The following is a 137,051-nucleotide window of genomic DNA, read 5'->3' as shown; positions in this document are numbered from 1 at the left end:
GAGAGCTACTGTGGGCATCTTCAGGGACATGGATCTTTATTTCTGGTACAAGGGCTCAAAACACATATTGTTTTTTTAGACTTTAGTTGTCCCTTAAGTTTATTGGCAACTTCTTTAGCAAAACTAGGGGGCGCAGTGTAACAGCATCACGGCTGGGTTTACACCACCCCTTCTCTTTTTTTCTTCTTTCTATTAAACATAAAAATAGGTTGATTCTATCACTTGTATACCTTAGAGTGAAAACACCATATACCCCTCCCACATAGGGGACAAAAGTAACAAAAATAAAATAACCCCACAAGAGGGCAAACTGTGCCAGTAGGTGTATAGGCAGAACTACATGATATTTAGAGGGGAATCACAAATGCTCTTTTTAACCAATCATGCTTTGCTTCCTTTGCCCCAGCCATTAGGCAGGTGGGAGTTTTTTTTCTTGCCAGCTGGGGCCTTTCCAAGGCAGTTAATGGCATTGCACCCATACACTTCAGCACCCTTTTTTGTGTTTGATTTGTGCACCCTGGATAGGTGTCATAGTCCTCTGGGCTTGACTCTAGGCCAAGACTTGGTGGTCCGCACCCTATAGCTTGATAAAAGCGGAGGAGCTGTGTTCCCATTAGGAAAGAGATGCTGGCTTTTTTTTTTTATAGCTGGGGGCTTCACACATGCTCCATCTGCCCAATCATGCGTCACTTCCTTTGCCCCAGCCATTAGGTGGGCGGGAGGTATTTTTCCTTTTTTCCTTCCAGGTGCCAACTGGAGCCTTACCAAGGCATGGCATTGCACCCGTACACTTCAGCAATCTTTTTTGTGCACCCTGGATAGGTGTCATAGTCCTCTGGGCTTGACCCTAGACCAAGACTTGGTGGTCCTCACCCTATAGCTTGATGAAAGCTGAGGAGCTGTGTTCCCATTAGGAAAGAGATGCCGGCTTTTTTTTTTTTTTTTTTTAGCTGGGGGCTTTGCACTTGCTCCTTCTGCCCAATCATGCTTCACTTCCTTTGCCCCAACCATTAGGTGGGCGGGAGGTGCCTTACCAAGGCATGGCATTGCACCTGTACACTTCAGCACCCATACACTTCAGCACCCTTTTTTGTGTTTGATTTGTGCACCCTGGATAGGTGTCATAGTCCTCTGGGCTTGACCCTAGGCCAAGACTTGGGGGTCCTCACCCTATAGCTTGATAAAATCGGAGGAGCTGTGTTCCCATTAGGAAAGAGATGCCGGCTTTTTTTTTTATAGCTGGGGGCTTTGCACATGCTCCTTCTGCCCAATCATGCATCACTTCCTTTGCCCCAACCATTAGGTGGGCAGAAGGGTGCCTTACCAAGGCATGGCATTGCACCCGTACACTTCAGCACCCATACACTTCAGCACCCTTTTTTGTCATAGTCCTCTGGGCTTGACCCCAGGCCAAGATTTACGCAGACTCCCCCTAGCTGCCAGGCGAAGGGGAGTCCAACTACCTGGTGGGGCTCACCCTAACTTCAGGGGAAGGTGGACTTACCCACCCATGCTGTCTGTTGGCTGGTGCCTTGGGCACATGAGCCTCAGAGCCCATCCCTTCGGGTAGGACTCATTGTAGAATAACAGAATACAGAACATTTGTTTAGAACATGCAACAATTATCCTCTAGATTGAATAAAAAATGATATCTAAATGCCAAGCCAAAGCTTGGAATAGGAAGTATGTATATGATATGCTGTAACCCAATGGGTATAAGGGCAGCACTAGTATATATATACCCGTATCCATGATACACCTGTGTCTCTGTGCCAATGGGATCATTTGGCCAGAATCATTTATGGAAATCCCTTCAAGATTCATTTTTAGATCCCTCTAGTTCTCTATAAAGGTTGAAGATAATTATAGATGCAAGATAATTGACCAATAAGAATTCTGCTTAGATTCCCACCACTATGTCAACTATTCAGATATTATCTTACATATAGAGATAATGATGGCATTTTCCCCTCATTATATGGCACAGGAATCAGACATGGGGATAAGGGCAGACTTGTTCAGTGCTGGGAAACTGGGTTTAATGCTCCCAACTCCAATTGCAGGAACAGAGAACATGGAGCCGGATTTATACAGATCAGCTGGGATTCTCATTGGGGGATTTTTTTGCATATTTATGCAGCCAGTGGCTCTGGAGAGCAGGGCCGGAACTAGGGGTAGGCAGAAGAGGCAGCTGCCTAGGGCGCAACGATTGAGGGGCACCAGGCAGGTACCTCTCCTGCCTACCCCTAGTTCTACTTTGTCATTGCCTCCGCCGCTTATCATTAGCGGTGGAGGCAATGACAGATCGAATCACAGCACCCCCACCCCCAATGGTGCATGCGCGCCAAAGCACAGGAGGAGGCGCATGCGCCATTGGGGGGGGCGGGGAGGTGGGCGGAGTTGGCCGACCGGGTTGCCTAGGGCGCCCCGGTCGGCTTGGCCCGCCCCTGCTGGAGAGCTGGGAACTGTTTTATTAACAATGCAAAAAACTCTAAAACCCACATTACATTACATGGCAACACAGTAACCAGTGCAGTCTGCATGTCATGATTCTAATTATTAATCAGCTTCTATGGCAGATGTTATGTGACTTGTGTTGTATGTTTTGATAATTTACTATGATCCCTAAGCTCCGCCTCCTGGCAGCAGCCCAAAGCAAACTGAGCACGTGCAAGCCCTTAGTTTCAAAAAGATGGTCCAACAAAGCAACAAGATGGCAGCCCCCTGTGGAAACTTTTGAAAGCCTAAATCTTTACTTTAATTAGGCTGTGTAACCTCTGTGCTTGTGCAGTAAGTTCAGAACATTTATGTTCTGTATACAAAACACAGCATTTTTAATTATATTCTGACCTGATATCTATAGTACTAAAATAGATGGAACTGTATCAGTGCACCAAAACCATTACATGTTAGACCAGCCTAACTAAGTGTATAGCAACCACTGTTTCCAAGCTGTCATCATATCATACAGCCAATTACTGCCTATTGCTGTGTCCGGGCTTCTGTACTTCATATAAAGAGGCACTTTAAGAACATGTGACCCTTTCTGGCTTTCTTTAGAACAAAATGATATAGTGCGGTCTATAATTCTCCTGCTATGATTGGACACTCTACCTCTCTGCGTGGAATCAGCGCTACTACAGCGTAAGGAGCCAATCAGCAGCTCCAGAGAGGTGCAAGCAGGGGGCTTAGAGAAGGGGATCAGATGAAGGTTATACGCAAGAGGCTTTTCAATCAATTTGCCAGTATTTGTGCCGACGGAATTCACTGACAATGTGTACTATATAATAATAGATATTTTCAGTATATATCCACCCTATTGGCTACTGACCTAAGGAAGTGGCTCATCAGATATATGGATTAGAGCTGCCACTTGTCAGCGGAGAGGCAATAAGATCCGTGACAGCTCTTGCTCATATGGAAATATAATATCTATGGGATGGGCCAAACCTATAAATAAAGGGAAATAAGAGCCTCTTTCCAACAATGGGGTTGGTAGAATAGACTTGGCTTCTCCATTGCCTCCGGCGCAGCAGCAATGCGGGTTGGTTTGTTTGAGTTCCAGTTGACTGGCAGGCAGGAAGGGATACCCTGGCACACAGGCTGGCACGGAGCGGTAGTACTGAGCCCCAGGAACTAACAAGCCCAAGCGTGCGTTCCACTACTGATACCAGGCCTGTGTGTAGCATTTATCTGATACGTTTTCATATTAGCCGCTGTAATAGCAACACTTTGCCTCTTTAAATTATCTTGACCTTGTTCTTTCTGCTCATTTAAACTGGGGGTATTTAACTGCAGGTCCTACCATCTCTGACTGATCTTATTTCCCCTAATTGCTTATCTGCTCTGTGGTGAAGAGTCTGGAATCCTGCCATGAACTGCAACGCATATAAGCAAAACTTTATCTTTCTAGAGCTTTGTCACCTAAGCATTTCTTTGCTCAGTGGAAAAATGTAGGGCAACAAAATGCTGAAAACTGCCTTTATTCTTATTGAAGGAAGCAGGTATAGTAGGGAGAGATGGTGCCTATAGTAGCAGTGGGGGGATAATAGCCTCTGGGAAGGGACTGGGGCTGTGGGATAGCAGGTATAGTAGGGAGAGATGATGCCTATAGTAGCAGTGGGGGGATAATAACCTCTGGGAAGGGACTGGGGCTGTGGGATAGCAGGTATAGTAGGGAGAGATGGTGCCTATAGTAGCAGTGGGGGGATAATAACCTCTGGGAAGGGACTGGGGCTGTGGGATAGCAGGTATAGTAGGGAGAGATGGTGCCTATAGTAGCAGTGGGGGGGATAATAGCCTCTGGGAAGGGACTGGGGCTGTGGGATAGCAGGTATAGTAGGGAGAGATGGTGCCTGTAGTAGCAGTGGGGGGATAATAGCCTCTGGGAAGGGACTGGGGCTGTGGGATAGCAGGTATAGTAGGGAGAGATGGTGCCTATAGTAGCAGTGGGATAATAGCCTCTGGGAAGGGACTGGGGCTGTGGGATAGCAGGTATAGTAGGGAGAGATGGTGCCTATAGTAGCAGTGGGGGGATAATAGCCTCTGGGAAGGGACTGGGGCTGTGGGATAGCAGGTATAGTAGGGAGAGATGGTGCCTATAGTAGCAGTGGGGGGATAATAGCCTCTGGGAAGGGACTGGGGCTGTGGGATAGCAGGTATAGTAGGGAGAGATGGTGCCTATAGTAGCAGTGGGGGATAATAGCCTCTGAATAGCCTCTGGGAAGGACTGGGGCTGTGGGATAGCAGGTATAGTAGGGAGAGATGGTGCCTATAGTAGCAGTGGGGGGATAATAGCCTCTGGGAAGGGACTGGGGCTGTGGGATAGCAGGTATAGTAGGGAGAGATGGTGCCTATAGTAGCAGTGGGATAATAGCCTCTGGGAAGGGACTGGGGCTGTGGGATAGCAGGTATAGTAGGGAGAGATGGTGCCTATAGTAGCAGTGGGGGGATAATAGCCTCTGGGAAGGGACTGTGGCTGTGGGATAGCAGGTATAGTAGGGAGAGATGGTGCCTATAGTAGCAGTGGGATAATAGCCTCTGGGAAGGGATTGGGCTGTGGGATAGCAGGTATAGTAGGGAGAGATGGTGCCTATAGTAGCAGTGGGATAATAGCCTCTGGGAAGGGACTGGGGCTGTGGGATAGCAGGTATAGTAGGGAGAGATGGTGCCTATAGTAGCAGTGGGAAAATAGCCTTTTAGGAACAGACAGATGTATTTATCAACGTCTGTCGCCAAGGAAACAATCTCTGTTTATTCCTCAAACAATTAAAGAATTAACTTTCATTAAAGGCCTCTGATTTCACCGCACTGAGTGTTCTCCTTACAGAAAAAAGGAACTTATGTACCATCAGTCACATGACTTAGTCAGAAATGTCTCATACTCAGCATCATTTTGGATTTCGCAAGATTAAAATAGCATTTTTTAATTATTAAATGATTCATAGGAAAACAAAAAAGCAGACGGAAGTGCGGTAGGTACAACATGCTCAGTACATTCAGTTAGTTTTGTATTGTAGAGATTGCTTTTCTAGAATATCTTTGGGGGGCAGAATCAGTATAAAGAATAGAGTAGGTTATGAAGGAAAAGGCAAGAGGGTTGGCCAGTTGTACTCGTGTGATAAGGGAAGGAAAGGGAAGGGTCCCCAAGGTGCTGAATGAATAGGGTTAAGGAGCTTGCTATCAGTAGTAATGTACAATTAGGAGCAGCACCAGGTTTGGGTGGAAAGGCAATAAGTTCAATTTAAGGTGGTGTTGATTCATCCTATTGTTTGGCTTATTATTCCTGCTCACCATGAAAAGCCCCCAGGCTGTATTGAATTTCCATTTGTGATATACATTATTATATATCAGCATATATACCACTGACAAGGGCTTCCTCTGTACGTTCCCCCGATCCTGCAGAACATTGCACTGCCCGGCACCTCCCAATGTGTCACACGTGGGTCATTTTCCAGAAATCCCCTGAAGGGATGAGACAGGAGTGGAAATGAAGCCTACATGGCCTTCATAAAGCTCCCATAGAAGGTAGAAAAGGGGGCTCAAATACAAACCCTTCTCTACTACAGCTGCTGGCCAGTAGAACATGGTACCATTGGGACTCCCGTTCTCATTTGGACTTGGGCATGATGCTGAGGGAAGGTTTGAATCTGCTTATGCAGAAAGAACTAGGCACCAGTGGTTCTTCATGAACAAGATGGGTTAGCTTGGATAAGGTAGGTTAGCTTGGATAAGGTAGGTTAGCTTGGAGAAGGTAGGTTAGCTTGGATAAGGTAGGTTAGATTGGATATGGTAGGTTAGATTGGATATGGTAGGTTAGCTTGGATAAAGCTGGCCATACACGCACCGATACTATCGTACAAAACCTCGTTTCGTACGATATTCAGTGCGTGTATGGCATGTCGGCGAGTCGACCGATATCGCAGGAAGCTGATCGCCGATCGGCCAGGTTAGAAAATTTTGATCGGGCGCCATAGAAGGCGCCTGACCAAAATCTGCCATCAGGGCTGAATCGGCAGAAGGAGGTAAAAATCCTATTGTTTCTACCTCCTTATCTGCTGTTTCAGCCCTGACTGTGTGTGGCGGATCTGACGATGTTTCGTGCGACCGATGGTCGCATGAAACATCGTCAGATCGCCACGTGTATGGCCAGCTTAAGGTAGGTTAGATTGGATATGGTAGGTTAGATTGGATAAGGTAGGTTAGCTTGGATAAGGTAGGTTAGATTGGATAAGGTAGGTTAGATTGGATATGGTAGGTTAGATTGGATATGGTAGGTTAGATTGGATATGGTAGGTTAGATTGGATAAGGTAGGTTAGCTTGGATAAGGTAGGTTAGATTGGATAAGGTAGGTTAGATTGGATATGGTAGGTTAGATTGGATAAGGTAGGTTAGCTTGGATAAGGTAGGTTAGATTGGATAAGGTAGGTTAGATTGGATATGGTAGGTTAGATTGGATATGGTAGGTTAGATTGGATATGGTAGGTTAGATTGGATAAGGTAGGTTAGATTGGATATGGTAGGTTAGATTAGATAAGGTAGGTTAGCTTGGATAAGGTAGGTTAGATTAGATAAGGTAGGTTAGATTGGATATGGTAGGTTAGATTGGATATGGTAGGTTAGATTGGATATGGTAGGTTAGATTGGATATGGTAGGTTAGATTGGATAAGGTAGGTTAGATTGGATATGGTAGGTTAGATTGGATAAGGTAGGTTAGATTGGATATGGTAGGTTGGATTGGATATGGTAGGTTAGATTGGATAAGATAGGTTAGATTGGATAAGGTAGTTCCACAGAGGTGAGGCAATTGGAGATCATAGTGGTATCAGCAGAAGGTCCAGAGGTTCATGCACCATTATTGTAGGAGATAGTATGGAGGAATAGTCACAATGCAGTCAATGAATCTCCTAGAGTGGAAGCATTTCAGGGAAGGAAATAGCCTCTCGGGCCTGTGGTTCCTACACTTAGGGAAGTTCTACACACTGCTTCTCCTTGGTGGAAGGAAAAATCTCTTTCTAACCTGGCTTTTCTATCTCACAACAACTTAGAAGTGGACTATGACAGAGCTGACTACCACTACCTTGACCTTGTTCATGGGGTACTTGTTCCCCAACATCTTTAGGGTTAAAAGCTTGGTACTGGAGCCTTCTACCTGGTACTAAGTAGAGACCAAAGAGGATGAGCCAAGTGCTCCCTCCCCTTAAATAAACTAAGGACAGGAGCTGGTTAGAAGAACCCTGGGCCAGGAAACCTCCCTCTGGGGTTAGAGACCTGTAAGGATAGAGGCGGACCAACAGCTGACCCAGATCAGCCAGTCAGTGACCTGCACCCAGACCTTCTGCCCATCCATGTATTAGCCTCAAGCTCTCACTTATTATATTGCTGATTGCTATTTAAACTACATGGCTACAAACAGTCTTCGTTGGCTATAATAATGATATCTACCAGACTAATGACCTGATGGGTTTTATAAGAAATTTACTTTAGATGATCAGTGGGTGCCATTATGGGGCAAGGCTCCTACGAGCAGCCCAGTAGAAGTGGAATGGGGAGAGAAGAAAGGCTGAGGCTTTACAGTATAAACACAGGGGATGGGGGGATCAAGGAGGAGTTATGGTGGCTATGGGCAGAGTTGGGCCAGCCAGGTAAGCACATAGGGCCCAACAAATCCTTATGGCAACCCTGGCTTTCTGGGGTATTATATATATATATATACAGTATATACTTGTCCGTGGTAAAAAAAAGTAAAGGAATCAGTATAGAAAACATTTATAATTAGCCTCCCTAGACACAGAAATCCCCCTCCCCTATGATAGAAAGAGAACAATAGATGACTTTTATATAGTGAATAATGTACCCCCTGTTGTAAAATATAAGGATATAATATAAGTCACGAGGAGTTCCATGACCATATAAAGGCACGAGATAGCAGGCTGAGGTCATGGAACTCCTCGGTGACTTTTAATATCCTTATATTTTACAACAGGGGGTACATTATTTATTATAATACACAAGCTTCAGTGAGTCATGTGACAGAAATGACATCACTGAGCACCGATTATGACTGATGACATCACTGAGCACCGTTTATAAGGATATTCAGGGCTCTTGTGTATTATAAATACATTCCGTAGATAAGTCAGTTCTGTGGCACGCTCATATACCCGTGGCTGTACTTTCCCTCAATCCGTGCCCACGTAAGCCTCCGCACTGGGTGTAATTCCGAACGTTGCCAGTGAATTACAGCGTTGCCTGAAAGCGCCGCACTTCAAAGCCCCGGCCGATTGCACAAGTTCTGCACCACAACGTGCCTGCCGATTGCACAAGAACAATAGTGTGAATGGGTGGGAGCGGATTCCTCGCTTTGCCACGTGATTCAGTAGCCTTTACTGTTGTTCCAGCCTATTTATGGGATAATGATAAAAGGCAAAGTACTGTACTGGGAATACTGCGCCGGCTCTATGCTTTCCTATCGCTCCCTCCTATTAAACGGATAAACGATGGATATTCCTGTAACCATGCCTTATGCTAAATCAGATAATGCTGGGAAAGACTCAATGAAATATTCCTGTTGTGACTGGGCAATGCCTGCTGGTCTTGTCGCTATCTACTTCCATTCTGTCAACATTACAGCAGCCCTGTCATGCTTTATGGCTAGGCAGGGGCGGAGCTACACAGGAAGCAGACTCTGCGGTTACAGGGGGTGCCCCAGGAGTGTAGTGGCCCAACAAGGGCTCAAATTAAGGAGTAATTGCAATATATCCTGGTAAAATAGGCCAATTTATCAATGTTTGGGGCCCTATATTAAATTTGTTGTGGGGCCGCTGTGTCTAGGAATCTGTCTGTCTGTCTGTCTGTCTGTCTATCTATCTATCTATCTATCTATCTATCTATCTATCTATCTATTATCTATCTATCTATCTATCTATCATCTATCTATCTATCTATCTATCTATCTATCATCTATCTATCTATCTATCTATCTATCTATCTATCTATCTATCTATCTATCTATATCTATCTATCTATCTATCTATCATCTATCTATCTATCTATCTATCTATTATCTATCTATCTATCTATCTATCATCTATCTATCATCTATCCATCTATCTATCTGTCTATTATCTATCTATCTATCTATCTATCATCTATCATCTATCTATCTATCTGTCTATTATCTATCTATCTATCTATCTATCTATCTATCAATCATCTATCATCTATATATCTATCAATATATCATCTATCTATCATCTATCTATCTATCTATCTATCTATCTATCTATCATCTATCTATCTATCTATCTATCTATCTATCTATCTATCTATCAATCATCTATCTATCTATCTATCTATCATCTATCTATCTATCTATCTATCTATCTATTATCTATCTATCTATCTATCTATCTATCTATCTATCATCTATCATCTATCATCTATCTATCTATCTATGTATCTATCTATCATCTATCTATCTATCTATCTATCTATCTATCTATTATCTATCTATCTATCATCTATCATCTATCTATCTATCTATCTATCTATCTATCATCTATCTATCTATCTATCTATCTATCTATCATCTATCTATCTATCTATCTATCTATCATCTATCTATCTATCTATCTATCATCTATCATCTATCATCTATCATCTATCTATCTATCTATGTATCTATCTATCTATCTATCTATCTATCTATCTATCTATCTATCTATCTATCTATCTATTATCTATCTATCTATCTATCATCTATCATCTATCTATCTATCTATCTATCTATCATCTATCTATCTATCTATCTATCATCTATCTATCTATCTATCTATCTATCTATCTATCATCTATCTATCTATCTATCTATCTATCTATTATCTATCTATCTATCATCTATCATCTATCTATCTATCTATCTATCTATCATCTATCTATCTATCTATCTATCTATCTATCTATCTATCTATCTATCTATCTATCTATCTATCTATCTATCTATCTATCTATCTATCTATCTATCTATCTATCTATCTATCTATCTATCTATCTATCTATCTATCTATCTATCTATCTATCTATCTATCTATCTATCTATCTATCTATCTATCTATCTATCTATCTATCTATCTATCTATCTATCTATCTATCTATCTATCTATCTATCTATCTATCTATCTATCTATCTATCTATCTATCTATCTATCTATCTATCTATCTATCTATCTATCTATCTATCTATCTATCTATCTATCTATCTATCTATCTATCTATCTATCTATCTATCTATCTATCTATCTATCTATCTATCTATCTATCTATCTATCTATCTATCTATCTATCTATCTATCTATCTATCTATCTATCTATCTATCTATCTATCTATCTATCTATCATCTATCTATCTATCTATCTATCTATCTATCTATCTATCATCTATCTATCTATCTATCTATCTATCTATCTATTATCTATCTATCTATCTATCTATCTATCTATCTATCTATCATCTATCTATCTATCTATCTATCTATCTATCTATCATCTATCTATCTATCTATCTATCTATCTATCTATATCTATCTATCTATCTATCTATCTATCTATCTATCTATCTATCTATCATCTATCTATCTATCTATCTATCTATCTATCTATCTATATCTATATATCTATCTATCTATCTATCTATCTATCTATCTATCTATCTATATCTATCATCTATCCATTCATTAGGAAATGAATGCTGCAGACTGCACTGGGATCTACAGAATGCATTTCAATAGCATATACAGTTTAGATCTGGTTCTGAAGGGGGTTGTAACCTTCTGTCCCCTAGTCCTCTAATGTAAATGAGTAAAATCGGAATTATAGAAACGGGAGAATTCACGTGACAATGCTGCTCCCCAGAAAGGGAATTACACATGCAAGAGAACCAACCAATGAGGCTGCTGCTCCCCAAACAGCAAATTACACATGCAAGAGTATTCACAAGTATGAATGCAGCTCCCCAAAAAAGTTCATCAGGCATGCAAAGTAATTTGCCAATGAGAATGTTGCTCTACAAAAAAATTGAATTATATAAGCAAGAAAATTGACCAATGAGAATGCTGTTCTGCCTAACCATTCACAGCATTATGACATATTTCTGTTATCTTACATAGGGATATGATTGGGTTATTGTGGGTGCAAGATATGACACTAGAATTAAACCCCAGGAGGGAGGCCGTATGGCTGATTAGTTGTTCTGTGATAGAGAAATTGGGTTTCCAGCTTCCAGCTCCAGCGGCAGAAACACAGAACATGGAGTTACACAAACCAGCTGGGATTCTCATTGGAGGATTCCTTTGCATGTTTATTGAGCCACAGGGTGAGAAGAGCTTGGGAACAGTTTTAATGTGTAATATTGAACTACAGCTCCCAGAATGCTTGGCTGCTGCTAGAATGCTGGTGCATGCTGGGATTTGCAGCACAATTTGAATAGAGTTTGGCTGAGCAAACACCATCTGTACATTAACAGAGAGTAAATATTTCCTTATATTTCCATATTACCACTGTGTTGATGTGTTATGCCATAGGGATCCACCTCATTCCATAAAAACCAGACACATATTACGTCCACATCCTGCGTGGCTAATTAGCAATTAATTAAGGAGCATAAATACACAACCCTTCCCTATAACCCCAGCAACATTACTAATAATAATAATAATTACAGATGTCAGAGGTCTCACCCACTACTGAAGCCACTGTGTTTATATAAATGAGTTCAGGAAGGCATTTGTACACAGCAGGAGGAACCCTACACTGGCCCTACACTGGCCCTACATGAACCCTACACTGGCCCTACACTGGCCCTACATGAACCCTACACTGGCCCTACACTGGCCCTGCATTGGCCCTACATGAACCCTACACTGGTCCTACACTGGCCCTGCATTGGCCCTACATGAACCCTACACTGGCCCTACACTGGCCCTGCATTGGCCCTACATGAACCCTACACTGGCCCTACATGAACCCTACACTGGCCCTACACTGACCCTACATAAACCCTACACTGGCCCTACACTGACCCTACATGAACCCTACACTGGCCCTACACTGACCCTACATGAACCCTACACTGGCCCTACATGAACCCTACACTGGCCCTACACTGGCTCTACACTGGCCCTGCATTTGCCCTACATGAACCCTACACTGGCCCTACACTGGCCCTACATGAACCCTACACTGGCCCTACATGAACCCTACACTGGCCCTACACTGGCCCAACACTGGCCCTACATGAACCCTACACTGGCCCTACAGTGGCCCTACACTGGCCCAACACTGGCCCAACACTGGCCCTACACTGGCCCTACACTGGCCCTACATGAACCCTACACTGGCCCTACACTGGCCCTACATGAACCCTACACTGGCCCTACATGAACCCTACACTGGCCCTACACTGGCCCTACATGAACCCTACACTGGCCCTACACTGGCCCTACATGAACCCTACACTGGCCCTACACTGGCCCTACATTGGCCCTACATGAACCCTACACTGGCCCTACACTGGTCCAACACTGGCGCTACACTGGCCCTACGTGAACCCTACACTGGCCCTACACTGGCCCTACATGAACCCTACACTGGCCCTACACTGGCCCTATATTGGCCCTACATGAACCCTACACTGGCCCTACACTGGCCCTGAGTGGCCGTGGAACAGTTTTATTGGCTGATGTTGCTTAAGGATCTAACACTCATGTTGCTAGACTGCAACTCCCATCATGCATTACCCTTTGATAATGTGATGGGAGCTGGGAGTTGTAGTCCAGCAACATTTGGCTGGAAAAGCACTAATAGATAAGGTTACTGCTGCTGCAGGCTGCACTACTGTCTGTGCGGCCATGCAGGAAGAACCATTCATTGCTAATCAGCCACTGAAGGCCTAGATTTCATACAAGTCTGGTACTGAAAGGGTGAAGTGGAAACCTTAGCTATTTGTTGATTAATAAACAGTCCTGTTGCCGGGGCCTCCTTTACTATGAGCTCAGGCATCCCAGTAGAATAAATGAAGCTCTGCGGCCGGTCTGAATGTGAATGGAGCTGTCACTTTTCTGTCCCTTCCAGTTCCGACGGATACGGCACAGCTGGCCCGGTAGTACTGCTGCCTGGGTGTGTGGGAGCTGAGGATTATCCCCCCAGCTGTGGGATCCAGCCCATGACACACTGCAGGGAAAACCTTATGGGCACGGATCTCCTAGGGGCAATTACGGGCGAATCCCACCCGTGACTAACCCGCCAGTACTGGAAAGTGTGAGCCGAAGTGTAGTTACTAAATGCTGTGTCAGCCGGGCCCCACTCATTATACTGGGCCTGCCTTTGTCTCCTGTGGTCAGATGAGCAATGGGATCCTTTTAATAAAGCGTTACAGTCTCTGTACCAGCCGATATCCCAGGGCTTATAAGGGAATTTAATAGAAGGGGCAAACTTGGCTCCATCTTTAGTAACTTAACGGAGAGTGAACAGTATGTTGGTTGTTGGTGTATACAGTGACGTGCCAAAGTAATGGGACAGTGTAATAAAGAGGTTCCCACATGGGTGAGGGGATGGCCCACTGGGAGCATGGAGAGCTCAGCTTATAGGTCACTTAGGAGATAATGGCCATTTGCTCTCCTAGATACACCTAGAAACCCAACTTAAGGTGCCCATACACCTTCAGATCCGCTCGTTTGGCGATGTTGCCAAGCGAGCGGATCTTCTCCCAATATCCCCACCTACGGGTGGGCGATATCAGGAGAATCCAGGGTAATTCGATCGTTTGGCCCTGGGGACAGCGGGTATAGGCAAAGTCGATCCAGGGACCGCATCAACGAGCCGATGAGGTCCCCGATCCGACTAGATTTTTTAACCTGTACGATCGATATCTGGACGATTTCAGGCCAGATATCAGTCGGTCAGGCCCGTCAGTAGTGCCCATACACAGGCCGATTAGCTGCCGAATCGGTCTAAGGGACCAGTATCGGCACCTAGAATCGGCTCGTGTATGGGGACCTTTAATGTCTGTAAGGATACGAGTTGGGGGTGAAAATCATTTGCTCCCCTAGATATGGAACTGTGGCTGAACAACTGAATACAATGATGTTGTCATAGACCAGTGATCCCCAACCAGTGGCTCATGAGCAACATGTTGCTCCCCAACCCGTTGGATGTTGCTCCCAGGGGCCCCAAAGAAGGTGCTCATTGTTGAGTTTTGGTTGCATAAAAATCCAATATAATGCCAAACAGAGCCTTCTGTAGGCTGCTAGTCCATATAGGGGCTTTTAAATAGCCAATTATAGCTCTTATTGGCACCCCCAGGAACTTTTTTCATGCTTGTGTTGCTCCCCAAAACGTTTTCCATTTAAATGTGTCTCACGGGTATAAAAGGTTGGGGATCCCTGTCATAGACACTTCTGACTTCCCATCATGCTACAGACTGATCAGTAATCCATAGCAACCAATGAGTCTGAAAGATTTGCTAATCTTCAGTTTGAAAGCAAACATCCCGCTCCTCTTGTGAGTAGGAAGTTAGAGAACAGAAAAAGGAGAAAAGTGTAAAAATGGTCAAGTGAAGGAGATTGAAGGAGAAGCAGAAAGGAAAGTGGCAAGGTAGAGAGAGGTGAGGAGAGCAGAAAGGGAAGCAGGAAAGTCTAGAATGGAATGGAAGATAGATGGAGGGGGGGCGAAGAAGAGAAAATAGAAGGAATAGGGAAAAAGAAGAGAAGAAAAGAAGATAAAATGGACCATAGAAGAGAAACTGGGGAATTGAGAAGAGTACAAATGGAAGAAACAGGGGTAAGAGCATAATGAACAGGGGAGAAAAACAGATAAAGTGAGGAGAACAAATAGAAGGGGCATAATGGGGATAAGGTAGAAAGAAAGAGAAGATACATGAGAAGGAATGTGGTAAAGAAGAAGAATAGGAGGAAGAGACAAGAGATGTAGAGATTATGGAATGGTAAGAAAATCCATAGGTTGGGTGGAAGGTGTGTGCCATACTGTGTGTGCATGTTGTGTGGGCAGTATATGCCCCGGGTATGTTAGGTACCTATTACTATGGCTTCCCCGCGGTTTAGCCGCACCTCCATTCCGCTCACAATCACAGATTATTCTCCCTTTCTTCATCCACCTTGCGCTGTCCTCTCACAAAGAGTAAACACTGCAATTCCAGAAGCGTGACTGTGCCTTCTTAGGAAATCCTCTCCCCTTGCCAATGTGCTTTATTACCTGCCCCACCTGAATAACACTCAGATACCCAACCCTGTCACGGACGGACTCTATCCTGTTTGACATTCTTTCTCTCTTTCCTGGCTAGGAGCTGTCTTTCACTCTCCATAGCCAACTCCCTGCAGGTCATGCCTGACACTTCCTCTGATCTGATACATTCCCCATCATCAACAACATAGTTTGGACTCTTCTGTGTCCCATCTTCTCATGTCCAAATCCAAGCTCTTTATTATCAGTTGGTTTATATTCCCTTTATATTCGATAAAAGGATAAGTCAAGTTGGGATGAAACGTTGAACTTTGAAGAAGTTGATCCACTGTGCTTCAGCTCTTGCCTAGATTCCAAGATCTTGTTGTCTATGCGTCCTTCTCCATTGTTGTTTTTTTATCCATGGTCAAGTGTGGGGGAGGTGCTTGGATCTGGGTGAAAGGACCAACTGCATTAATCTCTTTGGATAAAGAAAACATTTTGAAGGAGCAAGTTCTCAGTCTATGTCTCAGAGCTTTTGTCTATTGATATCAATGGCGGAAGGAGCTAAGCCTCAAGGCCAGTTATGGTTTAGATCTGGTGAGAACGTTTATTTTTTTAAAAAAAGGCAAAATAAGGTGAGATATGAGCTGAAAACGTTCCTGATGTCTTAGATATTCTGTGATTCTTAGATCATTTAGCTAAAGGGGGCTCTGGCCAAAGGTCGGACTTACAAGGCGGACTTGAACTCGAGAAGTCCGACCACTACTGATCCAACGTTACTTACAGAGGTTTATGCACCATTACTTGTAAGCGACAGTCATGGTGTGGAAGAGTAGTCTCACCAGTAAAGAGACACCTCAATGAAATCGTTTTCCTCCAGTGGAAACCTTATAGGGAAAAAAATAGCCTTGGTGCTTTTCCAGATAGCAGCCCCTATGGAGTTCTAACGTCACACTTCTCCTCGCCAGAGCAGGAGCTACTCGTTTCATGCTTGATCATCTATCTCATAGGAGTTTACTCTGATGAGCCGCGCACTCCCTCCCCTTATAGAAACTTAAACAGTAATTAGTTATTGAACCCTTGGCCAATAGAAATCCTCCAGCAAAACATAGGTAGTAGCCCTATCTTTGGATGAGATGTTCTCCTAGATACAGGGAACTACTAAACATGTTGGATATCTCCGTGGGGTGCGTGTATCAAGCAGAGATGATGAGTCCCATGGAACCTGTACCCTAGTGGAAATAAATATATTGCGCTCCCGAGAGGAACAGTTTCGGGTATTTCATCTGATGAATCCCACAAAGAAGTAACATGGCTCCTACTGAGCCGAGCTGCAAAGATAATACATCATAGATTATTATTAATCATTAATCCCTCCTTCTTGCATATAATTCAGCAACACAGTCTTATATCAATAAATGTTCAATCATAAATAATGATAAAAGGCAATATATATATATTCACAATCATGCCAGCAGGACATTTTTTTTTTAAAGGGGATATAAACCCTGCTGCACAGCACTGCTCAACCAAACGTTACTCAGTTGTTGCTGGACTACAAATCCCAGAATAATGTAACATATAATGAAGGGTGAGGCATGCTGGGAGTTGTAGTCCAGCAACATCAGGGCTGGATTCTTAAAGCAATATTGCGCAATAAAACTTTCCCCAAATCCCCACAGCCAGCGACTGCTTTAAAATGCAAAAAATCCCCCAATGAGAATCCCAGCTGATCTGTATAAATCCGGCTCCATGTTCTCTGTTCCTGCAATTGTCTTTCCCAGAATTCTTTGTTTTGCATACAAAGGAGGTTAAAGCTTTGGTTAATGGTCATTGCAAATGTTCTGTTTGTGTAAGAAAAGCAGAAAAAATATGAGTAATGGGGCATCACATTCTCATGATGTATTACCATTTCCCCAGGGATCTCTTTGTTTATAAGGATAAATTTAGGCCTTGAGGTCACATGACCCTGTGGAATCTTTGGGCTCTACCCAGAAACCCAACTTGTCCTGCCCCGGCTACTCCTGTCCTCTGTGTGTTTGGCTGCTGTCTGTTTGATTTACAGCTCACTGGTGGGTGGGTATTTACAGGAATGAATGGATTGTAAGGAGACCCTAAATACAGCTTGTCAGAGGGGGATATTCAAAAATAGATTCAGCCTCATCCCAGAGAGTATACTACTACTACTACTACTACTACTACTATAGGCACCATCTCTCCCTACTATACCTGCTATCCCACAGCCCCAGTCCCTTCCCAGAGGCTATTATCCCCCCACTGCTACTATAGGCACCATCTCTCCCTACTATACCTGCTATCCCACAGCCCCAGTCCCTTCCCAGAGGCTATTATCCCCCCACTGCTACTATAGGCACCATCTCTCCCTACTATACCTGCTATCCCACAGCCCCAGTCCCTTCCCAGAGGCTATTATCCCCCCACTGCTACTATAGGCACCATCTCTCCCTACTATACCTGCTATCCCACAGCCCCAGTCCCTTCCCAGAGGCTATTATCCCACTGCTACTATAGGCACCATCTCTCCCTACTATACCTGCTATCCCACAGCCACAGTCCCTTCCCAGAGGCTATTATCCCCCCACTTCTACTATAGGCACCATCTCTCCCTACTATACCTGCTATCCCACAGCCCCAGTCCCTTCCCAGAGGCTATTATCCCCCCACTGCTACTATAGGCACCATCTCTCCCTATTATACCTGCCTCTCTATTCTTTATTACTTTGGGCACAATGAGTATAAATAAAGTACATGTTTATATATATAGGCACTTCTTGTATTTTATCTAAACTTCCCTTTAGAGTTACAGTAGAAAGGGTGTGGAAATGCCAAGTGATGTCAGAGAGACTGCGGGGAGTGAATGGGGAGATGTATATGTGTAATTGTCACATACAAATATCTGAGTTGCTAAGTCATTGACTCCCTCCTATAAAGAGAGAAGTGAGAGTTCCGTGCAGCTTTGCCCCTCGTGCACTTATGTCCCCTTTTGTTATCAGAACGGCTCAATGGCTCAATGCTAATTCCACAGAAATCTTAAATAAATATTCTCCGTCTGTGGCAGTGTGGGCAGCTATATTAGGGTTGGGTGAGGATATACCAGCATTAAAGGGTAAGTGCACTGATACCTGAGCCTATTAACCCTGGCACTTACTAGGAATCCCAACTATAAAACATTAATTCTTTATTCTCTTACTTTCCGGGCTGCTCTCTTTCCCATGGACAAGCAGGGAACTGGCTCCCAAATGAAAAATGGATACATTTTTTTGTTTCAGGTTGATGGAATAGATCCTTGACCCCTAGAGGGTGCGCTTACATTATCATATTTCTTTGCCCCCACTGCTCCATCAGTACAATGGGAAAACCCCATGAAGCCCCTATAGTAGGTCCATTTTGTTACCTATATCACATGGGGACACAATAAATAGTGACAAAGTCCAAAACCCCAGTGGACACAATAAGGCGTCAGTGCAAACAAGGAAGTTTCTTTCAATTCATGAAGCTGCGCCTCCTTAAATAAGATGTCCGCCTTAAAAAAATAAACTTTTAGATCTTTGAAAATGGAATTCTACGATGATTTGTTTTATCTTTCAAATGTTTTTGAGCTACTTTTTCCCTGTTTTTTGTTTGTTCTGCAGCTCTCTGGTGTAAAATGTAAACTATAATGTTGCTTTGTTGCTAGGCTCATAGGTGCTAGCAACCAGGACTTTTGCCTGAATAAAGGGCAAATAGAAGACAAGTTGTTCTTTATTATGGCTGGGATTTCTCTAGACTGTGTTCTGCAGGGTGTGATACTCATGATATTATGGGCAGGGATAATTGTCCCACAGCTAAGTGTAATTGCCCCAGGATTCCTAGGCAGTGCCTCATGTCTGAGCCGCCACTTATTTTAGATAATATATTGCCCGACCGAGCCTTAAATCATTATGTCCCATATTACGGCACAGGGGTGTTTGCTTGGCTCTACAGCCTCTCATTGTACATACACTGTTATACTGTATTAGTGATACCCCAATGCCCACTCCCATATACATACCACCAATTTGCCCAGTCTCCACCCGATATGTCTAAAGGTCCCCATACACGGGCCGATTGTAGCTGCCGATATTGGTCCCTTAGATTCGGCAGCTTATCGGCCCATGTATGGGCACTACCGACGGGCCTGAAATTGCCCAGATATCGATTGGGCAGGTTAAAAAATTTACTTGGATCAGAGACCGCATCAGTTCGTTGAAGCGGTCCCTAAACTGACTGCACCTATTAACCGGCGCTCTAATTCGATCATTTGGCCCCACGACCACTGCCCGAATTAACCTAAATTTGCCCGATATCGCCCACCCGTAGGTGGGGATATCGGGAGAAGATCTTAACGCGTATGGGCACCTTAACCATTGGGCGTTGAGTCTGGCAAAAAATACTTCCAGACCCTGATTGCATGGGGAGGCAGGATTGGCTTGTATCTTTAGCCATTTGTCCCCTACCCCCGGGCAACATAGAGACCCCTTGAGTATCCCAAGCCCCCTGCTGTATGTTAGTAACGCCTACATTATACTAAAGGGTAAATGCAAGGTGGGATTCCCTCTTACATAACCAGCAGAACTCAAAAGGGCAATGTCACATGGGGCCACATTTTAAAGCAGCCCAAAGCAGGCCCCCCTAAGACTCTCATTGGCTCAAGCCCTCGTCAGATATAGGGGTATTTGCAGGGGGCTTAAAAGTGCACAAAGGAACCCTGAGTGATGTTGCTCTAAGATGCACTTAAACATCCCCTACTGATCTCCTATGTCTTTCAGCAGATGCCAAAGGGGAAGTAAAACCAATTTTATTGAAATAACAGAATTCCCCGCTCCTATGAAGATGAGTCTTTGGGAGAGGACACAAAGGGCCGTCTGTCCACCAACCTCCCCCCCAAAACAGTGCCATTATTGTGCTTATAACAGCCGCCTATCATTTGTATCTTGCACTGGGGGTTCTGACTCTCCACGCGATGTTATCTTCAAGGAGGGGCGAAACACAAGCAATGGGCATCACAAAACCAATTTTTCTGGAAAAACAAGGGGATCATTTTCTGCCGACAAAGGGCGTGCATAAGCAATATGGCGAGGGCGGCCCGCGGGGCCACGGCTGGATAGGGAGAACATCTGATTCTAGCGATGAGCAAATATTTTTCGCCAGACATGGATTCAGCATTTCGCCATTGGCGAATATTTCCACGAAACTGCATTTTTTCGGCAAAGAGAAATGGGACAGATTCGCTCATCACTATCTGTGCCCTTTTGAGAGCAAATGTCAGGGAGAAGCGCAGGGAGGTGCCAATAGGCAGAATAAACACCTATTAGAGTTCCAATAACAATAGCGTTTTCCTTATAGGAGTGATCCCATTGTGTGTTTGGGTTGAAGGCAACGTGACTGCACCTACATTGTTTCACTGGTGCATGTAGTCAGGACCAGCAGTGCAGGGAGAATCCCACATGGGCACAGTAATTACATTTATACATACATAACATAAGAAGTCTTTGGAGGGGCCCGGCACACAGGGACTCCTACCTGCCCCCCCGGCACACAGGGACTCCTACCTGCCCCCCCCCCCCCCGACACAGGGACTCCTACCTGCCCCCCCCGGCACACAGGGACTCCTACCTGCCCCCCCGGCACACAGGGACTCCTACCTGCCCCCCCCCCCCCGACACAGGGACTCCTACCTGCCCCCCCGGCACACAGGGACTCCTACCTGCCCCCCCGGCACACAGGGACTCCTACCTGCCCCCCCCCCCCGACACAGGGACTCCTACCTGCCCCCCCGGCACACAGGGACTCCTACCTGCCCCCCCGGCACACAGGGACTCCTACCTGCCCCCCCCCCCAGCACACAGGGACTCCTACCTGCCCCCCCCTGTACACAGAGTCTCCTACCTGCCCCCCCGGCACACAGGGACTCCTACCTGCCCCCCCCCGGCACACAGAGTCTCCTACCTGCCCCCCCTGTACACAGAGTCTCCTACCTGCCCCCCCCCCGGCACACAGGGACTCCTACCTGCCCCCCCTGTACACAGAGTCTCCTACCTGCCCCCCCCCCGGCACACAGGGACTCCTACCTGCCCCCCCGGCACGCAGGGACTCCTACCTGCCCACCCGGCATACAGGGACTCCTACCTGCCCACCCGGCATACAGGGACTCCTACCTGCCCCCCCCCCCAGCACACAGGGACTCCTACCTGCCCCCCCTGTACACAGAGTCTCCTACCTGCCCCCCCGGCACACAGGGACTCCTACCTGCCCCCCCCGGCACACAGAGTCTCCTACCTGCCCCCCCTGTACACAGAGTCTCCTACCTGCCCCCCCCAGCACACAGGGACTCCTACTTGCCCCCCTGTACACAGAGTCTCCTACCTGCCCCCCCCCCGGCACACAGGGACTCCTACCTGCCCCCCCGGCACGCAGGGACTCCTACCTGCCCACCCGGCATACAGGGACTCCTACCTGCCCACCCGGCATACAGGGACTCCTACCTGCCCACCCGGCACACAGGGACTCCTACCTGCCCCCCCTGCCTGCCAACTCCCTGCCCCGTGTACCCAAACAGCCCACCCAAGTGCCCTGCTCCCTCCTGGTAGGAGATCTGCTGGGGAGGGGGGATTTTTGGCAGCTATAGAGGAAGCAGACCCTGTGGTCCAGGTCCCTTGTCCCCCCCATAACCAAGGGGTCTGCTTCCTCCATAGTTATGCCTGTAAATAAATATACATTGGAAAATGGGGTTTAGATACCCCACAATGGGCTCAGTCACAGATTTGGGTCAGGGCATGACAGGGTGGGGGAATCCAAGATGCCCCTGGATCACTTCAGATCCTGGTTGGCATCTCTGCTAATGGCCCAGCAAAGGCAAAGTACAGGGTGCACAGACACAAGGGGGCGCTAGCAGTAACCCCCACCTAGGGGAATTGCCACTTTCTGCATTCCCTTAGTGTGCGGCACCTACACTTGTATCTGATTGCACCTAGTGTATAGCAATCCCATTGGTAAATCTCTGGCAAATTGGGGGCATCTGCAACAGGCTGGAATTCTGGTAAAAAAAAATTGCTTGTGGGTAAAATATATAAAGCATTTTTGCATCTGCCCCCTCAGGTAAGAAAGAGGTAGCAATAAAAATAAAATAAAGGGGAACTGCACCCAAAAAGTTTTTTGCACAATAAAGAACTGTCTAAACAAAAGTAACATTCCCACATACAGGGCCGGCCTTAAGGTCCCATACACGTTAAAATTCGCTCACTTTGCGAGATCGCCAAGCGAGCAGATCTTCACCCGACATCCCCACCTACGGGTGGGCAATATCGGGGAGCATGTAGGCTAATTCGGCCCTGGGGCCAAACGATCAAATTCTATTGGTGGCAATGGGGCAGTCGGTTCGGGGACCACACCAATGAGCCAATACGGTCCCCGATATGACTGAATCTTTTAACCTGCCCGATCGATATCTGCCCAATTTCAGGCCAGATATGGGTCAGGCAGGCCCCTCGTTCTGTCCCTACACGGGCCGATAAGCTGCCGAATCAGTCCAAGGGACCCATATCGGCAGCTACAATCGGCCCGTGTATGGCCCCCTTTAGACCAATTGGACCTATTGGGCCCAATAGGGCCCCAAACATATGGGGGCCCCGTACCAGCAGGAATAAGCACATAAAGCTGTCCTGTGCCAGGGGCCCCCATAAAATGGTCCAAAATTGGGCCCCACAGTTTATAAGACCAGCCCTGCCAATATACACAGCTTTTCTGGTTTTAAATATTTGCGCTCGCCTTTTTTCTGTTCTCTGGCTCCGTAGTTCTCCTACAAGTCTGTTAATCAGCTGGCTTCTCCTACATTCTTTCAGGAGTCAGAACCAGCAGTGCATGGGCTATAAACAGCCAGGCACTGCCTTCCATTTCAATGACAAATAGTTGAACCAGTGGATATAAGGAATGACTATACATTGGGAAGTTGCTTATAGTTGCGTTGCAGGGGCACTGGGAGTAAAAAGTCGCACGTAGAAGCGAAGGGGCCCCGGCCGCCGTCTGTTCTGCTACAAACAATTTGGCCTTTTCAGGAGTGAAATACAGAGGGTGACTGTCAGCTGGTGGTGCTTTCTCCTGGGCATAAAACAGGAATGTGCAGCCATTAAACTTAACCCTTGAATGGGTTAAAGCGGTGCCACCATGGGGCCGGGGATGCCCAGAGATACCCAGCAGCTTCCTGGGTCAGATTTCTTGCAAAAAAAACTCCTACAAGTTTCCACTCTCCCCCCCCCCCCCCAGCCCAGAGCTCAGCCTGCCTGCAGCACAGATGGGGATCCATTAAAGTCAGCCTTCTGTGAGTCTGGACTCACGACTCTGTCTGTCTCTCCCTCTATGGGTGTGACTCCCACTCCCTCCCAGCTATGACACAACTTGGAGTTGCTTTTGAATAAGTGCAGCAAAGTTGCACGCTTCTTTTCACGGTGACTTTCTGAGGAGCCTCTAGTGCCAGGTCTGCGGAGCACAATGGCCCAACTGCTGTGGATTGTTACTGGGTTCTGCTGCCTGCTGAGTGCCTGCCAAGCCCGCACAGGTAGGGTCAATATGGACTTTAATCTGCCAGGACCCCCTGGGGATACTCATTGTGTCTGTTTAATGGACTCTATTCCTTTTATTGACTCCTTTAGATTGTAAGCTCTATTGTTCATGGTTCTATACACTCTTCTCTTGTACTGCGCTGCCGTATATGTTGCTGCTTTACAAATACATGAACCAGTGGAAGAGTTTTTAGGCTGAAAGTTGGCAGCCCACCTATTTCATGTCCCCAGGGGATGTAGCAGCTGCTCTGAGCCCCCCCAGCAGAAGGATATACACACCAGGGGGGTCAGACAGAAGCACCATTATCCATATCCTTATCTGATGAGACTGAGCTGGGGGTGACGGCGGGCACAGCCAACGCACAATGCCATTCCTTTTTGGGCATTTCTAAGGCTCTCAGATTCCATCAACATTGTCTATTTTTTTTAAATAAGGGCATTGCCTGGGATATTTAACCCTATCTGTGGGCTGCAGAAGTCACGGAGCTATAGCAGTGCAGGCTGCGGCATCTGATGCACAGTAGATTAGGGTTTCCTTAAAGGGGACAGAGACCTGGATGGAAAGGTGCAGTACTTATATGTGAATGAGTCTCAGGGTGTGCGCCTTAATGTGCAGAAGCTGCCATGGCGTAGTATTAAGGGACGCAGGGGGCATTATATCAGATTTATGGAGTGCTGGAATGAGTCTGGGGTCTCTAAGTCAAGGGGTTCAAAAAGCTGGGTCTGTATTGTTCAGTCTGTATTCCTCCCATTGATCTGCAAAGGCTGACGGGGGAGTCTGGGAAATGCAGTTATTGCATAATATAATATTATCTGACCCTATTAGGCATTAGTGGTGGACACGTGGATCTGCCTCCCAGCAGTGTTGTATGATACATGAGCTAATTCTCTCCTAGGTCAGTGCTACTGGCAGATACACTAGATAGTCTCAAGTAAGGGGATTGTCTTTCTCCTTGTAGATTGTAAGCTCTTTTGGGCAGGGCTCTCTTCACCTCCTGTATTGGTTATTGGTTGCTTTATATATTGTTTATGTCCAGTGTATGTAACCCACTTATTGTACAGCGCTGCGGGATATGTTGGCACTTTATAAATAAATGTTAATAATAATAATAATAATTGTCTGTTCCTATCAGGAATCCTTTGGAACATGGTGATAGGGGAAGGCAGGGTTAAATGGGTTAATTTCAGCACTGAGAGGTGTGGGGGGATCAATAGAACCCCCCCATTGCACTGGTGGCGGCTGCAGCCTGTACCATAGGAATAATAGGGAATACTGTGAAATAGGCTTAACCATTGCAGTCATGTGCCCTGTCACATGTTCCTGCAGGGCAAGGGTTAAGGTGCTTGTGGGTCCCCTGTTTTCAGCCCAGCGAGGGTCATCCCTATGTGCTAAGGGGGCCTGGGGCCGGGGGAACGCTTGGCTGGAACAGAGCCTTATTGTATTGCCGGATGCCTGAAGGTGGTGGCAGGAATCAATTACACCAGCCCCGGGGGGGCTCTTTGTATCAGCGCCCAGGGAATGGTGGCACCGACACATTTACACTCCCCACACGTGGAATGGCTTATTTGCCCTTTATTTAGATGCACGCTGCAGGCTGCACTGCTTTCTGTTACGCCCTGGGCTGATTCCATAAGTGTGCGGCAACTGTAGGTGGCATGGAAATCATGGAAATGCCCCCCTGTGCCCTAAAATAAACGGGCATGGGGGGGGGGGTTTTCTCCAAAAGCAGATAATGTGCTCCGCCTGGAACAAATGTGCTGTAACTTTAAACTATTTACAAGGGGGAGAGGGTGTGAGGGACGTTGACTGATGACCCCCCCCCTCCCTGACTCCAGAGCTGACCCCACATTGCTGTAGCCCATTTTAGGCAACAAATAGCCAGCCCATCACAGCAGGGTCCCTCCACGAAAACATTTTGCCCCCCTGGAACAGCACCACGTTTTCAAACTGTCCCACCACACAGAATGGTTCCAGCCCCCCCTCCGTCTCCCTATGTCATCTGCAGCTATGGAATATGAGAACTTCATTTTAGAATTATTTCCCCCCGCCCTTTTTATTTTTGCTATACCCATGGTGGGAGTGGCACACTTTACCCTATTGGGGTGAGGGCTGTATTACAGTCCTGGCATCTGATCAACAATTTATAAATGATATGGCATTTGTATAATAGCCCCCCTCCTGCTTGTTATTTAGGAGTATTGCCATTGGCGGCGGCGGCACACTGGGTACCAGAGTGGGCACATTATTCTCCCTATGCTGGGGCCCAGTGGGTGTGCTGACTTATGCCCAGCCCCGGTGGCATCAATTCCTCTATAGTGGTGCCAAAATGCCGGCAGCTCCTGCTTTTCTGACTGCTCATGTGATTATCTTTGGGGGGGGCTATTTAGTCTCTCGGCCCAGGCATGTGGAATAGCAATATATTTGCCCCTTTGGATGCTCTGCACAGTGATCTCCCTATGTTAGATATCAGTGAGTTTGCTGATGTACTGCTGGGTGGGTTGATTGTGATTGGAGAGTCCTCTTGCATCTGTAATTATGGGTAGGGCACCTACACTGGAGAGCTGGGGGCACATGTGCGAAGTTAAGGAATAATATGTTTATTATCAGGGAGAAGTGCCCCCCCCCCGCTACCACTTATCTCTCTGTAGAGAAGGGAACTTTCACTTGAGGAACCCCCACCTGATTGGGATAAGCAGTGTAGGTTCTATGTAAAGGGGCAGGTAGCGGCTAGAGGTGGGCAAGCCTGGTCAAAGCTTTATCTGTGCCACTGGCCCACCACCATTGCCATCCTGGGCATCATAAAAACCTTCATTAAGGGGTAAATATTCTCTCTTCCCATGAAACTGCCCCAGAACAGGGTAATAGCACACGGGGAGAGTCCCAATGTCTTTCTGCCCAGGCAGTTTCATGTTGGGAGGTCCCAGAACCTGCTCGATTGACCACAATGGCGATCACAAGAGCCCTGCCGGTGCCAAGCTGTCATTGCTAGGGAATGCCCCCGCAGCTGGCTGAGCTGGAAGCAGCGTGGGCAGAAAAACACTGAGATTCCCCCCTGGTGCCTTTGCCCATAACTCCTTTCTAACACACAATCTACTGAACAATATTATTTTCCTTTTTAAACCACTTCCCGTTTGTGTGTAAAACCGTTACAGGGTTTCCTGCTCGTTGGTTTAAAGGCTCCGCGTAGGTCAATATAACGCTAGCGCCATATAAACAGCCAATGAATGTTATTGGCACAGCAGTGTCCCCAGGCGAGGGGGTAGTTTAATCACATACACATGGGTAGATATACCAAGTAACACGGTGACTTCCTCCGACCCACAACCTGCCAACCCACTTACTGTCCCCAACCACCTGACCCGGCCAGCAATGGTTAATTTTACCACCCCTCCCCCTTGGAATGCAATCCCCAAAGTGAAGTCACTACATAAGGAAGTGGCATCATATCAAGTTACAGGGCGCGATATGCGATGTGATCCAAAAATGACTTGACCCCAAAAGTGACGTCACTATGGAGGAGTGACACCTGCATCCAGCCTAGACCCACCGATCCATCACCCAACCCAAGCTTATCAGTGGCACATTAACCCCCCCCCACCTGCCACCTAACCCGGCCTGCAGAGTTAATGATGCCCTCCAACCAGTCCCGAAAGTGGTGCCACATTACAGGGCTTGATACGCGCTGTGACCCAAAGTGACGTCACCACAGAGCACGATCCACCAAATAGTTTTTGGTAATAGTGTCCAGGACATGGTGTCTGTAATGTAGAGAATGGGGGGCTTGGGGTTCCTGTTTCTTTAGTACACAGGGGGAATGTAGAGCCCGAGCACAGGAGCGGCATTGTGTAATTTGGGGTGCCGGGGTGCCCAGGGCAAATAATTGCTCTACAAGTATATGTGGCACATTTTTTGGGAGCCCCAAAGTTGCTTTGGGCCACTTGTTTTATTGATGATGTGCCCCCTGTCTGCCAGTTGGCTAATAAACCAGACAAAGGGCACAGTGTTGCCAACACCCCTTCATTCAGAGACATAAACCGACCCGGTGTCACCTTGAGATAAAGGCCCATTCCTGGTTTTACTGGCCCATTCATGGTTCTTTACCGTTTTATACAAAGTCTTAGATCTGGATGATTAGCTCTGGCCGGGGGCTGGCTTTAGGGCACGGCCGTGGGTTTGCACAATGGTACTGGGTAGGTGCAATGGTACTGGGTAGGTGCAATGGTACTGGGTAGGTGCAATGGTACTGGGTAGGTGCAATGGTACTGGGTAGGTGCAATGGTACTGGGTAGGTACAATGGTACTGGGTAGGTACAATGGTACTGGGTAGGTGCAATGGTACTGGGTAGGTGCAATGGTACTGGGTAGGTACAATGGTACTGGGTAGGTGCAATGGTACTGGGTAGGTGCAATGGTACTGGGTAGGTGCAATGGTACTGGGTAGGTGCAATGGTACTGGGTAGGCGCAATGGTACTGGGTAGGTGCAATGGTACTGGGTAGGCGCATTGGTACTGGGTAGGTGCAATGGTACTGGGTAGGCGCATTGGTACTGGGTAGGCACAATGGTACTGGGTAGGTGCATTGGTACTGGGTAGGTACAATGGTACTGGGTAGGTGCATTGGTACTGGGTAGGTACAATGGTACTGGGTAGGTGCATTGGTACTGGGTAGGCGCATTGGTACTGGGTAGGCACAATGGTACTGGGTAGGTGCATTGGTACTGGGTAGGTACAATGGTACTGGGTAGGTGCAATGGTACTGGGTAGGTACAATGGTACTGGGTAGGTACTTGCCCCATAGCGGAGGGCAATTCCCAAATCTTCCTGCTTGGCTCAGGGGCCACATTTTGCTGACTCGGCCACAGCCGTGATGCTGTAATTGTATCTGTGCCACATGGTGAGCAGCTGTCGGCTGCCCGGCCCATGTGCTTCCCAGATGCCAGTTAGTGAAGCTTTGCACTAGCGCTGGATTTTATATACCCCCCCCCCCCCATTGCTGTAGTACAGAGTCTGATGGACTTTTGAAATAATTATTACCTTAATAGCAATTATTGTTACTATACAGACTTACTATTTATATTCAATTAAATGTAATTTAATGAAAACAATGTCTAAATGTTGCATCTGGGTTTGTTTATTTTATGCATATTTATTACATATCCTATATATATAAAATAGTAGAGCCGAGTGACAGCACTCACGGGAATTTTTCATAATAACTTTTCATAATAATTTTTGATTATGAAAAATTCCCGTGAGTGCTGTCACTCGGCTCTACTATTTTATATTTTTTGCTGTGGCACCCGGGTATCGTGAACACACTGAAGGAGTGCTTCCAAAACTCGTATCTATCTATATATATATATATATGGCAGTTCCAAAGCCAGGCAGCCTGTATGGGGGAGCTCTGGCTGATTGTAGTCACCTCTGGGTACTGGGAATGCCAGGGGGGCTGTAAGGTGCCACAGACACTCACTATTTATTGGGCTGGGGGGGCTGTTTGTGCCTCTGGGTACTGGGAATGCCAGGGGGGCTGTAAGGTGCCACAGTCAGTCACTATTTATTGGGCTGGGGGGGCTGTTTGTGCCTCTGGGTACTGGGAATGCCAGGGGGGCTGTAAGGTGCCACAGACACTCACTATTTATTGGGCTGGGGGGGCTGTTTGTGCCTCTGGGTACTGGGAATGCCAGGGGGGCTGTAAGGTGCCACAGACACTCACTATTTATTGGGCTGGGGGGGCTGTTTGTTCCTCTGGGTACTGGGAATGCCAGGGGGGGCTGTAAGGTGCCACAGACACTCACTATTTATTGGGCTGGGGGGGCTGTTTGTGCCTCTGGGTACTGGGAATGCCAGGGGGGCTGTAAGGTGCCACAGACAGTCACTATTTATTGGGCTGGGGGGCTGTTTGTGCCTCTGGGTACTGGGAATGCCAGGGGGCTGTAAGGTGCCACAGACACTCACTATTTATTGGGCTGGGGGGGCTGTTTGTGCCTCTGGGTACTGGGAATGCCAGGGGGCTGTAAGGTGCCACAGACACTCACTATTTATTGGGCTGGGGGGGCTGTTTGTGCCTCTGGGTACTGGAATGCCAGGGGGGCTGTAAGGTGCCACAGACAGTCACTATTTATTGGGCTGGGGGGCTGTTTGTGCCTCTGGGTACTGGGAATGCCAGGGGGGCTGTAAGGTGCCACAGACAGTCACTATTTATTGGGCTGGGGGGGGCTGTTTGTGCCTCTGGGTACTGGGAATGCCAGGGGGGCTGTAAGGTGCCACAGACAGTCACTATTTATTGGGCTGGGGGGGCTGTTTGTGCCTCTGGGTACTGGGAATGCCAGGGGGCTGTAAGGTGCCACAGACAGTCACTATTTATTGGGCTGGGGGGGGGGGCTGTTTGTGCCTCTGGGTACTGGGAATGCCAGGGGGGCTGTAAGGTGCCACAGACAGTCACTATTTATTGGGCTGGGGGGCTGTTTGTGCCTCTGGGTACTGGGAATGCCAGGGGGGCTGTAAGGTGCCACAGACAGTCACTATTTATTGGGCTGGGGGGGCTGTTTGTGCCTCTGGGTACTGGGAATGCCAGGGGGGCTGTAAGGTGCCACAGACAGTCACTATTTATTGGGCTGGGGGGCTGTTTGTGCCTCTGGGTACTGGGAATACCAGGACTTATTTTGAAGCCCAGTTTGGGTCAACCTTCGGAGAAATGGATTTATTACAATAAATGCTGAGGGTAATTATCCTTATCCGCCCCCCCCCCCCCTCACTGTCATCCAGTCATTCCCCCTGCAGAAGCCAAATTGCAATGAAGCAGATTCCGCCCATGTTATAAAATACCTGTCATGGAGACACCAGGATGTAATAAACATCAACCACACACACTTCCTAAACTCACAATTCATAAAATTATATTGAATTATATTTACACATCATGTAGAACAGAACATTGCACATAATTAGAGCAGGTCTACAGATAGGGGAGCTGACTTCTCAGGAACTCCCACAGTCCCTTCCCAGAGGCTATTATCCCCCCACTGCTACTATAGGCACCATCTCTCCCTACTATACCTGCTATCCCACAGCCCCAGTCCCTTCCCAGAGGCTATTATCCCCCCACTGCTACTATAGGCACCATCTCTCCCTACTATACCTGCTATCCCACAGCCCCAGTCCCTTCCCAGAGGCTATTATCCCCCCACTGCTACTATAGGCACCATCTCTCCCTACTATACCTGCTATCCCACAGCCCCAGTCCCTTCCCAGAGGCTATTATCCCCCCACTGCTACTATAGGCACCATCTCTCCCTACTATACCTGCTATCCCACAGCCCCAGTCCCTTCCCAGAGGCTATTATCCCCCCACTGCTACTATAGGCACCATCTCTCCCTACTATACCTGCTATCCCACAGCCCCAGTCCCTTCCCAGAGGCTATTATCCCCCACTGCTACTATAGGCACCATCTCTCCCTACTATACCTGCTATCCCACAGCCCCAGTCCCTTCCCAGAGGCTATTATCCCCCCACTGCTACTATAGGCACCATCTCTCCCTACTATACCTGCTATCCCACAGCCCCAGTCCCTTCCCAGAGGCTATTATCCCCCCACTGCTACTATAGGCACCATCTCTCCCTACTATACCTGCTATCCCACAGCCCCAGTCCCTTCCCAGAGGCTATTATCCCCCCACTGCTACTATAGGCACCATCTCTCCCTACTATACCTGCTATCCCACAGCCCCAGTCCCTTCCCAGAGGCTATTATCCCACTGCTACTATAGGCACCATCTCTCCCTACTATACCTGCTATCCCACAGCCCCAGTCCCTTCCCAGAGGCTATTATCCCCCCACTGCTACTATAGGCACCATCTCTCCCTACTATACCTGCTATCCCACAGCCCCAGTCCCTTCCCAGAGGCTATTATCCCCCCACCGCTACTATAGGCACCATCTCTCCCTACTATTCCTGCTATCCCACAGCCCCAGTCCCTTCCCAGAGGCTATTTTCCCACTGCTACTATAGGCACCATCTCTCCCTACTATACCTGCTATCCCACAGCCCCAGTCCCTTCCCAGAGGCTATTATCCCCCACTGCTACTATAGGCACCATCTCTCCCTACTATACCTGCTATCCCACAGCCCCAGTCCCTTCCCAGAGGCTATTATCCCCCCACTGCTACTATAGGCACCATCTCTCCCTACTATACCTGCTATCCCACAGCCCCAGTTCCTTCCCAGAGGCTATTATCCCCCCACTGCTACTATAGGCACCATCTCTCCCTACTATACCTGCTATCCCACAGCCCCAGTCCCTTCCCAGAGGCTATTTTCCCACTGCTACTATAGGCACCATCTCTCCCTACTATACCTGCTATCCCACAGCCCCAGTCCCTTCCCAGAGGCTATTATCCCCCCACTGCTACTATAGGCACCATCTTTCCCTACTATACCTGCTATCCCACAGTCACAGTCCCTTCCCAGAGGCTATTATCCCCCCACTGCTACTATAGGCACCATCTCTCCCTACTATACCTGCTATCCCACAGCCCCAGTCCCTTCCCAGAGGCTATTATCCCCCCACTGCTACTATAGGCACCATCTTTCCCTACTATACCTGCTATCCCACAGCCCCAGTCCCTTCCCAGAGGCTATTATCCCCCACTGCTACTATAGGCACCATCTCTCCCTACTATACCTGCTATCCCACAGCCCCAGTCCCTTCCCAGAGGCTATTATCCCCCCACTGCTACTATAGGCACCATCTCTCCCTACTATACCTGCTATCCCACAGCCCCAGTCCCTTCCCAGAGGCTATTATCCCCCACTGCTACTATAGGCACCATCTCTCCCTACTATACCTGCTATCCCACAGCCCCAGTCCCTTCCCAGAGGCTATTTTCCCACTGCTACTATAGGCACCATCTCTCCCTACTATACCTGCTATCCCACAGCCCCAGTCCCTTCCCAGAGGCTATTATCCCCCCACTGCTACTATAGGCACCATCTTTCCCTACTATACCTGCTATCCCACAGTCACAGTCCCTTCCCAGAGGCTATTATCCCCCCACTGCTACTATAGGCACCATCTCTCCCTACTATACCTGCTATCCCACAGCCCCAGTCCCTTCCCAGAGGCTATTATCCCCCACTGCTACTATAGGCACCATCTCTCCCTACTATACCTGCTATCCCACAGTCCCAGTCCCTTCCCAGAGGCTATTATCCCCCCACTGCTACTATAGGCACCATCTCTCCCTACTATACCTGCTATCCCACAGCCCCAGTCCCTTCCCAGAGGCTATTATCCCCCCACTGCTACTATAGGCACCATCTCTCCCTACTATACCTGCTATCCCACAGCCCCAGTCCCTTCCCAGAGGCTATTATCCCCCCACTGCTACTATAGGCACCATCTCTCCCTACTATACCTGCTATCCCACAGCCCCAGTCCCTTCCCAGAGGCTATTATCCCAGCTATATACATGGTACATGAATGGTCCCGGCTCTATTCCATCCCATGACGGCTGGTAGCATCTGGCTCCCAACTCCAGCTCCTGTTTCAGCAGCCACACCCCGATGTGAGAATGAAGTTTCCCTGTGAAGTCTCCAAGAGGGACAAGAGCCGACACATCCCACGTTCTGACTAATGGAATCGCCTTTGTGCTTTTTACAAGGGATGTTTATCTAAAAGCTTTTTGTTTATATCCCAGATTTACATTTACAGGCACAAAACCTACGCTCTTTCCGGCACGCACAATCGGCTGTGCTTTATATATAAGGCATTTGCGTGTATTACAGTCAGAATTCCAGCCGGCAGGGGTTAACCCAAGCGCTACATATTGTAGGCAGTCGCTACCTCTGCAACATCCGCTTTCAGGCCGCACTCTCGGTGCTGATAATGATCTCTGGTTTCAGTTGGTTTCTGTGCCAAGTCAGAGAGAAAATGATGCCATCACCAGGTTGGGGCCTTGGGAGCTTCATGTGGTCTCTTTGGGGTCACCCTTTGCCCACATGTCAGGCTGCAGAGAGGTGTTTCTGGGTAACCCTTCCCACAGGCAACCAACGTGGTCACAGATCGTGGTTGGTGGCAAGAAGTTTAGTAATGACAGTTGCACATAGTCAGATGGTTGGCACCACCTAGTTTTGCTATAGAAGCTGCCAAAAAACATCATTATAGATGCAAGAAAGTTCACCAATGAGAATTCTACTGATAAAAAACGTCATTATAAATGCAGAAGAAGTGACCAATGAGAATGCTGATTCCCAGCACTGTGTCAGGCCCCTTGCTGGTACCTTACATATAGAGATAATGATGGCATTTTCCCCTCATTATATGGCACAGGAATCAGACATGGGGATAAGGACAGACTTGTTCAGTGCTGGGAAACTGGGTTTAATGCTCCCAACTCCAATTGCAGGAACAGAGAACATGGAGCCGGATTTATACAGATCAGCTGGGATTCTCATTGGGGGATTTTTTGCACTTTAAAGCAGTCGCTGGCTGTGGGGATTTGTGGGAAAGTTTTATTTTGCAATATTGCTTTAAGAATACAGCCCTGATGTTGCTGGACTACAGCTCCCAGCATGCCTCACCCTTCATTATATGTTACATTATTCTGGGATTTGTAGTCCAGTAAAGTTTGGTTTAACAGTGCCGCAGGGTTTATATCCCCTTTAAATGCAAGTCCAATCCACCGGCTGTGTGGGCTAATGTTTTTTTGTGTGTAAATAGCCACTGGCTTATCTGTTTTATACACATTGGATGTAAATGCATTTTTGGCCTGGGCTTCCCGGGTGGCCGTGTATCCTTAGCCCCATTCTCCTGTCTCCTTCCCCTCACTCCCTACTTTCCTTCCCACCCCATTCTCTCTTCTGGCTTCTCTGTAAATTCTCCTTTAGTTCCTGGGGTCCATTATGGTCTTCCATGATACTTCCCTCCCTCCATTCTGTCCCACCTCTTCCTTTCGCTCACCCTTTTCTCCCACTCAGCACCCAGTTATGTCTAATTCTCTTGCTCTCCGATCTTAATTAAGGCCAAGAAGGGAATTTGTATGGGTTCCCAACCTCGCAGTAGGTCCCCCTGTGACACCCCGTGTTCTTGTTTATTGCCCATTACATATTCATTGTGTAAGAGTTTATATATTTAGCACTGACTCCCAGCACATTTTAGGTTGCATTTCAACAATATCTACATTGCCACATGAAATCCTTTTAGTAGGGCAAGATAGCTACAGTGGAAGATGATAGAGGCAACAGGGCAAGATGGAAACAGTAGTGCAAAATGGAAAAAATAGGATGAGATGGAGACAGTAGGGCAAGATGGAGACAGTAGGGCAAGATAGAGACAGTAGGGCAAGATAGAGACAGTAAGAAAAGGTGGAGACAATAGGTCAAAATAGAGAAAGTGGGACAAGATGGAGACTTTAGGACAAGATGGAGACAGTAGAGTAAGATAGAGTCAGTAGAGCAAGATGGAGACAGTAGGACAAGGTGGAGACAGTAGGGCAAGATGGAGACAGTAGGACAAGGTGGAGACAGTAGGGCAAGATGGAGACAGTAGAGCAAGGTGGAGACAGTAGAGCAAGATGGAGACAGTAGAGCAAGATGGAGACTGTAGGGCAAAATGGAGACAGTAGGGTAAGATAGAGTCAGTAGAGCAAAATGGAGACAGTAGGGCAAGATAGAGTCAGTAGGGCAAGATGGAGACAGTAGGGCAAGATGGAGACAGTAGGGCAAGATGGAGACAGTAGAGCAAGGTGGAGACAGTAGAGCAAGATGGAGACAGTAGGGAAAGGTGGAGACAGTAGAGCAAGATGGAGACTGTACTGCAAGATGGAGACAGTAGGGCAAGATGGAGACAGTAGGGTAAGATGGAGACAGTAGGGCAAGATGGAGACAGTAGCACAAGATAGAGACAGTAGGGCAAGATGGAGACAGTAGGGAAAGATGGAGACAGTATGGCAAGATGGAGACAGTAGGGTAAGATGGAGACAGTAGGGCAAAGTAGACACAGAAGGGTAAGATGGAGACAGTAGGGCAAAGTAGACACAGTAGGGCAAGATGGAGACAGTAGGACAAGATGGAGACAGTAGGGCAAAGTAGACACAGTAGGGTAAGATGGAGACAGTAGGGCAAGATGGAGACAGTAGGGCAAAGTAGACACAGAAGGGTAAGATGGAGACAGTAGGGCAAAGTAGACACAGTAGGGCAAGATGGAGACAGTAGGACAAGATGGAGACAGTAGGGCAAAGTAGACACAGTAGGGTAAGATGGAGACAGTAGGGCAAGATGGAGACAGTAGGGCAAAGTAGACACAGAAGGGTAAGATGGAGACAGTAGGGCAAAGTAGACACAGTAGGGCAAGATGGAGACAGTAGGACAAGATGGAGACAGTAGGGCAAAGTAGACACAGTAGGGTAAGATGGAGACAGTAGGACAAGGTGGAGACAGTAGGGCAAAGTAGACACAGTAGGGCAAAGTAGACACAGTAGGGTAAGATGGAGACAGTAGGACAACAAGCCCAACTGAAAAGTTGTTTTTAAAGAACAAATATTATCACCCACCACCGGCTAAAGGCTGAATGGCCATAGGTTGGATGGTTATATTGGGACCCCAAAAAAGTCCATTTTACCCTGGCCCCCAACACATAAGACAACTTTGCAGCTGAGACTATGACACAGTGTATCCTCTCATCTCTCTGTCTCTGAGAGTCCAACATATAATCCTGTGTTTTATACTTTTAGAGGGAAGAATGCAGATTAAATATAACATTTCGTTTATAAGGTTTCCAAAAAAAGACTAAGCTAAGCCCAAAACTGATGACCTGACACTCTGTGCTGTCCTAACACGAGCAGCATAGCAACTGTCTCCAAGCAGATGTGTTCATAACAATAAAGAAGAGCAGGCTGCCGTGCCAGCTGATGCAGAATGGGGATATAGCTTGTCTCAAGCAGAAATTATATTTAGATCACATTAAAGGGTAAATTGATTTTGTATTTTTCCTACTGCCCCTGTCTGCCCTGGCATTTTAGCCACCATTTGGTTGACAAGATGGAGACAGCAGGACAAGATGGAGACAGTAGGACAAGATGGAGACAGTAGGACAAGATGCAGACAGTAGGGCAAGATGGAGACAGTAGGACAAGATGGAGACAGTAGGGCAAGATGGAGACAGTAGGGCAAGATGGAGACAGTAGGGCAAGATGGAGACAGCAGGACAAGATGGAGACAGCAGGAAAAAATGGAGACAGTAGGACAAGATGGAGACAGTAGGACAAGATGGAGACAGTAGGACAAGATGGAGACAGCAGGAAAAAATGGAGACAGTAGGACAAGATGGAGACAGTAGGACAAGATGGAGACAGCAGGACAAGATGGAGACAGCAGGACAAGATGGAGACAGCAGGACAAGATGGAGACAGTAGGGCAAGATGCAGACAGTAGGGCAAGATGGAGACAGCAGGACAAGATGGAGACAGCAGGACAAGATGGAGACAGCAGGACAAGATGGAGACAGCAGGACAAGATGCAGACAGTAGGGCAAGATGCAGACAGTAGGGCAAGATGGAGACAGTAGGACAAGATGGAGACAGTAGGGCAAGATGCAGACAGTAGGGCAAGATGGAGACAGTAGGACAAGATGGAGACAGTAGGGCAAGATGGAGACAGTAGGACAAGATGGAGACAGCAGGACAAGATGGAGATAGTAGGGCAAGATGCAGACAGCAGGACAAGATGGAGACAGTAGGACAAGATGGAGACAGCAGGACAAGATGGAGACAGTAGGGCAAGATGCAGACAGTAGGGCAAGATGGAGACAGTAGGACAAGATGGAGACAGTAGGGCAAGATGCAGACAGTAGGGCAAGATGGAGACAGTAGGACAAGATGGAGACAGTAGGGCAAGATGCAGACAGTAGGGCAAGATGGAGACAGTAGGACAAGATGGAGACAGTAGGGCAAGATGGAGACAGTAGGACAAGATGGAGACAGCAGGACAAGATGGAGACAGTAGGGCAAGATGCAGACAGTAGGGCAAGATGGAGACAGTAGGACAAGATGGAGACAGCAGGACAAGATGGAGACAGTAGGGCAAGATGCAGACAGTAGGGCAAGATGGAGACTGTAGGACAAGATGGAGACAGTAGGGCAAGATGGAGACTGTAGGACAAGATGGAGACAGTAGGACAAGATGGAGACAGCAGGACAAGATGGAGACAGTAGGACAAGATGGAGACAGCAGGACAAGATGGAGACAGTAGGACAAGATGGAGACAGTAGGACAAGATGGAGACAGCAGGACAAGATGGAGACAGCAGGACAAGATGGAGACAGTAGGACAAGATGGAGACAGTAGGGCAAGATGGAGACAGCAGGACAAAATTGATTTTGCATTTTCCTACTGCCCCTTTCTGCCCTGGCATTTTAGCCACCATTTGGTTGATAGGGTCGGACTGACCCGACCTTTGCCGGTGCTCCCCCTCCCGACCGCTCCTCCCCTAACGCATCAAATTTACACGCTTGGAGGAGGACATCAGGAGGGGGGCCCTGCGAGGGGGGTTAGGGGGGCCCTGCGGGGGGGGTTAGGGGACACGCCTGGCTGGGGGCACTTGCAGGGCCCCTGGGACAGGAGTTCTGGTGGGCCCTTTACCCCCCAGTCCGACCCTGATAGGGTCGCTTTTACTAGTTACAAGTGAAATGATACCCAAGCCATTTTTGAGGTTCCCATCGTGTCCCCAATACATTGCAGGGGAGGAAGCATAGGGGCATTGTGTCAGCGGTGCATGTAGTCAGAACCAGCAGTGCATGGAATAAAAACCTGCTTTCATGATGCAGAATGCTATATTTAGCTTTACTACCCACCCAGTGCTCATACCTCCAGCTCCCAGATTAATGAGGCCACTCATGACGATACAGGGTTGCGCTGCTAGACCTTAATCAGCAACCTTTGCTAATGAGCGAACGTGTAATTACATCATTCGGAATGTTCTGCATTACAATGAATTTAATTGCTGCATCTCCTTCATTAACGTCCCATAAAAAAATCTTTACACCATTCAGACTTACATAATCAGCCGGGATTGTTGGTTGTAACCGTGGGTAGATTGGAATTTCCCATGATGCTTCTTTTTTCCAAATTCACATTTTCTAGATAATAAAGGAGATCTTTAACGGGGTTTATGGGGGATGGATGTGATGCACAGAGGTTCCCGGAATGGGTGGTAAGCCTTCGTGAAGGTTCGATGAGATAGGACTCAAGAAGAACAAAACCTAAAGGACCCTGAGCAAGACAAACCAACCTTAACTTGAGGCTTGGTGGTCCTACTCAAGCTTCCGGGCCCCAGGACCACAGCTACACTGCTGAGCTGTTCCTCCCTAGTGCTGAAAGGCTTGTAGCCAGGCTGAGTCAAACCAACCTTAACTTGAGACTTGGTGGTCCTACTCAAGCTTCCAGGCCCCAGGACCACAGCCACATTGCTGAGATGTTCCACCCTAGTGCTGAAAGGCTTGTAGCCAGGCTGCATCAAACCAACCTTAACTTGAGGCTTAATAAGACAAAACAGAGGCGCCAAAAAGATAAAATTAACTAAAAACACTTAAAAACCCAATGGGTAATTCAGAGGAGGTAGTAGTAAACTTACCTCCTCCAGACAGACACCAACAAAAGTGGTAATTTTCAGTAATAATTTATTCACAACAATATTGCTTGAGGCTTGGTGGACCTACTCAAGCTTCCAGGCCCTAGGACCACAGCCACACTGCTGAGATGTTTCTCCCTAGTGCTGAAAGGCTTGTAACCAGGCTGAGTCAAACCAACCTTAACTTGAGGCTTGGTGGACCTACTCAAGCCTCCCGCCCCCAGGACCACAGCCACATTGCTGAGATGTTCCTCCCTAGTGCTGAAAGGCTTGTAGCCAGGCTGAGTCAAACCAACCTTAACTTGAGGCTTGGTGGTCCTTCTCAAGCTTCTGGGCCCCAGGACCACAGCCACATTGCTGAGATGTTCCTCCCTAGTGCTGAAAGGCTTGTAGCCAGGCGGAGTCAAACCAACCTTAACTTGAGGCTTGGTGGTCCTACTCAAGCTTCTGGGCCCCAGGACCACAGCCACATTGCTAAGATGTTCCACCCTAGTGCTGAAAGGCTGGTAGCCAAGTTGAGTTATAGTTATGGGAAATCAGGAATGAATGGTAATACTGGGTACTGCTGGTATAAAGTGACTGGTACAGGTTTCTTGTCAGCTGACGGGACCACAGCCACACTGCTGAGATGTTCCTCCCTAGTGCTGAAAGGCTTGTAGCCAGGCTGAGTCAAACCAACCTTAACTTGAGGCTTGGTGGACCTACTCAAGCTTCCGGGCCCCAGGACCACAGCCATACTGCTGAAATGTTCCTCCCTAGTGCTGAAAGGCTTGTAGCCAGGCTGAGTCAAACCAACCTTAACTTGAGGCTTGGTGGTCCTACTCAAGCTTCTGGGCCCCAGGACCACAGCCACATTGCTGAGATGTTCCTCCCTAGTGCTGAAGGCTTGTAGCCAGGCTGAGTGATAGTTATGGGAAATCAGGAATGAATGGTAATACTGGGTACTACTGGTATAAAGTGACTGGTACAGGTTTCTTGTCAGCTGACGGGGCCCCGATATATATTTTACCCAGAAAGAGAGGTTTGAACGCACCCACAACTCTGAGAGAAAGAGACAGGCTCTACAGAGAGCATTCCCACTCCATGATATGATCCATTTGGCTCCCCTTTTCACCCCGTAAGGCCCGTGAGTCACGGACAAATCTGGAATATGATCTCACCGTTGGGCCGCAGCTGCCGTGACTTAGTTATACAGTAGGATTCCATTGTAATGGAACGGAGACACAGACAGAAAGGTCCCACAAGGTCTCCTCCCTGCCAATACTGAGCAATATCTGGGAGGCGGTGATACTCAAGGAGGGATTCCTTTACGTTCTATTTCCACTGCGGGTCTCCAACAGGAGGATGGGGGGGACCATTAGGCCCAACATGGGGTGACTTTGGCTGGGAACTTGGCTGCTCCTCAACTGAGTCAGCAGAATATGAAAAAGGAAGAAAGCGGTGATCAATACTCCAAAGAAATAACATAGTTATGTATAAAATGTAGTTATACAAAAGGAAAATGCCCCAGGCACCCCGGTCTGTAGGTAAATGACACCTCACTCAAAAAGAAAGAAATGTATGGTTTCATTTCACTTTTAACACGTGTGTATATTTTGTCTATATGGCAGGGGTGGGCAAATTTTTTGGCTCAGGGGTCACATTGACTTACCGACGGGCCGAGCCGGGCCAGCGTCACAAATCATGGGGCCTCTCAGCTCCCCCCAGCATCCCACCCAGCATTCTCCAGCTCCACTTCCCAGCATCCTTCAGCTCCCCACCCCAGCATCCTCCAGCTCCACTCCCCAGAATACTCCAGCATCTCTCCCAGCATCTTCCAGCTCCACCCCCAGCATCCTCCAGCATCCCCCCAGCATCCTCCAGCTCCACCCACAGCATCCTCCAGCATCCCTCCCAGCATCCTCCAGCTCCACCCCCAGCATCCTCCAACATCCCTCCCAGCATCCTCCAGCTCCACTCCCCAGCATCCTCCAGCATCCCTCCCAGCATCCTCCAGCTCCACCCCAGCATCCTCCAGCTCCCTCCCAGCATCCTCCAACTCCACCCCCAGCATCCTCCAGCTCCCACCCTGCATCCTACAGCTCCACCCCCAGCATCCTCCAGCTCCCTCCCAGCATCCTCCAACTCCACCCCCAGCATTCTCCAGCTCCCACCCTGCATCCTTCAGCTCCACCCCCATTATCCTCTAGCTCCATCCCAGCTTCCTCCAACTCCACCCCCAGCATCCTCCAGCTCCCACCCTGCATCCTACAGCTCCACCCCCAGCATCCTCTAGCTCCCTTCCAGCTTCCTCCAACTCCACCCCCAGCATCCTCCAGCTCCCACCCTGCATCCTACAGCTCCACCCCAGCATTCTCCAGCTCCCTCCCAGCATCCTCCACATTTTTTTCCTTTTTGAATCAGCAGAATATTAGCCTTTTTACGGACAGTATCCCCGATTGATACTTGATCAGGACCTAGTCGGATATTAATCAGGGAGCATGGAATATCTAGCCATTGATATTGTCCCTTTCCAGCCTGGTCTACAAAGGTGGTGCAAATTTTGGCCCCGGGGCCAAGCAATGGGATCAACCCAGTGTCGTAACTATGTGAGCAGGGTACATCTGCCATTACTCCTTCTTTAAGTACCAAGAGCCTTGCCCTCTATCTGGGCTGGATAGATCTGTGGTTACTCTGTAGATACCCCTCACCTTCCGTGTTCCTTGTTGGGGTACATCTGTGGTTTCCTATGTTTTACCACTCACCTATCCCTCTCTCTCTCTCTGGCTACCTAATATGGTTATTTATAGGGTGTGGAATTAGGAGCTTCAACCAGTTCATCATTAAGACACAGAGTGCTTCTAAAGAATGGGTAGAATGGGTAGTTAAAGCTGTAGTCAATGTGCTTTGGGTCTTTGGGGCACCATCTTTGGTCACCAAGTGTAATCATCAAATCCGTTTTTTAATGCCCATGATACCTTTCCACAATGGCTTGGTATGGAGCGAATGGTCTTGAAAGGTTCTCAGACATGTGGCTAAGTTCCCTCTACTTGTGGTAGACCTGTAGTACAGCTATAGGAATCAGTACAGGATGGGCAGGAACCAGGCCACTCCCTGGTTAGTGGCAGAGATGGAGATGGTTGCTACAACATGGTCTTAACAGGGCTTCCTTCTTGTCTGTTACAGTGATCAGCTGCCGCTTCAAAGGTGTCTTCCACGTGGAAAAGTACGATCGATACGCACTGAATCGGGAAGACGCCATCAAGCTCTGCCATGAGCTCAACACCACCATCGCCAACCTCACGCTTATGGAGATCGCCCAAGACATTGGCTTTGAAACCTGCAGGTAAAGTACAATGTTGCCGGCGTCTGATCATGAAGATGCTTGGATGTAAATTTCCTTCATTCATTGACTAATATATCGGCACTTTGGGCCGTATGGACCTCTTTACCAGCCATTGTGACATCATAATGAGAACAAGATGTTATGATATCACAATTGCTACTATGAAAACAATACGGACAGATCCGACTTTCTAGAAGGAAAATCTAACAAGAATAACGGTTTTATATAGCAAGTTGGATTCAAAGTCTGAAATCACAAGTCTGTTACGCTGAACCCTTCCAAAACCCTCAAAAATTTGATCCAGAGGAAGTCAAGCTCCCCCCCCACTCCCTCCCCCACCAGGCCAGCTGCCAATTTAACCTTACGGAGAGGAACAATGAATTCTTTTACTGATCCCAAATTGGCATGCAGGTGTTTAACCCCTTTGTGTTTGGAATTCCTCAGCTTCTACGTTACACACGGGCCCGCACAGTCGAACGCAATGCACATCTTTTTATTATCGATATACTGATATAGTCTGAGTCGTCTTTCTTTGCCTTTTGTGCTTTTTAATGCTTTAGCTTTGTTTGTTTAAAAGCGTTGTTTGTTTAGCAGCTTATCTGGTCGCTAGGGTCCAGTTTACCCTAGCAACCAGGAAGTCTTTTGTGTAAGAGACTGGGAGCTGAATAGCAGAGGGCCAGATAGAGACAGTAGGGTAAGATAGACTCAGTTGAGCAAGATGGAGACAGTAGGACAAGGTGGAGACAGTAGCGCAAGATAGAGACAGTAAGACAAGGTAGAGACAGTAGGGCAAGATAGAGTCAGTTGAGCAAGATGGAGACAGTAGGACAAGATGGAGACAGTAGGGCAAGATATAGACAGTAGGACAAGGTGGAGACAGTAGGACAAGATGGAGACAGTAGGGTAAGATGGAGACAGTAGGGCAAGATGGAGACAGTAGGGCAAGATGGAGACAGTAGGGCATGGTGGAGACAGTAGGGCAAGATAGAGACAGCAGGACAAGGTGGAGACAGCAGGACAAGATGGAGACAGTAGGGCAAGATGGAGACAGTAGGGTAAGATGGAGACAGTAGGGCAAGATGGAGACAGAAGGGTAAGATGGAGACAGTAGGGCGAGATGGAGACAGTAGGGCGAGATGGAGACAGTAGGGCAAGATGGAGACAGTAGGGTAAGATGGAGACAGTAGGGCAAGATGGAGACAGAAGGGTAAGATGGAGACAGTAGGGCGAGATGGAGACAGTAGGGCGAGATGGAGACAGTAGGGCAAGATGGAGACAGTAGGGCAAGGTGGAGACAGTAGGGTAAGATGGAGACAGTAGGGCGAGATGGAGACAGTAGGGCGAGATGGAGACAGTAGGGCAAGGTGGAGACAGTAGGGCAAGATGGAGACAGTAGGGCAAGATGGAGACAGTAGGGCAAGGTGGAGACAGTAGGGTAAGATGGAGACAGTAGGGTAAAATGGAGACAGTAGGGCAAGATGGAGACAGTAGGGCAAGATGGAGACAGTAGGGCAAGATGGAGACTTCCTAGCAATCAGGAAGTCGTTTGTGTAAGAGACTGGGAGCTGAATAGCAGAGGAATAAAAAGAGATTAGTAATAAAAAGAAGTTATAACAATAAACCTGTAGCTTTACAGAATAATAGGTTTTTTTTGGATGGTCCAGTTAAAAGCTGGAAATAGGCAAAAGAGGGTGGCAAATAATTAAACTTAGGACCAATTAAAATGTAGCTTAGAATAGTATGTCCTATAACATGCTAAAAGTTTCCTTAAAGTTTACCTACCCCTAAAACAAATATTGAGGGGATTATTCTTTGCAAGTGAAGCATTCAGTTCCTTGTTTTCTATTTGATTTAAGATATAAAACACCCATAATATATATATACAGGTCCTAAAAGATCAAGATAAAGTCTTTAGTATCTTGGGCCTCCAGCTGTTGATACAAGTGCCCTAAAACAAGTTGAGATCGACTGTATGACTCCTGGGGGGTCAAGTTTTGTCTGGTCTTTAGTGTCCCCCCATATTTGAGTGGCATAGTCCTGACTCCAAATTGCATGGGGGGGCTTATGCAAGCACATAGAGTTTATAGAAAATCACTGAATGTAACTGGGTGTGACCAGCTGGATTGGGGGGGTGTAACTGGGTGTGACCAGATGGATTGGGGGGTGTGGCCTTACACATCCATATTTTCCAGCTAGATATACTCAAGCTATAAATAGCACTGATTGTTGGCAGTGGGAATTATGAGCTTTTGATTGTGGGCCAAACAGGGTCTCATAGACTAACAATGAAATTGGATGGGATGGAGGTCCTGACTCACTGTAAGGAAGAGATGAGAGAGATCAGAGCCCCCCCGAACCCCTCCCAGGCGCTATTAAACATGAAAGGCTTTCTAGGCTCTGATTTGGCTGTTCCGTAGGAAACTGTAAGTGCCCAGCTCTCTTCATGGGGGGAGAATTCTTTGTTTAGAAGAAAAGATCAATGGCAGCCCAACATCTGAGGCTTCCCTGGCTCCTTTTATTCCCAAAAGAAAGAGAAGATGACACTGTTTGCTTTATGATCTCAATCTGCGTCCTATGTTTCCATTGTCATGTCCTGGGCATTACTGGAACGGGGCCCCCGACGGAACTCATCCGTGGCCCAGGAATCTCACTATTGTGCCTTCTTTCTATACATCAGTGCACATGTGAGCATATGTGCGTATTAATGGGGGGATTAGGGGGGCTTATTGTCTCATAACCATAACACCTTCCCCTGGCACCGCCTTGCCTAGCTATATACACAGTCCCTCAGCTACAGCTCCTTCCCTCCTTCCTTCTTATACACCATATACTACATAAAACAACTGTAGGGTACCCCTAAAGGTCCCCATACACCTTCACAAGCGAGCGGATCTTCTCTCCGGCCCTGGGGCCAAACGATCGAATTATAACAACAGTTATAGGCAAAGTCGGTCCGGGGACCGCATCAACGAGACGATGTGGTCCCCGATCCGACTTGATTTTTAAACCTATCCGAACGATATCTGCCCGATTTCAGGCCAGATATCGGTCGGGCAGGCCCGTCGGTAGTGCCCATACACGTGCCGATTAGCTGCCGAATCGCTCTAAGGGACCCATATCGGCAGCCCGTGTATGGCCACCTTAAATGGGCATGGGAACATAAATATATCAGTCAGTTCTCTACTGAGCCCCCTATACCTCTTGCCCCCTCCCCAGCATTTGTAGGATCTGCCACTTCTATATGCCCCAGCCAGTGACATTATTATTGTTTCTAATCACAGGGTCCACCGAGATACCAGGAAAAATCCTAGTGGGCCCCGATCTTGTTTTGCCCTGCCACCTGCGCCAACTTTCTAAAGCTTTAAATAAAATTAAAGATGGCCGTGCCTTCCACAGTGGGACACACGGCCATCTTTAATTGTTTACCCCCGGCATTGCAGCCTGACAGCTGAGTAAGTTAGTAGCAGAGCTGAAATGGGGTCACGGCCCAGGGGTAGAAGCAGGGCCAAATAGGGAGGCAATAGTGACTGGGTGGTGGGCCCTTGGGCCTCAGGTACACCAGTCCGACTCTGACAGATATAAGTTACTCTAGCACTGGGATTGCTACTTAGGGTCAGGGGGTGAGCCAACAAGTGGGCCCACCCCTCCTAATGGCGGTGATGGCAGAGGTGAGCCGGCAACACTTTGTAGCAGATACAGATTTTTGCCCCGGTTTCACCACTTTGCTCCAGACCAAGTCAGCAGATTTTTGGACAATTTCTAGGGGGCTCCCAACTGGCCGGATACATATCAGTCAGATAAGATATCTATGGGGCAGGGCTGAATTAGCACATTGAAGCAGTCCTTACCCAATGCACAGGCCTCTGTTAGGATCTTGGATCAGCCTGTCCCTGGGCCTTGCACATGGGTGGCCAAATTGGGCAAAGATCCTCTCATTAGGTGACTACGCCAAATGAGCAGATCTATTCGTGTATGGCCAGCTTTACCCCATCTCAAGCAACTCAGCGGATTACAAAAGGATTGTAACGGTCTATTTTAGGGTTAAGTGTTTCCAACCAACTGACATGTAAAGGGTAAGTGTTGGCCTTCTGCACCCATTCTGTAGGTACGGCTGGATTGAAGACCGGGTAGTTATACCGCGAATCAAACCAAATCCCATATGTGCTGCCAATTACACTGGCATCTTCACCCTGGGCAATAACGATTCCCTGCGCTACGACGCCTACTGCTACAATGCCTCAGGTCAGTAACAGCAACATGGCAGCTCCAATACAGAAAGTCAAACGTTGTATGTGGTGGGGCTGGTGAGTTATGGAGTTAAATCAAGCATCTACTGGTGCATTATGCAATCCGGCCTATCGATTGCTAGGCACAGAGTGGAATGAATGACTATTGTCAGGGGAGAGGCTGCAGGTGGAGAAACCGTTCTGTGGTTTCCGGTGAGTATTTCATGCTTACTTGGCCTTTAATTGATCCGGAACCAGCTGCCACTTCTGATTCATGTCACAAAGAATGATGCACCCTGGGTCCCACTGCCAGCAGGTTAATGAGTGCCGCCTCCCATCGGCTTGTACCTACATTATATTTAATTATTTCCTTGTTTCTCACACCTCTAGTTGTGTTCTACTTACAGGAGATCCAATTACCTGAATATCATCATCATCATCATCATCATCATCATTCATTCATTCAAGGGACAAAATTCCTAGATTTGTATCTGTATCCTGGGTGGTTCCCTAGACAGTCCCAGTATCTCTTCCTTTAGTTATAGGTGTAGAGTGAAGTGCTAGATGTATTACCTATGCACACAGGCTTGCCCAATGAGAATCCAGTATCATGCCTGGGCTTTGATTCAAAATGGGCCCAAACAGCCCCCCAGCAGCCCAATAAATAGTGACTGTCTATGGAGCCTAAATCAAAGCCACAAAGCTCTAGGGGGCGACATTAGCCTTAAAGGGCCAGACACAATGGGAAAGGAATAATAAATATAATGTTGTGCACTTGGCTGTCCGGAACCCTACTCTGGAACCCACATTGACTCTCTTGCTGTCTTTTTCCTTTATAAAGAGACGGAAGACAAGTCCTGTGAACCCGTTCTCCTCCTCAACGAAACAGACCTTTCTCACAAAACCATTGATTCCTATGATCCGACCTTAGGTAAGTGAGCAGGGCTACCTAACAGGAGGTTACTCTTTCTTTAAGAGAGGGAGAAATGTTCTGTATTTCTATGGAACTGGATCTCATGTGGTTAAAGGGATACAATCTGGGCAGTCGCCCAACCTTGGGCAGCCAATAACGATTTTGGAATTGCTATAGGCAGCTACTTCCCAGCAGCCAACACCTACCTGTGCACCAGGTAGATATACTCTTACATGTGCACACATAGGCCCACACTCAAATACCTACCCACTAATGTACAATACCCAGAATGCAACACTTCCCCCCCCACAATTACAGCTTCATTTATGCCAGCATAGAGAGAGCAGTAGTTCCAGGGTTGCATTAATTGGCATACTTGTGAGCAATTTGGAAAAGTAGGTGGATTGGACGCATCCATAGGAAAGTGCGAGCAGATTCTTTGGACGCACCATGAATTGTGTCATGGCGCCCACCAATGAGGTCGATTTTGGCACGACCATGAGCGCATGTGGAGTCTATGGTGTCTCCACTCAAAAAAAGGAGCTTTAGCTAATGATATCTGCTGGTGATTGTTATGGGGGCCTATTCCCTATTAAATGGCTCCTTTATAGGGGACATAGAGGTGTCCCTTTGACTCAACTATCACATATATATCTTTGTTCTAGATACTCAAAACCCTTTTCGAACCCAGAATTCTGACAAAAGTGGAGACACAGTAACTGATCCTGGGCCTGCCATGATCACACCAGATCCTGGGCAGGATTGGGATGATATTCAAGGTACCACTGACCCACATGGTGACCCCTTTTCTACAAAGGGAGATGGTTCTGATTCCACAGAACAAACTAACGAACCTGGAATTGATCATTCTGGGTATCAGGAAGTCCCAGGCCATCATTTTCCTGAAGGAACAGATCATGAAGTAAATGAATTTGATACCGAACATACGACCACAGAAAATTCTCATGATTCTGATGGACATTATGAACATCCAAGACATCATGATCATCAAGATAATACAGGAAGAGATTACACCAGGCCAGATGATGAAAGCAGTAAAGAGCCTGATAGCTATCCAGGAGAGGTCACCGATTCTGCCCTTGATCCAGATGAAGAACACGGTGACCACCATGACCATGGTATGTTGGCTTCTGAAGAATCTGTAGAAGTAGCTCTCTATTTAGATGATTCTCTGCACATATCTCAAAATTCTTTTATAGCTCATCTGCTGTCTTCTTCACAAACTGAGTTTTAATTGTCCCTGTTGAAAACCGTAAGTTAGGACTGTTGTCTACATATGTGGGAAAAAATAATCAATGCTCAGGCTCAGCAGGGGGATTGTCTCTTCATAACGTATCAATATGACTGTTAATTGATAGATTCTGCATTCTGCCACTAGGTGGAGCGGGCTTGGAAAATGAGTTATGCTCTGGTAGAATCCTTGGAAGACGGCATTGCTGCAAAGGGCTTCAGACATCACTGCTTTCTATATAAACTGTCATGTATTGGAGCAGAATATCTCCAAGAGTTCTAAGTTGAGGAGTCTATAGCAGATTAGAGAGACCTAGTTGCTGCTGTGCTTACAGACGGCCGGGCTACCGCTTAGGCAAGCTCTACAGCACTTAATGGTTCCATAGCATTCATACGTAGCAGTCTGAATTCCTTTCTGCCAAGAAAGTCATCTCTATTGGGCAAGCACACATATGGAGCCTGTGAAAGAACGTTTTCATGGGTCTCTCTATAAATAAAGTCAACACGGTTAGGGAAATATACAGTGTAATATTCCTAGCATGCAAACCCCAGAAGGTCACATAATAGAGTCTCTCAGGTCATAACAGCAAAAACATCTGCTGAAGGAATGAACATCTCACCAGAGAAAGTGATTAAGACCAGAGGAAGCAGGTAAAGCCTCCCTACAAAGCTCACAAGGGTTTCTTTAACAATATAAGCCCAGAGTTTCCCAGATGGTGATTTAAGATTTATTGGTTGGTGGGGGGGCTGTAAAACCTAGCAATGTCATCTGAACCTTCATTATCTGTCACCTCTTACCTTGTTCCCGTCACAAAAATAAGAGAAAAATGCAACATCAATACAGTATTGTATCCCTCTCATAGTCACATGGGTGAGACCCTTGTCATGTCTTTCCTTTTTACTGGAATGTAAGGGGAGGTCTAATAGGTTTCTGGGGTAGTCATGTATTCCAAAGCCTTGATATGACTGGTACAACCAAGAACTTTGCCCTGTTTTAGACCATACAAGGTTCAGTACTGATTGTGTTTGGCTCAATGTCAGTAATGGGCAACCTTTAACAGGTCTGAGCAAATCGGTAGTAGGTAGAGCAAGAAGTAGACAGATGGGGTCAACATTGGGCAAATTTGCAATTGGTTAGTAACTCATGGCAACCAATCAGGTATTTGCTTTCAGTGCTCAACCTGCTGCTGGATGAAAAGGGCTAATCACTGATTGGTTGCTATAGGTTACTGCCCAGTCTTTAGAAATGGCCCCCAATGACAGAAGGACAAGATGGTGATGGTAGGAGAAGAAGCTGAAAATAGAACAAGATGGTAATAGCAGGAGAAAATGGTGACAGTAGCACAAGATGGAAACAGTAGGGCAAGAAGAAGGGCAAAATGGTGACAGTACAGAAAGGTGAGGACAGTGGAACAAAATGCGATAGTAGGGAAAGATGGCGAAAGTATAACAAGATAAAGACATTAAGGCAAGAAGACATCAGGCCAAAATAGCGACAATAGGAAATATGACAATATGACAAGATTGTGATAGTTATAGGAGACTATGGTGACAGTACAACAAGATGGCAAAGTATGGCAAGATGGTGTTACTAGGAGAAGATAGTGACAGTAGGACAAGATGGTGTTACTAGGAGAAGATAGTGACAGTAGGGCAAGGTGGTGTTACTAGGAGAAGATAGTGACAGTAGGACAAGATGGTGTTACTAGGAGAAGATAGTGACAGTAGGGCAAGATAGTGTTACTAGGAGAAGATAGTGACAGTAGGGCAAGATGGTGTTACTAGGAGAAGATAGTGACAGTAGGACAAGATGGTGTTACTAGGAGAAGATAGTGACAGTAGGACAAGATGGTGTTACTAGGAGAAGATGGTGACAGTAGGACAAGATGGTGTTACTAGGAGAAGATAGTGACAGTAGGACAAGATGGTGTTACTAGGAGAAGAAAGTGACAGTAGGGCAAGATAGTGTTACTAGGAGAAGATAGTGACAGTAGGGCAAGATGGTGTTACTAGGAGAAGATAGTGACAGTAGGGCAAGATGGTGTTACTAGGAGAAGATAGTGACAGTAGGACAAGATGGTGTTACTAGGAGAAGATAGTGACAGTAGGACAAGATGGTGTTACTAGGAGAAGATGGTGACAGTAGGACAAGATGGTGTTACTAGGAGAAGATAGTGACAGTAGGACAAGATGGTGTTACTAGGAGAAGAAAGTGACAGTAGGGCAAGATGGTGTTACTAGGAGAAGATAGTGACAGTAGGGCAAGATAGTGTTACTAGGAGAAGATAGTGACAGTAGGACAAGATGGTGTTACTAGGAGAAGATAGTGACAGTAGGACAAGATGGTGTTACTAGGAGAAGAAAGTGACAGTAGGGCAAGATGGTGTTACTAGGAGAAGATAGTGACAGTAGGGCAAGATAGTGTTACTAGGAGAAGATAGTGACAGTAGGACAAGATGGTGTTACTAGGAGAAGATAGTGACAGTAGGGCAAGATGGCAACAGTTGGACAAGATGGTGATATTAGGAAATGATGGTGACAGTAGGATTACTGTCAATTGGAACTGATCTTCTCACCTCTGTGTTTCTATAGTATGCCCTGAGTGTGCAACATTTATGTGTTTTTGCTTATTCTGTAGATGGAGAACATGGCAAGAATCCAAATAAGGGACGAAAGATTCAGCCTGGTGAATCTGAAAATGACATAACCAAACAGCGAAGAGCAGCTAGAGTTCCTGGTGGGTGTTTGGCTACTCTATGTTCATATATCCACCCCAGGATCAGGGTAATGATCAAGGCCAGATGTAGTGAAAAGCTGGAAACATGCAAGTTCAAGGCTACCCATGTACAGTTTAGTTTAGGGCTGAGACCTTGAGGTTTCAAACTGAGACCAAGACTTGAACCCCCAACAGTCCATAACACCAAGCCGCCCCATGCTCCAACACTCATTAGCGTATCAAGTGCTAGTCATGTAGGGTGTTTTCTCCACCATCATTTGTTGGATGACAATATAGAAATTAGAAATGAGATGTTCCTCAAGGCTTCCTGTCAGTTGTTTAGCAACCCTAAGACCATGAAGATCCACATCATTCTAGATACCTTCTAGATATTAGGGCAATAGCCTTATAAGATTAAATTCAAGACATAGTACCTTCCACCAAGGAGCTTCAGGATTCCTCAGTTCAATGCTGCCCCCAAGTTTGAGGTGGAAGCGGAAAACCCAAAGGCCACTGGTCAGAATTAATTGAAGACCCCAGCGGTGCTAACCACTGAACTTTTTGTGATTTGTTGTAGGGCTAATACAGAAAGGGGCAACTGGTCAGCATCTCCATATACATGTTCTCTCATTATAACTGGTTTAAGTCAACAATTCTACAACAAACCACAATTCCCAGGTCCTTCAGTTTTTAATTCAATTGATACCTCCCCTGTAATAGCTTCAGGCTATTGGTCAGTCCCCCTGTGCAAGCAGTGCAGAAGCTTAATGGCCCCAATATACATGGGTGGTCTTTGTCGGGCAGTCGGTGGGCAGATGTGGAGCCAGAAAGGGTGAGAAAATATTTTGACAACTCTGGATCTGGGTCTTTCAGCAACCAATCACATTTCAGAAGGTACAGCCTGCTAAAGCGAATGATTGGCTAATGGTCAGCAAGTACATAGTGTGCCCGGATTGGTCTCGTGTACCTAATGAATGTATAGGTTTTGCCTTCTAGAGTATCACACTGAGGATTCCATATCTTTCTTCCTTTCTAGACTGGTTAATTGTACTGGTGGCTCTGGTGGCTCTGGGCCTGATCCTGTCTGTCTGTCTCGCAATCAATACCCGCAGGCTGTAAGTACCAGTATTGGAACTAATGTGCTTCTCAAATGCAATATCAGTTGGCTAAGGGTGCTGGGAGTTGTAGGGAAAAAACCATAGAACAGCAGGTTAAAATATACAGTATGTGAGTATACTGGTTATACAGGGAACTCTGAGTATCACTCATGTATTATAAGGGATAATGTACCCCCTACTGTAAATGATAAGGATATTAGCAGTCACTGAGGGGTTCTGTGCCCATATAAAGGCACAAGGCTGCAGGCTGAGTTATACAGGGAACTCTGAGTATCACTCATGTATTATAAGGGATAATGTACCCCCTACTGTAAATGATAAGGATATTAGCAGTCACTGAGGGGTTCTGTGCCCATATAAAGGCACAAGGCTGCAGGCTGAGTTATACAGGGAACTGTGAGTATCACTCATGTATTATAAGGCATAATGTACCCCCTACTGTAAATGATAAGGATATTAGCAGTCACTGAGGAGAACCCAGGATCTAATTGGACGCATTGGAATGAATGTGTCATGTGAAATAGGGGACATTTTGTAACTAAACACACTTATTCCTACCCCCCTGCCAGGGACTGTTCTGCACAAAATCTTTGTGAATATTACAAAACATTCTATCCCAAAGGAGCACCGAGCTCCCGCCTCTCCATTCCACAGCGCAGGAATGCATTCAGTTGCCGGCGTGGATCCTTCCCATCTGGAATGAGTAAAATGCCCGGTTTCAGGCGCTGATGAGAAACATCCCTTTGGGCTGCCGGGTTAGGAAGCTCTGAGAGCAGAGATTTGTTTCCCTTTAATCTGGAGGAAGTGAGTGTGGGAGTGGCCCAATCCGATTATCAGCGCCTATTAGTGCAACGTGTAGCTACCGGCTCCGCTCCCGGATTGGCACACTTCCAAGAAAAACCCGAGCTGTATGACAGCTGTACAACTGTCAGCTAACAAGATAATCACCCAGTCCCTGTCTAACTTAAAGGGGAAATTAAATCCCCAAAGTTGAAATTTGCTTAGTATTAAAGGGGATACAAACCCAGCCATGATGCTGTCCCACTCTGCCCCCTAGTTTTGCTATAGAAGCTGCCAAAAAACATAATTATAGATGCAAGAAAATTCACCAATGAGAATCCTACTGATAAAAAACTTCATTATAAATGCAGAAGAAGTGACCAATGAGAATGCTGATTCCCAGCACTGTGTCAGGCCCCTTGCTGGTACCTTACATATAGAGATAATGATGGCATTTTCCCCTCATTATATGGCACAGGAATCAGACATGGGGATAAGGGCAGACTTGTTCAGTGCTGGGAAACTGGGTTTAATGCTCCCAACTCCAATTGCAGGAACAGAGAACATGGAGCCGGATTTATACAGATCAGCTGGGATTCTCATTGGGGGATTTTTTGCATTTTAAAGCAGTCGCTGGCTGTGGGGATTTGGGGGAAAGTTTTATTGTGCAATATTGCTTTAAGAATACAGCCCTGATGTTGCTGGACTACAGCTCCCAGCATGCCTCACCCTTCATTATATGTTACATTATTGTGGGATTTGTAGTCCAGCAACAACTGAGTAACGTTTGGTTGAGCCGCGCTGTGCAGCAGGGTTTACTTCCCCTTTAAAGTTCATTCTAAGCAGTGTCTGTCTGTCTCACTACTGGTTCTGCCCATTGAAACAATAGCCCTCCTTCAGCCATGACTCCGGGGGGGTCATTTTCCATTACACAAGACGCAAGTGCTAGAGTAGTAAGAGCGCACCCCTTGGGGATTACTAGTAGTGATGAGCGAATTTTTTCGACAGGCATGGATTCGCAATGAATTTCCGCATTGGCAAATTGTTTCGCGAAACTTCCTTGAAAATTCGGCGCGGAAAAATTAGTTGCACAGATTTTTTTTTTTTTCGCGCGTCAAATTGGGCGCAGTCGCGTAAAAAAAAGGCGCGGTCGTGTCAAAACACCCGCAGGCGACACAAAAAATAACCGCAGTGACAAAAAATACATGCGGGCGACAAAAAAATCACTCGACAAATGTTTCGCAAATTTTCTTGCCGTTTCACGAAACAGGACAGATTCGCTCATCACTACTCACTAGTTTGGGAGAAGGTACGGGCAGGAGTGGGTACCCGCTAAGTGCCTCCCCCTGCCCACCCCTATTAGCCGTAGTGCTGCCAAACGCAGGCAGAATTCCATGCCAGGGGCTAGTGTCACATGTCTGTGCTCCAAAATGAGGCTCGTGGTTATTTCCACAGTGTGTAAAAAAACAAAAAATATCCAATTGCAGCCATTTTTGCACTTTGCACACTGTGTTCCGCAGAGCTAGAACTGGGCACGGGCCAAGGCCCAACCTGTCTCTAGTCCGGGCCCTCGAGTGCCTGTTCCTTGTCCCCCAACCAAATTACATTTATTGGAAAGCGGCTTAGAATGACATTCTATTGCATTAGGCAAGTCTTTATTTTTATCAGGTTGTTTAGTGCAGTAATGGGGACTTGGCCCCGGGGACACAGGCATTCGGGCCCCTTACTTATTGCGGTGCCTGGGGTCTGGCTGCACTTGGGACCTGGCATTGGATTGGATATGGGGTGCTATGTGCAAAGCTCAGCGTCGGGGGGCCCAATGTAACCCTGCCATAGGGAAGGCAGTAAGTACATCGGCACTATGGATATACAACATATTGGTCATAACTAGGAGTGGGTGTGGGTGTCCACACCCCAAAATGAAACTTTACAAACATTCCTTGACCACACTGGGCCCCCTTGCAAAAAAATCTTCAGAGGGGCCCAGCACACAATGCAAACACTAGCACCCCCTTCTGTTTTGCACCCGTTTGCCCCTCCCTCAAGCCCCCCTCCCCACCTGCTAGCTCTCAGGGGATCGCTAAAGCTACATAGGAAGAAGACCCTACGGTCCAGGCCCCCCCACGAGTTCTGCTTCCCCTATACTTATGCCACTAGGGAATAGGTTGGTGAAATCAGTTCTCCGGGGTCCTGCTCTGCTCTTAGGGAATGGGCAGGGGGTGGGGGGCGCCTACATGCCTCCTCCACCCCACTCTTCATGAATACAGCACTAAGTGCTGCCATTCTGGAGTGCAGAGAGACCTGGGGCAAGTCTATGTAAAGGGCAGGGCACATAGTAGATACAACATGGCGGATTGTGCCCATTACTTTCACTTTACACTTTGCCCTGCACACAGTAAATGACCCAGATGATTGCATTGATGGAGACATTCACTATGTGAGGGGCTGAGGAAAGTCACCCCTATTTGCACCCTGATTCCATCATAGTAGCCCAGGTTGAAAGAAAACCCCAGTTCCATGAAGCACAACATGCCCAAAGTGCAAATAGGCAGAGCCGGAAGGCTCCCTGCACGTGTGAACCTATTGCCCTGATATTTCACCGTCTGTTTAAGGGAAAGTAAACAGCCGTTAAACCCCTTTTATAAACAGGGTTTGTTTTCCCTTTAACGTTAATGTTTCCTTTCTGAAAGGTTTCCTTGTGGAATGTATTTGGCTTTCAGGGCTGAGGGGGGAAAGGAGGAATAAGGATGGTATTATGTGACAGGCAGTTAAACATCTGTCTTTCATTTGCACATAAAGGGGGTCCCGGGGGGGGATCGAGATCAGGCGCAACAAGAAGATTTTTATGTCTAAAAGCAGGAATTGATCTCATAGCCGGGGTCCAGCTTTCCCTTCCTTCTCCTTCCAACCCCTGAATCCTGTTTTCTCTCGCATTCCCCACAGTTCAGCAGTAAGAAGCAAAATGGAATATTCCGGATGGCTCAGTGATTGGCATGGGTGATGCTTTGTGGGAAAGATTTCATGGAAAGAAGTGGGTGGTGGAGAAGCAAATTCCCCTTTAAAGAATAGTCTGTGCAATAGCCACATACTGTATGGCTTGGGTTGGCCTTAATGGCGGTGGGGCCAAGGGGGCTCATTATTTTATATGTTTTATTTTCTTTATCCAGTTACTGAGCTACAAATCCCACCATCCCTATGTACAGAATATGCCCCTTTTTCATTCTGGGAAGGTTTGAAAATCCCATCAGGCGAGGTCCTCATCAATAAGTAGATTGGTCCCCAGGGCCATTGATTGTTTCAGCCCAGCATGTGGGTTGGCTTAATTGGGCAGAGATTCGCTCACTAAACGAGAGATCTTAGTAGCCCATGGCCAGCTTTATTGTTGCCATATTGAGTTACAGTTGACATATATTGCTCCACTGCGACCATACTCCCTTTTTCTATCTATATCCGCTGCCGTTTGGGACCCCAGGCACCCCGTAAGGCAGGGATCCCCAACCTTGTGAGCCACACTCAGATGTTAAAAAGTATCCTAAGATACAAAAAGTTTCTTGGGGATGCCAAATAAAAACTCTGGTTGGCTATTTGGTTGCCCCATGGGGACTGCTAGCCTGGTGGAGGCTCTGCTTGGAATAAAATATGGTCTCCAAGCCAGAAATGTAAAAATGGGCACCTACGTTGAGGCCACTGGGAGCAACATCAGAGAGGGAGATGAGCAGCATGGTGCTCACAGGTTGGGGATCACTGCCTTAGGACTCATAGATGCATGAAGGTCAAGCTTATCAGTAACTTGTTAAACTGCCAGCACTTTTTTGGGCTGAGGGGGGAAAAGCAGAGCTCATGGTAAGAACATACAAACTCCATGCAGATAGTGACCTGGTTAAGGTGCCCATACACGGGACGATTCTAGCTGCTGATATTGGTCCCTTAGACTGTTTTGGCAGCTTATCGGCCCGTGTATGGGCCTGCCCAACCGACATCTGCCTGAAATCGGCCAGATATTGATCGGAAAGGTTAAAAAATCTAGTCGGATTGGGGACCCATGCGTAGGTGGGGGATATCGGGAGAAGATCCGCTCACTTGGCGACATCACCAAGCGAGCGGATCTGAAGGTGTATGGGCACTTTTAGAATTGAAACCAAGACCCCAAAGATACTTTGCTAATGCCAACCCTTGTTTTGTTGTCCTCTCCAAAGGTGCGGTCAAAAGAAGAAATTGGTCATAAATGGAAACAAAACAAAGCTGGAAGACGGGGAGATTATGGAGCAAAATGGGGACAACATCAAGTCTCAAGAGATGGTTCAGCTCGTTTCCCAAGAGCACACAGTTGAACAAGAAAATCATATGACCACAGAAGACATCAAGAGGAACGAGAAGGACATAGACATGAAAATTGGAGTCTAGCATCTCCAAAACCAATGAGCAAAATCTATTGGGACAACAAGGAACAAAGACTGAATGTAGAGATATAAGCCATGAACTGCTTCATAAGAACCCCGGCTGCTTCTCTATGTCTAAATCTTATAGAGGAGGCCAAAAAGAAGAACACTTTTCAGGCTATTCCATGACAACAGACACTTTCCAATGCTCTTCTCCTGTATCAAATCTTTTATTGGGGGTGGGGTGGTGGGAGTGGTGTAAGGAAGATAAAGGACTCAAAGACCTGGGCTTTCCAAACAACTTGCCAATAAAAGACTTCTGTATCATCTTCATCTGCTGAGGACACAACCTTGGTTCCTGGAGGTCAAAGCTCTTTGTCAAGATGATACATTGGAAATTCTGGACAGAAATCAAGGCACGTTAGTGACTAATTATATTTAGCATTTCCACGACATGTATTTACAGTTCTGTGGCATCGGTGGACCCAAGAAGTATCTCATCGTGTACCCAAATCTACTTTAGGTGGCCCAAGCTTGGGGGGGTCCAGCATAGGATCATCTTCTGAAATTTCAGGCAACCTTTATACTGAGTTAGGTTCCTAACAATACATGGTATATTTAATTCAATCAAACTGTTTCAGAAGAACGGTAGAATGAGGGGCCCAGGCTGAAGGCTAGGGTGCTCTTCAGCCTGAAGATCAGTCAGGGTTAGATATTGGTTGAAGAACAGCAGGATGAATGATAGTTGACATTGAGGCCCCTATTAAAAATACCTGCTTATTTTTGTACAGATTCTATTTAAGTTTCCTTACCGTATCTCGTATCCTTACCGTATCACACCCTGGGTGTCAGTTTCAATGAACAAGAGAAGAAGCATTGGATCTCAAAATATCTCAAGCCTTCACATGAGTGGCTCTGATTGGCCGGCATAGGCCATCGTCAATTTAGGAGCTTCAGTGGACTCTCGTACTGTGTATATGCTGGGAATACTTTAGTGCTGAAAGTTTCAGACGAATGTATATTATTAACCCTTCACTCCCAAAGAGTTCTCATTGAACAGCGCCTCTGGTAGGAAAGGGGGGTGGAGATGATGAGGAGAAGCTTATTGTATATAGAGGTTCCAAGGGCTTAACAGTTTCATGTATGGAAGATATTTTATTTAGTGTGTGTCTTTTTGTAGGAGCTGTGTGAAAGGGTGGCTGGGTTTTCAAGGGGTAACTAGCCCTTTATTTCATGGTGAAGGGGGTTGAACCCAATCTGTTAGGGTACTAGCGCAATTTTGTATATTTGGGCCCCTGAACAACAGCCCAGGCTACCGGATTACTGGTTTAACTGGGGGCACATTGGGCAATGTAATAAATAAAGTGACAAAAAATTTTTAGGAGCCCAAAAACATGACCCCACCTACTTTTTATTTTATATATTGCCCTAGGGGTAAAGTCGCACCATGTAAATGGTAAGAATGATCTTCTGATATTAACAAAGGTCCAATGTGATTGGTTGCTCTCTCAGATTGGGGAGACACATCAGTCTTACAAATGGGATCCATTAAGACCTGCTGGATAGTGGTGATATGGAACATTATAGGCACAGAAACACCCAACTTTGTGCCGTGCGATGGTTTGACTTACCCTTTGGAGCACTTATTTCTTCCAATGACCCCTGTTACACTGGTGGGCGGGACTATGTAAATGAGTATTCAAATTACGGAAGAACAATTCTTTATCCCTTGTAAAGAGCCCAGATACAGCCCGCGAGCGGAACCATGATTCTGTGTGGGTCGGGATATCTGTAGAACACATGAGGAAATACCCCAATAATAAAAGCACATGTTCTGCACTATAAAGTGGTACTGAGTATCTGTTGCAGCAAGCTGAGTGGGGTTTGGGTCCAGTGATACAGATAATTTATAACAAAAGGCCCTTTATGGGGCAGTGCACACTTCGATCCATGTTCCACCTAAATGAGAGTCAAACTCACACCTAATGGGAAGCCTCGGTCTCTATTCAGATTTATTGCCTTTTGCTTTTTTACTGTAATGTCAATTCTAATTGCATATTTGATTCATGAGTATTTCTATCCGCCCCAATGCCATGACTCTCCCCAGTGACTCCGACTTCTGTAATTAGGAGGCCGTTTGACTGAATGAATGGAGGAATAAAAAGCTGGTGTTGCAGCAGAATGAGAGCATTATGGAATATTTACTGGCACAGACTTTCTCACGCTGTAAAATAACTCAGCATTCGATACTGCGTGGGTTGTTTCCAGCAGCACGGACAGAGCATTTACTGGTGTTTCAACACTTACTGTGAGGTTTTTTTTGCTCTCTGTATTCACATCCTGCTTTATGGCTGAGATTCTAGCTATCTGTATAACAGAGCATTCTGTCACAGTGGCACAGATCCTATCTGATCCCCCCATTGTAAGCAGCAGTCCTGCCCTGCTTTATGGCTGAGATTCTAGCTATCTGTATAACAGAGCATTCTGTCACAGTGGCACAGATCCTATCTGATCCCCCCCATTGTAAGCAGCAGTCCTGCCCTGCTTTATGGCTGAGATTCTAGCTATCTGTATAACAGAGCATTCTGTCACAGTGGCACAGATCCTATCTGATCCCCCATTGTAAGCAGCAGTCCTGCCCTGCTTTATGGCTGAGATTCTAGCTATCTGTATAACAGAGCATTCTGTCACAGTGGCACAGATCCTATCTGATCCCCCCCCCCATTGTAAGCAGCAGTCCTGCCCTGCTTTATGGCTGAGATTCTAGCTATCTGTATAACAGAGCATTCTGTCACAGTGGCACAGATCCTATCTGATCCCCCCCCCCCCATTGTAAGCAGCAGTCCTGCCCTGCTTTATGGCTGAGATTCTAGCTATCTGTATAACAGAGCATTCTATCACAGTGGCACAGATCCTATCTGATCCCCCCATTGTAAGCAGCAGTCCTGCCCTGCTTTATGGCTGAGATTCTAGCTATCTGTATAACAGAGCATTCTGTCACAGTGGCACAGATCCTATCTGATCCCCCCCCCCATTGTAAGCAGCAGTCCTGCCCTGCTTTATGGCTGAGATTCTAGCTATCTGTATAACAGAGCATTCTGTCACAGTGGCACAGATCCTATCTGATCCCCCCCCATTGTAAGCAGCAGTCCTGCCCTGCTTTATGGCTGAGATTCTAGCTATCTGTATAACAGAGCATTCTGTCACAGTGGCACAGATCCTATCTGATCCCCCCCCCCATTGTAAGCAGCAGTCCTGCCCGTCTCATTAAAAATAAATAAAAAGGAAATATTAAATAAAGGAAAGTTTCAAATACTATCTCTATTACTTATGACTGTAAAATAAGATATTATATTGTAAATTACAAGAGTATGAGTTAATAAAGTTACAGTTTTCTTCCCGTTAGTACTTGGCACCCCCAGACCTCCTTCCCCCCCACCCCGATCCTTATTGTTACAGTATAAATAAGCACAAGGACACCCCCACACTGAGTAGCTTGTATTATTGCGACTTGTTGATCACATATTCCAGGACATGGGTGAAAGTATTATACAATACCTTGTGCTGGGACAGAACCACAATATAATATGCCCTTTATACTTATTTATTTTCCCACCATGGAGCCTCTAAAGCTGATGGTCCTCTCTACCCTCCACTCAGTCTGAAACCTTCTATTAGCCACAGCCCAGGAATCCCAGCCAGAGGGAAGCAATGGCACGCTGATTTTACTGGAACTGAAGGAGTGGCTGGTAAAAGGGGCACACCCTGGGTTTAAATGGGTCAGGATTCTGCCAAAATGCCTGCCAGGTCCACGAGGTGTAAATCAACTTAAAGAAGCACCTTTATTCATAGCACAAACACTACATTCTCTCCCTTCTACATTTCTTTCTTAGGAAAAAGCAGTTCTTTTGGGAAGGTCTGTATTCTTCCCTTGCTGCTCTCCAGAACATAAAGCTGCTCCTGGCTTCCTATTGTACAGCAAAGCAGAATGTTTGTCTGAGAGTTCCTAGAGCTGAGGTTCTCAATAAAAAAGTGGGGAACCCATGTCCAGATTGGCCTTTCCTCCAGTCCAGGGCCCATTGTTTGTACATGCTCTGCAGTTACCTAAATAGAATAGAATTTGCCACTGTGACAGAATGCTCTGTTATACAGATAGCTAGAATCTCAGCCATAAAGCAGGGCAGGACTGCTGCTTACAATGGGGGGATCAGATAGGATCTGTGCCACTGTGACAGAATGCTCTGTTATACAGATAGCTAGAATCTCAGCCATAAAGCAGGGCAGGACTGCTGCTTACAATGGGGGGATCAGATAGGATCTGTGCCACTGTGACAGAATGCTCTGTTATACAGATAGCTAGAATCTCAGCCATAAAGCAGGGCAGGACTGCTGCTTACAATGGGGGGGATCAGATAGGATCTGTGTCACTGTGACAGAATGCTCTGTTATACAGATAGCTAGAATCTCAGCCATAAAGCAGGGCAGGACTGCTGCTTACAATGGGGGGGATCAGATAGGATCTGTGCCGCTGTGACAGAATGCTCTGTTATACAGATAGCTAGAATCTCAGCCATAAAGCAGGGCAGGACTGCTGCTTACAATGGGGGGATCAGATAGGATCTGTGCCACTGTGACAGAATGCTCTGTTATACAGATAGCTAGAATCTCAGCCATAAAGCAGGGCAGGACTGCTGCTTACAATGGGGGGGATCAGATAGGATCTGTGCCACTGTGACAGAATGCTCTGTTATACAGATAGCTAGAATCTCAGCCATAAAGCAGGGCAGGACTGCTGCTTACAATGGGGGGGATCAGATAGGATCTGTGTCACTGTGACAGAATGCTCTGTTATACAGATAGCTAGAATCTCAGCCATAAAGCAGGGCAGGACTGCTGCTTACAATGGGGGGGATCAGATAGGATCTGTGCCGCTGTGACAGAATGCTCTGTTATACAGATAGCTAGAATCTCAGCCATAAAGCAGGGCAGGACTGCTGCTTACAATGGGGGGGATCAGATAGGATCTGTGCCACTGTGACAGAATGCTCTGTTATACAGATAGCTAGAATCTCAGCCATAAAGCAGGGCAGGACTGCTGCTTACAATGGGGGGATCAGATAGGATCTGTGCCACTGTGACAGAATGCTCTGTTATACAGATAGCTAGAATCTCAGCCATAAAGCAGGGCAGGACTGCTGCTTACAATGGGGGGATCAGATAGGATCTGTGCCACTGTGACAGAATGCTCTGTTATACAGATAGCTAGAATCTCAGCCATAAAGCAGGGCAGGACTGCTGCTTACAATGGGGGGATCAGATAGGATCTGTGCCACTGTGACAGAATGCTCTGTTATACAGATAGCTAGAATCTCAGCCATAAAGCAGGGCAGGACTGCTGCTTACAATGGGGGGATCAGATAGGATCTGTGCCACTGTGACAGAATGCTCTGTTATACAGATAGCTAGAATCTCAGCCATAAAGCAGGACAGGACTGCTGCTCACACTGGGATCAGTTAGAATGGGGGCGCAGAGAGAGGCTGAGAGAGTGGGGGGTTCAGGGTTTCTGTGACTCGGTACTTGTAGTTAAACAGGACATGGTGGGTTTCGTTCTGATACACGGCAGGTTGTGGGAACGGATGTGTAAATGAGAGAACAAAAATCCCTCCAACCTTCATACGTGTCAAACTGAGTTCAAACCAAACTCTCTCAGTAACACGGCGTGGGTGCGTGGGTGCGTGGGTGCGTGTTGCACTTTTATTCACACCGGATTCACTTCAGTGACATTTATAACCAGAGCAAGTGGTTGCCATAGCACCCGGGGTGGGGGGGTAACTTTCCCTCCTCAAGCACCCCAGCAAATAATATTTCCCCCCCAAACGATATGATCCTCTACGGCCAATACTTGGTCCTACCCCCCCCAGGTTGAAATGTTAATGAACTACAACTCTCCCATACTTAGGGCTACAGAGACATGGAACCTGGGTGCCACAAGCGCCCCAACTATACCCAGCTACACCTCTGGGCACGTTGGGCACCCCCCTATTGTGGAGCTCAAAGCTGCCTGTATGTATTTTAGTTGGCTTTTAGGCCTTTCAGATGCAGAGATTAACATTTATTCAGGTGCATATTATGGGGAGTTGGTTTCTATAACAAAACCCCAGTGTTTCTACAGCAAGAGATACCAGGAAATGAACAGCGACCGCAAAGCCCACAATGAGTTCCGGAGATGCACTACTGACACCAGCGCAACTGCAACTGCATCCAGGGCAGCAACTCAGCCACTTCTTCATATATATATATATATATATACTGTATATGGGGCCCAGCCTGAAGGCCAGTTAGGGGGGGATTTGGGGTGAGTGCTTATTTGTGCCCTGGGTACCCCTGGCACTATAGCGGGGTGACTGTTACCCCAATGTTTCTATATATCTGTAACCTTGTTATGGGCTAAGGGGGCCCAGCCTGAAGGCCAGTTAGGGGGGGATTTGGGGTGAGTGCTTATTTGTGCCCTGGGTACCCCTGGAACTATAGCAGGGTGACTGTTACCCCAATGTTTCTATATATCTGTAACCTTGTTATGGGCTAAGGGGGCCCAGCCTGAAGGCCAGTTAGGGGGGGGATTTGGGGTGAGTGCTTATTTGTGCCCTGGGTACCCCTGGAACTATAGCAGGGTGACTGTTACCCCAATGTTTCTATATATCTGTAACCTTGTTATGGGCTAAGGGGGCCCAGCCTGAAGGCCAGTTAGGGGGGGATTTGGGGTGAGTGCTTATTTGTGCCCTGGGTACCCCTGGAACTATAGCGGGGTGACTGTTACCCCAATGTTTCTATATATCTGTAACCTTGTTATGGGCTAAGGGGGCCCAGCCTGAAGGCCAGTTAGGGGGGGATTTGGGGTGAGTGCTTATTTGTGCCCTGGGTACCCCTGGAACTATAGCGGGGTGACTGTTACCCCAATGTTTCTATATATCTGTAACCTTGTTATGGGCTAAGGGGGCCCAGCCTGAAGGCCAGTTAGGGGGGGATTTGGGGTGAGTGCTTATTTGTACCCTGGGTACCCCTGGAACTATAGCGGGGTTACTGTTACCCCAATGTTTCTATATATCTGTAACCTTGTTATGGGCTAAGAAGGCTAAGAAGGCAGAGTTATGACACACAACAGATTAATTCAGGAACGATGCTCAGGAAATTGCTCTAGAAAACCCACTGATATCACAATAGCCCGACTAATGCTGTTGAGTTACCATCAGGCCTAGAATAGACTGGGTTCTATTGTTTATATCCATTACACAACGAATACCCATTAGAGAAGCTATTCTTTTTACCAAAAGCCCATTATTTTTCCCTTAAGTGGTGCTAAGGCTTCACAAGGAAGAACTGTATCCAAACTGCTTGTGAATTAGGTGTGAACCTTTCAATTTATTTTCCATTTTTTTTTTCCCTGTGTTGAGCTGTCAACTGAATGAGAGCGAAGCCTTTCAAGCACCTCATTGGCACGACCTTCTAATTAAAAGCATCTGCGCTTTAGACCTCAAGGACGCCACGTGACCCGCACAAAGACAAGGGCTCCGAGGCAACCCTGAGTCTTCCGTTGCCTTGTAACGAGGAAAATATGTTGTTGCGCTTCAGAATGAAAAAATACAATTTTCCGAGAGAAGGAGCAGCCCGTTCCATGGTCTATGGGAGCAAGATTGATCGAAACCTGGACTTTGTAGACCCTAAAGATGGAAGCTTTCTCTCAGCAGTCAATGCCTTCCTCTTCATCCCAAGGTTGCTCAGTGAAACACATTCCAGGGGCTTCATGTTCTAGTTTCTAGGAGCAGCCAACAGGGTGGAATTAAGTTATGGTTGGCTAAAACAGACTTTGTAGGACACTCCTTTGGCATCTAGGGGTTCCACAGGTTGTCCACTGCCCCCCTCTTGCCATACCATATAAAAGTGCCCATACACCTTCAGATCCGCTTACTTGGTGATTGCCAAGGGTGCGGATCTTCTCCCAATATCCCCCACCTAGGGGGAGAATCCAGGCTAATTCAGTCATTTGGCCCTGGGGCCAAATGATCGAATTATAACGACGGGTATAGGCAAAGTCGGCCTGGGTCCCCAATCCAACTAGATTTTTTAACCTGCCCGATCGATATCTGGCCGATTTCAGGCCAGATATCGGTCAGGCAGGCCCGTCGTTAGTGTCCCTACACGGGCCGATAAGCTGCTGAATCGCTCTAAAGCTGGCCATACACGTGGCGATCTGACGATGTTTCGTGCGACCATCGGTCGCACAAAACATCGTCAGATCCGCCACACACCGTCAGGGCTGAAACAGCAGATAAGGAGGTAGAAACAATAGGATTTCTACCTCCTTCTGCCGATTCAGCCCTGACGGCAGATTTTGGTCAGGCGCCTTCTATGGTGCCCGATCGAAATTTTCTAACCTGGCCGATCGGCGAGTTGCCCGATATCAGCAGCTTCCTGCGATACCGGTCGACTCGCCGACATGCCATACACGCACCGAATATCGTACGAAACGAGGTTTTGTACGATAGTATCGGTGCGTGTATGGCCAGCTTAAGGGAGGGATATCAGCAGCTAGAATCGGCCCGTGTATGGGGACCTTTAGCCATAACAGCTATTCTCCCTACAACTGTTTCTATCTGAACTCTCACACAAAGGCATAAATGATGTTATCCATGGTAACTCAGGAGAACTTTCTTTCCTTTATCTTACTTGTAATTGATTGCTCAGAGCTAATTATGAACTGGTCACCGTGGGTTATTGCATTGGTACAGTTCCACAAGTAATTGTAAGTCTAACCATCATTGATTGGGTTTTCAGTCTCTAGAGAGGTGGGCTTCCCAAGGCTCCATAGTCATCCTCTCCTATACCAACTAGACTAATAATGGGTTGGTCATAGGAGTTAATGGGATTCTGAATCATTCTTCTTCTATCATGGAGGACCATGGAGGACCATGGAGGACCATGGAGGAGGATTTTCGTCCCTCTCTAAGGCAACTTGGAAAGGTTTAGTTGGGGGTTTTCACCTTCCTTTGAAGCAAGTAGTAGTTAGCCATGTTTAGTGTCAACCTAAATGAATGTTACTATGTATGCTGGACAAATAGGACCAGAAATGAATGAATTCTCCAACCTTTGTGTACAACAAATCCCAACGGAATACCAGATAGGTCCATCAGATAATCTCCTTTCCCGATCACAAAGGTCACAAAAGAATGATGAGAGCCAAACAGAGAAGCTTATATACCAACATTTATTAATATGTACATCCGAGGTACAACACCTAGCAAAGTAGATTATATTCACATTGTCATGTATAAAGAATTCCCAGTTTTATACATAAGATACAGAAAATGATGTGACACGGTTGGAAAGCATCAAAGACACTTCCTAAAAAATCAAAGAAATCTCGAAGGCAGTATATATATAACTCACATTAGTAACGGATACTTCAAAGAGGATGGGGGGTTTCTATGACAACAGAACCAAATAGGGAGGGTGGGATGGGATATCCAGTTCATAGCCATCCCTGTAACACCTAACATACACATATTATTATTATTATTTTCATTTTAGGTAAGTCGAAAGGACAGAACTCACTAACGGGCCTCTTTCCTTATGTTGTTTTCGTGTTTTGGATCTTCAGAAAGTGACGCCCCCATTAGGCAGCAAAATGAAAGTGATTGTTCATCCAATCCAGTGGTTCTCAACCTGTGGGTCAGGACCCCTTTGGGGGTCGAACGACCCTTTCACAGGGGTCGCCTAAGCCCATCGGAAAACACATATTTCCGACGGTCTTAGGAATAATTTTATGGTTGGGGGGTCACCAAAACACGAGGAACTGTATTAAAGGGTCGCGGCATTAGGAAGGTTGGGAACCACTGATCTAGTCAATACTGTAGAGATGGAAGGTGTAAAGGACACAACAGTTATTGATTAGTTTAATTCAGTTCGGAGCAACTAGTGGTGGTTCCGCTGTTTGGTGACACCATACACACTGGTGGGCTAGACGCTTAGGGGCACATTTACTAATCCACAAACGTCCAAAAGCGTCCGAATACGCTTTTTTCGTAATGATCGGTACTTTTGCGATTTTTTTCATCGCCGTCCCGGTTGTTTTGTATTTTACGCGACTTTTTCATCGCCGTTACGACTTTATCGTATATTTTCCGTAACCTTTTCAGCGCCGTCGCGAAAAGTTCGGATTGGTTTTTCCGCCGTTTACAATTGCTCAATACGAAAAAATCGCGACGGCGACAGAAAAAATTGCTCAAAATACGATAAAGTCGTGACGGCGTCGAAAAAATCACACAAAATACGATAAAGTCGTGACGGCAACGAAAAAAGTCCCGCAAAATACGAAAAACCCACGACAGCGACGAAAAAAATCGCTAAATTTTCGTTTCCAATCCGATTTTTTCCCATTCGGGATTCGAGGATTAGTAAATGTGCCCCTATGTGTTCTGAACAGAAGCCCAAGCCCATTTTATAAAGACGAATCATCCAGTAACATTTTTTTTCCTTATCTCTGTCAAAACCCATTGGAGAAGGCCAACTAAATCCATGGAAATGGAACAATAATGATCCAGCGTCGGCAATTTAATGACCGTTAATGCCATTTTTTTTATTTAGCTCAAATCTGATTCCGCAAATTAGAGTTTAGATTCAGTTTGGTATTTCCAAATGGATGAATTTGGTGAACCCCCTACTTTACAAATGGTAACATGAGTTATAGCAGCAATGAACCATTATTCCCATAATGATATGGTATTACTTTGCTCCTATACCCCAAATTGCTCCTATACCCCAAAAGGCGCCAACTCAAGCTATTACCAGGTGATTCCTGCTTAAAAACACACACTCATTGGCAAAGAACGTACATTTCTTAACCAAAAAAGTATTTCTTCTGGAGCTATGATACCACCATCAGCAGTTGACTGGGTAACCACCACAATAGGACCATCTTGCAATATCGCTAACAGGCCTTCTTCATAACATTAAGAACAGCTATTACCTAATTTTTGTTCACTGCTTTACAAATTACATTCCAAAAACGAGAGAGTAAGATGCCAGAAGAGAGATTTGGGGGGGTGGGGCAATTATTTGATAGACGTTGATCATAGTTGCCTCATAGGTGGTACAACTTTATAACCATTTGGAATAATATGGCTTATGGGTGCCCCAAATAGATGGCCATAGCCTACTCTCCCTTTACATGGGCCTTGCCCTCCAGAGTAATTAAGTTGATGTCCACCATCATAATTTATTTTAGCAGAATTCAGTTCTCCTCCAGGTCAGGCATCTTCTTTGATTGGCCTTCTTTAGAAATAAAGGCCTTGTTGTCACAGGAACTTGGCAGCTAGTATGTTTTTGAGCACCAGAACCTGCTTTCACTTTACAAAAATACGTGTCCAGTATGTAGTTAAGGATAAGAAAGCTTTTAAAGATCCACAGAAGGCATGCTGGTTAGTATATTACTATCAAACATGACCAACGACTACTGGAGTATTTTCTAAGGGAAGAAAGAACCTGCTCTTAATTGTCTAGGGTCTGGTGGAACCCACACTGCTAGTCAGTAACCATTTCTGTACCTGGGACTTATGTTTTCTGACCTTCAACACATCACAGTAGACCTTCCAGAGTCACAGTCCAGTGATTGAGTGATATCTCCATTACAGATCCTTGGATTTGGCTTTGACAACAGTGGGAGTCACCATCTTGACATGTAGTTGAGACCGGAGATCTCAGTTCCAGGATGACAACTAATGTCTCTGATAATCTAGTAGATTTGCCCCAGTTTCAAAATATAGGAGAAATATGAAAGCTACAGACTGTAATGACCCCTCCCCTATCCTGACCAGAAGCTTCTAAAAGGACCCAACCAATCACATGAATCATTTCAATATATTAAAGAACTACATTTGTGCTTATTTTACTAACACTATCTGCCTAATGCTGAAACAGACTAACCCGTCTAAGACTACCTAGCTCCTAAACTCGTTTCTATTGCACGTTTAGATCACTAGTCATTATTCAGCCAACAACAAATCACAATGCGCTACAGCTACTCATCTAGTGACGTCACAAATATTGTTGCTTGTGTAACCGTGTAACCGAGATATTTACAACACATCAGCTGTATATATATATGTATATATCTATATACACACAGGGTATTAGGATAAGGTATTGGAGTTATATAGAAATACCTTTTTGTCCGCCCCCCCCCCCTTCTGTTTGCAAAAAATAAATAAATAAATAAAACACTTTATTTCTATTGCATTGTAAAAACACGCCTAATATCACCATTTCACTGAAATTACACATGGATACCTACATCATCGATTGGAAGTGCGTTAGGCACTTACTACATGCTGGCACAAAGTGTCAAAAAACTGGATTTAGAAACGTCATGCGACTATACCTATCAATACATAGCGGAACAAACCGGCTTCCAGTTACAAAAATAGCTGCGCTACGGCGTTTGGACACAACTGTGCTTCTACGGCCTGTAGGACTGTTGGGGAATGTTGGACTTTCAACGGGTCTCTGGGAAAGAGGGATCAGGATCCCCTTGAGGGGACAGCGGAATGTTGATGAAATGAGTGCCGTCACCGACTGTCATCACCTCCAAACTTCAGAGACCACAGTGGGTTGGCTCATTCAGGGGCAGGAAAAGATAATTGTAACTCTACGTGTCGTGATGAAAAGACAAAGTTCAGGAATCTTGCAAAGGGTTATCAGGTGTTGATTTATTTTGGCCTACAAACCCAACCCAACATTGTCGGAGCATAATGGAAGCTGCAGTCCATATTGCTCATGAAAGCTTTAGCTGGGATGTATTTGATGCATCACCAAAATCTGAGGAGCAACTGATCATGAACCTACATGGAATTTATGTTGTTCTCAACTAAAAAAAATAGCTTTACTTCTTCAATTTTTTGGGAGCTCAAAGCTGCCGAGATCCATCAAAATATCATTGCTTGGGTTTATTGGAAATCTTCAAATCACCCCCCTCTTTCTTTAGATTTCTCAGGAGTTGTTTGGTAGCATTAAAGTCAATGGAAACCTTGTGTGCGTCTTGGGTGTTTGGATATTGGGCAAAATTCAGGTGACGAATGATAGATAACCACAAAAATGTCAAGTCATTTTTGATAGGCAAGACAACCCAAGAAGAATTTTCAAGTTTTGATCAATGTCCTCATTGGTGTAGCCAGTTGAGGATCATGTAGAATGGGGTATATAACCCCTATTATCTACAGCACAGGACAAGAGTCACCGTCACCACATTGTAACCAAGGAGCGCTCCCATTTAGAAAACAATTTAGATTGAGATTTCTGCTTTTCTCAAGCAAGGACTCATCTGGAGTTGTTTATGGCCATCAGGACTGGGGGCTTACAGGCCACTTAGGGACCTGTTTTTGTAGAACCATTTTTTTTATATCTCAGATACTAGAAAGCTACTTTGAAACTCCATTAAATCATGACTTGGGGTAAACACTATTCATAGGAGGATTGCTGAATGACTGATACAATGTTTTTATAATGTGGTTATTGGCTAAGGGGGTCCCGGGCCAAATCTACCTTTCTGGTTCCTGGCAGAATCATTTAGATCATTGCTCAACATTTTCCTTCTGCTAATTGCTACTGTGGTCTCTGAGTGGCAGTGAAACTGTTGTACTGTTAACCTCTATATGTCACACAGTCGTACATAGCAACCATTATATCCTGCCAATGTGTGCCCAAAGGGAGACTCACTGAGCTGGCTGTCTGAGGTAGCGTTTCTGAGTACTCGGTAACATTCCCCACAAGTACTACAGGCAGTAGTATTATTACTGATATTCCTAAGCACCATTCTGTCCCATTCATCCAGTTATATATGCATTTCTAAGCCTAAGGGAACGAGACAGAGAGGTAGGGTTGAGTTGTCACTCCAAAAATATACTGCGTATTCATCTAAGAAGTAGTTATATAAAAGGGCAGGAATGTATTTGTTATGGTTAAGTACCCCATCTTTTTGTTATTCTCTAGAACCTCCAACACGCAATTGGTTAAATAAACTATAGAGTTTTAATCATTTGGTCCAAAATTCTAAAGGCATATCATTGGTCTGCACCCTGTAAACTGTATGACTTGATATGTATCCAAAATAGTGTTTCCTATTCAATTTGTCGTTGCTTTTAGAAATGACACTCGTTATAGGTAATATAGCAGATTAGGTTATAAAGCAGATTAACCTTGGTGGTATTGACTGGCTGGTATGGGTTACCAGGGCTTAAACATACATTGCACTCGTTATTGCATGTATTATATACTATATTAGTAGCACTGCATGCCAATAGATAATCCCTACAGTAAGTACATCAAGGTGCAAGGTGTCCATAGGGTGTAAATGTCATTACTGGGACAGACAGACTTCCCTGTATGTGCTTCAGTTCTGTGCTTTACATTAACTTTCTTTTGTGCTCAGTCTGTGAGGCTTGTGCTTTATCCACTCCTTTGGCTAAAGGTCTAGGAAACTCCATTGAAAACAGAGAAATCTATATTTTCACCATCACTCCAATACAATTACATGTTTAAAGATATAGTAGCAAAGGGGGAAAGAATAGGCTGGGACTGCTGAGGTGATTGCAGGGATGTAAAGGGAAAGTAGACCCTGCAAGTGTTGTGGGGTTTCCAGGGGTATAAAGGGAAAGTAGACCCCGCAACGGCTGTGGGGTTTCCAGGGGTATAAAGGGAAAGTAGACCCTGCAATGGCTGTGGGGTTTCCAGGAGTATAAAGGGAAAGTAGACCCTGCAATGGCTGTGGGGTTTCCAGGGGTATAAAGGGAAAGTAGACCCTGCAACGGCTGTGGGGTTTCCAGGGGTATAAAGGGAAAGTAGACCCTGCAACGGCTGTGGGGTTTCCAGGGGTATAAAGGGAAAGTAGACCCTGCAATGGCTGTGGGGTTTCCAGGGGTATAAAGGGAAAGTAGACCCTGCAATGGCTGTGGGGTTTCCAGAGGTATAAAGGGAAAGTAGACCCTGCAACGGCTGTGGGGTTTCCAGGGGTATAAAGGGAAAGTAGACCCTGCAACGGCTGTGGGGTTTCCAGGGGTATAAAGGGAAAGTAGACCCTGCAACGGCTGTGGGGTTTCCAGGGGTATAAAGGGAAAGTAGACCCTGCAACGGCTGTGGGGTTTCCAGAGGTATAAAGGGAAAGTAGACCCTGCAACGGCTGTGGGGTTTCCAGAGGTATAAAGGGAAAGTAGACCCTGCAACGGCTGTGGGGTTTCCAGGGGTATAAAGGGAAAGTAGACCCTGCAACGGCTGTGGGGTTTCCAGGGGTATAAAGGGAAAGTAGACCCTGCAACGGCTGTGGGGTTTCCAGGAGTATAAAGGGAAAGTAGACCCTGCAACGGCTGTGGGGTTTCCAGGAGTATAAAGGGAAAGTAGACCCTGCAACGGCTGTGGGGTTTCCAGAGGTATAAAGGGAAAGTAGACCCTGCAACGGCTGTGGGGTTTCCAGGGGTATAAAGGGAAAGTAGACCCTGCAACGGCTGTGGGGTTTCCAGGGGTATAAAGGGAAAGTAGACCCTGCAACGGCTGTGGGGGTTTCCAGGAGTATAAAGGGAAAGTAGACCCTGCAACGGCTGTGGGGTTTCCAGGGGTATAAAGGGAAAGTAGACCCTGCAACGGCTGTGGGGTTTCCAGGAGTATAAAGGGAAAGTAGACCCTGCAACGGCTGTGGGGTTTCCAGGGGTATAAAGGGAAAGTAGACCCTGCAACGGCTGTGGGGTTTCCAGGGGTATAAAGGGAAAGTAGACCCTGCAACGGCTGTGGGGTTTCCAGGAGTATAAAGGGAAAGTAGACCCTGCAACGGCTGTGGGGTTTCCAGGAGTATAAAGGGCCCCGACTGCACATTGAAATATATGTAGGAGAACACATCATGCACATATTTGTATCATCCTAAGATGAAGACACCTTCGCCCACTTACTGTAACATCCAGATTTCAAACTCCCCCTTTAAAGCCAAATATTCACAGTCCAGTGGGAGGGATTTCCTTACTTGCTTATGTGCTACATATATATCTAAACATTTCAGCAGCTTCTCTGTGCTTGGTGTAAATCCAGGTCTCTGCCACCTTGCAGACAATTCCACATCAATAAACAAACTACATCAATCAACCCGTCAGGGTCGCTGTGAGAGAAACTGCCAGGCCCAACTGCCGTATCAATAGGGACACGGGAAGGAGGCGTGGGATTGTGTGTGTGCTGAGGTTATGTGGTTAGAGCTGTCGGGTTTAATGTGTTAATACAACATGTCTCAGGCCTATGTGCAAACATGGAGGCCTGAGGTGCTAAAGGACACAATCACCATGGCAACTGTCACCAGGAAGTCTTAGCCTGAGCGATATCAAGGGGCCTGTTTGTACTGTGAGGCTGCGGCTTTTCTTTTATTATCCACAGAGGCCTCTGATTCAGGCACGGGACCTCGGGGCCTCATCTGTCAGTGGCTGCTGGGGGTTGTACATTTAGAAGCCGCCATTGCTTTTGTTTACCAACTGCCTACCTATTATGTACACTACTGACACTGGAGTGGGAAAATCACCTTCTAATATCTACTCTAAACTATATATTTATCCTAAGAGAAACTTTTATAGCCATTTTGTTTTTTAGTTTACACCACAGAAAAATCGAATTATTTAGAATTCCCCGAAATGAAAAAAAAATCCTCATCTGTACATAAATCAACTATATCACCTATCTATATCTATATATATCTAGTCAAAAACAACTCCACATTTCCCACGACAACAGTTTTCAGTGGCTTTTGCTGGTGCAACTGCGTCGGCTTGAAGGAGAGCCGCCATCTTGCAGTTGCGCCAACAATGCACTGGGTTTTCACCAATCGGGAGTCGTGTAACTTGGAAAAAATTCGCAGCAGCAGCCAATAGGGACAAGGAATATTCACATCAGTATCCAGTGAGGGTGGAGCTAAAATGTAACACTATTGTGACGAATCAGAGGTGAGATCCTGTACACGAGACCACAAAACGGAATGTTTGAACACTGAACGCTGCCCTGAATACCGTAAGCTTTCCAGACGCTGAATGGTTTTTACCTGAGTCCCTACGAGCAAACGCTCATTTGCTTTGTACCAACATTGGCCTCGTCGCCCCGCCCACAAGGTGCACAAAATGGAAGTCCATGTCCGAAAGTTTCTCTGTAGTGTGGCTGTAAATGGATTTGTGCTGGGTTACTAATGAGACAGTCGTGTCATAAACCGTATGCTAAGGGTCTTCATGAAGATCAGCTGAGACTCCTCGTCCTTTCACCCTTCCAGTGGCTCTTCCACCACGGCGTTGAAGTCGGCAGTTTTGCCATTGTTTGCCAGCGTGACCTGAAAATCAGCATGGTTACCACCAGCCCAAAATGGAAGAAATAGTAACCCTCTGGGTGCCTGTAGTGCATGCAGTTGGCACCTTTTTTAGTGGTCCTCTCTTGGGTCAGGCAGCAGCATGCTGAATGTTTAAAGCAGGGGTCCTCAAACTTCTTAAGCAAGGGGCCATATCATGATGCCTCAGACTGTTGGGGGGCTGGACCACCATCACCTTCCCCCCCCCCCGTCGTCAAACTGTGGCCCACTCCTGCATTCTCTTCCAGTATCCCCCCGCCATCCGTCCTCCCTCTCAGCTCCTCCGTCCCACTCCCCGCTGAGTCCTCTCTATCCCCTGCCAGGGGTGAGGACACAGCGGGGGGCCGGGTAAATTCCCCTGGGGGGACCGGATCCGGCCCGCGGGCTGTAGTTTGAGGACCCCTGGTTTAAAGGGATTGCAAGATGGTGAATACGTGAAATACCAGCTCTAAATAGACTACAATTTCCCAGCATGCCGCAAAAGTGTCTTGAGCAGTAGGAGGAGATTCAGCGCTGGGAGTTGTAGTCGGGCAAACAGCTTGATCACCATGTTGAATAGCATCTTTATTTGAATGCCCATGATACCAAGGCAGAGCAGAATACAAACACAAATCATGCAAATACAGTGCAGGCAAAGCCACAACCAGAAGCAGCCATAGGTATAGGCTCTGTACGTCCCCACAGCAGATACAGGGAAAAGACCAGCTTAGGCTCAAGCTTATTATTTTGACTATTTAAGGGTCAGCGGGGCATATCTAGCCCCCCTGGCCTTTAAACAGTTTATAGAAATAAGAAAAGATACTGCATTGCCAGGATTTCCTCCATCTTCCCATCTAGATTTCTCCTATAGATGCGACACAGGGCTGGCTGGACTGGCTAAGCCCTAAACTTTCTGCCAGATAGAAATCTTGCAAAATATAAAATAAATCTGTGTTGCCTAAAGACATAGGCTATTTACAGACTGGCATTATAGCATTCTTGCAAAATGTGTTCAAGGTTTGCCTTCCTTACCTCCTCTCATAGCCCTCCTCTTGTGTTATGACCCCATTAAAATAAAATAAGGGGTGCAACCACTAATGGTTCCCCACAGAACTGTTTCATTGTAGTCTGCATTTGACCTTGACATGGTAAGAAGGACAACATCTCCCACTATTAGTGATGGGCGAAATGTTTCGCCAGGCATGGATTCGTGGTGAATTTCCGCATTTCGCCATTGGCGGATTGTTTTGCAAAACGGATGAAAAAATTCGCTGCGCGTCAAAAAATTGTTGCGGGCGTCAAAAGATTACCCACACAATGAAATTATAGCCACGCGCGACAAAAGAATAGCTGTGCGACAACATAATAGCCATGCGACAAAAGAATAGCCGTGGGCGACAAAAGAATAGCCGTGGGCGACAAAATAATAGTCGTGGGCGACAAAAGAATAGCCGTGGGCGACAAAAGAATAGCCGTGGGCGACAAAAGAATAGCCACGCGACAAAAGAATAGCCGTGGGCGACAAAAGAATAGCCGTGCGACAAAATAATAGCCGCGGGCGACAAAATAATAGCCGTGGGTGACAAAAGAATAGCCGTGGGCGACAAAAGAATAGCCACGCGACAAAATAATAGCCGCGGGCGACAAAAGAATAGCCGTGCGACAAAATAATAGCCGCGGGCGACAAAATAATAGCCGCACGACAAAATAATAGCCGAGGGCGCCAATTTTTTTTGCCGCACAACATTTTCGCCGCTTCGCAAATTTTTCGCCATTTCGCGGATCTTTTGAAAGATTCGTGAATTTTTCAGCGAACCGAAATGGAACAGATTCGCTCATCACTACCCACTATGAAACACCAATATACTTGTAAGAAAGGCCTTACAGAACATACTGTCCTCTTATAGGAATATTCATTACTAGGGACCACTGATTATTCTATCTCCCCGTTAATTTGATCCACTTTTACTGCCATGGAAACCACTGGGTAGAACTAATCCCTTACTGGACCCTGACAATGCAGCATCGGCTTCGCTCTACTTTGTCTCCTTATCAAGCAGCCTGGGCCTTACCTTGCCAGCTAAGGATCCGCCATTTGCGGGCGCGACACTTAGAGACACGACTGGTACTCGACGTGATGGAAATACTGTACGTGTGAGAGCATTCGGTCATGGAAACATAACAACATGTATTTCAAAAGCATTCCTGTACGGGGAACAGGCGGGAAAGTGCATGCCATACACAAAGAAAGAGACACTTGTAAACATGGAAATGGTCATACAAAATAAAGGAATATATACATTATAAGCCGCTGTACCCCAAATATAATACAGGTCAGTGCCAAGTTGACAAGTCAACGGATCTACTGGAAAGCAATACTGACAAATAGGATTTTAATAAAAATTAAAGAAAAATAATGGAGACTCATAGCTTGTGAGGTTGTTTGCCTTTCTTTTTTGCCTGGATACAACCTAGAATTTGACACACTTTATAGTTTCTATGGTCAGTGGCCACAGAAACCAGAGAGCATAATCATTCCACCTGTTGTCCAAATCCACCACGTGGTTCCTAGGGTGATTTATTTACAGTGGACACCAAAGCTCCGGTGCAGCAACCAATCAGCAGTAACCTATGATCAGGTAGGAATACATGAAAATAGCTTTATGATTAGTTGCTATGGGTAAGCATGGGGCAAATGAGGTCCACTGTCCCTAATATGATTAAGAATAGTTCTAAAAACATCAAACCACGAACAGAAGGAGACCACTGGCCAACTGTCTTCCAGTACCATAGTCTATAGTGGTGATTTACAATGACCCTGGGTGCAAGTGCTAGAGCACTAAGGGTGCTGATCCAGGGGTAGGGTGCAAAGTTACATAGTTACGTTCAACCCTAAATTCAACCCTTCTAAATGAACCCCAGTGCACTTAAATACACATACTTATACTGCCCTATCTATACATTCATATATATACACTATATATACCAGTACCTATACTAAACTAACCAAACTAATCAAGGTATTATCCCAATAGTGAAAAAGTGCGAAAGACATGGCGGCTTGCACCTGTTTTTTTTTGCATTTTGCACTCTGTCCCACCCTCAGTCCAGGGCTGGAACTAGGGGTAAGCAGAAAAGGCACGAGCCTAGGCTGCAATAATGGGGGGCACTAGGCATGTACCTCTTCTCCCCCCTAGTCTGGGCCCTCATCTTTCCCTTTGTATTATTTCCCTGTATTATTCCCCTGGAAATGACTTGGTTTGTTGGCACAGGAACTCTATGTGACAAAATCCTGTCGCCCCAAGGATACCTGTACTTGACTATAGCACCCACATATACTGACACATACAAAGGGGTGCTCTGTACTGTGTAAAGTGAATTATACCCTCATACTGTATTGTCTAGGGGTACATATACTGACACATACAAAGGGGTGCTCTGTACTGTGTAAAGTGAACTATACCCTCATACTGTATTGTCTAGGGGTACATATACTGACACAGACAAAGGGGTGCTCTGTACTGTGTAAAGTGAACTATACCCTCATACTGTATTGTCTAGGGGTACATATACTGACATATACAAAGGGGTGCTCTGTACTGTGTAAAGTGAACTATACCCTCATACTGTATTGTCTAGGGGTACATATACTGACATATACAAAGGGGTGCTCTGTACTGTGTAAAGTGAACTATACCCTCATACTGTATTGTCTAGGGGTACATATACTGACATATACAAAGGGGTGCTCTGTACTGTGTAAAGTGAACTATACCCTCATACTGTATTGTCTAGGGGTACATATACTGACACATACAAAGGGGTGCTCTGTACTGTGTAAAGTGAACTATACCCTCATACTGTATTGTCTAGGGGTACATATACTGACACAGACAAAGGGGTGCTCTGTACTGTGTAAAGTGAACTATACCCTCATACTGTATTGTCTAGGGGTACATATACTGACATATACAAAGGGGTGCTCTGTACTGTGTAAAGTGAACTATACCCTCATACTGTATTGTCTAGGGGTACATATACTGACATATACAAAGGGGTGCTCTGTACTGTGTAAAGTGAACTATACCCTCATACTGTATTGTCTAGGGGTACATATACTGACATATACAAAGGGGTGCTCTGTACTGTGTAAAGTGAACTATACCCTCATACTGTATTGTCTAGGGGTACATATACTGACACATACAAAGGGGTGCTCTGTACTGTGTAAAGTGAACTATACCCTCATACTGTATTGTCTAGGGGTACATATACTGACATATACAAAGGGGTGCTCTGTACTGTGTAAAGTGAACTATACCCTCATACTGTATTGTCTAGGGGTACATATACTGACACATACAAAGGGGTGCTTTGTATTGTGCAAAGTGAACTATACCCTCATACTGTATTGTCTAGGGGTACATATACTGACACATACAAAGGGGTGCTTTGTATTGTGTAAAGTGAACTATACCCTCATACTGTATTGTCTAGGGGTGAATTAAGCTGCTATATATACTGTTGTGCCAAGGGGAGATGGGTGGCAGCTCCCACCCTATATGTATACATACAAATATACAGAGAATGACCTATGCCTTCATAGTGTACTTTCCATTTATCTCCCTTTCTCTCTCTCTCTTTCCATGCCTCATCGATGTCAAATAAACTCAAATACATGACAATACATAAAAATAAACACAGGCACGCCTGTCTGGATCATATATATATATCTACAAGGTTTCTTTTATAGCCTCATTAGCAAGAACATTAATATATATACTGTAGCAAATAAAATCTTTTTTTACTCCCATCTATCAAAAAAAAAAGTATTTTAGGACTTCCTTAGGAAGTTCTATATTTTGTTAATTAAACTTTAACTTACTTATGTGTTATAATAACTTATAGGTAAATTTTTGTTCAGCCAAATACCCCCCTGGGACCACCCTTATTGATTAGTTGACGTCCTTGACTATAGGACATACACTCGCACACTTTTTCAAACATCCCTTCGTATACAAAATCCAGAGCCTTCCATCTTTTGCAAGCAGGCCTCCCAGAATCCTTTGCAGACCGTCCATACGGTTCCATGATACACTGTATCACTGTATACACGGCGAGGCTCACTCTTGGCAACGTTACGCAGCAGGTAACACTGTACACCTGCGAGGTTTGGTCACTATATTAGGGGTGAGCTGGGCTTGTTACGACACTCCGAATATAATGATTAAAAAAAAAAAGAGACAAAGCGATAAGAGAATACACAGTCATGCACGTGCAAAGGGCATGCAGTCCTATATACAGGTCTCGATATCCATAAAGGTGAATGGTACCTTGCAGTCATCTACTGGCACGGAATTGTGGGCGGCATAAATGCACTGGTTGGAGTTGTTCTCTCTGTGATTCTTCATGTCGTCGTAAATGGACTGAGTCTTGGTCATTTCGATTTCCTGATGGGCATGCTGCTTGTCCAGACTCTCCAGCTCGGCCTTGGAAAGGTGGTAGACTATGCCGGCACCAAAGGAATCGCCCACAACGTTGACAGAAGTCCTCATTCGGTCCCTGGGTTTGGGTGACAACGAGGTGTTTTTACAAAGGTTTATAATGATGATAATGACCAGCTTACCTTCTTCATGACCAGCTCCATCCCCTTCTTCTGTTCCTCCAGCAGAATATAATTACATAGTTACATAGTTACATAGTTACATAGTTACATAGGGTTGAAAAAAGACCTGTGTCCATCAAGTTCAACCCATCCAAGTAAACCCAGCACACCTAACCCACACCTACCAATCTATACTCACATACATAAACTATAAATACAACCACTAGTACTAACTGTAGATATTAGTATCACAATAGCCTTGGATATTCTGATTGATCAAGAACTCATCCAGGCCCCTCTTAAAGGCATTAACAGAATCTGCCATTACCACATCACTAGGAAGGGCATTCCATAACCTCACTGCCCTCACCGTGAAAAACCACCTACGCTGCTTCAAATGGAAGCTCCGTTCCTCTAATCTAAAGGGGTGACCTCTGGTGCGTTGATTGTTTTTATGGGAAAAAAGAACATCCCCCAACTGCCTATAATCCCCTCTAATGTACTTGTACAGAGTAATCATGTCCCCTCGCAAGCGCCTCTTTTCCAGAGAAAACAACCCCAACCTCGACAGTCTAACCTCATAGTTTAAATCTTCCATCCCCTTAACCAGTTTAGTTGCACGTCTCTGCACTCTCTCCAGCTCATTAATATCCTTCTTAAGGACTGGAGCCCAAAACTGCACTGCATACTCAAGGTGAGGCCTTACCAGGGACCTATAAAGGGGCAAAATTATGTTCTCATCCCTTGAGTCAATGCCCTTTTTTATACAAGACAGCACTTTATTTGCTTTAGTAGCCACAGAATGACACTGCCTGGAATTAGACAACTTGTTATCAACAAAAACCCCTAGATCCTTCTCCATTAAGGAAACCCCCAACACACTACCATTCAGTAGATAGTTTGCGTTTATATTATTTCTACCAAAGTGCATAACTTTGCACTTATCAACATTGAACCTCATTTTCCAGTTTGCTGCCCAGTTATCTAATTTTGTCAAATCGCTCTGCAAAGCGGCAGCATCCTGCATGGAACTTAGGACATACAAAGAAACCTACTAGCCCATGATCTAATGGATCATCCAGGAGGTACCTTCTGAAGTCATCATCAGTTCTCATCAAGCTGTTAGAACCTGATTATTAGCAAAAGCTTTGGGGATAACCAATATAGGGGCAATATAGTATAACTGCATCATGGCTGAATGGCTGATGCCTTAACCAAGTTAAGAGGGTCCTTGAGCAAACGATCACAAAATGGTACTTAAGTAGTCTACAAAACACAACTCTAACGTCATTAAAATTGATGAACTTCAATTTAAGGTGGAGATATCAAAGGACTTAGGTCTAGCTTTCAACCTGGAGGATCAGATAAAGCTTCAGGCAATGGAATTTGATCTGGTATCTTCTAAAGGGTAGATTTCAGCTGCGGATTCAGGTCCTTCAGACCAATTCAGCAGCTCCGATGGGCCTACCTGACCAACATCTGGCCTAAAATTGGGCAGATCTCAATGTGACAGGTTTGATTTTTCATCGGATCAGGGACTGCATGGGCTTATTGATGCGTCCTCAGCCTGACAACACTTATGCTGCCACTTTAATTTGATCATTTGACCTTAGGACCAATTGATCAAATTAGCCCAATATCGCCCACATTGGGAGAAGATCCGCTCGTTTGGTACCTCACCAAACAAGGGGTTTGCAACGTGTGGCCACGTTAATGCAGAAGGTCTGTCCTTGACTAAGCCTTGACATCTAAAGGGCCTTCACCCAAACACGTGACAGGTCAGGGGTTAGTAAAGGATGGCTAAGTAGCTCTACTCAAGGTGACAGATTGACTTGTGCCTGTTTAATTGGCTCAGTTCAATCTGTTGCCTAGGGATGTACACAAATACCGGCTTCTATTATTGAACTACAGTTCCCAGTGGCCCTAGACACCCTCCACAGACTGTGAATGTTATTGGGCAACAACCCAAGAGTATACATTAGTCTTTCCTCCACTACTGTGCACGGCCATGTTGGCCAATGGAAGTCAACATGTAAACGTCTATAGTTATTGGTTAATTCTCATATGCCTATTTGTAGAGGACACTTACAAGAGCCAGTCTACAGCAACAAGCAGGCTGATGTCCTGGGTGGGAAGGCCTACAGCCGTCAGGATAAGAAGCATAGTGACTAGCCCAGCGCTGGGGATGCTGGCTGCTCCGACGCTAGCCAACGTGGCTGTCAAGCTGAGGAACAAAGAATAAAATAGAGGGATGAACAGACACAGAGGCAAATGATCTCCTGAAGTTGTAAATACATACAGGAATTTACAGAGAGATCAGTATCACAAAGAATGGACAATAACTTATACACATCCCGGCCACTCGGGGCACTGTTTATTTCATGGTATATTTTATTTATACCACGAAAAGAATCTTCAGGCTATGGGTTTCCTGTATTGTAGGTTGGAACATTCACACCACAGTGTCATCGATGGGGTTATACATTCTAGGTTATATATTCTAGATTCTGATATATTCTAGATTCTATTAAATATATTTGTCGGCATTTGTACCCTCACCTTACTGTTATGATCTGCCCACCATCCAATATTACTCCGTTCATCTGTGCGATAAAAATGGCAGCCACGGCCTCATACAGGGCAGTCCCGTCCATGTTTATCGTGGCGCCAACAGGAAGAACGAACCTTGTCACCCGCTTGTCGATGCCCAAATTCTCCTCCAGGCAGCGGAAGGTGACGGGCAGGGTCCCAGCACTAGAACAGACAAAAGGGGGTAACAGTTCTTCTCTTTCTGCATCATTTGAAATCAAGGCAGGGGAGGAGGGACTAAAACACTGATGTTACAAATTGTAACAACTTCTCTGCAGCTTACAGGCAGCATGCAGGAACTATATAACCCACAATGCATTGCACTGGGATGTTCCTTTCCTTATTGACATCACGTGTGCAGGGGATTGTGGGATTTGGAGGATGCAGGCTGAAGGCAGGCTGAGGACAGGTGACTACTGTTACATTTTATTTGAGTCTCAAAGTAGTCAGATTAGCAGGGGAACAGTGGGCGGGGCTTAGAGAACTGTTTCAGACCCTATTTTTACATTAAAAATCATGAAAAGGCTGTGTATTTAATTGAAAGTTGAAGTTATGTTAAAGTTGTGTTTGGGTGGAGTTCCCCTTTAATCTGCTTCACAGAAAGATGGTCACTTCTGGGAGGGAAAGTGGTTACTGGTTAAAAGCTACACATAGGCCTTAGCACGTATGTATACCCCGCGCCCATAGCGACACCGGAGGAGATACCTGGAAGCGGTGCCCAAAGCTGTTATCCAAGCCTGGAAGACTCCAGCCAAGAAGGTGAAGGGGCTCTTCCTGGTTATCACAAAGTAGAGCAGCGGCAGGAATATGGCCCCGTGGATAATGAGGCCCACGATGACTGTTACCATGTACATTCCTAATTGCCTAGCGACCAGCTCCAAGTCTTTAATGGCAATAATCTTCCCGCAGATGAGGCAGGCAATACCAAGAGGTGAGTACCTGAAGAAAAAGATTAAGCAGCATGAAATGACTTGTCTACAAACACCCAACGGCTCTGGTCCTACAACTCCTGAGGAAAATGTCTACAAACACCCAACGGCTCTGGTCCTACAACTCCCGGGGAAAATGTCTACAAACACCCAACGGCTCTGGTCCTACAACTCCCGGGGAAAATGTCTACAAACACCCAACAGCTCTGGTCCTACAACTCCTGGGGAAAATGTCAACAAACACCCAATGACTCTGGTCCTACAACTCCCGGGGAAAATGTCTACAAACACCCAACAGCTCTGGTCCTACAACTCCTGGGGAAAATGTCAACAAACACCCAACGGCTCTGGTCCTATAACTCCTGGGGAAAATGTCTACAAACATCCAATGGCTCTGGTCCTACAACTCCTGGGGAAAATGTCAACAAACACCCAACGGCTCTGGTCCTACAACTCCCGGGGAAAATGTCTACAAGCACCCAACGGCTCTGGTCCTACAACTCCCGGGGAAAATGTCTACAAACACCCAACGGCTCTGGTCCTACAACTCCTGGGGAAAATGTCAACAAACACCCAACGGCTCTGGTCCTACAACTCCCGGGGAAAATGTCTACAAACACCCAACAGCTCTGGTCCTACAACTCCTGGGGAAAATGTCAACAAACACCCAACGGCTCTGGTCCTACAACTCCCGGGGAAAATGTCTACAAGCACCCAACGGCTCTGGTCCTACAACTCCCGGGGAAAATGTCTACAAACACCCAACGGCTCTGGTCCTACAACTCCTGGGGAAAATGTCAACAAACACCCAACGGCTCTGGTCCTACAACTCCCGGGGAAAATGTCTACAAACACCCAACAGCTCTGGTCCTACAACTCCTGGGGAAAATGTCAACAAACACCCAACGGCTCTGGTCCTACAACTCCTGGGAAAAAAGTCTACAAACATCCAACGGCTCTGGTCCTACAACTCCCGAGGAAAATGTCTACAAACACCCAACGGCTCTGGTCCTACAACTCCCGGGGAAAATGTCTACAAACATCCAATGGCTCTGGTCCTACAACTCCTGGGGAAAATGTCTACAAACACCCAACGGCTCTGGTCCTACAACTCCCGGGGAAAATGTACTAATAAGAACATTGCTCAACTGGGTGGACTCTCCTAGACTTAAGGGTGAAGCCCAGGCTTTCCTTCCTGCCTCTATTCCATCACTACCCCAGACTCGCTCCTGAGTCTACAAGCACAATCCTGTGGTTTCCTTATAAAGTGAGAAATAGCGGAAGGCTGGCTTTCCCCTGTAGATGTGTTTGCTTGGGAAGCGGCCAGATGGAGGTGTTGCCGACTGCAGTCACAGCATAGACAGACATTTGTACTGACTTTGAGCCAAGCTGAGGCCTATTTGTATATTGTTCAAGAACCGATTTGCCAACTTTTACAGTGAAGGCATTTTGAAACTCAAAGGGAAGTTTCTGCTGAAAATTACAGATGGCGACACGGAACTCTGGGTTTTGCAATATTTGCTCTATGGTTGTTAGAAGCAGCGACAACAGAAGTTTTTTATTGTTGTTATGTCCCAATGCTGGACTTTTCATACGTATTACATTCTTTGGAGTTAATGTGGGGTTAAGGTAATAAGTAAGGCACAAAGTCTGCAAGGGTCTTTTCGACTATGGCAACCAATCAGCAGGTATCATTTACTAGTCACCTAATTGAAAGCTGATTGGTTACTATGGGTTACTACACTTGACCAAACAAAGGGGGACTGGTAAGTACACATTACCACCCCCCCATTACACCCCTGCAATCCCCTTTTAAGAACCTCCAGAACCTCCACATCACTCCTCCTATCATGACCCCTCACCCAGGACCACCCTTTTTTTTTTACAACCAGAGTTGGGGACCCCTGCAAGTATGGTTGGTTGGGAAGCCCACAGATGTGGTTGGCAGCTGGGCCCAACAGTTGTACCACTGTTTGGACCTGTCAATACGATCCCTCATGAGGATATCCGGTTGGGTGTTTAAATTCTAGAGAACTGTAGAACAAAAAGCTAAAGAATTACATCTGGAAATTGGTATAAGCTGGCCATACAGGGGCCCCTATTGGCTGCCATTGTTGACTGAGTAGGCAGGTTCATGGCCTCATAAACAAGGGCTTCCCATTTAAAATTTGGTTGGGTCTACCGAAGATATTAATTGTGAAGGCTGGAAAATCCCATTGTGTGAGGACGGCATTAGGGACTTGGCCAAACATCCTACATCCCCAGCCCTATGTATAACCAAAGTCAATCCCACAAAGACTTACCACATAATCATCGTCACCAGTTTCATCACTATCTCATTCAAGATGTTGAAAAACTCGACCATCAGCCTGGCTTGCTCCCCCATCTTTCCCATGGCGATACCGAAGGCAATGAAGAAGCCAATTACACCTGACGAAAGATAAGGGCAAATGTCAACGTGTGATGACGGCTGCGATGATACATGGAGCCTTGGGGGTCAGTCATAGGCACAGCTCTGCCTCATATAGATAGAATAAATGTGACAGTGTCCTGCCAGTCCGATTAAGTGCCAGTCACATGAAGAACTGGTCTTTTCTTCTCTCCGTTGTTTCTCTCTTTCTGATTTTATAAGTGGTGGAGGCTTTTTTATGTGGCTGCCTCTTTTATGTGACTGGGTCCTGTTATTAGTAAATGCCCAATTTATGGCCTAACACCCTCCAACAGACTTTGGTTGGGTGCTGAACTGAAGACCCACAGGTTAGGCAACGCGGATAAAAAGTGTTATTGTCCTTATCTTGCCTTGCTGTCTCCATCTGGCCCTACTCTACCTGCTCTCATTCACTCTTTAATTCTATAACCTACCTATTATATGTGGGGTACAGGTCAGACCCCATGTTTGTAGCCCCCTGAAGACAGCTCTGTGGCTGGGGGATACTTGGATAGACAAGTGAGGGAGTGGTGCACAATGATAGAGGAACCATAATACAGATGTAGATGCAGTTGAGGACAATACTGGATAGAACGGAGCACAAAGATAGAGGGCATGGAGCAAAAGGCTACATGGAACTGGAGAGTAATGAAGCAGAGTAGCTTAATGCTCATCAAAATGAAAGTAGAGCTACAGAAACTGGGGACTGGAACATATTTCTATAGGGAGCGGAACATGTAACTAAAGGGAATGGTAGATAGAAGGAGTGAAGACCAATTCTAGAGGGACTGGCATGTAGCACATACCCAGGACATTCATGCCATCTTTAAACTCCAGCTTCTTCCTGATCTCCTCTGTAGTTGTAGCCACTGTGTCGTTCATCAGAGCGAAGACAGAGTCTGTCACATTGGAAGGTTCCTCTGTAGGAGCTTCAACCACCACCTTCTTGGTGACTGTCTGGATCTTAAAGCAGAGAGAGAGTGGGGTGAGCTTTGGGCTGAAGATAGTGTTTCCTGAATATATATCGACATGGAAAAAATGCAAGTTTCTAGAAATGTTAGTCTATTGCCAATAACAGCTACAAATTTTATACATAGTTGGCCAGTTGGGAAGCCAATGGGACTATTAAAATGGTGATTTTCTAGACAGAAGTCTATGGAACACTTGGACAGACTCCAGGGCAAATCTTACATTAGGGCAGAGAGGGCATTTCTCCTGGGCCCTTAGCATGGGAATATCCAACCTGCATAAGGGATGTCCAACTTCCGAGCATCTGAAAGCAGAGATCTTGATATTTTTTTACCAGATTGGGGTCTTATATTTAACTAGGAGACAAAAACTCCATCGGTAGGCCATATCCAGCCCCCATTCCTCCAACTGGGCAGCACCATTATAGACCAAGGTAATCTGCACACCGTCTCTAATTTTTCATTATTTCACATTCTCAAGCCCACTCTCTCATTAAAAAGCTTATCGCCCTAGCAACCAGCCAGCAGTCTTCAGTGTAAGTTGGGATTTTGCATGCCTTTCCCTGGAAACAAGAGCAGGAAAGCTTCCTACCTGCTGGAAACAAGCCTGCACCAGATTCTCGGGAAACAGGTTCCGGATCAGATCCAGAAAAGCGTCCAGACTGGAGACCTCGTCATTCTCTTGACCCTTCCCAAGTTGCTTTTTAAGCTTGGGGTCTCCTGGATGAATGGCCAAGACCAAGATGACACCCAAAATAGCAGCAATGATGGTGGTGGACATGTAGTAGATCATAGCCCTCGTTCCAAGGCGGCCACTTGACTTAGCATCCAAGCCCGCAAGTCCTAAAGGTCAAAGAAAGGCAACATAATATGACATAAAGTCACATATAATCAGTGGCCTTTATCCCTTTCTGACAAAGCCACACTCAGTAAAACAAGTTAGGGAGCACTGGACAAGCCATGGTACTAGAAAATAGCTTGAGCGGCCCCTCAAGTGCCTGAAAATACCTGTAGACATTTCCACAAGAGCAGTTTCCATTAACAACGAATCAGGCCTTTGCTTTTATTTTATAACTAGTAGTAGACTGTTCAAAACAAATTTCTGATTGGTTGGTATGGGTCTCGGGCAGTTTAGCATCATATACGTACAATTTACCCTGAGGTGTAAATTAATCTTAATCTGGCCATAAACTCTATGTTGCGCTTGTTTGGAGAGGTTGGTCGTTTCCCCCCAATATGCCCACCTAAGGTAGGTGATATCGGCCTAATCCAATCATGTGACCCTAGAGCCAAACAATCAGATTACAATGGTGGGAATATGAGCTGTCAGTGAGAGGACAATGTGGCCCTTGATCGGACTGAAACATCAAACCTGTCCTATATCACTGTAAAGGTGGCCATACATGAGATTATCTCCCCATGTATGAGGCCCCCTGATGATTGATATCTGGTCAAAAACTGCCCAGGTGTTGATTGAGCAGGTTTGATTTTCCCGTCGGATTGGGGACAACATCAGCTCATCAGCCTAATGCCCTAAGCCCTAGGTCTAAATGATCAAATTAGCCCGATATCGCTCATCTTAGGTGGATATGTTGAGAGAAGATCCACTCGTTTGTAGAGGTGGATCTCACCATGTATAGCCACCTTCTGCCAACATGGCCAACACATTCCGACATCTGTCCAGAGGCAACCAGAGTGCAGACAAAAACAAACCTTACTGTTTTGTGGGGCAGGCCTCCTCGGATGGAGCGCCCAATGGGAAGGCAGGGGGACTATGTGGCACTGGGATGCCCCCTATGTCGTTTGGTATCGTATGTTTGACTCTGTTTGACTTCGTAATTGACTATAACCATTAAATGTTTTTTGAATATTTCATATTCATTGTGGGGCCGACGCCTGCATTTGCACCCCCCTCCCCACGGGCGACTTATCTGATTGTGCGCAAGTAAGAGCGCCAGATTAATGTGATTCCGACTTCCAGCTGTCGTGGGGGATTTAATTGCTCGGTGCAGAGCGGAGGCTGCAGATGTTTTATCTGCTTTGCTTTTAATTGTGGGGGCGAGAGCCGGATCCCCTCACGTTTCCCTCTGATTAGAGGCTTGTACAGCAAAACCTACACAATCCCACACAGGCACTCAGTTCCGCCGCGTCGCCCAATAGCTTGCACTCCGCTTCCAGAAATATAAACCCGCACCTCTCGCTGGGGTCCATGGCATTGAAAAATACTATACAGGTATCGGACCCCTTATCCAGAAACCCATTATCCAGAAAGTTCCGAATTACGGGAAGGCTGTCTCCCATAGACTCCATTTTAACCAAATAATTCCCATTTTTAAAAAAATGATTCCCTTTTTCTCTGTAATAATAACACAGTACCTGTACTTGATCCCAACTAAGATATAATTACCCCTTATTGGGGCAGAACAGCCCTATTGGGTTTATTTCATGGTTAAATGATTCCCTTTTCTCTGTAATAATAAAACAGTACCTGTACTTGATCCCAACTAAGAAATAATTACCCCTTATTGGGGGCAGAACAGCCCTATTGGGTTTATTTCATGGTTAAATGATTCCCTTTTCTCTGTAATAATAAAACAGTACCTGTACTTGATCCCAACTAAGATATAATTACCCCTTATTGGGGGCAGAACAGCCCTATTGGGTTTATTTAATGGTTAAATGATTCCCTTTTCTCTGTAATAATAAAACAGTACCTGTACTTGATCCCAACTAAGATATAATTACCCCTTATTGGGGGCAGAACAGCCCTATTGGGTTTATTTAATGGTTAAATGATTCCCTTTTCTCTGTAATAATAAAACAGTACCTGTACTTGATCCCAACTAAGATATAATTACCCCTTATTGGGGGCAGAACAGCCCTATTGGGTTTATTTAATGGTTAAATGATTCCCTTTTCTCTGTAATAATAAAACAGTACCTGTACTTGATCCCAACTAAGATATAATTACCCCTTATTGGGGCAGAACAGCCCTATTGGGTTTATTTAATGGTTAAATGATTCCCTTTTCTCTGTAATAATAAAACAGTACCTGTACTTGATCCCAACTAAGATATAATTACCCCTTATTGGGGCAGAACAGCCCTATTGGGTTTATTTAATGGTTAAATGATTTTATTAGCAGACTTAAGGTAGGAGATCCGAATTCCGGAAAGACCCCTTATCCAGAAAAACCCAGGTCCCGGGTATTCTGGATAACGGGTCCCATACCTGTACTTTCATCCATCGGTCTGAAAAGGGAGAGAGAACCCCGGGCATCACAGGTGTCAATATAGAGTTAAAGGGGAACTAAAGCCCTACAAAGAATAAGGCCAGAAATGCTACAGGTATTTCAGCAGCTATCTGGTTGCTAGGGTCTTATATCCCCCAAGCAACCAGGCAGTGCATTGATTAAGAGACTAGAATATAAATGGAAGAGGGGCTGAATAGAAATATCAGTGACCCCCAACACACTAATTGTTAACGTAAAGGTAAACCGCCCCTTTAAATGAGCGAGTTGGAAACGTTCTATCGGGGGTGTCTAGAAGTTCTAGTTCAACAGCAACTGGTGGGTCCCAGTTTGTCCACAATGGGTTTATGTTTCTGCGCTCAGAGAAGGGCCCCAGACTTCCCGTGTTACCCCCCGGGGGCCCATTTGCTTCTGTGCAGAGATTCGGGTCAGCCATCAATATTTATTTAAAGGGGAGCTGCCATATAAATACAGACATCTGCAGGGCCGTGCGTTACAGCTGCGACCCAACATCCCTGTATTCATGTTTTATTACTGTTTGTTTGAATGTTTATAGGGGGGGGGTGATAGCCTCATCACAACTCAAGGGGGTTCCTATTTCTGGCATAGGCGGCCATTCGGAACGGCAGTTAAACATTATTGCACGCTTGGTTTATTATGTGCAGTGCCGTGTCTGGCAATACAGCGGTTTTACTGAGTCAGAACCAGCAGTGCAGGGAATATAAGCAGCCAGATAGGTGCTGCTTTCAATAACAGTTACAGCTGGATTGAACTATAAAACCACTGAAAGTCCAAGGGGACCAAATTCAAGTAAAAGCTCATTATAGGCCGAGCGCTAATTAGCAGTATGGGTCTGACAGCCGGCAGTTTGATTTATCTAAGCAACACGAGCCAATTAAAACACTTCTAAAGTTTCAGTGTCTGAACTGCTGGTGCATTAGTCACCAAAAAAATGGGAATTTAATATTTTAAAGGAAAACTTAAGCCTTTTTATACTGAACTTAGTGGACAAGTCCAGTTTTACCGGCAGGTAGGAGCAGGCATAAAAGGGGGCTACTAGGTTAAATGGGCGGAACCATGGCATTAAGTGGGCTGGGCTATGACGTTGCGGCTGTTGGAAGGAGGATAATGGAGGGCATCCAGGACGAAATAAGGTAAGATCTAGGCAGATTGGGGTGGTTCGGGGAGGATCGGGGGTGGGCCATGGGCTAATCTTAAGGGCATTTCTGCATTGCCCATGTGGTTGAAAAAGATGAAGAAAAGTCCCCATGAGAGATGCAATGGCTTTGGGTTGACTTGTAGGCTTTTACTGGACTTCTTTCAGTGAATCCCAATCAATATTACCTGTAATCAAACTGGAAATGATCAGGGGAAGGATCAGCATCTTCAGCATCCTCATGAGAATGTCTCCAGGGAACGCTATCACCATGACAATATCGGGATGGATGGGGGAGGCCATTCTCAGCAGCCCCCCGGACACTGCTCCCATAATAACACCTGGAAGCACAGAAACACAACCTTCAGAGGTAGCCTAGAACTTGGCTCTTGTAATGGTCCAACAAAGATCTGGGAGATGGGTGTTTATAAGTGGAACCTAGGTGGGCCCTAGCATTGGGCATGATCTAAATAACAGGGCCACACCTTGGTGATGGTTACTGCTGCTCTTACCGAATACTGTCAAGGAGAGCAGGAGGTTCCCTCGAATTTTGTCGCATATCCGCAGGCACGGCGACCTTGGCCGAGTTTCCTCCGTTACCAAATGGCTTTCGTGCATTCGTACCTCCACTTGCTTGGGCGTGTTGTTGGCACTGAAAAACACAAGAGGCAGTCACATCGGTGCCCATGTTGAGCCAACTGGATCATGGTTTTCATATACCCGTAGGCTCAGCGAATCATCTGAACCTTTTTGTTTCTATGGGTCAGGGCACCAGGGATTGTCATGTCGCACATGGGGTAAAACTTTGGGAATGAGATGTTCTAAACCAAACAGTCCAAGAACACCAATCAGAATAAGCCTTCTGAATGAGCTTATATACTGGGCCACCGCTAATGTCCATGAGTTCAGTCCCCCTCTACCCTGGAACAAACATGAAGTGACCAGCGTGGTGACCAGTGACATTGTCTTCTGTAGCCTTATGCCCCTCCCATCCCTGCAGGCCGGCTGCTGGGGGCAATGGGGTGTAGGGTCTCAGATAAGGCAGAACCTCAATGGATTTGATCAAGAGCTGACCAATACACTTTGTGCATGTCTCCTATGAAAACCATGCCAGGTCCAAGGAGCAAATTGGGTGGCTTCCATCATTACTGCTACTGGGCTACTGAATCCCTGCTGCAACCCTATGACCGTTTCTCATTTCCCATTGTGGGATGATCTTGCTATTGACATTTTACTAACAGGATACTAAGGAGGAGTAGTTAATGGATCAGAGCGGGGGCTGCATTGGGGGCGATGTTCGGGTGGTTTGGGGGTACACCTGTGCTTTATACCTTGTGCAGGAAAACTATACCCACAGAATGAATACTAAGCCAACAGATCATCCATACAGTTCATATCATATTCATGGACCCATAGACCCATAGACCATATAGATATAAGGGATGCACTATAACACAGCACCCGTGTGTTCATGAGGAGAGTACAAAGACCTTTCCCAAAGGCAGGGTGCTAATGGGAGGGAAATAAACTGAAAAATCCCGAGCTGTTATTCTTATTTAGAATCTTCACAAAGGGGGAGATGAAAGAGAATGAGCCCCTGCTAACAGGTGTATAATGTACATATAAGATACTGATTGGGTGAGCCTTTATGCATACTTAATTAGAACTGCTTCAGACATCTAACATAGAGAGAGAGGGGGTGGGTCAAAGCAAAGAAGAAGATGTTTCTCAGTTTAGTTAATAGAATGTTCTGGGAGAGGTACGGTGCTTGCACTTTGGCTGTCAGGTAGGTATAATGTGCCGTAAGTTCCCCTTTACACACACACATTTATATGCTAACTAGTATTTTTAGCTGGAAAAAAAAAGCCCTGACTATTTAGGAGCCTCTTGTGATTTATCAGGAAAAACAAAGCGGCACAGATGCACCCCGAGCACAAATATGGAGACTTTGCCAGTAAACAACAGTTTGAGTTATTTTGCTTAATTTAATTTGTATGCGTTGAACATCTGTCGTACATTTCAGCGATCACCATGGAAACAGAAAAAAAATAATATATCAGCAGGGATATTTATAGCATCTCTCAGGATGGATATTTATAGGATATGGTGTCACACTGGGAAGGTGAGTGATTGTTAGCTCTTTCAGCAACTGTCAGTGTACTGTCTAAGGGAAACACTATGGCACCTCCTACCCATTTGTATAAATACAAATATACAGAGAAGGAATGTTCTGGGCACACAATAAGCTGTACCCCCATACTGTACTGTCTAAGGGAAACACTATGGCACCCCCTACCCATATGTATAAATACAAATATACAGAGAAGGAATGTTCTGGGCACACAATAAGCTGTACCCCCATACTGTACTGTCTAAGGGAAACACTATGGCACCTCCTACCCATATGTATAAATACAAATATACAGAGAAGGAATGTTCTGGGCACACAATAAGCTGTACCCCCATACTGTACTGTCTAAGGGAAACACTATGGCACCTCCTACCCATATGTATAAATACAAATATACAGAGAAGGAATGTTCTGGGCACACAATAAGCTGTACCCCCATACTGTACTGTCTAAGGGAAACACTATGGCACCCCCTACCCATATGTATAAATACAAATATACAGAGAAGGAATGTTCTGGGCACACAATAAGCTGTACTCCCATGCTGAGAGGAGGTGTGTGTGTGAGCTCCAGACTGTGAGGGTTTCCCAGGCCCTTTTTGGGTCTGGGAGGAGTGTTTTTTTACCTGCAAACCTTGCAGGTTGTGAGGGTTTCTCTCAGGAGATTTCTTTATTTTTTTTTTCTCCTGCATTTTCCCCAAAAACATTTCCTCCAAAAAATGAGGAAGAAAGTTGTGGTAACTCCGGGTAAAGGAGTGAGGATCTGCCTGAGATCCAGCAGGAAGGCTGCTCCCCCCAATCTGGCAGCAGCGGCTGAGAGCAGTGAGGTGCGCAAGGAGGTGAAGGCTATGGCTAAGAGTGACAAGGAAGGAGAAAGTACCGGCACGTGCGGCGTTCCATCTGTAATGGAGGTCCCCGAGCGAGCGAACACCCTGGACGACCAAGCCGAGGTTACTGCAGAGAGTTGCAGTTCTGCTGCGGAAAATGGCAGTTCTGTTGCTGGGAGCTGCAGTTCAGAGGCAAGCCAGGAAGCTGCTGCAAGGCATGCTGGGACCCAGGAGGGAAGTGCTGCAGGCTGCGAGGCAGCCATGGAGAGTGCTGAGGCCGCAGGCTGTGTGGCTATGGAAGTGGCTGAGGAGGCGCTGAGAGAGAGTTCTGAGACTGCTGCAATGGCCCAGGTAGGAGCAATACACCTGTGTGATGGGGGAGAGACAGCTGCCAGCAATGGCGCTGGGAAGCCAGAGACTGTGGGCTCAGCTGGGCCCAATCAGAACCAGATAATCAGGGCTCTGAGAGACATCAGTATTCTGGAGGAGAAAAGGAACATTTTGGAGGGGAGTATAGACAATATGGTGGCTGGACTGGGGGCCCTTAGGGGGCACAGAGAGCAAAAGCAGTTCATAAACGTGATTATATGAGTAAGGACTTGGGGGACAGTGACAGTAACATTACCGGGGTTCTGGCAGTTATAGAGCCCTGGAGAGAGCTTTATCATAACCGCAGGAGGTTCCAGGAAATGGAGAGAAACCAACTGAAAAAGGTTTTGAAAGACTCTTTTGCTTTTCCTAAAGGGACTGTGACTCCTGCGGGTGGGAATGGGGGTCCGTCATGTGCGGATTCCTGGGATCCACTGACTAATTCTTTGCCATGCAATAATGTTAATACTGTGAGTGTGTCTGGTGGGAGTGTGCCTCATGTGAGTGGGCAGTGTAACATGGCTGCTGGGAGTACTGGCATAGCTGCTGGGAGTACTGGCATGGCTGCTGGGAGTACTCATATGGCTGCTGGGAGTGCTGGTATAGCTGCTGGGAGTACTCATATGGCTGCTGGGAGTACTGGTATAGCTGCTGGGAGTACTCATATGGCTGCTGGGAGTGCTGGTATGGCTGCTGGGAGTACTCATACGGCTACTGGGAGTACTGACATGGCTACTGGGAGTACTGGCGCGGCTGCTGGGAGTACTCATATGGCTGCTGGGAGTACTGGCATGGCTGCTGGGAGTACTGACATGGCTGCTGGGAGTACTAATATGGCTGCAGGGAGTACTGACATGACTGCACCACTGACTGATAAAACCGTATGTGATGCTGCAGCAAGAGTGGGTGAAAGTGGTGCCACAGAGGGTGCAGGGAATCCCCCTGTAAATACCGAGAGTGAAGGGGCACAAGGGAGGAGAGGTGCCTGGGACGGTAAGAGACTGTTTCAGCAGAATGTCTCTATGGCGGGTGAGAGTGCTGCCAGTAGGAGGAAGAATGTAGTGAAGATCAAGTGGGAGAAGGAGAGGGGTGAGTTCCCGGGGCGCAGGTTTGTGGGCAGGAATCTCATCAAACAGTCCCTGGGTTTTACCCCTGCAGACGTAAGTGGGCTGATAAGTGTCACAGACACTGAGTTTGATCTTGGCTTCAAACTGTCTCAGGGGTTGGATGATTTCTGGCGCAGGTATGAGGGTAAAAAAGGTGCCCCAGAGTGGGAGGGGTTTAGGGTGACCCCAGTCTCCAGGCCCGACACCAAGACAGTCACCATCATGTTTAAGACTGAGTCTGTGCACCCGGATGACGTGCTGATCTGGCTAAAGAGACAGTGCACCGTTCTGTCCCCCTTCACCCCACTGTATGATGAGGAGGGTTTCTGGGTAGGAGGTTGGAAGGTGCAGGTCAAACTGCACATGAATCTCCATGTCCCCAAGCACCTCCCCAATTCCTTTTTTATTGGGAAGGACAGGGGCGTTTGTTTCTACCCCGGCCAACCCAGGGTGTGCTTCAAGTGCGGATCAAACAGGCACTTTGCAGTTAAATGCACAGTTCAAAAGTGCGCCCTCTGTGGTGAGACTGGGCACCCCAGTAAGGAATGCCAGAAAATCCGCTGCAATTTGTGCTTGAAGTTAGGCCACGCCCACAGCTCTTGCCCCGACGCATGGCACAATATGGTGGCAGAATGTTCTAATTTGGAGGAGGAAATGAGCCTCTCAATGGAACTTCTGGAGGAAGGGGATCAAACCTCAGAGGTAGTGGAACCAGAGAGGGAGGCTGTGCAGCCTGAATCCTCTGCCCCAGTTACTAAGGTGATGGGTGGGGCACAAGGGAGGTTACCCAAGGGGAACAGTGGGAAAAAGGAAGGAGAGCAGAGGGTCAGTAAGCCTAGAGAAGAAGGGGAGTGGAGTGTGGCGGGGGGAAAATCCTCAGAGAAAAATAAAAACATTCCCCCAAAAATGACGGTAGCAACAGACAACAGATTTGTCCTGCCAGATGGTAAAACCTGGGGGGATCTCGCTGAGGAAGAGGAGGAGAGGCTGCGGGAGGAGGAGAGGAAAGAGGAGAGGAAGGCTAGGGCCTTGGCAAAGAAGGACAGGAAAAAAAGAGAGAGAAAAGAGAGTGGGGAGGAGAGTCAGGAGGCAGAGTCCCCAGGGGAGGAGGTGGTGGTTGACCTGGAGGGGGCAGAGAGCACCCCAAAAGTTCAGGTGAAAAGAAGGGGTGATGAAGGGGTTGGTGGTAGGCAGAAGCAAAACAAGACCTAATGATGGATCATCCTATCCCATTCCTTACAGCCAATGTCTGTAGCATTAAGAATAAGAAGACCAGATTTTTGGCTTTTGATTTTTTTTAGAAAGGTGGAGGCTGAAATCCTTTTCTTGCAGGAGACCAGGCTCACAACCAGAAGTGAGGTTTTTGAAGCCAAAAGAGATTGGTGGCACGGGCCCTCCTTTTGGTCTATTGCTGAGGAGCCGGCAGGAGGGTAGGAATACTTTTCAAAAATGTTCAGGGGTTGGAGATTAAAAAAATCATAGAAATCCAGGTTGGGCGTTGTTTGATGCTTGACATTGTATTCCAAGGGAATCTGATCAGATTGATCAATGTGTATGGCCCCCAGGGGCCCTCAGAGAGAAGGGAACTCTTATTAGAGATCAAACCGTACCTGTATACATCAAGTCCAGTCATTTTGGCAGGGGACTTCAACCAAGTCCTGAGGGCAGTAGACAGGACTGGCAGATTCTGTAAATATGAGGGTTCATTTATGAATAAGTTGGCTGAGGATGCGGGTTTAGTAGATGTGGCCACATGGGGGGGTCGGGCAGGCAAACATACGTATTTCTGTGGGCAGAGGAGCAGCAGAATAGATATGATTTTTGTTAAGAAAGGTGAATCTTTTACAGAGGTCTGTGAGAAGGCCGTTGAGTTCTCAGATCACTCGGTACTCTCCTTTCTGTATGGTATGCGGAACCAGCCCAAGATTGGGAGGGGTTTATGGAGACTTGATGTAGGTTCCCTGGAAGGAGAACAGGCAGAACAATCTTTTGAGGATCTGCTGCTGGTGCAGATATCAAAGGTTGAGCTGTATGATTCTCTATCTGTATGGTGGGATGCAGCCAAGGATTCTTTCCGGTCCCTCTTCAAGTCTATCTCTTATAAAAAGGGAGGGAGAAGGAGAGGAGGTACCAGTCCTTAAGAAAGGAGCTAGAGGTCTGTATTTCGGAAGGGGAGGGGGCTGAAAAGCGAAACCGACTCAAGCAACTGATCAGGCAACATCAGTACAGCCGGTACAAGTCTTTGGTTCTGGAAAGAGACTATGGGGCTTCTGTTTGCCCAGATCCTTGCCAGAACTGCAAAGAGGTTGTTGAGAAAAAGCTGGTTGAGGGTCTTTATGACTCCCAGGGTCATTTTCATAAGTCAAGGGAGGGGATCTTGGAAGCCGTTAGATCTTACTATGTTGGGCTTTTCAGGGAAAGAGTTTTGGATAAGGGAAAGACCGAGGCTTTCTTGAAGGCAACCCCAGGTCCCAATGCTGATCATTTGGATTTTTCCACTTTGGAAGCAGAAATAACACTGGAAGAGGTGATTCAGGCCATAGACAAACAGCAAAAGAAAAAGGCCCCAGGGCCTGATGGTCTAACAGCTGAGTTTTACAAAAGATTTAAAGACAGACTTGCTCCTGTTCTTGTTGAAGTCTTCAATGAGAGTTTGGAGAAGGGTAGTCTTCCTCCCTCTATGGGATACTCTTCCTTGATCCTGCTTTCAAAGGGGAAGGACTCAAGGCATGTTGAGAATTGGAGGCCCATTGCTCTTCTTAACACTGACAGAAAGATTCTTGCAAGAATTCTCTTTTCAAGGCTAAGTAAGTTTGCTGGCACTTTACTATCTTCTTTTCAGTACTGCACAGTGGAGGGACGTAGCATTTTTGGAGCAGTCCTTACAATAAGAGAGGCCTTAGAGAGGTGCAAAGTCCATAAATGGGGAAAGTATCTCCTGACCTTGGACCAAGCAAAGGCTTTTGATAAAGTTAATCACCAATACCTATGGGCTGCTTTGCTGAAATACGGCATTCCGGGTCAGTTTGTCAGATGGTTACAGACTTTGTATCAAGGGGCAAGAAGCTTTCCATTGATTAATGGTTGGAGAGGCAAAGACTTTGAGGTGGGAGCAGGGGTAAGACAGGGGTGCCCTCTCAGTCCACTTTTGTATGTGTTTGCTCTGGACCCTTTCCTAAGAGCATTACAGCATAGTGCATTGGAGGGTGTTCGGTTTCCCTTGAGTCAGCCCTTTAAGTTAGTAGCCTACGCGGATGATGTGACCATTGTTCTGTCTAGACCAGAGGAGGCGTCTATGGTAATGGAGCACATCAGAAGCTACTCAGAGGCCTCTGGGTCTCTTGTCAACCAAGAAAAATCGGAAGCTTTTTGGGTCTTAGAGGAAGAGCCGGGTTTCCAACTAAAAGACTTCCCTGTAGCCCCAGAGAGGATTAAGATCTTGGGTGTAAAATTTGGGAAGGGCGATGATGCAAAGGCAAATTGGGATGAGAAACTGAATGCCTGTGCAGCAAAGGTTCAGCGATGGAAGGCTTGGAGGCTGACCTATAGGGAAAGGATTAACGTTATCAAGTCTTTCTTGGTCCCTCTGCTTCTGTTTGTCTCTCATATCTTCTTGTTGCCAGAATCTTTCTACGCAAGAGTCCACAGTCTGTTCTTCCAAATGCTCTGGGGGAGCAGACTGAACCCAGTGAAAAGGGGAGTAACTTTCCTGCAGAGAAAGGAGGGAGGTTTGGGCATGCTGTGCCCGGTGGCTTTCTTCTGTGTCATATTCCTCAAATGTAACCTTGGGGGTATGGCTCAGGGGAACGACTCTCTGTGGGAGAGCAGTATTAGGGCCTGGGTATCGCCTTTTATCAAGGACTGGCTGCTCAATGATAGGCTGAAGAGTGTCCGGATAAGAGGAGGTTGTGTCCCACCCCATGTAGCTCAGGCCTTGAAGCTCATTAGGAAGTGGCACATAGGGATGGAGGAACTCAAGTCTGCCCCTAGGAGAAACATTTATTTCAGGATTTTGGAGGTTTTCTTTTGTGTTCCCCTTGCTCTGAGAGACTGCACGAGCGAGACCCTGGCTCTGAGCCTAAAGTTCCTAAACAGTAAGAGACTGCCCAAAAAGTTTCAGGATAACGCTTGGCTCTCCCTCCAGGGGAAACTGTTTGTCAGGGGGAACCTACGGTATCTGAATGTGGGGGACAGGGAATGCCCCTGGGGCTGTGGCACGGATGAGACCCAGGAGCACTTTCTGTTAGACTGTGTCATTACCAAGAGCCTCAAATCTTCCCTGGCAAATACTTTACAGTTGGGTTTTTTGGAGAACTTGAATTATACGGAGATGGCGTACGGGATAGTGGGGCGTGAGTGTGCTAGCGCGGTAACTACGGAAACCCTGTATCTTATAATATCTGTTATGCGCTATTATCTGTGGCATATGCGCTGCAAGTTAACCCTCAGTCAGAAGAGAGAAGCAGTGGGGCAAGTCACAGGGGCAATTGTAAGGGAACTTGCTTTCATTAAATCCAGAGAGACTGAGCGAAAGGCAGAGAATGTTGCACTCTGGGTAAATGTACATTTTCATTTGTGATTCTTCTTTGCTTCTGAATTTCATTGAGTAAAAATGTGATGCATTTTTGTTTGCTTTTCTGTTTCTGAAATGTTTATATTTTACTTGTAATGTTTTTACTTTCAATAAAATCCCTACCCATATGTATAAATACAAATATACAGAGAAGGAATGTTCTGGGCACACAATAAGCTGTACCCCCATACTGTACTGTCTAAGGGAAACACTATGGCACCTCCTACCCATATGTATAAATACAAATATACAGAGAAGGAATGTTCTGGGCACACAATAAGCTGTACCCCCATACTGTACTGTCTAAGGGAAACACTATGGCACCTCCTACCCATATGTATAAATACAAATATACAGAGAAGGAATGTTCTGGGCACACAATAAGCTGTTCCCCCATACTGTACTGTCTAAGGGAAACACTATGGCACCTCCTACCCATATGTATAAATACAAATATACAGAGAAGGAATGTTCTGGGCACACAATAAGCTGTACCCTCATACTGTACTGTCTAAGGGAAACACTATGGCACCTCCTACCCATATGTATAAATACAAATATACAGAGAAGGAATGTTCTGGGCACACAATAAGCTGTACCCCCATACTGTACTGTCTAAGGGAAACACTATGGCACCCCCTACCCATATGTATTAATACAAATATACAGAGAATGAATGTTCTGGGCACACAATAAGCTGTACCCCCATACTGTACTGTCTAAGGGAAACACTATGGCACCTCCTACCCATATGTATAAATACAAATATACAGAGAAGGAATGTTCTGGGCACACAATAAGCTGTACCCCCATACTGTACTGTCTAAGGGAAACACTATGGCACCTCCTACCCATATGTATAAATACAAATATACAGAGAAGGAATGTTCTGGGCACACAATAAGCTGTACCCCCATACTGTACTGTCTAAGGGAAACACTATGGCACCCCCTACCCATATGTATAAATACAAATATACAGAGAAGGAATGTTCTGGGCACACAATAAAGTTCCCCATACCTTAATTCTGAAAATAATTGGGTAAAACCCAGCCATAAGTATAGATATAAATATACACATAAGGGATTTTATGACCATACCATAATACTCAGTTGGCTGTATAATATAACCCATTCCCATAATTACGGGGTAGTTTCAATTTTATGCTTATTGGGCAAATCCAACGGAGATATTTTACTGGAATCATCACACTTCATACAGATCCGTTATCTTCTCACAGCCCCTCGGCACGTTGGCCTCCTACGTCACAAAATGGAAATATCTCCCCGTGATCACAGGAATAAAGCAGAATGATTGCTCGGCTTACTAACGTGTGAACCACAAGCAACCAGCTGTCTGAGGAAGATGAAAGAATCGTCTATTTCTCAGAAATAAAGCAAAAAAAGACACACAAAAATAACCCTGATTATAACAGAAACCTGAGAAAATCGGTCGCAATTTGAACATTTCTGTTCATTTTTCTATTTTCCCTTTGTGTCTAAATTAATTCCATTTTTTGAAGTGAGGAAATTAGTCTGAATAGGTTGATGAAATTTCATTTTGGGAAATTGGAAAAAGCCCAATTTAAAAGGGATTGAAATGAAGCCCAGATGTGCCAGTAAGAAAATTGAGAGAAATTGATTCGGAACATTGCATTAACCTCAGGCATGCCGATAAGACGACTGAGGAAAATGGATTCAGAGTATTAAATGAAGCCCAGATATCACTGAAGAAAATGGAATTAGGGTAGCGCATTAACCTCAGACATGGCAGTAAGATGACTACAGAAAATAGATGTAGAACTTGTATGTATGTATGTATATCTTTATTTATAAAGCACTACTTATGTACGCAGCGCTGTACAGTAGAATACATTAATACAAACAGGGGGTTAATAAGATAATAGACAAATACAAAGTATAATAATAAATACAGATAAATACAGCAGCAATAAGTTAAGAGTCGAGGACACAAGAGGAAGGAGGTCCCTGCCCCGTAGAGCTTACAATCTATATGGGAGGGGTAACTAACAGACACAAATAGAACTTTGCATTAGGCCCAGACTTGTCAATGTACAAAACTAATGGAAAATGGATTCAGAGTATTAAATGAAGCCCAGATATCACTGAAGAAAATGGAATTAGGGTAGCGCATTAACCTCAGACATGGCAGTAAGATGACTACAGAAAATAGATTTAGAGCTTTGCATTAGGCCCAGACTTGCCAATGTACAAAACTAATAGAGATGTAGCAAATACAGAATTTATTGTAGGATTCAGACAAATTCTAGCATTTAGGCAGGTTTCGGAATGAGGCTGAACCAAATCCGAACCTTAACGTCATATGGCTATCCTGGGGTGGGTGGAGAAAGGGGGCGACCTATAAGTGCCGAAAAAGAAATCCAGCACTGAGCAGAGAGGTCTGGTCTGACTCCATTGTCCCTTATACAGTTAAGGTCCCCATACACGGGCCGATTGTAGCTGCCGATATGGGTCCCTTGGAACGACTCAGCAGCTAATTGGCCCGTGTATGGGCAGAAATGACGGCCATACCCGACCAATATCTGGCCTGAAATTGGCCAGATATCGATCGGGCAGGTTAAAAGATTCAGTCGTTGATGTGGTCCCCGAACCGACTGCCCCATTGCCGCCATTATAATTCGATAGTTTGGCCCCAGGGCCAAAAGATCCAATTAGCCTACAAGTTCCCCGATATCACCCACCCGTAGGTGGGGATATAGGGAGATGATCCGCTCGCTTGGCGACCTCACCAAGCGAGCGAATCTTCACGTGTATGGGGACCTTTAGAGGCAGAAGTCTGCACGTTGGGGTTACACTTAAATTTACAATGTTGGGGCCACTGACTCTCACAGCTTAAGGCTTTAACTTCCCCTTTAAAGTAGACAGTATATTATATTATATATTGCTGCTGGCTGAAACGGTGAGAATGATTGTGAAAGGGTTAATCATAGGGGAGGGTGGGTTTGGGTACACGCGTGACCGTACTTGACATGACATGCAATTAGCAATTTGGGTAAGAACATTTCAATAAGTGACAATTGACTAATTACTTGAGCCTCCCAGTTATGTCTATGGGGAAGCCTGGGAGAATTCGGCTGGTAATGAGCCTGCTGCTAATTCATTTATAGTCCGGCCCAACATGGCCAATAACCGGGAGCCCCGGTAGGCCCTGCACCCCCCAGTCTGACCCTGTCAATAACGAACAAATAATTATCACTTGCTTTACACGTGTGCCCCCCCCCCGCTCAGACCCCCGTGATCTTCGACACAAACCAGAAGTGGGCGTTGCCATTAAATACAAGTGTATAAAGTGGATATAAAGCCTGCTGCACAGCACGGCTCAACCAAACTTTACTCAGTTGTTGCTGAACTATAAATCCCAGAATAATGTAACATATAATGAAGGGTGAGGCATGCTGGGAGCTGTAGTCCAGCAACATCAGGGTTGTATTTTTAAAAAGGGGATACAAACCCAGCCATGATGCTGCCCCACTGCGCCCCCTAGTTTTGCTATAGAAGCTGCCAAAATACATAATTATAGATGCAAGAAAATTCACCAATGAGAATTCTACTGATAAAAACTTCATTATAAATGCAGAAGAAGTGACCAATGAGAATTCTACTGATAAATAATCAGGCCTTGGTTAATTACCAGCCAGGTGTAGGGTTTCCACTTTTAAAAAGAAATATACTGGCCTGTGGGGGGGGGCGGCAAAAAAAGGTGTGGTCTGGGATGTAATATGGGCGGGGGAATGATGAAAGAGGTGGGGCTATGGCATCACAGACGTCCAGAAGAGGCTCGGGAAGGGGAAAGAGGAAGGGGTAAGTTTTTGGCAGGTTCTGGGCAGATTGGGAGCTTTAGGCTATCACAAATTTACCGTCAATGAAATTGCCGTTAAATTTGTATTACTATCTCCGGCCTTGACAGGCGTTCTACCAGTGAGGCCAGGGAAGTACCAGCATGGAGGCCACCCTATCTGAAAAAGCTCCACAGGCCTTACCAACCAAGAACCCTTCTAATTCCAGTAGCCACATTCCAGCCAATGGTAAAGCATTGATATGAACAAGGAAATGAAAAATATGTTTGACTTTATGGTGCATTTTGAAAAGATTTTTACAGAATACACCTAAGCCGGAGCTGCCATATTGCCCTATGCGCTCAAGGACGATACGATGAGAATACAGGGATTTCTTGGCTCAAAAGCAAGAACTAAAGAATAAAGAAAGGACGTTCAACACAACAAAACAAGCAGTTGTTGATATCCTCCTCGTTACATGCTGGTTATGCCGCTGCCTGTGCTGCACTACTAGATAGCCAAGCACTTCCATCTCATAAACACACTGGGCTGATATCTGATCCGCCATTGGCTGTGAAAGCCTGACTACAACTCCCTGCCAAGCCTTGTTCTGCGAGAATGAATCTAATTCCTGGCTGTCTCCTGGGTATGAATGAGAAGCAGAGAGGAGTTACTCGGAATTACACGGCCGGTGGAGAGTAATGGGGGTCACTGCGCTCCGAGCAGATTCCCCTGATATACTAAAGGGGTCGGGGGCCTAGGGAAGGCAGGCTTAAACGCCGCACAATTAAAGTTTATATGATCCCCATTGGGGTTGAACATTTCCCAAGGAGCAATAGGGGTTTTATATTAATGAACTGAGTGGCTGATTGCTTAAAGGGGAAGTAAACCCTGCTGCACTGCTCAACCTTATTTTATTTAGTCGTTGCTGGACTACAAATCCCAGAATAATGTAACATATAATGAAGGGTGAGGCATGCTGGGAGCTGTAGTCCAGCAACATCAGGGTTGTATTCTTAAAGCAATATTGCACAATAAAACTTTCCCCAAATCCCCACAGCCAGCGACTGCTTTAAAATGCGAAAAAACCCTCCAATGAGAATCCCAGCTGATCTGTATAAATCCGGCTCCATGTTCTCTGTTCCTGCAATTGGAGTTGGGAGCATTAAACCCAGTTTCCCAGCACTGAACAAGTCTGCCCTTATCCCCATGTCTGATTCCTGTGCCATATAATGAGGGGAAAATGCCATCATTATCTCTATATGTAAGGTACCAGCAAGGGGCCTGACACAGTGCTGGGAATCAGCATTCTCATTGGTCACGCTTCTGCGTTTATAATGAAGTTGTTTATCAGTAGAATTCTCATTGGTGAATTTTCTTGCATCTATGATTATGTTTTTTGGCAGCTTCTATAGCAAAACTAGGGGGGGGGCAGTGGGTTTATATCCCCTTTAGCTATATCTGTGGGTGGGATTTAGCTCACAAGCATGAAGCTTCCTATTGACTGTTCAGTTCCACCCTCTGCTTGCCCTAAGAGCTGCCCCTCAGAGAGGTATGAGCACTGAGGAGGATAATATAAATGTATATATACACATAAAGGATAAGCAGAGTGAAGCCCAGTGCTAAGGAATCTCAAGAGAAGGTTTATTTGGGTCCGAAGGGCTTAGCGAATGCCTTTTATCCTCTTTCCCAGCTGCTCCTCTCCGCTGTGTGAAACGCGGCGCAGCAATCGTGCCATCTGCTAAGGGGCTGCTCACGGAAGGCAAATCCCAGTAACATTATGTAACCCATCAGGGCCATGTTGTGATATGGGCTGCAGTGTTTATTCTGGGGGATTAATGACTTCCTCCCCTAAACAAACGCAGAGATGAAAGGCATCAAGTCAGCACTGCTGTTTGGCAGAGGAAAGGTTAAAAGTGCAGCATATAAAATTGCACCCCCCTAGAAACCCCAGCCACTTTCCAATTAAAGGGGATATAAACCCAGCCATGATGCTGTCCCACTGCGCCCCCCAGTTTTGCTATAGAAGCTGCCAAAATACATAATTATAGATGCAAGAAAATTCACCAATGAGAATTCTACTGATAAAAAACTTCATTATAAATGCAGAAGAAGTGACCAATGAGAATGCTGATTCCCAGCACTGTGTCAGGCCCCTTGCTGGTACCTTACATATAGAGATAATGATGGCATTTTCCCCTCATTATATGGCACAGGAATCAGACATGGGGATAAAGGGCAGACTTGTTCAGTGCTGGGAAACTGGGTTTAATGCTCCCAACTCCAATTGCAGGAACAGAGAACATGGAGCCGGATTTATACAGATCAGCTGGGATTCTCATTGGAGGATTCTTTTGCATTTTAAAGCAGTCGCTGGCTGTGGGGATTTGGGGGGAAGTTTTATTGTGCAATATTGCTTTAAGTATACAGCCCTGATGTTGCTGGACTACAGCTCCCAGCATGCCTCACCCTTCATTATATGTTACATTATTCTGGGATTTATAGTCCAGCAACAACTGAGTAACGATTGGTTGCCTGACTGCTAATAATGAATTAATATAATAATAATTGCAAATGATCCCAGAATCGTCAATGCCCACATGATCTAATCATGGCTCTAATGGGCGGGGGGGGGGGGGGTGACAAAGGCACATTAGGAACATTCCAGACCTCACAAGTCACCCCGGTGGGTGAGAACAAGAGACCCGTGAAGTCTGGGAAAGGCAGCAGGAAGCCATGGCATTTGGGCCTCAGTCCCTGGAGGTGATAAATGGCTGAGAGCACAGTCTCTCCCTAAACCCCCTGCCCAAGGCCCTTATTTATACTGTGCCTGCCCAGACCCGGGGAGATTTATGGAGTCCCTTTCCCCCTCACTGCCAGCTCGTATATCTTTACTGCTTTATACATTCCTCTCCTGACACTTGTGTATGTGCAATGTGGGCCGGGGAGAAAGGAACATTTATTATTCAGGAAGCAATATATCCCCATACATCAGCCCCTAGTCTGCGGCTCTCTCCCTTCTGTATTGCACCCAAATACTCTGTCTTGTTCAACGGAAAGATCCTAAACATCATTTGGGAATGTTCTTTGTTCAGCAAGAGAAATATCAGTCTCGTCGTTCCCTAGGGAAACCTAAAGGCACAGAGCCCCACATTATAACCCAGTCACACACATAAAGTTTCCTGATGGAGTCCCAGGGGGAGGGCATGGAGTCCCAGGGGGTGAGCATGGAGTCCTAGGGGGTGGGGATGGAGTCCTAGGGGGTGGTGATGGAGTCCTAAGTGGTGGTGATGGAGTCCTAGGGGGTGGGCATGGAGTCCTAGGGGGTGAGCATGGAGTCCTAGGGAGTGGGGATGGAGTCCTAGGGGGTGGGGATGGAGTCCTAGGGGGTGAGCATGGAGTCCTAGGGAGTGGGGATGGAGTCCTAGGGGGTGGGCATGGAGTCTTAGGGGGTGGGGATGGAATCCTAGGGGGTGGGGATGGAGTCCTACGAGGTGGGGATGGTGTCGTAGGGGGTGGGGATGGAGTCCTAGGGGGTGGGCATGGAGTCCTAAGTGGTGGGCATGGAGTCTTAGGGGGTGGGGATGGAATGCTAGGGGGTGGGGATGGAGTCCTACGAGGTGGGGATGGTGTCCTAGGGGGTGGAGATGGAGTCCTATGGCGTGGGATGGTGTCCCAGGGAGTGGGGATGGAATCCTAGGGGGTGGGCATTGAGTCCTAGGGGGTGGGGGTGGAGTCCTAGGAGGTTGGGATGGAGTCCTATAGGGTGGGGATGGTGTCCTAGGGGGTGGGGATTGAGTCCTAGGGGGTGGGGATAGAGTCATAGGGGGTGGGGATAGAGTCCTTGGGGGTGAGCATGGAGTTCTAGGGGGTGGGGAGTCGGAGCAAGTTCTACTCCTGTTTCTCTAGAAAAGAAGTCATTTGAGAAAAGTTCCCTTAGTGCCTGTCTCTGGGCGTCTCGTGATTAGACTGAAAGAAAGGGAGCCCGGACAGTCTAATAAATAGATTTACTGGCCTAATGCAGTGGAAGTACATAGACTGGCTGAGACGTAGGGTTGCCACCTGTTTGGTTTTGACTAGGGATGCACCAAATCCAGGATTCTGTTTGGGATTCAGCCAAGATTCAGCCTTTTTCAGCAGCATTCGGATCTGGCCAAATCTTTCTGGCAATGTACTTGCTGCTAAATATGTCATGGCCTATAAATCCCTCCCTTCCCTGACTGACTCCACTGCTAATGCCCCTTTGCAACTATAGGCCCACCCCTGCTTAGCCTATAACCCCGCCCAGTCCACCTATTGCACCCCCCTGCACCTAGACTTTATCTAGCTAATGCCTGATCCAGAGGCTCAGCATAGGTTGCGCACTGCGCTTGCGGACAAAAATGAGAGCTGGAAAGTAGTTTATTATAATGAATTAATAATTAATTTTTAGGACCTCCAAATTAGGATTGCCATCTCTGCCGGCTTTTTTCTCCGGGCAGGGGGCGGGCGGTGACGTCGTAAGGAGTGTGAAGGGGTAGCCAGTGATGTCATGATGACGGGGCTATGACGCGCTGATTGTGATTGGTCAACCTTTGCATCAATCACAGTGAGTCCATTGCGGTTTTTCCAATTTGGAAAACCAGGCAGGCAGTTTTGACCCGGACAGCTCTTCCGAAAAACTGACAGGTGGCAACCCTACTCCAAATGCCTCTGTAGAACTCGGAACCCCTGTCTTCTCTAAGGAGTAAACCCGGGTTAGCAGTCGCCAGTGGTACAAACTGTCTAATCAGTTACACAGAACAGCAGGGAACTCTCTGCTTAAATCAATGCGCTAGCGCTCAGGAACATGGCTCCATGGATGCAATTCTGCGTTCTTGATGACTGAGACCATTTCTAATTAAGGAACCCTTTGGCTCAAAGCACATAGGACGTATTCCCCACCAGCCAATGAAAAAGCAACTGAATCCTGCAGAGGAGCCTGCCATTTAGTCCTAAAGGGGATACAAACCCAGCCATGATGCTGCCCCACTGCGCCCCCTAGTTTTGCTATAGAAGCTGCCAAAAAACATCATTATAGATGCAAGAAAATTCACCAATGAGAATTCTACTGATAAAAAACTTCATTATAAATGCAGAAGAAGTGACCAATGAGAATGCTGATTCCCAGCACTGTGTCAGGCCCCTTGCTGGTACCTTACATATAGAGATAATGATGGCATTTTCCCCTCATTATATGGCACAGGAATCGGACATGGGGATAAGGGCAGACTTGTTCAGTGCTGGGAAACTGGGTTTAATGCTCCCAACTCCAATTGCAGGAACAAATGGAGTTGGAAGTACGGCTCAACAAAACTTTACTCAATTGTTGCTGGACTACAAATGTACAGAATATTGTAACATATAATGAAGGGTGAGGCATGCTGGGAGCTGTAGTCCAGCAACATCAGGGTTGTATTCTTAAAGCAATATTGCACAATAAAACTTTCCCCCAAATCCCCACAGCCAGCGACTGCTTTAAAATGCGAAAAATCCTCCAATGAGAATCCCAGCTGATCTGTATAAATCCGGCTCCATGTTATTTGTCGGTCTCCCCCTGGAAAGATACCGCCATTATGTCTGAATCTTTCTCGTGTTTTACGAAGTGGGCAATGAAGCGGTTAACAACACGGAACAGAAGAAATCCGGATTCCCTTATTGAGAGCACATGCTGAGAGCAATATGGATGCAGAACAAAGCAAGGGCTTACAAGTAGAAATTATGAAGGATTTAGTGAATCTAAACCCTAAAGTGACTTTAAGGATTATCAGCCATGCGACCCCGGGATCTGCTCATATTTCTATAGGCAAGATGGGACTGGTAACATGGCGGAGCTATTTCCCTGCAGAATCTATTGGCATTTATGGAGGTGGCTGGCCCTTTAAATCTTTATTATAACAACAGAGTAGCTGTGGCTACCTCTCACATGAACCCCTGCCGGCCAATGGGAGTTGGGTGTTAGCAGTTGGCATTTACCTGATTGGACATCATTAGTGGCCCCAAGAGATAGGAGCTGAGGGACCAGTCGGGCAAGATAAGATCTATACAAATACTATTCGCAAAATAGTTAAATGCTGTTACAATCATCACCCATCTGAATTTAACTATAACCTCCAGGTGGTCTTTATTCTGAGTTTTCTGCACAACATTCCTCCCATTCACTCACCAGCACCGACACACTCTCTCCCCAGTGCCGAGGCAACAAACCCATCTGCCTTGTATTTCCCATCCCACTGCCGGCCCTTTAAGTAAATCTTCTATCTCTTCTTAGTAGTGATAGGCCCCATGGCAAAGGATTGTGTGGGGATAATTTGTTTATCTAAAGTTCAACCTGCAGCCCCCCTGCTGTTATGGAATTTAAACTACAGTACCAGCAAAGACAGAATACAAGGTCCTACACTACTATCTCTATCCCACAGCCACAGTCCCTTCCCAGAGGCTATTATCCCCCCACTGCTACTATAGGCACCATCTCTCCCTACTATACCTGCTATCCCACAGCCCCAGTCCCTTCCCAGAGGCTATTATCCCACTGCTACTATAGGCACCATCTCTCCCTACTATACCTGCTATCCCACAGCCCCAGTCCCTTCCCAGAGGCTATTATCCCCCCACTGCTACTATAGGCACCATCTCTCCCTACTATACCTGCTATCCCACAGCCCCAGTCCCTTCCCAGAGGCTATTATCCCACTGCTACTATAGGCACCATCTCTCCCTACTATACCTGCTATCCACAGCCCCAGTCCCTTCCCAGAGGCTATTATCCCCCCACTGCTACTATAGGCACCATCTCTCCCTACTATACCTGCTATCCCACAGCCCCAGTCCCTTCCCAGAGGCTATTATCCCACTGCTACTATAGGCACCATCTCTCCCTACTATACCTGCTATCCCCCAGCCCCAGTCCCTTCCCAGAGGCTATTATCCCACTGCTACTATAGGCACCATCTCTCCCTACTATACCTGCTATCCCACAGCCCCAGTCCCTTCCCAGAGGCTATTATCCCACTGCTACTATAGGCACCATCTCTCCCTACTATACCTGCTATCCCACAGCCACAGTCCCTTCCCAGAGGCTATTATCCCCCCACTGCTACTATAGGCACCATCTCTCCCTACTATACCTGCTATCCCACAGCCCCAGTCCCTTCCCAGAGGCTATTATCCCCCCACTGTTACTATAGGCACCATCTCTCCCTACTATACCTGCTATCCCACAGCCCCAGTCCCTTCCCAGAGGCTATTATCCCCCCACTGCTACTATAGGCACCATCTCTCCCTACTATACCTGCTATCCCACAGCCCCAGTCCCTTCCCAGAGGCTATTATCCCCCCACTGCTACTATAGGCACCATCTCTCCCTACTATACCTGCTATCCCACAGCCCCAGTCCCTTCCCAGAGGCTATTATCCCCCCACTGCTACTATAGGCACCATCTCTCCCTACTATACCTGCTATCCCACAGCCCCAGTCCCTTCCCAGAGGCTATTATCCCCCCACTGCTACTATAGGCACCATCTCTCCCTACTATACCTGCTATCCCACAGCCCCAGTCCCTTCCCAGAGGCTATTATCCCCCCACTGTTACTATAGGCACCATCTCTCCCTACTATACCTGCTATCCCACAGCCCCAGTCCCTTCCCAGAGGCTATTATCCCCCCACTGCTACTATAGGCACCATCTCTCCCTACTATACCTGCTATCCCACAGCCCCAGTCCCTTCCCAGAGGCTATTATCCCCCCACTGCTACTATAGGCACCATCTCTCCCTACTATACCTGCTATCCCACAGCCCCAGTCCCTTCCCAGAGGCTATTATCCCCCACTGCTACTATAGGCCACCATCTCTCCCTACTATACCTGCTATCCCACAGCCCCAGTCCCTTCCCAGAGGCTATTATCCCCCACTGCTACTATAGGCACCATCTCTCCCTACTATACCTGCTATCCCACAGCCCCAGTCCCTTCCCAGAGGCTATTATCCCCCCACTGCTACTATAGGCACCATCTCTCCCTACTATACCTGCTATCCCACAGCCCCAGTCCCTTCCCAGAGGCTATTATCCCCCCACTGCTACTATAGGCACCATCTCTCCCTACTATACCTGCTATCCCTTCCTATAAGCCACGTTGAATGACAATGTACCTGTTTGGGATGACCTGGATTTGCCTCATGATTCAGTAAGTGGCTGTAGGATTGGAGGAATATCAGTAACTCAGACCCCGAGTGACGCTGGAGCCTTTGGCCATGGAGCGGAGCTGCTGGGACCCAGTTGGTTATGAGCACATGTAGGGGGTGAATCCTGAGTAAGACCAGAGCTCGCTGCTCTATGGATGTAGTTGGAGCAGCTGGGCATTCAATGCTTGTTTTCTAAATCTATTTTTTCCTGCACCCTGGGAATATTTCAGTTGCTGAGTCGATGCAGCTGTAATTACTCCCTGGGGGGCCCGAGCCTATAGCCGGAGTCACACATGCAACAGGCCCCCCCGATTCTGGATTTGGCTCAGTGCAACCTACGTGTGTGTCTCCCCAATGTTATTTACACTGATTATTGGCACTTTACTGGCTTTTGCCCAGTGGGGCATTTGTTTGAGTTGGTCATGTCACAAAGATATACAATAGGCCTAGAACCCAGCCTTCAGGAACTGTTGGGGCGGAGTCTAGGTAAAGCAGTGGGCTGAACCTTAACACTCAACTGGCAGCTTACAGGTATAGGACCTGTTATCCAGAATGCTTGGGACCCTGGGATTCCGGATAGGAGTTCTTTCCATAATTTGGATCTCCATACATTACATTCTACTTTAAACATCATTTTAACTCAATAGGATTATTTTGCTTGCAATAAGGGGTAATTATATCTTAGTTGGGATCAAGTACAGGTACTGTTTTATTATTACAGAGAAAAGGGAATCATTTAACCATTAAATAAACCCAATAGGGCTGTTCTGCCCCCAATAAGGGGTAATTATATCTTAGTTGGGATCAAGTACAGGTACTGTTTTATTATTACAGAGAAAAGGGAATCATTTAACCATTAAATAAACCCAATAGGGCTGTTCTGCCCCCAATAAGGGGTAATTATATCTTAGTTGGGATCAAGTACAGGTACTGTTTTATTATTACAGAGAAAAGGGAATCATTTAACCATGAAATAAACCCAATAGGGCTGTTCTGCCCCAATAAGGGGTAATTATATCTTAGTTGGGATCAAGTACAGGTACCGTTTTATTATTACAGAGAAAAGGGAATCATTTAACCATTAAATAAACCCAATAGGGCTGTTCTGCCCCAATAAGGGGTAATTATATCTTAGTTGGGATCAAGTACAGGTACTGTTTTATTATTACAGAGAAAAGGGAATCATTTAACCATTAAATAAACCCAATAGGGCTGTTCTGCCCCAATAAGGGGTAATTATATCTTAGTTGGGATCAAGTACAGGTACTGTTTTATTATTACAGAGAAAAGGGAATCATTTAACCATTAAATAAACCCAATAGGACTGTTCTGCCCCCAATAAGGGGTAATTATATATTAGTTGGGATCAAGTACAGGTACTGTTTTATTATTACAGAGAAAAGGGAATCATTTAACCATTAAATAAACCCAATAGGGCTGTTCTGCCCCAATAAGGGGTAATTATATCTTAGTTGGGATCAAGTACAGGTACTGTTTTATTATTACAGAGAAAAGGGAATCATTTAACCATTAAATAAACCCAATAGGGCTGTTCTGCCCCCAATAAGGGGTAATTATATCTTAGTTGGGATCAAGTACATTTACTGTTTTATTATTACAGAGAAAAAAGAAATCATTTTTAAAAATTAGAATTAGAGTGTATGGGAGATGGTCTTTCCGTAATTCAGAACTTTAAGGATAATGGGTTTCCAAATAAGGGATGCCCTACCTGTATAACCTACATTAATTTGCTGTATGCCGGATAATCCTCCCTGAAAAATCCTGTGCTTGGCTCCCCTAAAACCGTACACTCCAAGTGCCTATGCCACCTTAAAGGAGAAGGAAAAGTAAAAACTAAGTAAGCTTTATCAGAAAGGTCCTCTATCAAAAGAAACACCGGATTTCTATCTTCCTTTGTGTAAACATGTTCTGCAATACCAGTCTTCCTCTCTCAGAAAAATCCTCCATTCCGGGGGAGTCTGCGCAGCTCTCTCCTCTCCCCCTTGTCCTGCGCCCCCCTCCCATAAGAATTCACTCCCCCTCTCATCAGAATGTGTGATCTTTGCTACCAACAGCTAGAGCTGCAGCAGGAAGCTACAGAGATGGAGCTAAAATGGCAGCTGCTATCTTAAACAAACAGAGGGAGCTTCTAGGGCTCTTTACTCAGGTATGGTAATGCTTTCTGCAGAATTAGTATAACGTTCTAGGTGGCACTAATGTGGCGAATCTATTGGCAGTAAAATGACAAAATGCCTTTCCTTCTCCTTTAAGGTTAAGAGTGCCTGTGTGCCAGCATAAGCTGTGAGGGTTTGAGTGTTACCATGTGTATCTTCTAGACTGTAAGCTCTTTTGGGCAGGGCTCTCTTCATCTCTTGTATCGGTTATTGGTTGCTTTATATGTTATTCTGTATGTCCAATGTATGTAACCCACTTATTGTACAGCGCTGCGGGATATGTTGGCGCTTTATAAATAGATGTTAATAATAATAATATGCCAACTGGCCAAGCACAGACAGCCCTCAAGCTGCTTTTTGTTTGCTAAACATGCTACCATTTAGTATGCTGCCATCTGTCTGTACAGAAAGCCAGGATTCTGAGGGGTACTGTAGAAATGTTGGTAACTATATCCCAGGTTTAGTAACCAATAGCAACCATTTACATTTACTGGTCACCTGTCTGACAGAAAGCATAGAGTGGCCAAACTAGGCTAGATAAATTGTTACAGCTTCTCATACAGTGACGTCACAATATGGGGAGCATCTGGCAGCTGCAGAGGGGGGGGGGGACACAGAGCGGGGGCAAGGCCAGCCAGGCACCCTAGGTAACCCAACTGCCCACCTCAGCACCCTTATGCAAAGGAGCACTGACAATGCAGTGGCAGCAGTGGGACAAGGGGATGGAGCAGGCAGTGGGGGGGCACGGGCCTGGACTAGGGGTAGGTGACAGACCAGGTATGTCTCTCTGCCTACCGCTAGTTTTATCCCTGGGGACAAAGGAATAGGGGACATACCAAGGGGGGAAGAAGGGGGGAAACACAAGTTTCATGGACATCACAATGGGTAGGGAAGCAGACCTGGTGGCTGCAGAGGGGACACAGGAATCAGTGATGTAACAATAGGCCCTGTGTCTGCAGTATGGAACACAAAAATCAGTGACAATAAGAGGAACAGACCCAGTGGCTGCAGTGGGGAGACAGGATCAAGGGCAAGTAGATCCAATGTCCGAAGAGGGGGACACAAGGATCAGAGACATAACAATATCAGGGTCTGATTCGGTGACTGCAGGGGGGCTGAGCAAAGGGGACCTGTGAGGAGAGACTGGAACCTCCAGCCAGTAAAAAAAATATTCTGTAGTCTAAAACGGTTACATGTGGGTGGAAAACATTTTGCAGAAATGACCTCTCTAATAAACCAGTCCCATCCAGTTATATAAACAGCCCCCTCTCCCAGAAGCCTTTGCTTTCCCCGCAGAGCGATTGTCGAGGCGCTGGCAGCTGAGGGCACAATGGGCATAAAGAGCAGGAAGCTCCGACAGACTTGGGCTCCGGGAAGGGACATGCTTGGAATTTCTACCAACCCCCCTGAGACAATGGGGCATTTTTCGGAGGCGACAGAAAATAAAAAGTTCATTGAGATGTGCCAGCGCGCTAACTGGCAGGATGTTTATTACTGTATTAAACCTGCGATGAGCCCTCCGTGTTCTGCCAGACCTGTCCTTGTGGGAATTAGCAGTCGGGGCACTGATAGAATGGCTGGCACTGCCAGAGAAGGGCATTGTCCCCGTCTGGGCCCTGTTAGCGACCCAGCTCACTTGGTATGCAGACTGGCACAGGGCACAGGGCCACATCGTGTGTGTGTTTGTTCCCAAAGAGGCCGCTTTTTTGCTTTTTTTTTTATTTTTCCGCTTGTGCCAGGTGGTCCTGACTGGGGCAGTGCCAGCTGGGTATAAATGTTGCTGTACAAAAGCCTCTTTCATCTCTTTGGTTACATTTCATTCCTAATGATCTCCCGTCGGGGCAGGAACACAAAGCAGCCTCCTACTTCCTTGGGTGCCCGGCTTGTTGGCATTCGTAAGGGCCACCCTGGGAATGAGACCTCCCCCGCTCAGGCTTGGAGCTGCCATTGGCCGTGTATTGGCCTACAGGTTATTGCTTTATTCTTTTGCCCTTGTTAGGAATATAGATACCCCTGGGGTAAATGGGAGCCTGATTGAGGTTACTGCTGCCCTGGGCTTCTTTCCTTTCCCCAGGGGTCCCATGGGCTGCTGCGTGCACATTATAGAAGTCAGAAAATGGACTTACTGCAAGGGTTTCCACCTGACCAGTATTTGACCAGTCCAGCCAGTAAATCACTAGATAAGGCCCACTTCCCTGCCCACTCCACCTATTTTCCACCCTTTAGGTAAGGCCCCTGCCTGCTCCCCTGACCCAAAGGCTGATATATTAGCTAAAGGGGAAGTAAACCCAGCCATGATGCCGTCCCACTGCGCCCCCTAGTTTTGCTATAGAAGTTGCCAAAAAACATAATTATAGATGCAAGAAAATTCCCCAATGAGAATTCTACTGATAAAAACTTCATTATAAATGCAGAAGAAGTGACCAATGAGAATGCTGATTCCCAGCACTGTGTCAGGCCCCTTGCTGGTACCTTACACATAGAGATAATGATGGCATTTTCCCCTCATTATATGGCACAGGAATCAGACATGGGGATAAGGGCAGACTTGTTCAGTGCTGGGAAACTGGGTTTAATGCTCCCAACTCCAATTGCAGGAACAGAGAACATGGCGCCGGATTTATACAGATCAGCTGGGATTCTCATTGGGGGATTTTTCTCATATTAAAGCAGTCGCTGGCTGTGGGGATTTGGGGGAAAGTTTTATTGTGCAATATTGCTTTAAGAATACAGCCCTGATGTTGCTGGACTACAGCTCCCAGCATGCCTCACCCTTCATTATATGTTACATTATTGTGGGATTTGTAGTCCAGCAACAACTGAGTAAAGTTTGGTTGAGGAGTGCTGTGCAGCAGGGTTTATATCCCCTTTAAAAATGGTGGCAACCCCCTCTACTGCCCCAGGAATCCATGGGAAAATGAAAAAAACATGGCAGGGTGGCACTGAGATGGAAAGCACCCATTTAGCCCATTGCTGTCTATGTAGTGATTTGGGTATAGGTCACATGATGCATTTCCACCAATCAGCAACTGCAGAAGTTTGGGAGACATAAGGCAGCCCTTTGCCAGTGGCTGGATCTGCTTTACTCTGAAGCTGATTTTATATTATAAAATCAATTTGTCTGCTATTGAACAAGGGGGTCCTAGGGGTTTAATTCAGCAGCTGGAGAGCTAATCCTCTGCACACTGACAGCCTCAGGGACGAGCCTTTATTTCATGCTAGCCTCGGAATAAATTGGGAGCAGACCGTTTCCATGGAAATCCCATTCATATCAACCCAAACCCTAAGCTGTGAATGTGAGATATAAAACACTGCTACGGTATTCATTGCCATAAAACTGAAAGAACTACAATGAATTTGGTTTAAGAGATACCATAAAACTATGGCACATAGGGATTCCCCTGTACTAAGCATAATTCAGCAGGAACAGCCCCCTAAGTTTGCCCATAGCCTGTACAGAGAGATACCATAAAACTATGGCACATAGGGATTCCCCTGTACTAAGCACAATTCAGCAGGAACAGCCCCCTAAGTTTGCCCATAGCCTGTACAGAGAGATACCATAAAACTATGGCAGCATAGGGATTCCCCTGTACTAAGCACAATTCAGCAGGAACAGCCCCCTAAGTTTGCTCATAGCCTGTACAGAGAGATACCATAAAACTATGGCACATAGGGATTCCCCTGTACTAAGCACAATTCAGCAGGAACAGCCCCCTAAGTTTGCCCATAGCCTGTACAGAGAGATACCATAAAACTATGGCAGCATAGGGATTCCCCTGTACTAAGCACAATTCAGCAGGAACAGCCCCCTAAGTTTGCTCATAGCCTGTACAGAGAGATACCATAAAACTATGGCAGCATAGGGATTCCCCTGTACTAAGCACAATTCAGCAGGAACAGCCCCCTAAGTTTGCTCATAGCCTGTACAGAGAGATACCATAAAACTATGGCACATAGGGATTCCCCTGTACTAAGCACAATTCAGCAGGAACAGCCCCCTAAGTTTGCTCATAGCCTGTACAGAGAGATACCATAAAACTATGGCAGCATAGGGATTCCCCTGTACTAAGCACAATTCAGCAGGAACAGCCCCCTAAGTTTGCTCATAGCCTGTACAGAGAGATACCATAAAACTATGGCACATAGGGATTCCCCTGTACTAAGCACAATTCAGCAGGAACATTTAGGGGTACAGGGTGCATGGGGTTACGGGGAGAGTGTATATTATGTGCAGTTACACAGATATATTGCCAGTTATTCCCGTGCAGCTTTCTATCCAAAGAATTGACTTATTAATCACTGACACCGGATTCGTCAATACCAAACGCTGGCAACCGACCAATGAGCACTGAGCCTCGGCCCCATTTATCATGAGAGCTCCCTATCCCGGAGGTCAGGGGGTTAAACAAGCAATCTGCGGCACCTTGTCCAACCACATTTATCCCCAGAACAAATCGTTAGCTCCCTTATTTATCAAAAAATCCATTTGCGCGCAGGCGTCGGCGCCGATGTCACACGAAAATGATTCCTTAATGGGACCTGCCATGAAAACAAATGCGTTTATTTGCCCTCGAACATGTAACGTATTGTAACGGACTGTATCTACTTATTACTTGCCCTTTAATTGCCATTTCCCTGTGAAGGAAGCTCTGCAATACGACTATAACATAAAAATACAGAGATTTGTTGCAGAGATTTTGCTGGCATGTCTGGGATTTATATGCCCATAATCCATTTTCTGCAGTAATTGTTCTAGTATGTCTGGGATTAATATAGTTACATAGTTACATAGGGTTGAAAAAAGACCAGAGTCCATCAAGTTCAACCCATCCAAGTAAACCCAGCACACACACCCTATACTTACCTATCTATACTATACCTTTATAAATGCCTTTAATAAATGTCAATTTTTGTGCTACTGCGGCTTTAAATGAGCCCCCGCGTGTAGCCCGGTGTGTTTTATGATTCTTTTATGCAAACCCCAGAGCTGCCATGTTGATTGCTGCTTTAACTTGGGTTAGTATGAATACAATCACACAGGGGGCGCTCTGCTGGCTTTCGTCCAAATGGGCTTAGATTAAGGATGGACTTACCCTTTAAATAGCAAGAGTCCAGTTAAGTTGATATGAAATAGTGGCCCTTGGTACTGTGCTGTACATTGGAACCCCCAGGAAAATCCACCAATGGCCACAAAGCACAATGGGTTTGTACTGCATATGAACACAGACATAGAGAAATAATATGTAAGGATTGGTTGCTATGGGTTACTAGACCAGGCATGTTTCTACAGGCAGCAGTGCACGGCAAAGAAAGACGCTGTACAGCACATTTATAGGTGCAGCCGTTATTGGACTGGGGTGTCTGGGACCCATCAGAGCTTCAACCTCAAAGGCCCCCCCATTCGCCATATCTTTTAGCTCCTTTATCCTCTACTTTATGGCTGTGATGGGGGGGGGGGTAGAGAAGACAGAGTAGTGGGGAAAAGGCCAAGGTTGGGGCCCACTGGGTTGTGTCCAGGCGTCCGACCCTGCAGTCAACTATTCATAGTAGGGAATTTCCACCCAGTAACCCTCCACTGGTAACTCTACTACAACTCCCAGCAACCACAGCAAATGGGTCACGGTCGCCAGTGCTGGGAAAGAAGACACAAGTTTGGGGCATTTAGTACCTTTGCAGAACAAGTGGGTGCAGGGGGCAGTAGATGGGTGCATGGGGGGGGGGGGCAATAGGGCCAGTAGATGAGATGCACAGCCTTTCTTAGCAAGAGCCAATCAGCACAGAATGTCTGTTGGAATATGGCGAAATCTGCTGAGTGAGCGAAACGCGTTGTGAGCTGTCTGCTTAGCTCAGTGCCCCTGTCTCCTTAGTGCGGGGGGATCTGCTGGCTCATCACTTGGTACATTCTGTAGTGGGGGGGGGCAACAATAATAATAGTACAAGGCACTGTATGTTTTTGAGATATTCCTTGGCTAATGCTTACAATCCATGGGGGCTTGTGGCCAAGGGGCAATTCCTCAGTTGCACCAGGAGGTGTCGGCAGTGAGCACAAACAATTTAATAATGAATTTCATTCATTAATTCAAATAGACTTATATGAGTAGTTAATGCCGTGCAGAATGTGGCTGCACCCCACTGTACCCCAAGTGGCAACAAAGAGAAGGGAAGATTTAGCAGCAAAACTGGGGCCAAAATAACACCTGCCCCTGCACTGGGGGCAAAAAGGGGCAACATTAAACCTGGCAAAGACCATTCCAGCGCCACACACACACTACAATGAGTTTTTATTAGAATCTCAGTTCAGCTCAGTCTGACTGGTCACAGGCTGGTATGTGGCGCCCCCTGTTGGGCAGAAGTCGTGTGGTTTGTGCACAAAAGTGCAAGAAATCCTTGTGCTAAACATAGTAAATAGCCGGATAAAGTGAAGAACTGAGACTTCTCATTGTCCCACTCCCCGGCCAACTGCCCAGGAGTTAGTTGGGGTTCCCACAACGAGTTATAGAGAAAATGGGGTGTAGGGAGTTTTAACCAAGAGCTGCCAGACCTCCCCCCATAAACACAACCTAGAGCTATAGAGAAAAATGAGTCCCATAAGGTCGCAACCCACAAGGGACAATATGACGACGGGGAGCAGGTGTGCTGGGAAGGGTTGGACACGGGTCAGTAGCACAATAACGTGTAACATACGTGTAACCACTGCCCCTACTCCCTCATTACAACTTGCCCATCTGATTGGTGTCGGAAATGATGTACGGCAAGGTCACTGGGTCATCCTGGATAATGTACCATGTTGTGTTGGCTTTGTAGTGAGGAAATAGAGATAATCTGCCCCCTTCTGTATATTATAAGGATATTAGAAGTATCACTCATGTATTATAAGGGATAATGTACCCCCTACTGTAAATGATAAGGATATTAGCAGTCACTGAGGGGTTCTGTGCCCATATAAAGGCACAAGGCTGCAGGCTGAGTTATACAGGGAACTCTGAGTATCACTCATGTATTATAAGGGATAATGTACCCCCTACTGTAAATGATAAGGATATTAGCAGTCACTGAGGGGTTCTGTGCCCCCCATATAAAGGCACAAGGCTGCAGGCTGAGTTATACAGGGAACTCTGAGTATCACTCATGTATTATAAGGGATAATGTACCCCCTACTGTAAATGATAAGGATATTAGCAGTCACTGAGGGGTTCTGTGCCCCCCATATAAAGGCACAAGGCTGCAGGCTGAGTTATACAGGGAACTCTGAGTATCACTCATGTATTATAAGGGATAATGTACCCCCTACTGTAAATGATAAGGATATTAGCAGTCACTGAGGGGTTCTGTGCCCATATAAAGGCACAAGGCTGCAGGCTGAGTTATACAGGGAACTCTGAGTATCACTCATGTATTATAAGGGATAATGTACCCCCTACTGTAAATGATAAGGATATTAGCAGTCACTGAGGGGTTCTGTGCCCATATAAAGGCACAAGGCTGCAGGCTGAGTTATACAGGGAACTCTGAGTATCACTCATGTATTATAAGGGGTAATGTACCCCCTACTGTAAATGATAAGGATATTAGCAGTCACTAAGGGGTTCTGTGCCCCCCATATAAAGGCACAAGGCTGCAGGCTGAGTTATACAGGGAACTCTGAGTATCACTCATGTATTATAAGGGATAATGTACCCCCTGCTGTAAATGATAAGGATATTAGCAGTCACTGAGGGTTCTGTGCCCATATAAAGGCACAAGGCTGCAGGCTGAGTTATACAGGGAATTCTGAGTATCACTCATGTATTATAAGGGATAATGTACCCCCTACTGTAAATGATAAGGATATTAGCAGTCACTGAGGGGTTCTGTGCCCATATAAAGGCACAAGGCTGCAGGCTGAGTTATACAGGGAACTCTGAGTATCACTCATGTATTATAAGGGATAATGTACCCCCTACTGTAAATGATAAGGATATTAGCAGTCACTGAGGGGTTCTGTGCCCCCCATATAAAGGCACAAGGCTGCAGGCTGAGTTATACAGGGAACTCTGAGTATCACTCATGTATTATAAGGGATAATGTACCCCCTGCTGTAAATGATAAGGATATTAGCAGTCACTGAGGGGTTCTGTGCCCATATAAAGGCACAAGGCTGCAGGCTGAGTTATACAGGGAACTCTGAGTATCACTCATGTATTATAAGGGATAATGTACCCCCTACTGTAATTGATAAGGATATTAGCAGTCACTGAGGGGTTCTGTGCCCATATAAAGGCACAAGGCTGCAGGCTGAGTTATACAGGGAACTCTGAGTATCACTCATGTATTATAAGGGATAATGTACCCCCTACTGTAAATGATAAGGATATTAGCAGTCACTGAGGGGTTCTGTGCCCATATAAAGGCACAAGGCTGCAGGCTGAGTTATACAGGGAACTCTGAGTATCACTCATGTATTATAAGGGATAATGTACCCCCTACTGTAAATGATAAGGATATTAGCAGTCACTGAGGGGTTCTGTGCCCATATAAAGGCACAAGGCTGCAGGCTGAGTTATACAGGGAACTCTGAGTATCACTCATGTATTATAAGGGATAATGTACCCCCTACTGTAAATGATAAGGATATTAGCAGTCACTGAGGGGTTCTGTGCCCCCCATATAAAGGCACAAGGCTGCAGGCTGAGTTATACAGGGAACTCTGAGTATCACTCATGTATTATAAGGGATAATGTACCCCCTACTGTAAATGATAAGGATATTAGCAGTCACTGAGGGGTTCTGTGCCCCCCCATATAAAGGCACAAGGCTGCAGGCTGAGTTATACAGGGAACTCTGAGTATCACTCATGTATTATAAGGGATAATGTACCCCCTACTGTAAATGATAAGGATATTAGCAGTCACTGAGGGGTTCTGTGCCCCCCCATATAAAGGCACAAGGCTGCAGGCTGAGTTATACAGAATTACATGGGGGGGGGGGGGGTAGGCTGTACATCTGCTTTAATGCCAGGTGTAGGGGAGACAAGGAACTACAGTGAGTAAATGTGATTTAATGCAATAGGGACACCTGTGATGCTTAGGGCCCAGGAAAATGCCCCTTCTGACCCTTTTGCCCCCCCTGTTAGAATGCCGTGAGTTACAGGCTACAGGCTGTACCCAGCATGCACCAACTATTCAGTAATAGGATGTGGATCGGCAGTGTATTTGGGAATGTTCTGAATGTAAATGATCTCCATTCCTGGGAGCGGAACTGACACTTTCCCTTTCATCCCCATCTAATAAAGTGCAGGTACCAGGGAGACGGCGCTGCCTGATTCGCGCTTTATACGTGAGCTGTCACCCACACAGCAGCCTGCGGAACGGCTTTCAAGTGGGAAAATTGGATCTCAGGGAAAATAAATCAATTGCTGTTTCACACCTCTGGCTCTGTGCGGCTACACAGCGCGTTTTGTACCAATATCATGGGCCCACTTATATATTACACATGTTTATAACGTCTGCCTCCCCAGCTCCTATATAAATATATATTAACTCTGCCTGCAGATCCCTCCTTATCTGACACTTTCCTTATTGCCCCTTTCTCTAGCAAATCTGCCACAGCGGCTTGTGATGTGCTCTTGTTGCTCAAAAGTCATTGCTGCATAGGGAAGAAACTTAGGGACACCCAGCAGGGACAGGTACAAACCCCTTTGCTCATAGCCTGTACAGAGAGATACCATAAAACTATGGCACATAGGGATTCCCCTGTACTAAGCACAATTCAGCAGGAACAGCCCCCTAAGTTTGCTCATAGCCTGTACAGAGAGATACCATAAAACTATGGCAGCATAGGGATTCCCCTGTACTAAGCACAATTCAGCAGGAACAGCCCCCTAAGTTTGCTCATAGCCTGTACAGAGAGATACCATAAAACTATGGCACATAGGGATTCCCCTGTACTAAGCACAATTCAGCAGGAACAGCCCCCTAAGTTTGCTCATAGCCTGTACAGAGAGATACCATAAAACTATGGCAGCATAGGGATTCCCCTGTACTAAACACAATTCAGCAGGAACAGCCCCCTAAGTTTGCTCATAGCCTGTACAGAGAGATACCATAAAACTATGGCACATAGGGATTCCCCTGTACTAAGCACAATTCAGCAGGAACAGCCCCCTAAGTTTGCTCATAGCCTGTACAGAGAAATACCATAAAACTATGGCAGCATAGGGATTCCCCTGTACTAAGCACAATTCAGCAGGAACAGCCCCCTAAGTTTGCTCATAGTCTAATATCCTTTTCATTTACAGTAGGGGGTACAATATCCCTTATAATACATGAGTGATACTCAGAGTTCCCTGTATAACTCAGCCTGCAGCCTTGTGCCTTTATATGGGCACAGAACCCCTCAGTGACTGCTAATATCCTTATCATTTACAGTAGGGGGTACATTATCCCTTATAATACATGAGTGATACTCAGAGTTCCCTGTATAACTCAGCCTGCAGCCTTGTGCCTTTATATGGGCACAGAACCCCTCAGTGACTGCTAATATCCTTATCATTTACAGTAGGGGGTACATTATCCTTATAATACATGAGTGATACTCAGAGTTCCCTGTATAACTCAGCCTGCAGCCTTGTGCCTTTATATGGGCACAGAACCCCTCAGTGACTGCTAATATCCTTATCATTTACAGTAGGGGGTACATTATCCCTTATAATACATGAGTGATACTCAGAGTTCCCTGTATAACTCAGCCTGCAGCCTTGTGCCTTTATATGGGCACAGAACCCCTCAGTGACTGCTAATATCCTTATCATTTACAGTAGGGGGTACATTATTCCTTATAATACATGAGTGATACTCAGAGTTCCCTGTATAAGGATCTCTAAGGAAGTGCCCAGATAGGAACCATAGGACCCATCACACAATTTGATTTTAGGGGCCAATGAGAACCATCAGATGCAGAAAACAACCAATTAGATGGGGTTGAGGCTCGGGCCTAGGAGGAGATTTGTTGCCAACTTTGTGCCACAAAAAGACACTTCTGGAAACAGCAGCTCAGATTTGCCAAGAGCTTCTTGTCTGCAGTTGGAACCAACAGGACATTTCCCTAAATGTCGGTACCGTGTTTGTATTGAGTCCATGAATGTTCCATTGGAAGGGCCCGTCTGCAACTGGAAATGGCACAGAAACTGGAAAGTTACACGAGAACATGATGTTTTATTAAGTGTGCGGTCAGGGCTCCACAGCCAATCCCTGCCTGGGGCAAACTCCAGCATTATGCCAGGAAGGGTCATTGTTTTATTACTCATTATTTACTTTGTTATTGTACAGTAGTGCAAATATCTGGGATACAATTGTGCCAACCCCTGTTAGTGCCCCCAGAGAAATGCTATTTGCCAGGTTTGTATATCACTAGTTTTTAATATTCTTTTCTAACATAGAGGCCACATACTGAGCATAATGTAAAGCCATTAAAAAATAACAATAGTAGCATGGGATTGGATAGCAGGTATAGTAGGGAGAGATGGTGCCTATAGTAGCAGTGGGGGGATAATAGCCTCTGGGAAGGGACTGGGGCTGTGGGATAGCAGATATAGTAGGGAGAGATGGTGCCTATAGTAGCAGTGGGGGATAATAGCCTCTGGGAAGGGACTGGGGCTGTGGGATAGCAGGTATAGTAGGGAGAGATGGTGCCTATAGTAGCAGTGGGGGGATAATAGCCTCTGGGAAGGGACTGGGGCTGTGGGATAGCAGGTAAAGTAGGGAGAGATGGTGCCTATAGTAACAGTGGGGGATAATAGCCTCTGGGAAGGGACTGTGGCTGTGGGATAGCAGGTATAGTAGGGAGAGATGGTACCTATAGTAGCAGTGGTGGGATAATAGCCTCTGGGAAGGGACTGGGGCTGTGGGATAGCAGGTATAGTAGGGAGAGATGGTGCCTATAGTAGCAGTGGTGGGATAATAGCCTCTGGGAAGGGACTGGGGCTGTGGGATAGCAAGTATAGTAGGGAGAGATGGTGCCTATAGTAGCAGTAGTGGGATAATAGCCTCTGGGAAGGGACTGGGGCTGTGGGATAGCAGGTATAGTAGGGAGAGATGGTGCCTATAGTAGCAGTGGGGGGATAATAGCCTCTGGGAAGGGACTGGGGCTGTGGGATAGCAGGTATAGTAGGGAGAGATGGTGCCTATAGTAGCAGTGGGGGGATAATGGCCTCTGGGAAGGGACTGGGGCTGTGGGATAGCAGGTATAGTAGGGAGAGATGGTGCCTATAGTAGCAGTGGTGGGATAATAGCCTCTGGGAAGGGACTGGGGCTGTGGGATAGCAGGTATAGTAGGGAGAGATGGTGCCTATAGTAGCAGTGGGGGGATAATAGCCTCTGGGAAGGGACTGGGGCTGTGGGATAGCAGGTATAGTAAGGAGAGATGGTGCCTATAGTAGCAGTGGGGGGATAATAGCCTCTGGGAAGGGACTGGGGCTGTGGGATAGCAGGTATAGTAGGGAGAGATGGTGCCTATAGTAGCAGTGGGGGGATAATAGCCTCTGGGAAGGGACTGGGGCTGTGGGATAGCAGGTATAGTAGGGAGAGATGGTGCCTATAGTAGCAGTGGGGGGATAATAGCCTCTGGGAAGGGACTGGGACTGTGGGATAGCAGGTATAGTAGGGAGAGATGGTGCCTATAGTAACAGTGGGATAATAGCCTCTGGGAAGGGACTGGGGCTGTGGGATAGCAGGTATAGTAGGGAGAGATGGTGCCTATAGTAGCAGTGGGGGGATAATAGCCTCTGGGAAGGGACTGTGGCTGTGGGATAGCAGGTATAGTAGGGAGAGATGGTGCCTATAGTAGCAGTGGGGGGATAATAGCCTCTGGGAAGGGACTGGGGCTGTGGGATAGCAGGTATAGTAGGGAGAGATGGTGCCTATAGTAGCAGTGGGATAGTATCCCCCCCAGTCTGTGGATGCAGAACCCCTCGTAGCTCTTCCTCTCTTTAGGAACAAACTGATGAGGAAGGCAGAGAGTTAGAATGGGAGGAGGCATATATGCAACCCAATACTCGCTAAAAAGCACATCATCTGTGGCCCCTTTGCCACCGCGCTCCCCAGGGGCCGGCCCAATCTGCCGGGGAAAGGAATAAAATGAAGGGTAAGTAATTGAATCAGTGTAATTGTGGAAGCAAAGAATTAACCCAGGAAGCAATCTGCGTTTCCCTACAGGGACCTCGGCCGTAAGACAATCCGACAGCAGAACTCATCCTCGCTCTTATAAGCCAATAAAAGAAATGGGGGGAAAAAAACCCGCTTTGGACGCGCGTTCCAGACTGCGAGTAACAACACAACGTGAGCACGTGCTCCTATTAATACCCAGCAATCCGGGCTTTCATCTCGCTCAATATGGAAACCCGCTAAGCTCAGATTTTCGTGCATAGAATTCATCCCAGGCACCAGCGCTATTGTGTCATGTCAACAATGGGGGCTTTTAAAAAAAAAGGGAGAAGAAGCAGGGAAGGGGGTAGCGGCGGCGGAGGGAAGGGGGGGGGGGTTGAGATTCCCTTTCAAGTGGTCTTGGCAGCCCCTTCATGGGAGAATCCAACAGCTGATGCAAAGTGACAGACGTCAAATGGTGGAGGCAAAAGGCAATGGCAAGAGAGGGCAGCGAGGAAGCGGAGAACTTGGCGTCAAGACGTATTCGCCATCCAAAGAGATTTTATATTTATAAGGGGGGGTGGGGGGTAAATAACCGAACACTATAAAGCCCTAAATGCCTTCCCCGGCATTGTCTTACCCTACTCACTAATATATAGGAATTCTGTAGCTATTCTTAATGAGAAGGGGTAATTAATAAGTACAACATCTCCTTATCATATTTGGTTGGGGGTAGAAATATCAACATCAGGTATCAATATATAACATCAAAGACCGCCAAGAAGGAACATTGAGGCTCTCACCCTTCTGTCGATGCCATGGTGCTCCCAGGTGCTGTCTCTTCTCCAGAAGGTCTGTAGAGCGGCTCAGGTTCAGAGATGCCAGGGAAGGTCCCTCAGCCTTGGCATAAACTGACCCCCCTTCTGTAATCCACACAGTTCCCAGAAAAACCCACCAAAGGGACCGGTGGGGGGGGGTAGAGGGACAAAACCAGTGGGAACGGCGTGACCTGCCTCAAGTTTGATGTTGTCCACAGTCTCCAGACCTGAAATGACTTGAAGGTTCCACTGCCACCTCTGGTGGAGAATGCGCCCTGGAGGAGGTGGAACTCTGGGGGTTTTGGGACTTCCCTCTCTCTCTCGCTCTTTGATTTTTTGCTTTCTTGCCTGTCTCGGAGCTCCTGGCTGAGTGGCTGCCGGCTACAGCGGGGATTGGGGAGGCTCTTAGTATTCTAGCTGTGGATTTGCGCTCTATCCCTCGCTATTTTAGGCAGGGCTGCTCCGTCGCTTTAAATCCTCAGCCCTTCTGCAAAGAGCATCCACGGAGATGGAGAGGGAAAGGGAGAATGAGCCGGGGAAGCTCTGCTGTCAGCAACGTAGGGTTAACACTTCATAGAAAATGACAGGTTAGAGCATCATTAGCAGCAAGTTCTCATGGAAAAATAACCCCCCCCTCCACCTCCTCCTCTTCCTCACCAGATGGGTCCGAGGGTCTTATGGGGGGTGAGAGTAAAAATTATTTATATTCCTTATATTCTGGTCTCAGTATAACAGCACAGACAGACAGATAGATAGATAGATAGATAGATAGATAGATAGACAGACAGACAGACAGATAGATAGATAGATAGATAGAGAGAGAGAGAGAGAGAGAGAGAGAGAGAGAGAGAGAGAGAGAGAGAGAGATAGATAGATAGATAGATAGATAGATAGATAGATGATAGATAGATAGATAGATAGATAGATAGATAGATAGATAGAGAGAGATAGATAGATAGATAGATAGATAGATAGATAGATAGATAGATAATAGATAGATAGATAGATAGATAGATAGATAGACAGATAGATGATAGATAGATAGATAGATAGATAGGAATTGTAATTTATTAACCACTTAAGTGCCAGGAGATTGCCATTTTTACATTACCAGCTACCTGGGATCCAACTGATGATGCCAAAGACTGCAACATTGATATCAATGGAGCAAAATGCTAGAGATGATTCCTATAGTAGCAGTGGGGGGATAATAGCCTCTGGGAAGGGACTGGGGCTGTGGGATAGCAGGTATAGTAGGGAGAGATGGTGCCTATAGTAGCAGTGGGGGGATAATAGCCTCTGGGAAGGGACTGGGGCTGTGGGATAGCAGGTATAGTAGGGAGAGATGGTGCCTATAGTAGCAGTGGGGGGATAATAGCCTCTGGGAAGGGACTGGGGCTGTGGGATAGCAGGTATAGTAGGGAGAGATGGTGCCTATAGTAGCAGTGGGGGGGATAATAGCCTCTGGGAAGGGACTGGGGCTGTGGGATAGCAGGTATAGTAGGGAGAGATGGTGCCTATAGTAACAGTGGGATAATAGCCTCTGGGAAGGGACTGGGACTGTGGGATAGCAGGTATAGTAGGGAGAGATGGTGCCTATAGTAGCAGTGGGGGGATAATAGCCTCTGGGAAGGGACTGGGGCTGTGGGATAGCAGGTATAGTAGGGAGAGATGGTGCCTATAGTAGCAGTGGGGGGATAATAGCCTCTGGGAAGGGACTGGGGCTGTGGGATAGCAGGTATAGTAGTGAGAGATGGTGCCTATAGTAGCAGTGGGGGGATAATAGCCTCTGGGAAGGGACTGGGGCTGTGGAATAGCAGGTATAGTAGGGAGAGATGGTGCCTATAGTAGCAGTGGGGGATAATAGCTTCTGGGAAGGGACTGGGACTGTGGGATAGCAGGTATAGTAGTGAGAGATGGTGCCTATAGTAGCAGTGGGGGATAATAGCCTCTGGGAAGGGACTGGGGCTGTGGGATAGCAGGTATAGTAGGGAGAGATGGTGCCTATAGTAAGCAGTGGGGGGATAATAGCCTCTGGGAAGGGACTGGGGCTGTGAATAGCAGGTATAGTAGGGAGAGATGGTGCCTATAGTAGCAGTGGGGGGATAATAGCCTCTGGGAAGGGAACTGGGACTGTGGGATAGCAGGTATAGTAGTGAGAGATGGTGCCTATAGTAGCAGTGGGGGATAATAGCCTCTGGGAAGGGACTGGGGCTGTGGGATAGCAGGTATAGTAGGGAGAGATGGTGCCTATAGTAGCAGTGGGGGGATAATAGCCTCTGGGAAGGGACTGGGGCTGTGGGATAGCAGGTATAGTAGGGAGAGATGGTGCCTATAGTAGCAGTGGGGGGGATAATAGCCTCTGGGAAGGGACTGGGGCTGTGGGATAGCAGGTATAGTAGGGAGAGATGGTGCCTATAGTAGCAGTGGGGGGATAATAGCCTCTGGGAAGGGACTGGGGCTGTGGGATAGCAGGTATAGTAGGGAGAGATGGTGCCTATAGTGCAGTGGGGGGATAATAGCCTCTGGGAAGGGACTGGGCTGTGGATAGCAGGTATAGTAGGGAGAGATGGTGCCTATAGTAGCAGTGGGGGGATAATAGCCTCTGGGAGGGACTGGGGCTGTGGGATAGCAGGTATAGTAGGGAGGAGATGGTGCCTATAGTAGGCAGTGGGGGGATAATAGCCTCTGGGAAGGGACTGGGGCTGTGGGATAGCAGGTATAGTAGGGAGAGATGGTGCCTATAGTAGCAGTGGGGGGATAATAGCCTCTGGGAAGGGACTGGGGCTGTGGGATAGCAGGTATAGTAGGGAGAGATGGTGCCTATAGTAGCAGTGGTGGGATAATAGCCTCTGGGAAGGGACTTCCATAGGATTCCAGAAGAACAGCATTATTTGCGTCCTGTATAATTAACTAATTTACTATAATCCGAAGCAGAGAATGAGGCTCAGAATGGAACGTCAATAAGGCAATCTACTCGCAGGGAAAGGGGGAGGGGGAGAACGCGCAGAACAAAAGGTGAGATAATAAGAACCACAGAAATCCAGTTAAGCAATTTCATAAGCCAAATCAATAAACAAACCGTTACATTTGTACATCATTGAGACAATTTACTGCAGATTAATGAGAATGAAATCCATATATTTGATCATACTGCCACCTTGTGGTCATTTGAGTTACCACGTGATTTTAATAATCATTTTTTCCCATAAGTCTATTTATTTATATAGCGCCACCTGATTGCACATTGCTTTACAGTGATTTCCCATAATTCCCATCAGCCCCTGCCACAGTGGAGCTTACAGTTTTGGGTCCCTTACAGATATACACATTCCCTAGTGGGAGGAAACCCACACAGACACGGGGATAACATACAAATTCCTTGTAGATAGTGCCCTGGCTGGGATCGAACCCAGGACCCCAGCAGTACAATGCAGCACATTTCATAATGCTTTTAGCCTGTTAATTAGAAGAGCCTCCACCAATCAGTAGGCAGTCAGTCCAGAATGCTAGAGAAGCCCAGAACACTATAGAACATTCATCCCGCACTGAAGCCTTTCCAGCTAGCAGTCATACTCGGCACTGATCTATATCGCTGTACTCTGCGTTGACATATAGACCATATACCCAGTCACTACCCCACAGCCCGGCTGCTATTAGATTGTATTGTTTAGCTCAGAAGGAGTCATTAGTTTCTCTGGAGAGAGCCTGGGGGTACATAGTAAAGTAGTCTCATTAACCCCCCCCACACCTCTTTTCCCAGAGCCCTGCAACCCACAAAGGGATTGGTTCCTGCTGGAACAGCCTAGAGCCAATGTCTGATCTGCTTCATTTGGGCCCCCACCCACGGCTGATATAAATTTCACAGCAAATTAATTCATAACGGGACCAGCAAATTAAATTGGCGAGAAAAGGAAACCCTGTTGCTCAACTTAAATCTGAACATCAGATGACTCTTCTCTGCTCACTAACTTCATTCATAGAGCACCATGGCAAGACTTTCCTTACCTCACTACCTTAATTTTCTGCTGTGTGTCTCCAGTTGGCTGAAATGAACAGCAGGTGGCGCTGTTGCTTGATATTTAAGGAGCAAAGCTCCATGTACACTAGCACAACTTTGAATCATTCCGCATCTTGTACCCTCCACACAAACTACAACTACCTACAGGGGTCATTGGTCTGTGTTCATTATGTATGAAAGCACTGACTGCTTAATTAAAAGTAGACTTTAATGGACAGATAAAATAAAGAGATATTCATTGCCTCAAATGCTGCAACAAGGTTACAGGTTGTACCATGTAATGACAGCATCAGACCAGGCCTCCACTGGCTCACCAGAGAACCTGACATTGAGGGACCACCAGAGAACCTGACATTGAGAGACCACCAGAGAACCTGACATTGAAGACTATCTGGGAACCTGACACTGAGGACCATATGAGAACCTGACATTGATGGACCACCAGAGAACCTGATACTGAAGACTATATGGGAACCTGACATTGATGGGCCACCAGAGAACCTGACATTGAGGGACCACCAGAAAACCTGACATTGAAGACTATATGGGAACCTGACACTGAGGACCTTATGAGAACCTGACATTGATGGACCACCAGAGAACCTGGCATTGAAGACTATATGGGAACCTGACACTGAGGACCATATGAGAACCTGACATTGATGGGCCGCCAGAGAAACTGACATTAAGGGACCACCAGAGAACCTGACATTAAGGGACCACCACAGAACCTGACATTGAAGACTATATGGGAACCTGACACTGAGGACCATATGAGAACCTGACATTGATGGACCACCAGAGAACCTGGCATTGAAGACTATATGGGAACCTGACACTGAGGACCATATGAGAACCTGACATTGATGGGCCGCCAGAGAAACTGACATTAAGGGACCACCAGAGAACCTGACATTAAGGGACCACCACAGAACCTGACATTGAAGACTATATGGGAACCTGACACTGAGGACCATATGAGAACCTGACATTGATGGACCACCAGAGAACCTGGCATTGAAGACTATATGGGAACCTGACACTGAGGACCATATGAGAACCTGACATTGATGGGCCACCAGAGAAACTGACATTAAGGGACCACCAGAGAACCTGACATTGAGGGACCACCAGAAAACCTGACATTGAAGACTATATGGGAACCTGACACTGAGGACCATATGAGAACCTGACATTGATGGACCACCAGAGAACCTGGCATTGAAGACTATATGGGAACCTGACACTGAGGACCATATGAGAACCTGACATTGATGGGCCACCAGAGAAACTGACATTAAGGGACCACCAGAGAACCTGACATTAAGGGACCACCACAGAACCTGACATTGAGGGACCACCAGAGAACCTGACATTAAGGGACCATCAGAGAACCTGACACTGAAGACTATATGGGAACCTGATATTGACGGGCCACCAGAGAACCTGACATTGAGGGACCATCAGAGAACCTGACATTAAGGGACCACCAGAGAACCTGACATGAAGGGACCACCAGAAAACCTGACATTGAGGGACCACCAGAGAACCTGACATTGAGGGACCACCAGAAAATCTGACATTGAGGGACCACCAGAGAACCTGACATTGAGGGACCACCAGAGAACCTGAAACTAAGGGACCACCAGAGAACCTGACATTGAGGGACCACCAGAGAACCTGACATTGAGGGACCACCAGAGAACCTGACATTGAGGGACCACCAGAGAACCTGACATTGAGGGACCACCAGAGAACCTGACACTGAGGGACCACCTAAGCACCTGGGCCCAACTCTAGCAGATCAGTCCATCCATGATAAAGTATCCCATTATTCCAATACACATTGTACTCCAAAAGGAAACAGCCGCTCCCTCACCTGACTGTGGAGAGTACAAAGGAGAAAGACCTACAGAGAAGCAGAGTTCTTTAACTTTCTTTAAGTTCTTGAAGGGGCTGCAGTCATTTACCCAAGGAGATGTTTCTAGAGGGTAATGCCTATGGGCTTAGGACACAAAGTTCAAAAGGGACAGTTCTGAAGGCCAAGAGGTTCAGATGAAAGGAGGCAACCTACTGTTCTATAAGTCTCTCTAACTGACCAATCATACAATGAAATGTAAAGTTTTGTTAAAGTCAGTTTGAAGGTTGGACATATTCTGCCCCACTCCGAGTTCACTTCATGTTCTTCTCCAGCCATTCTTTAAAGGTGACTACCTTAGTGTAACCCGTGTAGAGATCCTTTCTACAAGACTTGTCGTAGCCCCAGCTTACTAGTCCTATTAGGTGCCAGCTGCCCTCTGGAGATGTTGGACTTGGAAGCAGCACAGTGGTGATGCCACCGGTCTCTGAAGGGCAAATACCGGGAGAAGGTCTTGGTTCCTGCTTTGCACAGAACATGCTTTCCGTGACGCTAACGGAGATGCCATTCTCCTCATACTGTTGCTCGCACTGCAGAGAGTCCACTGGTTCAATGGCCCCAGCCCGGATGGTCTCATTCTTAGAACCGGGGGCCCTGGGGTCAGAAAGGATCTTCCACCCGCTGATAACAATGGTGTATTCTTGAGGAGATGTGATCATCTCGGTGGCTAAGGTGAGACACACGGGCTGCACATAGTCACTCACTCGAGCCTTGTCCAACAGCTTGATCACCGCAATGTCGGAATCCAGCAAGATGGGGTCATAGTTTGGATTCACAATCACTGCTGAGATCTAGAGGGAAGGTTGGAAACATGAGGAAGATTAGGTCTTAGTTATGCTCTTTTGCTGAATCCACTGGATTCCTTTTCACCCCCAGTAACCAGTGGCTACTCACGTGCAAGTGCTGCTGGCTCTTTTCCTCGCGGTCGTCATCTCTGTAGAATTTACCCAGTACAACTTTCATGTCGGACACCTTGATGATTGAGCTC

At 46.4% G+C, this 137,051-nt stretch overlaps 3 protein-coding genes across 6 annotated transcripts in view; 1 reads left to right on the top strand and 2 right to left on the bottom strand.

The window, feature by feature from the left end:
• The first annotated feature begins 24,063 nt into the window (after window positions 1-24,063).
• Window positions 24,064-60,857, top strand: cd44 (CD44 molecule (Indian blood group)). 2 transcript variants are annotated; one of them, NM_203617.1, is given in 8 exon segments: window positions 24,095-24,333; window positions 43,133-43,292; window positions 47,398-47,534; window positions 48,360-48,449; window positions 49,097-49,570; window positions 52,321-52,419; window positions 53,435-53,513; window positions 58,493-60,517. In NM_203617.1, coding segments are annotated over 8 exon segments (1,314 nt in total). In that variant the 5' UTR covers window positions 24,095-24,266; the 3' UTR covers window positions 58,701-60,517.
• A 7,062-nt stretch (window positions 60,858-67,919) lies between these two features.
• Window positions 67,920-130,696, bottom strand: slc1a2 (solute carrier family 1 member 2). 3 transcript variants are annotated; one of them, XM_002937294.5, is made up of 11 exons: window positions 130,110-130,696; window positions 93,500-93,639; window positions 93,176-93,328; window positions 89,174-89,424; window positions 88,420-88,576; window positions 87,489-87,615; window positions 84,962-85,195; window positions 84,227-84,421; window positions 83,757-83,891; window positions 81,396-81,624; window positions 67,920-76,068 (listed from the first exon to the last, which is right to left on the bottom strand). In XM_002937294.5, exons 1-11 carry the CDS (start codon window positions 130,124-130,126, stop codon window positions 76,000-76,002), a joined length of 1,707 nt encoding a protein of 568 aa, XP_002937340.1. In that variant the 5' UTR covers window positions 130,127-130,696; the 3' UTR covers window positions 67,920-75,999. The 3 variants fall into 3 exon arrangements, with proteins under 3 accessions (XP_002937340.1, XP_004913402.1, XP_031756295.1); XM_004913345.4 differs by lacking the exon at window positions 130,110-130,696 and adding an exon at window positions 113,979-114,143; XM_031900435.1 differs by lacking the exon at window positions 130,110-130,696 and adding an exon at window positions 95,998-96,370.
• Window positions 130,697-133,208: 2,512 nt separating this feature from the next.
• Window positions 133,209-137,051, bottom strand: part of pamr1 (peptidase domain containing associated with muscle regeneration 1) — a 23,624-nt gene continuing 19,781 nt past the window's right edge. The window contains 3 exon segments of the mRNA NM_001004944.1: window positions 133,209-134,493; window positions 134,520-136,854; window positions 136,958-137,051. The exon segment at window positions 136,958-137,051 is cut by the window's right edge and continues 199 nt beyond it. Of these exon segments, the coding sequence (NP_001004944.1) occupies window positions 136,318-136,854; window positions 136,958-137,051 (631 nt within the window). The 3' untranslated portion in view covers window positions 133,209-134,493; window positions 134,520-136,317.

This window comes from Xenopus tropicalis, chromosome 4 (assembly GCF_000004195.4).
Source record: "Xenopus tropicalis strain Nigerian chromosome 4, UCB_Xtro_10.0, whole genome shotgun sequence".
Lineage (NCBI taxonomy): Eukaryota > Metazoa > Chordata > Amphibia > Anura > Pipidae > Xenopus > Xenopus tropicalis.
The sequence above is the reverse complement of the archived record's forward strand: the minus strand, read 5'-3'. Positions and strand labels throughout refer to the sequence as shown.

Bases quoted from the DNA above. Each gene is read 5' to 3' on its own strand.
- slc1a2 (XM_004913345.4), bottom strand. From the start codon at position 114,007: ATGAGGCAAATCCAGGTCATCCCAAACAG. The intron at 93,329-93,499 runs GTAAGAGCAGCA...CTGTGCTTCCAG, and splicing joins GCTCTCCTTGACAGTATTCG to GTGTTATTATGGGAGCAGTG. The intron at 81,625-83,756 runs GTAAGTGTCCTC...ACCCAAACCCAG, and splicing joins GTTGCTGTAGACTGGCTCTT to GGACCGAATGAGGACTTCTG.
- cd44 (XM_031899934.1), top strand. From the start codon at position 24,267: ATGGCCCAACTGCTGTGGATTGTTACTGGGTTCTGCTGCCTGCTGAGT. The intron at 43,293-47,397 runs GTAAAGTACAAT...CCCATTCTGTAG, and splicing joins ATTGGCTTTGAAACCTGCAG to GTACGGCTGGATTGAAGACC. The intron at 47,535-48,359 runs GTCAGTAACAGC...TCCTTTATAAAG, and splicing joins CTACTGCTACAATGCCTCAG to AGACGGAAGACAAGTCCTGT.